General features: G+C 31.5%; 11 protein-coding genes across 19 annotated transcripts; 3 read left to right on the top strand and 8 right to left on the bottom strand.

The window, feature by feature from the left end:
* Positions 1-1481: 1481 nt before the first annotated feature.
* On the bottom strand, positions 1482-7136 carry LOC107404048 (AT-rich interactive domain-containing protein 1). Of its 4 annotated transcripts, none has more exons than XM_025068496.3 (3): positions 6877-7136; positions 5141-6334; positions 1482-2971 (listed from the first exon to the last, which is right to left on the bottom strand). In XM_025068496.3, exons 2-3 carry the CDS (start codon positions 6299-6301, stop codon positions 2126-2128), a joined length of 2007 nt encoding a protein of 668 aa, XP_024924264.3. In that variant the 5' UTR covers positions 6302-6334; positions 6877-7136; the 3' UTR covers positions 1482-2125. The 4 variants fall into 4 exon arrangements, with proteins under 4 accessions (XP_024924264.3, XP_015866475.3, XP_048321459.2 ...); XM_016010989.4 differs by having other exon boundaries at positions 5141-6294; positions 6877-7135; XM_048465502.2 differs by lacking the exon at positions 6877-7136 and adding an exon at positions 6422-6834 and having other exon boundaries at positions 5141-6294.
* A 6896-nt stretch (positions 7137-14032) lies between these two features.
* On the bottom strand, positions 14033-20742 carry LOC112488994 (uncharacterized). Its single transcript, XM_025066951.3, has 3 exons — positions 20501-20742; positions 14635-14990; positions 14033-14536 (listed from the first exon to the last, which is right to left on the bottom strand). Exons 2-3 carry the CDS (start codon positions 14986-14988, stop codon positions 14033-14035), a joined length of 858 nt encoding a protein of 285 aa, XP_024922719.3. The 5' UTR covers positions 14989-14990; positions 20501-20742.
* Positions 20743-38947: 18205 nt separating this feature from the next.
* LOC107404049 (2-oxoglutarate-Fe(II) type oxidoreductase hxnY) lies at positions 38948-52887 on the bottom strand. The gene is made up of 12 exons (XM_060812925.1): positions 52810-52887; positions 52474-52667; positions 52320-52366; positions 47793-47828; positions 46928-46979; positions 46685-46806; positions 46001-46101; positions 45834-45892; positions 45387-45443; positions 45228-45273; positions 44216-44295; positions 38948-39011 (listed from the first exon to the last, which is right to left on the bottom strand). The coding sequence occupies exons 1-12, from the start codon at positions 52885-52887 to the stop codon at positions 38948-38950; spliced, it is 936 nt and encodes a 311-aa protein (XP_060668908.1).
* A 5972-nt stretch (positions 52888-58859) lies between these two features.
* Positions 58860-59998, bottom strand: LOC132799976 (uncharacterized). The gene has a single exon (XM_060812778.1). It carries the CDS (start codon positions 59970-59972, stop codon positions 59043-59045), a length of 930 nt encoding a protein of 309 aa, XP_060668761.1. The 5' UTR covers positions 59973-59998; the 3' UTR covers positions 58860-59042.
* Positions 59999-62455: 2457 nt separating this feature from the next.
* Positions 62456-66548, bottom strand: LOC107432936 (protein DETOXIFICATION 34). Its single transcript, XM_048465825.2, has 7 exons — positions 65887-66548; positions 64035-64660; positions 63827-63883; positions 63497-63735; positions 63261-63379; positions 62950-63036; positions 62456-62650 (listed from the first exon to the last, which is right to left on the bottom strand). The coding sequence occupies exons 1-7, from the start codon at positions 66190-66192 to the stop codon at positions 62576-62578; spliced, it is 1509 nt and encodes a 502-aa protein (XP_048321782.1). The 5' UTR covers positions 66193-66548; the 3' UTR covers positions 62456-62575.
* A 1832-nt stretch (positions 66549-68380) lies between these two features.
* LOC107432966 (G-type lectin S-receptor-like serine/threonine-protein kinase SD2-2) lies at positions 68381-71622 on the bottom strand. Its single transcript, XM_016044199.4, has one exon. The coding sequence runs from the start codon at positions 71307-71309 to the stop codon at positions 68661-68663; it is 2649 nt and encodes an 882-aa protein (XP_015899685.3). The 5' UTR covers positions 71310-71622; the 3' UTR covers positions 68381-68660.
* A 4603-nt stretch (positions 71623-76225) lies between these two features.
* On the top strand, positions 76226-80003 carry LOC107432951 (pentatricopeptide repeat-containing protein At2g46050, mitochondrial). Its single transcript, XM_016044175.4, has 2 exons — positions 76226-78417; positions 79710-80003. The coding sequence occupies exon 1, from the start codon at positions 76332-76334 to the stop codon at positions 78366-78368; it is 2037 nt and encodes a 678-aa protein (XP_015899661.3). The 5' UTR covers positions 76226-76331; the 3' UTR covers positions 78369-78417; positions 79710-80003.
* A 2175-nt stretch (positions 80004-82178) lies between these two features.
* Positions 82179-85225, top strand: LOC107432963 (calmodulin-binding receptor-like cytoplasmic kinase 2). Its single transcript, XM_016044195.4, has 6 exons — positions 82179-82583; positions 83295-83536; positions 83641-83809; positions 83899-83988; positions 84099-84400; positions 84575-85225. The coding sequence occupies exons 1-6, from the start codon at positions 82277-82279 to the stop codon at positions 84836-84838; spliced, it is 1374 nt and encodes a 457-aa protein (XP_015899681.1). The 5' UTR covers positions 82179-82276; the 3' UTR covers positions 84839-85225.
* A 730-nt stretch (positions 85226-85955) lies between these two features.
* LOC107432962 (uncharacterized) lies at positions 85956-95957 on the bottom strand. Of its 4 annotated transcripts, none has more exons than XM_048466173.2 (14): positions 95557-95954; positions 94684-94742; positions 94126-94231; positions 93648-93757; positions 93033-93101; positions 91742-92365; positions 90183-90718; positions 89968-90032; positions 89089-89168; positions 88644-88748; positions 88113-88252; positions 87894-88022; positions 86656-86808; positions 85956-86555 (listed from the first exon to the last, which is right to left on the bottom strand). In XM_048466173.2, exons 1-14 carry the CDS (start codon positions 95738-95740, stop codon positions 86417-86419), a joined length of 2499 nt encoding a protein of 832 aa, XP_048322130.2. In that variant the 5' UTR covers positions 95741-95954; the 3' UTR covers positions 85956-86416. The 4 variants fall into 4 exon arrangements, with proteins under 4 accessions (XP_048322130.2, XP_015899679.3, XP_024935361.3 ...); XM_016044193.4 differs by having other exon boundaries at positions 91754-92365; positions 95557-95953; XM_048466174.2 differs by lacking the exon at positions 85956-86555 and adding an exon at positions 87193-87253 and having other exon boundaries at positions 86705-86808; positions 95557-95957.
* A 6538-nt stretch (positions 95958-102495) lies between these two features.
* Positions 102496-106193, top strand: LOC107432946 (syntaxin-71-like). Its single transcript, XM_016044167.4, has 9 exons — positions 102496-102843; positions 103377-103502; positions 103902-104064; positions 104161-104246; positions 104739-104807; positions 104912-104956; positions 105064-105126; positions 105215-105291; positions 105965-106193. Exons 1-9 carry the CDS (start codon positions 102589-102591, stop codon positions 105975-105977), a joined length of 897 nt encoding a protein of 298 aa, XP_015899653.3. The 5' UTR covers positions 102496-102588; the 3' UTR covers positions 105978-106193.
* Positions 106194-122165: 15972 nt separating this feature from the next.
* Positions 122166-124198, bottom strand: LOC107432955 (uncharacterized). Of its 3 annotated transcripts, none has more exons than XM_048464753.2 (3): positions 123790-124198; positions 123417-123481; positions 122166-123226 (listed from the first exon to the last, which is right to left on the bottom strand). In XM_048464753.2, exons 1-3 carry the CDS (start codon positions 123928-123930, stop codon positions 122338-122340), a joined length of 1095 nt encoding a protein of 364 aa, XP_048320710.2. In that variant the 5' UTR covers positions 123931-124198; the 3' UTR covers positions 122166-122337. The 3 variants fall into 3 exon arrangements, with proteins under 3 accessions (XP_048320710.2, XP_048320711.2, XP_060668498.1); XM_048464754.2 differs by having other exon boundaries at positions 122169-123223; XM_060812515.1 differs by having other exon boundaries at positions 122172-123481; positions 123790-123873.
* Between the last annotated feature and the right edge of the window lie 19981 nt (positions 124199-144179).

Genomic DNA, 144179 nt, shown 5'->3' with positions numbered 1-144179 from the left:
AATTAATCCATGTTTAAATAATAAACTACATAATTTTTAAAATTATGATATTTGCATGATTACAAAAATACTCTTTAATAAGTCTATTATGTTTTGTATATAAAAAATATATATATATATATATATATATGTATTATATTTTTTCTATTAACACCTATTAATTTATTGATTTTTATTGAATTTTATTGATATAGATTTGATACGATATTATAATTTAACTCTGTAAATTATCATTATCATGCAGGTTCATATTATTTAAAATTTTACCAAACTCATAATCATCCTTATTTATTAAAGTTAGAATATCCTTAACTAGAAAAATTATTATATATATAATTTTTTTTTCTCCTAGGCTCTAAAGCTTATGCTATAATGGGGTCGAGCAAAAAATCAAGTTGTTGGAATTTTTTTTTTCCACATTATTGTTCTTAAACTATGTTTATCTTATCATTATCACAATTTGATATAAATTTAAAAAAAAAAAAAAAAAAAACTTGTTGGAGCCTTATAATAGCATGGGCTCTCAAATATAAAAGAAAAAAAAAAATATATATATATATATATATATATATATTTACGCACATAGTCGTGATCTTTTAGGGGATGAAGCCCAGAATAACTTAAACTTATTGCAAGATCTTCAACAGCTCAAGGTATGAGAGAGATGCATCCTGCAACATGTTAGAAAACATTTAGACATCTAAGTTATCTTGCATTCCAGTCACCTAGGAAAAAATTCTCCTATATATACAAACATAGCAATATATGTAACCAAGTTGTCCAACTTTTTGGAATGCCCTAGCAGATGGTAAATTTCGCGATTTAAATCTTCAACTTTTAAAATTAATGGCTTAAATCCTTCATTTTATAATTTATTATTGATTGATCTAATCTTAAATTTTAACCAAATAAATTGATAACAGTAATGCTATTCTTTTATTAATTAACATTCTAATATCATTTCCTTCTACTGCTAATTTTTGAACAAAACCGCTACTTGTTTGATCAAAATTGAAAATTAGATCAATATACAATAAATTCAAAAATTAAAAGCCTCAATTGCATATATGAAAGTTGAGCATCTAAATAATAAAATCCTACAAATCAATATACCGAAATACAATTAACCCATTATTCTAGCACCTTCCCCATACAATGCCATAAATCTAATTATCACATGCAATACACCCATTCATCCAAAAAAAATAAAATCACATGCAATAAACAGCCAACAATCTATTCACACAATTAAAATTAAACATTTAAGCCCTACAAAAATATTTATCAAGTTGTTTTTTTTTTTTTTTTTTTAAAACCACATTACCTTTTCCATTTTTTTTTTTCACAAATAAAAAATGATTTAGTCAACAAACCCACTAGGAGTTTCCACTCGACCACGATCAACAGTGGTAGTTGCAATTTTATCTTCATTTGCACAAATAAGTAATTAGCAAATTGACAAAGTAGGTCAAGATGGAAAATGAAGCAAAACAATTCCTTTACCATATTTAAAAAATCATTCAAACTGCAAAGCACAATACCCTGATCAGAACTTGAAGATTGAATAAAACTTGAACTCAGGAGCCACTGTTTTCAAATTCATCTACCTCTAAACCAATTGGATTTTTTCCCTATATTTCTAAGGCTTCCTTTTCAAATCAGCCTTGCTCTCGGAAACCTAAAAGAAATAAAGAGTGAACAAAAACAAAAGTACCTGTAATTTGATATTGGTAACAACGAAGAATAAACACGAGGTATGTATCAAAAAATTGAATGCATCATACTTCAAGAGCATCAACACCGCTTCAAATCTCTAGAGTTGGCTGCTTCCGTACCACAGATGTGATCAATTTATCTTTTCTAAATCACTTTGGGCAAACACCCTAACTATGACCCAAATTTCATTTCCAAGTGTAGTGATGATTCTGCTTACTCACTTTGGGCAAACACCGTAACTATGACCCCAATTTCATTTTCAAGTATAGTGGTGATTCTGCTATGGAGCTAGGAACAAATGGTCATCCGTACCGGAAAAGTGCCAATAATTCAGACGACACAAAACTGCCAGAATTTACAGTATCAACTCTCGAAAAGAAAAAAGTCACTCTAAACACCATGAAAATTGCTATCTCTTACTTTCATGCTGTTTGTTCTCATGTAACAAGTTGTTATTTGCTGAGTCATGCGTTTCATGCCCAAATCCGTCGGCTACTAACATTGACTCGAATTCATCATTGTCACTGTCAATGTAAGTTGGAGTAAACCGGTTCTGGTATCCTCTACGACGCAAAACAAAGACATTGAAGTAGTAGCTCACCAAATCTTCTCTGCTCTTGGTAGGAAAACTCTTAAAAATCTTATTCCAAAAGCTAATCTCAATAGATGGAGGATTTGAGCTTACTATAGCCTTGAACTTCTTCTGGTCTTCTTTTGTCCAATAAAGAGCAACATCTTCACCCATTTTATCAAATCTCCATTGATAGAAAGCTGAACCCAATTCCATCTTTAATCTCAACCTTTTCTCAGCAACATGAAATCTAACACATTCAGTAGATCCAGGCATTTGGCAGCCACAGGAATCTTGTCTTCCTTTTCCGATAGGATCCCTTTCAATAAGAAATCTGTGCTCTGATTTTTCTAGTGGCCAAAGCCTCACACCCAACCACTTGGACTCACTTTCAGATGTCTCACCAGTCCATGCTGGTACTTCAACTTGAAAATTTGACCCCAGAGGAACAACCTTAAGTGGCATAGAGGACTCAGTAGCTCCCAACTGTTTATCAAAGTGATCTTCCAACCCTGCCGAGCCAGGACTTGGACTTCTGTCCAAGTCAGATGACTCTGCATTGGCCCCTCCATGAGATGCCATTTTCCCATAGAGAAGCTTCTTCCCACACCTTAGTCTCTCCCTAAGATTGTAACCTGAGCCAAGTTGATCATCATACATGCTTGGATGCATCCTCTGGATTTTCTACAAGGTGGGAACATGATTTAACATAAAAATGCAAATGTGTGGACATATATTTAAATTGATTATTGATTTGAACAATATGTTAATTAAATAACAGCAATTCAATCAAATAAAGAAAAATGACAGCATGTACATCCTGGGAGGAAAGTATAGAACTATGGTTGAGGTCATAAGATATTTGTTGTATAATTATTATAGACTTTTAATTTAGTTTAGTTTTGTCAATGGCAAATTCTATGGTTGAGTCGAGAGTAACTCTATTAAACTAGCTCATTTAATTAATGAATGGTGGGGTTTGCATAATTTTCAGCTCGATATGTGAGACAGTTTTCTACAAAAATACAGTGTTTAATATTGATGCAAAATATAATGAAAAAGAAAATTCTCACGCAGTCACCCTATACTTGGGTTGGTCAATTTGGTTCCTAAGTTATTTTTTTTGTTTAAGCAATGTCACCTTTAAAGTATGAGGTGCATTAAAATAAGGGATGCTATGTTGCTATTCATATCTAATGAAATTGACCATATGATCAAAATTAAGATTCCTTTGGATTAAAATTGGTAGGAGTAAAACAGAAAACATGCCCTTGTTTGGCCATGAACTAAACAAATCATTTTTCTGATTTTAAAAACAATAAAAAAAAATAAAGTTGTCTCTAATTCACAGCCAAACAAGCTACAGTACCTGTGTTATCTTACTTTTCTATATAGTTTTTTTCTTCAAAAACATTCTTAATACATATTTACATGTGAGTTATCCATTCTAATGTCAGTTCACTAATTTTGTCAAACTCCAAAAGAAAACGTAGCAAAGAAAAATCTACTTAAAAGCATGTCATAGCTCGAAAACATTACTTTTAGAAAAATACCTAGCACCAAATTAAAACACAGCCCAATGTAAATGGATGACTTTCATAATTAACCCAAAATAAACATTAGATGGCTGTTGCATCTTCTTCCTTGACCCTTGTATATGTTTTCAATTCAAGTTGATCTTCAATTTTATTCTCTTGTGTCGGGCATTATTTTTTTTTTTTTTTTCTTTTTGCTCTTAATTTTCTCTTATGTGAATTTTATTAAATAATGCGGTTATATTTAAGAGTTATCTGCATTTTTTATTGTTTCAACAATGGTTGTATGTCTTAATAGACTTACCTTCAAAGTATATTCACAACACTATTTCGCCAAAAGAGCTTAGTAGTATTATCATAAATCTTACAAACCACTTCCAAAATGCAACAGATAATGCAAGAGATGGAAAGTAAAAACAAAAATAGTTCATTAGTAGATTAAAAAAAGTCTCCCTATCAAATTCAGAAACTTATATGCACACCAACACTGCCACAACTACAACATTATTAACAGTTCAAAAACAAGCAGAAGAATGTATCAAACGTAATATATAAGTTCTTCATAAATGCCAAAAGTATATGTTTAGATACAGAAAGGAAAAAATAAAAAATAAAAAGACTGATGATCACGAGTGTTATATGCTACTAGGACACATCAGCTGATAGGCTGATACCAAAACCTGTCAAATCTGCTACCTGGTTAAATTTGAAGTTCACTTTTCAAGAAAAGAAAATAATTTCATTAATATTTTTCCTTTCACTATTGAAGAAGGCTTTAAAGTATAAGGACAAGAATTTTGCACATAAACTGACAAGACAGAAACATGAAGCACTGATACTTTTGGAAACTTTAAATTGCTTCATGAACGCATTTGGCATATCGCTATGCAAACAATCTAGCATATCAAAAATGCATTTGATGTTCTAAAAATGATGTTCTGATCACAAAGACATATTTCAAAACTACTAGAGAGGCATGTTCATCTGTTTTATGAACATTCAAGACAAAATGGTCTTAATAATCAACTTATGCGGTTGTTATTTAAGTTACATATATCGTCCAGGTGATTGGAGAAACAACTCACTCATACCAATTTGGATAAACGCTAGCAAGGAAGATAAGCCAAAAAACACACAAATATACATATATATATATATATATATATATAAAAGAACAAGGGACAAGAATGTCCATATGTGCAACCTCAAAGACACATTTATACAGCTTATACCATAAATGTGATCATTTAAATATGCAAAGCCAAAAAATTATCTACATTTTTTTACACTAATTGTAGCACACGAGTATCTCACATACCTGCAAATAAGACTGCTCACCACCCGAATCGATATTTCTTTTGGAAAAGATAGCCTCTCGAGCCATCAAAACCTGCTTCCATATCTCCGTATCCGAATAGGACTTCCACTTTGACTTATCTGGTAATAAACCGATGGCAGGGTCACAGGGATCTTTTGCAACCATTGTAACCCAATCCAGCATCCCCCACAGAGACTCCCGCTTCCTCTTGTTACCAAAATTCTCTTTGTCAATCGTCTCAGGATCCAAAATCATTAAATCTTCATCACCACCATCATCATCATCACAGCTCTTCCATCCATCCAAATCCACCACACTCTTTATATCATGAACACCGCGCAGCTTCTTAATATCCGAACAAGGAAACCCCTCATTACCATCCACACATTTCTTGCTCTTACCAGTCTCTCCCTCCAAGCATTTCACATCACCAACACATAATTTTCCGACATCCCCATTTTTCTTGCCAAAATCCGAATTCAAATTCTTCCCACCAACATCACAGTTTCGGCACCCATCGGAATCTACAACCACCGTCTTCAATTCATCAACATCCTGAAGATTCAAGTCACTAGGCAAATGTGGATACAACCCACCATCATTCGCCTTTCCATCGGCAATCTCCGACATAAACCTTTTAAACCCAGCCTGCAGCTCCATCAGATACTCATCCAAATCAGAGCCACTACTGCTCAAACTGCTTTTGGGATCCTTCAGAGCAACTCTACCTAGCCATCTCTCTAGTGTATCTAAATACTTAATGTAAACCAACTTCACAGCAGCAGTGAAACTCAAGCCCAATCCGGACTCTTCAGCCACCGAATCCCACAACTTTTTTTCTGATACGGCATTGCATCCACCTTTCTCTCTCACTACCGAAAAGAGCTTAAACAAATCCACACACTGCCCATCTCCAAGCATTGGAGGGAGAGGCCGAAAAGTGTCTTTTGCGCAGATCTCTTTCAAAAATACGCCAAGACATTGATCGAACCAGCATCGAAGCTTACCGATTAAGCCTTCGCTGGAGGGATTTGGGAGCTCATTGGGTTTGAATTCCAAAACAGATTGAAGATCGACCACTAACCCAGTTGACTCGAGCTTCTTTGGGGTTTTGGCGCAATCTAAAGTAGACCCACCAGCTATCATCGACCACCCTGCCATGGATTTCGAATTCAAAGCCTAAAACAAATGGGTCTGTTCGTAATCATCGATTTTTTTTTTTTTTTTTTTCCAAACATTCAAAAACACAAAATCAAAAACAAAAACCTAGCAAAGACATACCAGTCAAAATTAATAAAACATTAAAGACAGAAACGAAACAAAAGAGAAATGAAACGAAAACGATTCGGGTTTATATATTTTGAAAAACCAGTACCAATTCAACACCTGGGACACTCTTAGAACTGAGTTTTTTGGCGGGAAAAAATTTCGATCTAGGGCTCTAAGTTAATTTGGTTTTGGACCCCCAATGAAAAAATATAAAACTTTCTTTTTCAGTTTTTCATTTTCACTCCCGCTCTTTCTCTCTCTTCGTTGCAGATATTAATAGTGGAAGTTTATGAGAACTGTGCGTATATATTTTAGGGAGAGAGAAAGAGAGAGAAGGCAAAAACAAATATTTTCAAAGTTTTGGAACAGGAACTGTGCTTTTCCCCCTTTCTCTCTTCGTTAAAATTTTTTTTGTTAAAAATCTTAAAATTTTTCGTTTGGACTTAAAAGGAAAAAAGAAAACTTACCAGAAAATACGCATTTTTTTTTGGTTGGTGTGGTATGTTTTTTTGGTTTTTGATGACCCTCTTGAGGACCTCCTTATAAGACCTTTGGGCTTTGGCTTCCTCTTAATCTCTGTCTTTCTCACTCATCTCTCTCTTTCTTTTCCAAAATATTCTACTTCCCACTTTTCTTTTTCTTTTTCTTTTATTTTATTTTCAGACCCTCTTGAGAATTGGAGGCTTTGGAAATAAGAAATTGAAAAAAAATAAAATAAAATATAATAAAAGATTGTTAGGGTTTTGAAGAAGAGCTAAAAACACCTTTATTTATAGGAAGGATATCAACACCTAACCTTGGTTAATTATTAACTATGACCATGTGAGGTTGAGAGTTTGAGTAGAATTTTTATTGTGGGTGAGGGAAAAAGGGTATTTTGGGAAAATTTTAAACAATTATTTTGTCAAAATTTTTAGCATGTATGATTGCATTATAAACCTTTAATGGTCCCCACTTTTGATATTTTAAAATGAAAAATTAGACTTTGTGTTTGGTATATTATCAATTTACCTAAAAAAAAAAAAGAAAAAAGAAAAAAGTGCTACCAACCTTTTAAGATTATATTTGTCTTTTAAAAAAAAAAAATTCAACATTTGAGTTGGCATATTCTTTGTATCATATTATCTCTTGTGACTTATTTAATATCTTTTTTGAAATTAAAGTGAAAAATTATAATATATGTACAGCTCATATGATCTAATAATTTTAATATTAGATTTTTTTTATTAGTTTTAGAATCATAGTAAAAATTATAAATTAAAATTTAAAAATAATCAAATATATATTTAGTGGAATATTAAAATTTAATTTAAATAAAAATAAACTTATCGATATTTATTGACTAATAAATATAATTTTAAATCTCATATTTGATATGATTTAAAAGTTGAAAAAGAAGTTCTAACATCAAAGATCTGATTTGAACCTAATTTTCTATATATGTATATACATGGGTCTAAGACTTGGATTAATTGGGCTTAAGACTTATAAAATTGATCTAACAAACTAGATAAGTTTTTTGGTGAACAACAACCAAGATAAGTTTGTATGTGGTAAACCTCATGAAAATCATATTCTTCCAAAATCCTACCCACCTTAAGTTTAAGGAGCCTTTTTGGAGTTGTGAAATTACAAAAAGCTTATAAAGAGTGATATGGTGTGTAGAGGCCGGTATGGGAGCAATACAAGATTGAAAAGCTCACATTGGTCAAAGGATTATTTCAATTTTTTTATATTATTATTATTTTTTTTTCTGCTTCTGTTTTTGAGACGATATTTCTACTTGATAAACACTTTTGTATGAGGCTTGATGGACTTGTTTTTCCTTCTTTTTTGTTTTTGTTTTTTGGTTGGTAAGAAGGTTTGATGGATTGTTGTTTGCAATATTAGCCTTTTCTGTCACCTACAAAATAATTTTTAAATTAAAGAAAATAATAAAAATTATATTTAAATCTTACTAACAAAATGCTATGCTTAGATATGGAAAATTAAAAAAAAAAAAATGTGTTTTTCAGATGCCTGGGAAAATATTACTTTGTTAATAATGAAATTCAACTAACAATGAAATTGAAAATAACAAAAGACTAAAATATAAATCATAACAGACTAGAAACTAGAAAAGCTAAAAGAGAACTAAAAAAACAATTCTATAAGACTAAAGCATATTTAAAAGAAAGCAGTTGATTGGACTAGTGGTGGTCATCAAATAGTGCCTTCCTCCATTTTAGACCATTTAGAATTTTAGGATAATACTTAAAAAATTGAATTTTTTTAAAAAAATCTATCATAATTCTACTTTATCCTTGTCTTGATAAAGTATTATCTCTATCACATAAAATTTCTACTGCTACAGATAAAGTTTATCTTCATCCCATTATTAATTATAGAAAAATATTTTATTGGTTGGATAATTCATCAATGTTTTTAATGCTTAATTGTTAGCCTCTTAAATAATTGACTAGAGTAATTTAAAATAGAGTAAGAACTTGATTAAATTATAATCTATGTGATAAATTTGGTGCTTGTTTTCAATTGTGTGAGAACAAATTGAATTTACATGACATATCGAAACCTTAGTTTTATGCTCAATGATATTGTATGATCTCTAGATCTTAATTAGATTATTTAATGTCTGAGGAATCTTTTTGCCCCATGGAATAATTGTATTGGTTGTGTGAGAACAACTTTTGATCATCTTTGGATTAGATGTGATAAACTTATATTTTAAATCCCTTAGCAAAATTAATTACAAACCTAAGAAATTATTGGCAAAATCTAAACACTCTACCCATATTGTTGAATACAATCTCTTGTAATCTCTATCTACTTGTTATTTGCTTCCTATTTGTTACCTGCTTACTTTTCTTTCAATGTAATTACTTGTTTTTTAGTTACTTTATGACATTCTATATACTTTGTTCTCTAATTCATTTAATACAATTTTTAATACTCAATTTTGATAAAAGAATTCTGTTGACTCGTTTGGTCCAAATTCATGTTTGTACTCCAATAAATTATTTTTATATAAAATATGCAAAAAGTAGTTCCAAGCTACTTATTGGAACTTTAGTTGGGGAATGATTTGATTGACACAAACTCTGTAATATAGGTTTAATTAAACTTTTTTTTAATCAAACAGTGACCGACTTTGGGGTTTCTAAACTATAATGATAAAATTATTTAAATTAAGTTTCTAAGTTGTATTTTCTTATAGTATTAGTCAAGTCCATTCACTCTCATGCAAAGGGTTTAATCTATACACATTCATGCTCAAGTCTATTTAGTTGAACCAAGTCCATCTTCATGCAAACCCAAAAGCTTAAATTTGTTTAGGCTTAATTGGCCCAACCTTTAATCCATCACTTGAATAAATTTATTTGAATTTTAATCCATCACTTGAATAAATTTATTTGAATTTTATTAAAATAAATTGATTTGACTGATGGTTTAAAGGTTTGGGCCTAAAAATTGGGCCAGAATTTAAGCAATTGAGTTTGCATGAATTTATATATATATATATATATATAGAGAGAGAGAGAGAGAGAGAGAGATACATGTATATAGAAGAATTCTCTTATCCTGTTATTATGATAATTTTCGTATAAAAACTGCACTTCTTATCAGGGCGCCACTTCTCAGCTGTACAAGTAAATTAAATCACTTCTCTAGTTTCCTTATTTGATCATGTGATCTAGCCCATTATCATTGGAGGTTGGTGTGTTGGGCCATCCAAAACTTATGAATTAGAATCTAAATTTTATTTGGTTTGACTTGGATTAATTAGTTGGATTGTTAGTGAGCTCTAACTTTGATTTTTTATTGGTCAATAATTTGATATGACTTATACATCATAGCATAAAATTCATCAATATAAGTTTGCAAACTAGCGGCACATCTATTTATGAGTTATGGATCTAGAAAGTTTTCAATATCAGTACTTTATCTAGGTTTTTGTCTTTTACTGGTTTTAAGATCTAGATATATCTCGAGATTGTACCCCATTAAATAAATTGAAAAATACCTAAAAAATTTCAAAAACCCTCTCATACCCAATTGAAACCTTGACCTGATCACAACCCGTTTAACTCACGAACCGGGTCAACATCGTTTGGGCCTATTTTGGACGTCCACCAACAACATGTGCCAGCTAGGGGTGTTGCCCATCATTCGATGACCTTGGCCTCCAAATCTTTAATCAGATCACCATCGAACATGCCTAGATAGTGCTAGGAAAGCTAATGGCAGACTTCCAATAGGTTGCCAGAGATTTTGGCATTTTTCCAACCATTCTAGATCGACCATACTCTTTGTCCACCATCTTTTAACCTTCTTAACTTGAATTCAACCTCCATTTGTTGAAATTTCTTACCATTTGAGATATCTATAAACATTAAATTTGGCCTAATTTTTTAGCCGTCGGCAACTTTTTGGACCAAAGTAAGCTTAGATTCTTGTTATCCATTCCACAAGCTTTCTATTAATATAAAGCTTGTGAAAAAAATATGATTCATAGAGGAATTATTAAGAATACTAATAAAATTTTTCCAATCCAATATTATACTTTTATTATTATAGTCTCTAAACAGAAAAGTATTTTATTTTAAAAGGCAATCTTTTTTTTTTTTTTTTCTAAAATATAGCATTTTGGATGTATGTATGATAATTTTTTCCATTTTCAGATCAATTAGCTTAATACTGGATAAAATTAAACTATGTTTAGATATAATTGGTCAAACTATACGAAACTGAAGTTCGAATAGAGACATTACGTGTTAGTGGAACCCAATAGAATGTTTAATTTCAATAAATTAGAATTTGGGTGAAAAATTTCAATTTTGAATATCGGGTATTTAGGGTCAGAGTATAATTGGACTTTTCAATATCTAATTCTAGAAATGTTAGAGTTGTTGAAGTTATTATGGGACATTGGTATGCATCCAATGTCTTTGGTTTAATTTTTGAAGTTTAAGAAATATTTTATTATTATTTTAGACATCAAAACTGATAATGGAGGCAATTCGATGGAAGAACTAGTTTGAGCTGTGATCTATAAGTGAACTTTATATTCTATAATTGCTTTGGAAATTATGCATTTGATTATATGTAATATATAAATTACCAAATCATTATCGTATATAGAATTATTTTAAGTACATGCTTTCTCACATGCAATGACATAATTATTTAATTTATTATGTTATAGTATATAAAAAAGAATGGTTTAACATAAATAAATTCTATATTATGCAAATGTATATATATACATATATATATGTCACGTATATGTAGGAACATTTTAATATGATGATTATGGATATTATTTAAATAGTTATATAAATATACTAGGTTGTGGATTATTATGCATCATACTATAACATGGATATTGATTTATTGAACTATGGTTATGTATGCTTAGTTGATCATCCCTTGCTTGATCATGTGCTTCTTGAAGTTGGATAAAAGGTCTTAGTCTGCAACACCTTTGGGATGTGAAGGATCGCATTTAACAATTTCCCCCTCCCTTGCTCATCAATGACAAACTAAAATGCTACTGTGGTCGGGCGATAAATTATAATAACGGATATGGTACACAAATTTATTATTATTACACTATGTTACAGTATATGGTTCTTTATATTTTTTATTACTAATAGTTATAATTTATAACTCGTAAAAATATCATTTTATTATAAGGTGGAGGATTTTATCTCCTTTTTTAATTTTCTTATCCTACAATTTATGAAATTGTTAAAGTAGAGATAATTAAGGGTTTTATGAAAACTATTTATAAAAATAGGAGAACTATTAAAGAGTGAAAGTGAGGTCTTGAAAGAAATAATTTTTAAGAATAATATTTTTTTTCATAATATTTTAACTGTTCACTCACTGAGCTTGTTTTATAAATTTGTAATTTTTTTTAAAACTGTTTCCTCTAGGCCTTGGCTGACACTTATCGCATACTATTTTTGGGCATCATTCCATCATCATCACCTTCATATATTTTGTTGTTATAGTATCTTCACTTTCGACACTTTTTCACTACTAATATATTGTTTCTTTCCTGCTTTCTTATGATACTATTATATTTTGTTCTATTTATCTTTGGACTCATTTATTTTCTTTTAGTGTGCTCTAGAGGATTGACATAATATCTATATTTATTTCTATTTTTCTTTCTCTTAAATTGAAACTCTTGATCAATATAAATATAATTTTAGAATTCCTATTAAAAGTGATTATTTTTCTCTTTTATTCTATTGGGTTATATGCAATTTATGGAAAGTCCCTCTGTAACTCTTGGTACTAGTTAAGTGAGGTTTCCTAGATGGGACCATCTTGGATACCTCTAAAGAGCTGGGAGCAGTCCTCTTAGGGGGCGTTTGGTAAGCCGGATAGGTCCGGATCGGACAGGATCAGATAGGATTGGACAGGATAATTAGTGCAGTACTATGTTTGGTATAGTTCCGGACTGAATGATGAACTAATTGTACCATGTTTGGTGCCGAATCAGACTGGATAAGACTATTTTGTAATTATATTTTTAATTTAAAAAAATAAAAAAATAAAAAGTTAAATTTATATGAAAAAAAAATTATTACATCTAATTAAAGTTGTACATTTATATATTTATATATTTATATATACATGAAAAATATACAAAATTTGTTGTATACACCCACGAATAATATTAATATATAACTTTAGAAATAGCTTAAAATTAACTTAAAACATAGTATGCCATAAATAACAATTAATTAAAAATGAATATATTTTAATGGTATGCATAAGACAATTGAATATTTTTTCAACCCATAAATTACATAAATATATTGTTTCCAAAACCAATAAAAATAAAATTTTAGTATGGTAAATCATAAATAACAATTATTCACAAATAAATAAATAATTAACAGTATATGTAATTAAGAACTTGTTGATGATATAAGAATATCCATATCCAAATTATATGTATATGTATATAGATTTCACATGTAGCAATTCAAATAACAAGTACTACATAAATATAAATATATTGGATTTTACAAGGATAATTTACTTATAAAACAAATAAGTAAATACACTTGTTGCTAGCAATCCAAATAAAAAACCTACTATAAAACCATTACGCCATTCATTGTTCATTTGAGCATGTGTATGTGCGGTGGTATTTCGTATTAGATTTGCGTCATTACGATTCCGCATCCGTTGTTCTACATACTCAACATATGCAATTTCAGCTTCTCGGGTTGTATTATATGCTTGATATAAATTATCTCTAAATCCTTGCACTTGTTGATGACATTCAGGCCAAGAATTATATATCCCTGGTTCTCTACCTTTAAACACAACATAAACTCTTCTCTTTGCCATTTAATATTCCTGCATATAAGAATACATTATAATATAATATAGTAATACAATTAAAAAATCAATAAATCAACTCAATCACGCGCATATGAATATTCTAAAACATAACACATAATCATAAAATTATCCTTACATGCAAATTTAGAAACAAACATCCACCACCATACAACAAGTTCATAAGTTTCAAACCTAATTGTTCATAATTATCATCCTCCCATACATAAACAGAAATATGTAGTCCACTACTTAACTAAATTAGTTATCCAAAAAGTCACGAGCAAATGCAATCTTCCTCGCATCCGTTTTAATAACCTTAAAAACCTCTATATTCGATGGATCCGATCTCATTGCCTTAGAGATTCTGAGGTTATCACTGGCCTCAAATCCTAACCTGTCAAGCTCCATAACTAAATATTGTGGATAATAAGCCTCGGATTTTTCCAACTTTGCAGCCAATTTATCAAATAATTTCTTTGCTGCATTGCCTAACCCGGCTACAATGTCATCGTCCTTCGATCTAGATTTTCGTTTACCTCTTGCTTGGATTTGTGTAGATGGTTCACTACCTCCTCGATTCACAGACATTGGAGAATCGACATTATCAATTGGTTCATTTGCAGTGTCCAGATTTATTTCATTTATCATATCAATTGGAGTTTGTGCTCCACGTCCGGTTGCCCGATCTTTCCCAAAAATATTAGCAAGCTTCTCATAAATAGGAAAAGATTTTCCTCTCCAACCTTTTGCACTTGGGGCACTCTAAAATACAAAAAGCCAACGTTTAGCTAAGAAAAAATAAATGCTAGATAACAAACTAAAATTGAAATTAACATATATTTTCAAATAATATTCAAAACCTGCACATATGCTTGCCAAACTTCTTCACTGTCAACCTCCACACATTTAAGAGAGTCATTCCATCCAAATCCACTTTTGTTCAGCATGTCATATATTATACCATATTGCTTCTTCCACTTTCTCATCTTCGACTCAATATGTGGATTGGCTCGCAGTCTCGAATTAGGACACAGCTCAGATAGTCGCCTCTCAATCATAGTAAGTGTGCCAGGCTTAAATGACCCTGTATCACAACGTTGCCCACTAGCTACAGCTTCATCTAAGATAATCAGTAAAGCTTCTTCCTCTCGTTGAGTCCATGTACGCCTAGAGTCACCACCCCTATTATCGTTATCGCTACCTCCAGCTTCCATTGCTATTTATGTAAAAATTCCATGATTCCAAAAATACCATAAAAAATATGAATTTAATAACAAATAATAAAATTCTCATATGTTATATTTAATATAATTTAGTCTTCATACAAAAGATGTAACAAACACCATAAAATTAAACAGTTACAAAATTATATAAATCATAACAATCAACTATTAACCACGACGACTTCTCCACTCATCAAACATTTGCCTAGCTAACTCATTTCTCCAATTAGTCCATTGATCCGAAGAACCAATTGATCCTATAATATCTTCATCCCCACTTATGTTAGCATCGTTACTCATATCAAACTCAGCTTCTCCAGGATCAAGTGCCATTTCTCTCCTAATAAGATTATGTATCAAACAACATGCAGTAATTATCTTAATTTAGGTTGAAATTGGATAGAACGATGGACTCCTTAAAATTGCCCATCGCATTTTTAGAACCCCAAAACATCTTTCTATTATATTTCTAGCAGATGCATGCTTCATATTGAAATACTCTTCATGATTTGCAGGTGCACAACCATCTCTCCATTCGGAAAGGTGATATCTTGTTCCCCTATATGGTGCAAGAAATCCTTCACCATTAGTGTAACCAGCATCCACTAAATAATAATAACCTAACACAGAAAAATGGCTCCTATTAGATAACATAATGTTGGTCCACTACAATATGAACTTTAAGAATTGCTTTTACCGGTGGGTACTTTTAATCCATTTGGCCTACTTAATGCATCTCGAAGTACTCTTGAGTCTGAAGCGGAACCTTCCTAACCAGGTAATACAAATATAAATTCCATATTTGGGTTACATACACCTAAGACATTTGTGGCTATCTCACCCTTCCTGGTTCGATATCTCGGCTTATCGATTTCGGGTACATTAACCTTAATATAAGTTCCATCTAATGCTCCCAAACAATTCTAGGTCACAAACAAAATTAGTTACATAAGATATTGCCACATATATCTACGAATTAAATAAAGTAACCAAACTAATTGATTAACATACCTTAAATATTTTCCATCTATCATCCGAACAATTATCTTACACAGGTTCAGGATGCCTCAACAATGTCCCATGTAAACGTAACACTCCATTCAACACTGAATTGAAATATCTACTAACTGTTTCCCCCGATCTATTGAATCTAGTGATAATTGTACGGTTCTTTGTATGATGAGCAATTATATGCAAAAATATGCACACTTGCTCTTCCAATGTAACAGTACCATCTCTTTTAACATATCCATCATGGCGTAATAACTGACATAAAATACCAAATGTTCTCCTCTCCATCCTAAGTTGACTAATACAGTTAACATCATTGTCCAACAAACTAGTTACAAAAGATGAACGCAACTCTGCAGTCTTATTTATTCGATTCCTAACACCTCTATCATTTCTCAATTGCATTGCTACATACATGTACATAAACCCGACAACTATAAAGCATGTACAAAAATATTCTAATGCCTTATCATTTGGAAGCATCAATAATGCAGCTAATCTTCTTCGATCCATATTCACTACAAAAAAGAAAAAAAAAATAAAAACAAAACAAACATAACATTTTAATGTACAAAAAAATTATAATTTACAAAAATATATCTTGGATACAAGTATACTTGAAAAAAATTTTGAGAAAACAAATATTTCTGTCCACAAGCCCATCCACCAGTTGGATACAAGTATACTTGAAAAGATTACTAGAAACAAATAACTGGGCCATCGAATAATGATTTAGAATTTATAACTAATATTTTAAATATTATATTTAGATAATTAGTAATATTCTATAATCGTTGATAGGAGTTTTGGCATATGTACAGTGGTTTGGGACAAAAAGAATGTGGAAAATTTAAAGAAATATTTATAATTGAATAATATTTTATATATACTTTTTTAAAATTTACATAAGCCATTATTGTTCTCCATAAAGTAACTTGCTTTTTTATCAAGGGAAGGAATAATACTTTCTAACTCACCCTCTTTGAACCATAAAAGCCAAATTGTTGTTTTTATTGAAGGAAAGCTAGCAAAATATTTTGTAATTGACGATGGATAAAATTAGCTGGAGAGGAAATGATGATGGCATAGTTTGTTTGGACCCAAAAAGGGAAAGGAGAAAAAAAAATAAATAAAAGAAAAAGAAAAAAGAAAACCCAAATATAATAAATGGGCCTGAAGGTTGGTCCCTCCTATATTAAACTATGCGTGTGCCACCCAAATTGTGCACTTTGAAATATTTGCCAGAAAAGAGGAAAAAGAAAGTAGATAGTCGAAAATGGACCAAACACAAACACAACACCCATTAACCCACCTCTATCTCATTCCCATTCTCAGATATGAGAAATTGCTTTCAACTCAACTTTTAACTAAAAAATAAATAAAGTTTTTAAATTTTAGTCGAAAATGATTAAACATTGTTAATTGGTTGTGTTTAGCTAATTAATTAGAGCCAAATCAGATTATTGGAAAAAATTTTAAACAGCTAAGCACAAACGTTCACAAGCACAATAATTTCTGATATACATTCTTGGATTTATTTTTTATTAACTGTAGTTTTTAGAATAGATGATGATTTCTTTCTATTTAATTTCCAAAGACTTTTTCATGTCAATATTCAAAGTAAGCACTCACAAAGAAAAAAAAAACAGAACATGATGTGGCTACACTTATTTTTAGATTTCTAGATCTAATTTTATCTTTCTCTGTTTCTCTAGCATGATGTGGCTACACTTTTTTTTATTTTCCATATTAAATTTAAAAGCAATGCATTCAAAGGATAAATTGCAGTCAACTAATAACATAAAAAAAAAAACAGAATAGTCTAATCAATGAATGTTAAAAAGAGAAAGAAAAATATGTTAGAAATACATTGACAATCATATCTGTAGGTAGATAGCTGCATACCTCAACTTTAGATAACAGCCTTTGTTGGCTAATTGATTTCCAAGTTCACTCAACTCCGATACAGAATCAGCATTCACAGACTACGCATAGAAGGACAAGTCCAACATTAACAAATGTATAAACTTGACATGACTGTACACTAAGCATTGTACATATGGAAGAAGAAATAAAATTACAGAAAGAAAACAATGGCAGATGGAAGGAGAAGAAGAAAGACGAAGATGAAGAATGAAGGAGGAGAAATTTTTTCTACAAATATGTACTAGCAGATTGAAGAAGAAGAAGAAATAAAATGGAAAAAAAAAATGGAGGCCTTCTTCAACAAGTTAAGACATTTGATAAGACAAAATCCCTGTATAAACACTAGAATATTCATATGTATGGGTAATCTGCTCTTATACTTCAAGTAAAAGCAACCCCTTTCAAGAGTAGAGATTTTATTAGAAAGTGATTAACTGTATTACTTTTAATATTATTTATGTAAAAAAGTGATTAACTGTTAATTTAACTTACAAAACCCAAATTGAAACAAATTAAAAAAATTGGAAAAATAAGGTACAAGTTATTATGATATCTCTCAGAAACCAACTGGATTTTAAGGTACACCATGTGGAACTTTTGTGAAGGGTGATGACCTGTTTTTCGAGCACACCTTATCACTTACAGAGGCTCTCTGTGGCTTCCAATTTATACTGACACATTTAGATGGAAGGCAGCTCCTTATAAAATCCCAACCTGGAGAAGTGGTTAAGCCTGGTAAGTTACAGATTGCTGTACTAGTTTATGAACACCTATATTAGGACCATTTGCTTTTATAGCTGTTCCATTTGTTTTAGTTTGTGAACTCCGTAATTTAGAGAGAGAATGCTCTAGAGAATCAATAATTTAGGTTGATTGGTTGATTGGTTATTGAGGGTCAAAGGTAATATAGGTTGTATATGGTTTGCAAAGATCCTTAAGTACATATGTACTGCATGATGGCTTTTAGTGTCCATCGGTTGAATGCCATCTCATCTCAAATGTCTTTCAATATTGTGTATAATCTTGCTTTCTTACTGATTACATTGTGGAGACCACTTACCAACCATTGATGGTTTTCTATTCCAAATTCTGATTTTCCATGTCACTTTTAAATGTCTAGGCTTATTTTTCTACGTCTAGTCCCTTGTCATTCCTCAAGCTGGGAGTTGCTTCTCAAAAGCGTAGGGTGAAGTCTAGCTATTTGTTACAATTCATTTTCGTCTTTTTTTGTTGAGGTTGAAAATTTAAAGGTGTGTTTTGTTTTGTTTTGTTTTACGTGGTGGTCATATTTCAATTCTATCAGGTTGGCATATTATAATCAGTATTTTCACTCTCTGATCTACATCAGGGGTTAAGTATTTTCATTCTCGATTCTATTATGTTGGATGTCATAATCAGTATTTTCATTCTCTGATCTACATCAGAGGTTATGCATTTTCATTCTCAATTCTATTATGTTGGATATCATAATCAGTATTTTCATTCTGCGAACTACATCAAGGGTTATGCATATTCAATCTCAATGTGATATTGACCCAAAAAAAAAAAAAAATCTCTAACCTCCATACTTAAATTAACATAGTATAACTGCTAACTTTCATCCAACAAGATGAAACAAAGTTCCAAATTTCACACTAAAGTCTGATCCAATCTAGTCCCATGTGATTGGGTGATTAAAATAAGTTTCATGCACTTAATTCAGGTTTCAAGATTTATCAACCCTTTCTTACTGATGGCCATCAAAACTATGTTTCTCTGGTCAAAACTATGCTTCTCTGGTTGGCATTTCATTAAGACATATTGAAAGCTCAGAAACCACCAGATTAAATTTTCTAAAGATGTTATCAAGATGTTATCTAAATGTGGCACTAACACATAACCTTGGAAGCATGGACTGTACACTAGCCTAACGGCAGAATTTGTGCATCCACAAGTTCAATACAACATACAGAATATGTAGAGGATAGCAATTTGAAATTTTAGATAAATTAGATAAAATTTTAGTAATTACAGGATGGATAATATGTTATTTGGCATCACAATCTTGCAAAAGTAAAAAATTTCATACGTGGTTGATGAATAGATAAAGATTGAAAGATGGAGCACCCAGAATTAGAGAACGAAGAAGAAGAAGAAGAAGCATAAGAAATTTTTTCTACACATTTGTACTCCCAGGTTGAAGAAGAAGAAGAAAAAAAATGGCAAAAAAAAAAAAAAACAATGCCAGATCGAAGAGAAGAACGAAGAAGAAGACATTTTTTCCTCCAAATTTGTACACCAGATCGAAAATAAAATTGCAGAAAAAAACAAATTGCCAGATCGAAGAACAAGACAAACGAAGAAGAAAAATATGGCCCGAATGTGTGTTGATGAAAAACCAAGAAGAAGAAGAACAATGTAGATGAAGAAGAAGATGAACGAGAACAGAGAAGAAGAAAAAGAAAAAGTCTTTTCTGGCAGATCAAAAAAGAGGAATATGGGCAGATCTAATAAAAAAAAATAAACTGAAACATGAAGAAGAAGAAGCAGACAAACAATGAGAAGAGAAAGAAGAAGGCAAACTCACATATTCAGAGCTTGATCTGGGCAGAGGCACGCTTGATCTGGGCAGAGGCACTCGAGAGACACCAGCAACGCCTTCGATGAGCTCCGGACAGAAATTTGACCCAGGGGGAAGGACGGGTCAGCTTAATCCTCCTCTCGGGGGATTATTTTACTGTAGCAGCTAACTTATCCGCTTCTTCGTTTGTTCCTTTCAAACACCGGATTGGGACACAATCCTGTCCAATCCGGTGAAACAAACAGGCCCTTAGTCGGTTTCTTAGTCCCTCGAAGACACCTTATACCTAAGCTATAAATACATTATAATCACCTCTTCCAAGGTATGCAATAATAACCTTAATATTTTCTTGGAATCCAAATTCTCTCTTCTAACTTGAAAGTCAGAAGATTTTTTACCGATACCACATCGGGGCCCTCTAAGTTTTTCTAATAGCATCTTCTATTTTGTAGGTATTACAGGTTCATCAACGGATAAGAAAGTTGCACTAACTTGGATTGTTGATTTTTGCATCAACATCAACCCTTAAATTACTTTAAAGATTGATATGTAAAATTATTTTTGAGGTTTAAATAAGCCTAAATATAGTTTATGTTGCCGTCCTAGTATACATTTGATATACAAGACTGTATTGGATTAATTCTGGAGTATTGTATTGTATTGGATAGATTGTAATGTACTATACTGTATTAATATTGCACAACATTTGGTGCATGATTGTACTGTATTAAAACTTTTTTTTTTTATAAAAAAATTAATTTTTCTTATCAATTAATATAATTTTTTTGTAAATTATTTTATTATTCAATAAATAATTTAGATTATCTAAAGTTATATAATACTAAAATAATTTAAAAAAAATTCTAAAAAAAGAATTTAAAAAATAACATTAAAAATAAAAAAAAATTTATTTTGGTGAAGTTTTTTAAAAATAAATTTGTATAAAATAAATTTGTATACTTACAAGTCACAAGTCATTATGGCAATGGAAAAAAGAAGCTCAAATTAAACATCCGGTGACTTTTGGCCAATAACTCAATTTGGCAATCCCAAAGGAAAAAAAAAAAAAAAAGACAGAGATAAAAAACAATAACGATTTAGAAAAAAAAAGAAAAAAAGAAAAGAAAAAAAAATTGAATGAAATATGAAAGCAGATGTGCGGCCCAGACCCAGGGTGGGTAGCAGGTTAGATTGTACAGCGTAAAGCACACAATTGAAGGAGGTTGCATAATTTTAATACCTATTGGAAAGTGCAATTTTAAGACTTAACAAATCACTGTATTATTTAATATTGTGCGGAGGGCATTAAGCAGGGTACCAAATGTATTACTAGGTTTTAGTATATTATCCAATTTATTTAGACAACTAAGTTATTTGAATCAATTCAATGATTAATGATAAAGGTCTTAATGGGTTTTTTTATTGGGATATCTTAATGAAAGATCAACTGTATCTATATATATATATTAATTATTACATATTTTCCACTATAAAATATGCATTATATATATACACATATTTATAAAATTGCATGCGTATCTATGCATATGCGCATTTCCATATTGTATATACATATAAATATGTTTTATGGAGTTTTGATTTAGTGGACTAGTTTTTTTTTTTTTTTTTTGTTAGGTCCAACCTAACTCCTAAAGCCCAACATATTAAAGTTTTTATTTTTTTGGCTAAATTTACTTGGTGGCCAAGTTGTTTTATAAAATAAGGCAACTTTTTAAGTCTATAAATAGTGTTAGATTTTTCTATCTTATATCATAGACAACATAGAATTTTGTAATTTTGGAGAGGCTAGACACTTTGTAAAGAGATTTTTTAGAGAAGTTTATATATATATATATATATAAATATATTAATTTTCAGAGAGATAATAATACATTGTTTTTCTTCTTAGTGTATGATTTGCTGGTTTCTACGTTTGTTTTTCATTGTTTGAGAATCACAAAAAATGGTATCAAAGTGCTATGTTCAGCGATAGGGTTCCTCGAAAGCAAGCTCTAAATAGGGATTTGAGCATACATTATGATAGATCTCACTGAGACGAAAAGAATGAGACAAATTGGAGAGCCATACAAGAAGAAATTTTCTATAGGTTTCATGTGTTGTCATGCATCATCCATAAATCATCTACCAGATTCAAACTCCCTCCAGGTGTCGCATGCGCCAATCACATAAGCCAAGCAAAGCAACATAGAGAGGGTGCCACATTAGTCATGTCACATCACCAGACATGTCATTAGCCAAGTGGTGCCACATTACCTAAAACACTAGTAGATTTGCCTCATCATCCATCACATTAGCAACAACCCCATTTTTTTTTTCAGAAATTACAAATCGCTTATGTAATTTTTGGTATGTGCAGGTTTTCCCTAGAACTTTTGAAAATTATAATTTTACCTTAAATTTTTTGATATTTGGATTTTCCCTAGAAAAGTCATATCCAACAGTTTCAACCATTCCGGACGCATTGGTAAACTTTGTTTAAATTCAGCTTTGATTCTTTGATCAAGCCATTGTAGGGTAAGATTTCAATGAAAGAATTATTATTGGAAGCTATGAATAAACTTGCTGCCACCAACTACACATTTTGCAGACTTCAAATGGAAGATCTACTTAATTGCAAAGATTTATTTGATGGATGTCCATCATGTTCCAGGCTTTTGGCTAAATCTACTTTCAGGAATAGGTTTTGACAAGGATGGTTATGGCAATCACTTCAGCAACAACACATAGAAAATGGTAAAAGGTGTCATGGTTGTCACTCAAGGACATATTTATGGAAAGTTTTACAAGACTTATGTAAAGATATGTGCAGGCAAGGTGATGTGTGTCAAAATCTATGGTACCAAAGACTTGGTCACTTTATTGAAAAAAAAAATTGTCTACCTTGACAAAGAAGAAGTTTATCATTATTTCCAACAATGCTATGCTAGATCTTTGCAATCACTGTTTGCATGATAAGCAACATAGAGTTTTGTTCAAGTCCTCTTTGATGAGGAGGTCAAAGTTGCTTATTCTGATGTACTTTGATGTTTGTGGTCTCTTGGAGATAGAATCATTAAGTGGCAATAAATATTTCTTGAACTTTATTGATGATGTTTCTCAGAAAGTATGGATATATTTCTTGAAAATGAAGGATCACATATTAGATCACTTTAAATAGTTCCACACCATGGTAATCTATGAAACAAAAGAGAAGCCGAATTGCTTTTGCTTAGCTAACAGAGGCAAGCATGCTTTTAAAGCAATCGATGCCTAATGCAAAAGATATAACATTAGGCATAAGAAGACAATTTCTCACACTCCACAACATAATGGAGTAGCCGAGGGAATAAGTTGAACTATTATCATGGAAAATGTCAAAAGCATGATTAGTATGGCTAACCTGCCAAAGGCATTCTAAGATGAAATTGTTCATGTTACTGGCTAATCAATAGATTACCATCAATACCATTAAATTTTGAAATTCAGGAGAAATGTGATTTAGTAAGAATCCCTGCTGCTCTCCTTTTTGACTCTCACGTAAGAGTGTTTGGAGTCCACAATTAACCACCATTGTTTGACAAATTACTTAGAAGTTTTAATGAGTTTAAAAACTTAAATTCAAGACTTAACTTCAAGGAAATATATTCAAATCCAAAATAAAAACCAACAATAAATCTCAACCTCAACATTTTTACATTCAAAATTGATCATGAATTTCCACAAGATAAAATATAAATCCAATTCTTAACCTCAAAGCTTAGCAAATAAATTTCCAAAAGTCTTTTAAAGATTAAAACACAAATTTTAAGCTTAATCTTATAAATTAAATTAATTTCAATGAGCCAAAACCCAAAAGTCTTCCACCGGTTTAGAAAAATTGTTCTTAACCTCAAATTCATAAAAGAAAATTCAATTCCTTCCCAATTTAAGCAAATCAAAACCCAAATGAAATAACTTTCTTTCAATTTACTCAAAACCATTAGGCCAAGCTTTAACAAGGATCAAAACTCATTCCACAATTTTAAATCCATCATTTTTAACTTTACCTCAACATTAAGCATTCAACAATCAAAAATCCAAATACAAACTTAAATACAAAACCAGATCACCATAACAATTTCCCAACCTCAAACTCATACAAATCCATGTACGTTGAACCCATCATCAAAGCATGATTAACAAACTATATATATATATATATATATGTACACACTCGGCATGAAGCATCCGAATACTAAAATTATTCTTCAATAATTCGAAGTAATGCAACCATCATTATCTTTAAATCAATTTACAAAATTCCAATTTATTCAAGCATCAAGGCCACGGCTTCTATAAAGATTAACAATTACTTTCCTACATACTCAAATTATGCTTACAATCATAATACAAACCAAGCTGAAAACCAAGACACTGAGTTGCAAAAGAACTGTATAGCAGGTTATCATAGTCTGTGTTTCTTTATACATGTATGTACCTTTTGCTTTAAATGGAATCATTAATTTTTCAAATAGTTTCCAAAGTTAAGATTCCAACTGATTTAGAATTAAAATCTCATTGATGCAATAGCAAAACCTGATGATTGAAATTATAGCTTAATTACACAAGGAAAAGTATATATGCTATAAAGATATAAAACATTTTGTACTTTAGCTGGCAGATTGCAATATATTTATAATTTTATATTTTGATATTATTGACCTTTATGATTTAAATAGCATTTTAATCATACCACACTCACTGCATAAAATCTATGCGTATTACCACCATCCATATAAATGATTGCACTCAATTAAGCACAATTAGTTTTCCACAAAAAAGAAAAAAAAAGAAAAAAAGGAAGGAAAAAAAAAGACAGTTAAGATAATAATACTATAGTTTATTGAAAACATTTTTGGAGTTGATTTTTTAATTCTAATGATAACTTTATATCCGACTATAAAAGATTTCTAAACCAAATTATTTTTTTTAAACAAATCTTGGGTAATAAATAGGATTGTAGACTTTTATTTTATTGGCTGTCAAAAATAAATAAAATCTGCTAATGATCCGACCAAATAAGGGCAAATACAGTCGTGATACATCATTAATTCTCAAAATTTGTTTAAATAATCTTTTTACATATTATATTACTCTATAATAATATGGAGAATAGATGTACATATATGTAGTACATTTAAAAGTCATATATTATATTAACGATCATCAAAGTTAGTTAATTCGTTATGACTAAAAAAATTATATATAGTTCATTCTTCTCTTGTAAGAGGATTTTTTGACGGCACTGTTTTTTTAGAAATATATGTTTTAAATATAAAAGAAATAGTTACACTTTAATACTCTCTAAAACCACATTATTTCATTTAAGGAGCTATACAATTTTAATTTTTTTTCCCACCCTGAAGCCACACACTATAAAAGGGCATTGGTTATTACAAGAGTGTATATTTTACATTTGAACCATAATTATTCCACATTTAGGCAATGTCAGGACCCGTCCAAAATTTTTCACCGGAACCCTAGACAAGCCCTGATCCCAGAGAAACCCTACCGGACCCTCCAATGGAAAATCCGACAGAACCTCCCCTAAGGGTTGGACTTACCACAAATTTCCTGCACTGAAAACACACTTCTAGAAACATCCCCTTATTCCCCCCACATTACTACAATTTAATCCACAACTTTCAGCACTCCGATAAAATAAATAGGAAATGCATGCAATATTGATACAATAGGTCCAGTAAATATACAGAGTATCATAAGTTACAGATAAGTGTGAAAGTTATACAACATGAAATAGGAAACAATAATACAATAGAATACAAGGAAGCAGAACTCTTTGAAACTCAACAGCAACAAACGTCGAGCTTGATTCTGATGTCGTCTACCAGCCTGAATCTAAGGGAACGAAATTTAAAAACGTGAGATGTTAATCATCTCAGTGAGTGACTCTATCTACTGTACAATTATAATAGTAACGAAAATTATAATACATTTGAATAATTAACAATAAATGAGTAAATAAATAATAATTAATTGAAAATAATATTTCTTTCAAAACCCTCACGGTTCACTCGGTTGGAAAAGTTCCCCTTTTAAAACATTTCACAAAACCCAGCAATTATATTTCCCCAAAAATCAAGGTAGCCAATAAATAATTAATTAAATAATAAATAAATGGAATATCAACATTTAAAATACAAAATCATGCAAATAATAATATAGAGCCCCACAATTTATATGAAAATATTTAATCAATAATTACCAATAAAATGCAACAATTTTTGGAACCCAATGCACTCAGAAAAATAATCTGGAATAAAGTAAATTTTGAACAACAATTAATAAATCATATAGAAAAATACCACAAAATTATTTGTTTGAAATAAAGGGTAAAACTTAAATAAATTAACCATTTTATTTGAATAGTATTTCCAAATAATAAGCTTGAAAAATCAAATCGAAAAATAGCCTGACACACCACACTATATATCAGTGATGCCCTACTGTACTTAGCGTATCGAGCATCCTCAGGCGGGGGTTAAAGAGAGAACCGGCATACGGCGTCCCGACAGCACCGCTGCTAAAACATGTCATCCCGGCCTAGGAGGAGGGCGATTATGTGTACTATACTAAACCGGCCTACCCTCAGGTCCATAGGTAACTCGCGGGAGACTAAAACCTGTACGCTAATCACAATCTCATGTACAGTATAGAACACCGGTACTGCATAAGTGCATCCAAAATAATTAAAATAAAATAAATATCAATAGCCCATTTTTATTATTACCAAAAATTTTTGAAATTTACCGTGGGAGTTATAAAAATCTCAAATCCCCATATATCATCAATATAGAAAAGAAATATGGTTTACTCAAAACCATGAAATCAACCACCTCGCATTATAAATGCATAATTACCTTTTTAAAACATACAGTACCATCATACCAATATTTTTCTTCAAATCCTTTAAATCAATTTTTTCCTCCAAAATAATATATAAGGCTCACAAAAATATTTAAATATATTTTCTCTTCATAAGCCCTTGATTGTACATGAAAATCCTCGGTAAAAATAATAATAATAACAATCCAGAATTTAAATCATAAATTCTTTGAATTTCTCCAATATTCAATCATGGCATCAAAATATATATATATATATATATATGCATATAACCAAACATCCGAAATTTGACATTATAAAATAAATACCAAATTTTATAAAATTCCAACCACATACATATATTTTCCAAATATTCAAATATCACCAAATAAATATAAATCATCACCCGAAAATAGTTTTTAAGGTGGGTTACTCACCTGGAGCATGCAATTAACCTAAGATCCTCCATGGGATCAATTCCACGATGCACATGTGCTCTTAGAACAACAATTCACATACAGTCAAATAAAATAATATTTTATTCGTATAAATAATACCCGGTACCCGGGGGGTTAAACACAAACGTTAACCAAAATTGACGAGTAATATACCGAAATGAAGCTTATGGAACGAGGATCGCATTACCAACCTCCATTGACCCCAATTCCACCGGTGGTGGCCGGAATTTGCCCGGGAAGTACCGGCCGAATTTCATCTCCTTATAACTCTCGAAGCACTTCAAATTTAAACAATTGGAGGCCATATTTGAACTCAGAGGACCCAAAATAGGGGGAAAGGGGTGGAAGACCGGACTGGGTTGGCCGAAAACGGTGAGAATCGCCGGAAAAACTTAACCCGCCGCCGCCGACTTCACCGGCCCGGTCTGGGCGCGTCCGGCGGCGTCTAGCCGGGAAATTTGGAGGTTGGCGTCGCCGGCGAATGGGCTTCTTCCCTGGCCGGTGCGTGTGACCGTCCAGTGGCCGGAATTAAAAAAAAGGGCAAGAACCCGAGAGGGAGAAAGGAAGGGAAAGGAAGAAGAAGGAGGAAAAAGAAGAAGAAAGAAGAAGGGGCCTGTGGCCCTTTTTTTCCCACGTGGGGGAAAGGAGAAAAAAAGAAAAAAAGAAAAGAAAAAGAAAGAAAAAGAAAATAAAATAAAATAATTAAATAATATTAAAATAATATTATTATATAAAATAACAATAATAAAATAATATGGTATTAAACATGGTTGACATGTGGCATCTCACCATGGTAACACATGGTCACATTTATTAAGTCACACGTGACACATTGTTACACGTTTGAAAATAATATTAAAATAATACAGTATTTGAAAAACTCTACAGGTTCATAACTTTCAAACCACATGATCAAATCGGATGTGCCGCTAGTCTACGGACTCGTATCGATGAGTAATTCACAACCATGCATGAGTCAAAACTCAACTTTGCATGATTAAAAAGTCAACTCCGGCATCGCTTGGACAGTTTGGACCTCAACTTGTTTTGCTCATATCTTTCAAACCGTAGATCCGTTTTCAACGTGCTACTAGTCTACGAACTCGTGCCAATGTGTACTTCGTAACAGTACCTCAGTCAACCTAGAATTCCATCCGAGTCAAAAAGTCAATTTTGACCCATTCGGTCAACGATCAAAGTTGGAAAACTTCCGTTGTACTTTGGGACGGGGTGTTACAGGTAATGTAGGATTGCACACCAGATAGCCTTTACTAGTAAAGTAGCTTGCCAATGCCTAGACTCTCTCATACTTACCCTGACCGTATTGCATTGGTTCTCCCCTAGTCATTACAAGACACCACTTTGGGCTTCAACTTCCTCTATGAGACACTTTCAGCCAACTATTGACTTTTGAGACCCTTTTTAGACACCTAGATGGCTCCCTTCTCGGATAAACCCCAAAGAACCAGTACAAAAATTCAATAGGACCTTCTTGTAAATATAATATAACACAATAGTAAAATAAAAATAAATAAACACTTTTAATAGAATTTTTATAATTTATAGTCAACCCAATAAGGGTTCCAACTTAAGACCTAATAGAAAGAAAATATAGAAATAAAACATACATATTAGGTTAACTTACTAGCATACTAAAAGAAGAAAATGAGTCTAAAAATAAATAAAATAATATGATAATAGTCTCATAAGGTTGCATAAAAGATATAGTACATTAGAAGTGAGAATGTGTGCGAGAATAATGAAATATACGAACATAATGATAAATAGTGTTTTGATGTAGTATGCATCAACTATCAACTGAAGCTTAAGGAAATAATTTAAAAATATAAAGTTATGAAACAAGCTTAATGAGTGGAGTAAAGTAATAATATGAAAATAGTTATTTGATTTCAAAACCTTTCATTTAAGAACTCATCTTCACTTTTTTGAGAAGTTCTCATTTTTAAAACTATTTCGTAAAACCTAACTTATACCTTAAATTAATATCATAAAATGAACTTTACATGAATAAAGAATTTAAAATATTAATAACTAATTGAAACATAACTTTAATGCTGGATGATAAACAATATAATCATAACCATAGAAGTGATAATAAAAACGTAGTAAATCCATCAGTCTATGTATATCTGTTAAAAATCTATACAATATACCATACGATATATCTAGTATTGCTAATTGGTAAGGTGTCCTAAATCACCATTAGACTGTAAAAAGATACAAAAAAACCAACATTACAAGGGAGAGCCACACAGAGAATGGTACACAACTCAATTATCATTATCTCATATAATGAGAACCTGTTATCCTATAGTTACAAGGGAATGACACATAACTCATCATCACTCCAAGACAATGTCATACAACTCATCATCATTCTTTTATATTGTAACTATACGTAGAATGACTAAGTCTACAAGTAGCTATGAACATATAACAAAATCTCTGGTATTATTGGTACAACCTTTAAAGTGACAGTGCAATATTTATAACAACCCTTTCAAAATCGCACTTTTCATTTTTCCCAAACAACTACAATATCATAATCCAAATTATCATTTCATGCTAAAATTTAGATACTAACAGTGAAATATATATATATCACCATAAATCACTTTAAACACCATGAAATACAAAACACTTGTATATGCTTCAAAATATAAAATTTTCAATTTTCTTTCTTAAAACCAAATATTTTCCAAAAATATTAAAACATCATTTCAAATTTTATAATATTTAAATACCAAGATTTTCAAAATTCATCACGAACTCATTAAAATTTAAAATAATTTAAAATCTTACCAAAAGTCACATGAAATGATAACACATATATATAAATGCATATATTCATATATGTATACGAAATCAAACCATATATATATTGACTAATATGCTCAAAATCATTTAAAAACATAATCCTAATAAATACTACTAATGTCCACTAATACTCTTCCATAGAGTCACTTCTAGTCTTAATATGGGTGCCTATAATATAATAAAAATATTTCTTAGGCCTAAAAATCAAACCCAAGGTATTGATACATACGAATATCTTAAAATATTTTATACAACTCTCAGATTATATAAATTAGACACCAAAATGTTCAATAATACTATGACCCCTTTAAGACCCATTATTCAAAATTGGAGTTTTTCACTTGAAGACCAATTTAATGAAATTAAATCTTCTGTTGGGTCTTATTAACACTTAACTACATTAATTCAACTTCAATTTTGTTCAGTTTGTCCATTTGTATTTAAACGTAGTCCAATTTTATTCGGTATTAAACTAACTAACTTGAAAAATGAAACAATTATCAAATAACGTCTAAAACTCACAAACTTTATATCAACAAAAAGATTGTGGTATGATTAACAAGAATCTAAGCTTACCTTATTCCAAAAATATCGCTGGTGGTTGGAAAACACATTGGAAAATTGGCAAAATTTAATATTGATGGTTCTCTTAAACTGTGAAAAATTTTAACAAAAAAAGGCCGAATTTAAGCTTAAAGAGTCCAAATTAGGGGGGAAAGATGTGTAAATTGAGCAAGAATGACCAAAAAAAGGCCCAAGCCATTGGAAAATGATAATGACCATCATTGGCTTTAAATGGTCAATCTGATGCATCACTCGACAATTTACCTTGAAAAATTGGTAGCATGGTCGTTGAAAGATGTACCAGTGGTTAGGCACATGTTGATGATGGTGGTCGGAAAATAGATCAAAACCAACTTGACTCGGTTTAGTGTTTAAATGGGTCATAGTTCAAGTCAAATGAGTCCATGGGTTTGGAAGGTGTTTGGAATTTTTTAGGTATTTCTAGAATTTTTTAATGAAGGCATAATTCCCCATCTATATGTAGACCCTTAGATTACTAATAGATAAAATTTTAAGACTGATTTGAACACTTATATAATAATGATAATCAAAACTTCTTAGAATCATAACTTTTAACTGTAACTCAGAATTATATGTGCCATTACTTTTCGAACTCATATAAACAAGCTCAATGCCATGGTGTATTGGTCAAAACAAAATCCTTGACCATTTAGAAATCATACTTGGGATTTACTAACAATTTAGTTGGTCAAAATAGATCAAAATTTCAAAATTTCGAGCATTTATCTAGACAAGTTGTTATAGATACCCCTACAAATTGGTGTAAATTTATTAAAATTAATAGAAACTATCAAAAATTTACATTTTAGTAACTTAATTTTCTTATATGTATATTTATTTTTTTCCAATTTAATTTAGTAAAATAGATTAGACTAGAAAAACTTAAAACCAAAATAAAATCTAAAAACTCACGATTTAATCTAACCAAACAACATACATACATATATGTATACATATACGTGTGTGTGTGTGTGTGTGTGTGTGTGTGTGTGTGTATTTTATATATAAAATATGTTTTTTTTGGATAAAAATTTTACTTTTCTCAAAACTTATATTATATTGTTAAAATTACTTGATCACTTTTTTCTATAGGTGTTTATGTTTATTATATTTTATTTTGAATATTTATAATATGTACATATTACTTTCTTTCTTTTTTTGGGGAAAAATGTATTTGTATTTTTTAATACTTTACTAATTTATTAGAAGAATAATAGTTTGCTTTTAAATAAGTTTATAAATTTTAAGATTCTTTCCAACATTTTAGTATGAAAAAATGAAATAAACTTTGGAAATAAACTTAAAATTTTGTAAACTTTTTTTATGAGATAACTGTTGATGAATAAACTAGCCTAGGGATTTTGATGCAAATTATAGGAACTTCTTAAGAGATTGCTTGCAAAAAAACAAAACAAAGTGAAGAATCTTGAGGTACCGGTATGGTACCGGCAAAAGATACTTCAATGCTCAAATCAATTTATCGTTCAAAAAGCTTATATTCTCTTTAAGCTTAATATATGTGTACCTAGATCTAGTTGTGAGATGAGCTTTTATAGAGTGTCTTTGAACTAGATCTCCTAACTCTTATAGGCTAGACCATAGAGATACTCTTTCATTCAATTAAGAAGACTATCCTTAGTTCAATATCTTACTTTCATTCTTTACTATTCTTCCTTGATTTGCAAGATTCATCATTATTAGGAGAAAGGAACTTCCTTTAGTTCAATTACTTGATATCCAAGATTCATATCCTACCCCGAGATACTTAAGATATGGTAATGTTTCTTTATATCGATGACTTAGTGTACAAGGAAACAATCTATTTAGCCTTCTCTTATTAAGAATTAGATTGTTGCTGAATAGATCAATGAGGTTGTAATAGATGAATAGGTCTAAATAAGAATAGATAGGTTGAAATACTTTATTTAGTAAAGTTCATTCAGCATAAGACCATTCATCCCTCCATAAATTACTTTATACGATTAACATAATATTGGTTGGAATAGAGCATACGATAAAATAGGATGAATATTGAAATAGGATAAGGGTTATAATAGGATGAAGGTTGGAATCTGACAAACATTGGAATACGACGTGGGTTAGAATAGGCTAATCTTAGATCTATCCCTGGGATATCATCATCAAGGTCACTAGACATTTTTATCTAACCACAACACCTATCTTAGGGCCAAATCAACCCATTTAGCCGAATAGGAAAGGTAGTCCAAATAGGACTCCCTACCAAATGGTTCTTTCATTCATTCTTTCTTTAAGGTGTAAATTTTATCCCATATAGTTAACCTCCTCCCACTTTATCAATATGATTTGATTCATTTTATAGAGTAGATTCATTACTCGAACATGCGTCAATTAAGCATTTATGTTGATAAGCTGATTCAAGTCTTGACTACACATTCTCTTTTAGTTTTCACAGCTCCTGCTTGATGAATGAAACTTGAAATATGCCTTTTCATGAAATTTAAAATTTGGACTTGCCTTTATTTCAATTGCATTGATTCAATAGCATTTTCATTCAGTTGATCGAAGATAGTATTACTTTTTTTCATTTGATGGCTAAAAGCAAAATTTTTATGGCTCTTTTCTTCATTTGACAGCCTAAAGCAAACTTAGTTGATCTTTATTTATATACTTTCTTGATGGCTTGCTTTGCTTTAATGGTGCTCTCATTTTTTATAATTTTTTTGTTGCTTTCCTTTGTGTGTCAATCTTCTTTTTATCTTTTGTTGCTGATGATATCTATTTTAATGAATACTTTTTTGAGGAATTAAAACTTTTGCTTTGACCAAAAAAAAAAAAAAATTGTTGTCCTTTCTTTAAAGTTACTCTTTCATTTTGCTAAAACTAAAATCAGCATAGTTTTTTAGTTATATGCCTATTTTGCTCTATATGCTCTTAACTAGAATTTCCACAAATTGGCTGTAATGAAGCACATTCTTTATTTGTATTTTTCCATCTAACTTTCAGAAAAAACAAATGTCTTATGACTAATCCAAAAAGATAGACCATCCTTTAGTACTACCATTGTCACTATGGCTCGTAGCTTTCCCAATTGAAGATCCTAAATCAACTGGTTTGTAGTATTTTAGAATATTTATTCTACTTGTAGTCATCCTAACCTTAGGTTGGCTTATAGTTATTTTGGTCTGAGAACAAATAGTCATTATATCGAAATGCATCTGTTTTGAACATTTTTGTTTTGCAATCACAAATAACAAAAGTGTAATGCAATGTTAATGAATGAATGAACGAAAATGCTAAGGTAAGATAACAAGCAAGCAAGTAAGCATAGGAATATTTTTAAATTCCATTTGTGTGGGATCTTTTTCCTTTCTCTCTCTAGTCTTTGGACTAGTCTATCTCTTTCTTTCAATATTAATTTGCTGTATTTTTTTCATTCTATGCATATGGCCTTGTTTTAAGTATGCAAACTAGTGAAGTATCATGCTAGAATCTTTAAATTGATTTGAGTGTTTAGCATACATCTTCTCGGCTAGAACCAATATTGGCTGGCCAAATACGATGAAACACTCCAATTTATTTGCAATAACTTTTGATGAATCTTGTATGTTTTTTGTAATTGATCTGGCCAAGGCCTTCCCAATTACCACACTTGTTATACCATTAAATCCAATACGAGGTATATATCTAACTTCTCAATATTTTTTTCATCTCCACCCAATTGTTTCAAAGTTTGAAGGAGAATATATTAGCGTAGCTTCTATTGTTGATTAGTATTTTGCAATTTACAATTTACTATTATAATGTGGCATGTGAATCTTTTTGTTCATTTTCCTTGGTGAACATGATGTCAAGTGTTGGGTTCTATTCCTCAACATTCTTTTCTCTTGTGACTTTCATCGCATACCTCTTTTTTTACTGTCACTATATCTAGGCATTAGCAAAATTTCCATTAATTACGTGGATCACTTTTTGTTGTTAAGTTGCTTCTGTCATTTATATTTCAACTATTTCTTATTGTTTCTGTTCATCAATGTTTTCTTTGACTTTGTTATTTTTGTCTGGTAAAAATTCCTTGAGAGAACATCATTTGATCAGGTTGCGAATCTCCTACTTGAGTTACTTGTAGTCTTCGATTAGGAGACTCTCTTCATTATGGAACATGTATAGCTTAAGCATGTTTTCATCTCCCCGGTTCGAATAGATAATCTTCGACCATTTGATGAAATATTTGTCCTGCAGGTGCTTGATCATATTTTCAGGGGTAATTTTGAGCAAAAGTGTTTAAAAGGATCAAGATATGATCCTCTTTCTACGCCATTCATTTAAAGTCCATTCTTGGCTTTTGCTTCCTTGATTCTTCCTTCCCAAGTGTTTTTTCTTTCTTTCTTTATTTTTCCATGCTACACCTTTATTAAAGCAAGGATTTGGCCATTGTTCGGGCTAATTCTTTGCTAATGAATTATATAGATATTTGTCTCTTTAGATTCATTTCCTAAAAGCTATTACACAACAGACTCTTCATCATCCGTGATTTCTATTTTATTTTGGTTGAACCTTTGCACATAACTCTTCAAAGTTTCTCATTTCCTTTGAGTGATCTAGTGAAGGTCATTAGCCTCTTCCTTATTCGATTGCTAGATTCAAAATTCTGAGCAAACCAATCTATCAACTTTTCATAAGAATTGATGGACCTTGAAGCAGCTCATTTCAGACTAAACAGCAACAACTTACATATCATTACCTTTTTTTTGCTATTTGAAATTCCTTTTGGGTTTGTAGTGCTATTAAAGAAGTCAAATTTAGGTATCATGAATCATAGAGGGAGGTTTGTATCTTTTATCCATTTGGTGAAAGGATTTTGAGACAAACTACTAAGCTTCTCTCTATTGGATTGGTACTCTTTATCATTCATTTGTCTTTCAATCTCTTGAATTATCGTATGGCGTAAGTGTGGTTATATCCCAAGAGGTTCTGACGTGTCATCTTGATCTTTGATGCTATGCTTCCTTTTCATGGATTTGCTATGATCTTACTTCTTAGCTTTCTAACCTCAACCATATTAGTGCTTCTCTTCTCTTGGGATATTTTATCTCCTCTATTGTTTTTATTCTCTTTGTCCCAATTCTGATCATTCTTTAATTGATTTTGTTCGTTTCTATTATCTATATCAGTTGTGCCAACATTATTTATTTGACCATGATTTTAAGTGTTGAGGTTTCGTGTTTTATCCCCTACAATCTTTCATGTTGGAGGGTGCCAAACTACTTGATCAATCAAAAATTTATTGTCCTCATTTCTTCATTAGTTGCAATTGCTCCAACCAATTGTTTTTTGATTGTTGTCAATTCAGCCTTTGGAGAAGCCATCTTATCTATTTGATTTTCTTGGATGTGGGGCAAGTTGCCTTTATCAACATAATTATGATCATAAGATTCCTCCGCCATAGTTTCAGATTTGAACAACAATAATCAACAACCCAATAGTGATTTTAGGTTGCTTTAAGGTGCGATTAAAATTGCCACACCTTTACTTGGCATGCCAAACTGTTGATGCACACATTTGACTTAGGGATTTTGATGCAAATTAGAGGAACCTTTCGAAGAGATTGTTTTTAAAAGAATAGAAAATGTGAAGAATTTTGGAGTATTGGCCAAAGAAACTCGATGCTCAAGTTAGTATATTGTTTGCAAAATTGATGCTCTCTATAAATTCTTTCTTTAAGGTGCATACTTTATCCCATACAACTATTATTTTTTTTTTTTGGTCAAAAGAAATTTATTATTCTTTTAATAAAATAGTGAAGTATTAAAAATAAAAATATATTTTTCAAAAAATAAAAGTAATAACATATACATATTATAAAGAATAAAAAATAAAATAAAAATGACCTCTAGAAAAAAAGTGATCAAGTAATTTTTATAATATGATGTAATTTTTTTTTTGAAAAAGTAAAATTTTTATAAAAAAAATTACATATATGTTGTTTGGTTGGATTAAATGGTGAGTTTTTAGATTTAATTTTGGTTTTAAGTTTTTTAGTTTACTAATCTACTTTATTGAATTTAATTGGAAAAATAAAAAATAAAAATTCCAAGGCGATAAAGTGCAATTTTTGGATAGTTTCTATTAATTTTAACAAATTTGGATTCATTTATAATAATTTTTAAAATAGGAGTATCAAGGTGTAAAAAAAAATTGTACAACCCTCTAAACAAAATAATGTGATTTTAAAAGGTATTAAAGTGTAATTATCTCTATATAAAAATAAAGAGTGAAATTTATTAGACAGTTTCAATTGCCTCCTTTTAGTTTGTTTCATTTTCTATAAATTATTATGATCTTATTTTTAATTTTCTTTTATTTGTTTTATTGTTTTCTCTCTCATATTTAGTTTGTATCATTGTATTGGAAGTTTAATAATTCTTTTAAATGTTGCAATAAATATTTTGAGTTTGTTTATTAGAAGGTGCCTATTTCATTCCAAATAAATAAAAAAACAAAAAGAAGAGAGCTAAATCTAGAATGTAATATTTACATTGACTTTTTAATTTAAAGAACACATCAAGTGGCACATTTTGAGAGTTGACTCCTTAAAATAAGGGGGATAAGACTAAAAAAGACTTTTGAAGATGTTTTTCGAAAGTTAAATGAAGACCTCTTTGGCCATATATATGCTCATTTTTGTTTTGCGCTTTTTTTTCCCCTCTCTAAAGAAAGAAAACAAAAAATAAGTAGTTCTTTGTAAACAAGTTTGGGTTGTTTTATACCCAATTTAGTATTGCTATAACTTGTCAAAAAATTCTTCCTAGTTTGGCATAAAACAAAACAAAAACAAAATCAATCAATTTTTTTTTTTGGGTGACTAACAAAATCAGTTGTGTTAAGTAGTACTTAAAGTGTGTGGAACTGTATGATTGTAATAAACCGACGATCAGACAAGAGTCTATTAAAGGCAATGTAAGAGTTTTTGTAACTTATGGGGCAAAATTCAAGACTGATTATAGTTTGGAAATAAATGACATCATAAAATAGATTTATATTTATTACTATTATTTTCGTTAGTAAAACTTGATGTAGAACATCGATTAGTAAAGTTGAAAAGCAGCTAAATAGTGACTTGGGCCAGAAGAAAGAATTGTTTCATGGCTAACTTGTTCATTTGAAGTTGTATATAAATTATAATTATATATATGCGACTAAAAATTTAATTTAATTATATATATATATATATATATATTTTTTTTTTTTTCAATAATCAAACATTATTAAAGGAAAAATGATTGTTAGAAAACTAAATTTCAAAAATCAATTCGCCTCATAAATTTGATACTTCCTAAACTGGACTACAATAAGTCTCTATAAGCTATTTAAGTGGTGTCAAAAGTACTTTTACATTCATCAGATAAAAATAGTAAAAAAAAATGCCAAAAATGACATAAATAAGTAGTTTGCTAGTCAATGCAATGCAATCCACAAGATCACAACATATGCAATCCAAAGGATCACAACATAGCTTATTTATATATAACAAATAGTGTCATCTATAAGGCTATAGATTGAGTTCAAGATAAATTAGCATATTATTTTCATTGTCAATGGAAAATGAAGGAATTTTAGTTAATTTATGTGAAACTTAAAAATTCATGTACCATTAACATATAGTTTCTCTATATGCATTGCAAACTCCATGCCTTTAAATTTCACCCTAGGATCCAAATGTAAGCTTGAAGTGCTCTTTTAGGTAGTCGCCACTCCGAATTGGGGGAAATCTAGAAGCACATTACAATGTATACAATCTAAGTGAATCTTATACATAAATTTATCACTAGAAGAAATATGAAAGAAAATTTTTATACAAACTAAGTATGCAAGTGAAAACATAATACCGATTTCCCTAATTGGGCTATGCGTTTAAAATTCCTGATTGAGTGATGACTTTCATTTTAAATTTCAAAGATTTCCAACAGTTTTTGAGTCAAATATGCACCCATATATATATATATATATAAAGCAAAGGAAAAGGAAAAATTATGAATTTCAGGTTCCAACTTCCTTGATTTGTAATGGAAAAATGTTGATACAAAGATCAATAAACCTTACAAGCTGTTCGAGGATGTTGTTTTTGGTGACTTGATTACTTAATATTAAAAAATCTGTGACATATCTCATGATAAACATATTACAAATAGATTATAATTAAGTTTGAATTCTAGTTGCTATGTGATGCAAAATGCTAAGCAAACCTAAAACTATATGTGTAGAGAGCTAAAGCATTCTTTTTCTACTTCCAAAGTCAAAAGCTATAGTGAATAGATAATTTGTATATTTATCTGTTATTATTTCTAATTGCATATCTCATGTACTAGTAGGATAAGCATTAGTGTATATGTATGTATCTCATTGTTAGAATTATGTTGTATTTAAACTGTTTCTTCAATTAATTGAAAATAGCTTTTTTACACTCGCTTTTTCTTCATATAGTATCAGAGTGGATATAATCTAATGAGCATTTCCTTTTGCTACAACTTTTGCTCCTTCCTTTCTCAATATGACGATTACTCCTTCCTCAAAATCATTAGTCGTTGTTGACTTGCAAATATAACACTGGTTGTTATTAATGTTGCAGCTCAAGCCCCTTTAAAATTGATAGAGACAACCTATTTTCCTTAGTGAAAACAATTCGATGAAAACAATTTGATGCTCTCCTGATCGGCTACAATCTTTATGGCTCCATCGATGTCCCTATACTTCTCCAATGTTGCCAGAAAAATTGCCAATCCAGATTATCTTTTCAAGATCCATCAAGAATCACTATTGCTTGGCGCCCTAGTTGCATCTTTATTGCCTGATGTTCATTGTTTTATTTCTACTACAGACACATCAAAAGAGGCATGGGACAAATTTGTGCTTGCATTGACCAAGCCTTCACATCTGCGATTGATTCGTTTATATGAGAAACTCATTCAGTTTCAAGGTAATTGATCGATCTCAAACTATTTATATGATGTTAAGTCTACTTCTTATGAGCTCGCCTTAATTGATGTCCTTATGAGTGATGATGATCTGGCCACCTATATTATTAACGGATTGTCTTCTGAATTTGAAACTATAGTTACTGCCGTCCACTCACAAGATACACCCATCAGTTTTGAGGAGTTTTATGACAAACTAATTGAACATGCAAATTATGGAAAATGATTGAAAGCAAGAATTACTATTCATACTGCCAAAAGATCCTTTTCATCTTTATCAAAGCCAAACTCTACTCAGTCTCAATAATAAAAAACCAGTATAACTTCTTTTTGCTATAAGGGATGTAACCAACAATTTAGCACAACTGGATATAAAGGGCATTGTCAGCTTTGCTCTTAACTAATACACTCTGCTCAGTCTTGTCCTCTTTTTAAGTAGCAATGGACTTATACTCCCACAAAGCAGCAAAATAGCCTCCCACGAGATTTCTCTTCCTAAGCCTTTCCTATTGGCTCTATCCTTAGCCCACTACCATTGATTCTAATAACTTCCTCTCCATGGTCAATTGATTTAGGAGCCCTCTCATCGTGTTGCCAATGATCTTCACAGCCTTTCTTCCACTCTGCGTATGATGGCCCAGATGATATTACAGTTGGCAATGGTAATAAATTAAAAATAACACTCATTGGTTCTACTCAACTCCACTCTCCATCTAAATGTTCAAACTTATATAATGTTTTGTATGTTCCTAATATCACTAGAAATTTATTATATGTTTCTAAGTTCTACCAAATCAATAATGCTTTTATTGAATTCTTACCAACTTACTTTCTTGTGAAGGATCTTTAGACGGTTTCAATACTTTTTAAAGGACCACTTAATGGAGGGACATATAAATAGCCAACTATTATTGATCAATCTTCTCATCCTCATATTTTTGCTACTATTCGTACAAGTCAAGGAGATTGGCATCATAGACTTGGTCACCCATCTGAAAAAATTCTCCATCAAATAATATCTAGTTATTCACTTCCCGTGTCTTCCTTTGCTAAGTTCATTTGTAAATCATGTCAATGTAATCAATCCCATAGGCTTCGGGAAATCGTCCATGTCTAGTTCTAAGCCTTTGCAATTAGTTTATTCATATGTTTGGGGAGATGCTTATGCTACTTCTTTTGATGGATTTAACTTTTATGTTATTTTTGTAGACCATTATATTAAGTATATATGGTTATACTCTATTAGACATAAATATGATGTTCTCTCCATTTTTATTAAATTTATAACTCTTGTTGAAAAATTTTTCCAACTTCCATTAATTTTTTTCTACTCTGATAATCGAGAAGAATTTCAAAAATTGAAAACTTTCTTAAAACTAATGGAATCAATCATTTTCTACAACTCCACACACTCCAGCACAAAATGGATACGAGGAGCAGCATCACCATCGACATGTCCATGAGACCGGTCTTTCCCTTTTATCTCAAGAAAAGTTATCATAAAAATTTTGGTTATCTACTTTTACCACCGCTACTTATTTAATCAAAGAATGGTCACCCCCATTTTAAACAACATATCTCCCTTTCAAAAACCGTCTAACTATGAATCATTAAGAATTTTTGGTTGCCCATGCTATCTGTGGTTGAAACTATATACACATCACAAATTAGATTCCCACTCTATATCTTGTATCTGTTTAGGTCCACTACGTTTCCAAAGTGGTTCAAAGTGTTATGATCCTTAGTCAGATGAAAGATGAAGTCTATCTATCTACTTACATTGTTTTTGTGGAAACAATTTTACCTTTCCTTACTTTATCTCTTCAAAATCATCAATCTTCATCTCACTCAAATAAATATGTCTTCTCCCCTCATCTAATACTCTACATACACTCATTTCATTTTCAAACTCTACTCCCATGCCTTTGGCTTCCTCATATCCATCTCCTCTCTTACCTTTCTCTTGTTCGCGTCAACAAACTTATATCTCTTTCCACGCAACTTCATTGCCACCTCTTTCTCCTCTTGATCAATCTCATACTCATAGTTCTTTGCTACGTTCAAACCCACGAGAACATACTGAGCTTGCCTGTTACATCCCTCACCCCATTCCACCCCCTCTTACGTTGTCTCAACCAGTTTCTCCACCAGTTCACTCACATGCTATGCAAACAAGGGCTTTCAACCATATATTCAAACCTAAACTCCTTCCTAACTATTGCCTTGCCAGCAAGCTTCCTTCTATAGTAATTTTGGAACCAAGAATGCCATGCACGCTTTAAAATTTCCAGAATGGAAAGCTGCCATGCAATCTGAATATACCGCTCTTTAAGCCAATTGCACATGGGATCCTGTTCCATCATATTCTGTCCATAATATTATTGGTTGTTGTGGGGTTTTTCGAGTCAAATATAATCTAGATTGTACTGTTATAAGTATAAAGCTCATCTTGTTACAAAGGGGTTCAATCAATGCCTAGGACTTGATTACTTTGACACCTTTAGCCTCATCATCAAACCTACAAACATTCTAGTCATTCTATGCATTGTACGGCCTAATAATTTACCCATTCACCAATTAGATATAAACAATGCCTTGTTAAATGGAAATCTATAGGAAGAGGTTTACATGATGTAACCACATAATTTCATTGACTCATCCAAGTGCAATCATGTATGCTAGCTTCAGAAAGCTCCCTATGGACTAAAACAGGCTCCAAGAGTTTGGCACCATCCTTTGAAATAGTTTATGCTTTCCTATGGGTTCAAAAATGCTTACTCTTATACATCTCCCTTTATTTATATAACGAATGGACTTACTCTTATCTCTCTCTTTGTTTATATAAAGAATGGACTCACTTTTTATCTCCTTGTCCATGTGGATGACTTAATTCTTACAAGAAACTCTTATACTCTCATGGATCAATTTGTCAAATCTCTTTCAGATCGTTTCTCTTTAAAGGACCTTGGATCCTTAAACTAGTTTCTACGTGTTGAGGTCTTTCCTAGAGCAACTAAACTTCCTCTTTCATAGTAAAAGTACATCCTTGATATCTTGGAACGTGCATGGATGATGGAAGCCAAAGAGGTCTCTTAATGGCTTTTTGTTGGCCTCTCCAACTCAGTATCTTCAATACTTGACAATAACACTGCCTGACATTGCTTTAATTGTCAACCGGTTATTGTACTTCATGTATTAACCAACAAATTCTTATTGGATAGCAGTCAAGCATCTTCTTAGGTATCCTAAAAGGCACTCACTCCCTTAGTCTTTACTTGCGCACGATTCACCTCCTGCCCTAGATGCCTTTTCTAATGTTGATTGGGTGGGAATCACGATGATTGTACTTCCACAACAACATTATGTTATTTTCCTTGGTCATAATCCTACCTCTTGGATTTCGAGGAAGCAAAAGTTCATCTCCAGATTGTCTATTGAAGCCATGTACTAGTTTCTCTCTTGCAAGAATTGAATGTTAAGTCTACCATCACTCCTGCTATATAATGTGACAACTTAAGTACCACATATATCTCTGCAAATCCCAAATTGTATACATGTGCGAATAGACTTCCACTTCATTCGTGATCAGGTGGCTGACAGTTCACTTTTTGTTACACATGTTTCCAGTCAAGATCAATTAGCAGATGTCTTGACCAAGCCTTTGTCTTGGTAATGTTTTCAATTTCTTCATTCCAAGGTACATGATCTTCCTAGACCCACTCGCTTGAGGAGTGTATAATAGTGAATAGATAATTTATAAATTTATCTGTTATTATTTCTAGTTGTATATCTCATGCACCAGTAGGATAAGCGTCGGTGTATATGTATCCATCTAGTTGTTAGAATCATGTTGTATTTAAACTCTTTCTTCGATTAATTGAAAGTAGCTCTTTTACACTCACTCTTTCTTCATAAAAAGTCCTGGGAGGAGAGAACAAATTGAGGAATAAAATAGAACATAAAAAAGAGTGGTGCACATGCAGTTTTATCCATGTAAATACCTTGGGGGAGATGACTCGCTGCAACAACTCTCTATACATTGCACCACATAATCTTCGTTGGGATCTAAGAAGAAAGCCACCTGCATTGTTAAAATATTTCACATTTAAATATGGAGGAGGGTTGGACATGAAACCTAACAAAATTGCAGCCATATTGGGTCACTCCATTATCGTTGATCCATGGCATGGAAAAGCACTTGATTTTTCATCTTTCATATAATCTGAAGCAATTCAATATTTGCCGCATTTACCATATTTCAGTTTCTCATTTTTATTTGCAGTTCATATAAAATATGGGAGGAATGGAAATGTCAAAATATAAACCACAAACCTTTTCTTCATAAGATTGCTCCCTTTAAATTATATAATATCCAGTAATAACTAAGCAAATTTCCATGAAAAGACCGATAAATTTTTCGAAGGAAAAAATAAAAATAAAAAAGAAGAAAAAAAGAGAGAAAAAAAAAAAAAAAAAAAAAAGCAAGAAAGAAGGGCTTTGGTAGATAGAATATAAAGCACTCAGACATATCAAAATAGGGCTAGCTAACTTCACTATAAATGGTAACATAAAGATATTATCTGCACCTTTTTTTTTTTTTAAATTTTTTAATCCAATATTATCTACACCTTAATATTAACGGACGATCAACTAATAGAATCCAAATTCATATCCCAACACATTAACCAATTTATCGGTGTAACTTGTCAATATTGCTTGCAAGAGAAAAGTTCTCTTGACCTGAGGTTAACTAATTAGTCATGTTCACTATATTAATTTCTAGAATATTCAACTTCTACTTTCCAGAATATTAAGAATAGCCTATTTCTTTTTCAACATGAAGTAAATTCCTACAAATTAGATTTAGCTAGACAAGACAAGTATTAAAAAGTTTATCTATCTACATACTCGTGAGAACACACATCCCTTCAAAAAAAATATTCCCAGAGACAACTGAGAATATAATGGAAAATGACGGATAAAAAATAAATGCAAAAGAAGCTTAATGATCGCAGAGTAGCGTTCTTGTCCAGATAGCATCACTCTGTGCAGTGTAGACCTGCAAATAAGCAAAGAAGAGTTAGAAAATATTTCATGATATTAATTAAAATGATGAACAAGCTCTCCTAGAAGCAACATTTAATTGCTCATATAGTAAGATAATAAATTTACCGGAACAAACAGTTAGTCCACCTCTCCATCATGTCACCAATATTGACAATGAATGCCCTGCAGATTCAAATGGAAACCCCCTTAAGACAGAAATAATAAATAGTTCACTCTTTCATGGAAGCATTTGAATAAACCAGTAATATTTAAATAAAAAGTTTATGTTGTGGACTCACCCATTTATGTGAACAACATCTTCCCAGACCCGGGCCTCTTTGGATTTGTCTCTACAGACCTGTGTAACAAGAAATTAATCAGAGCCAATATCATATAGTCACAACTTTGAGAACATAAAGGGAATATGCAGCTGAGGTCAACAATTGATATGAATGCCCTGCAGATTCAAATGGAAACCCCCTTAAGACAGAAATAATAAATAGTTCACTCTTTCATGGAAGCATTTGAATAAACCAGTAATATTTAAATAAAAAGTTTATGTTGTGGACTCACCCATTTATGTGAACAACATCTTCCCAGACCCGGGCCTCTTTGGATTTGTCTCTACAGACCTGTGTAACAAGAAATTAATCAGAGCCAATATCATATAGTCACAACTTTGAGAACATAAAGGGAATATGCAGCTGAGGTCAACAATTGATATGAGAAGTATGCAATGCCTGAAGTCCTCGAACACCATTAGAAACAAGAAGAGTGATCATTCCATAATCTGAATGAGCAGAGGCACCATAAATTTCTTCACCAGAATCTCCAAAACGACCTGAAATTAAGTATCAGGAAACCAAAACATTGACAACCATAAAGACTAATCTATAATGTGACAGCATTTCAATGGAACATTAACTTCCTGAGGCAGTATGTGATTAAAAAAAAAAAAAAAAAATCTTAGAAATCTACTAATTGTTTAACCTTGTATTAATTTGACTGGACAATTAATGTTCATATGTCATGAAATTTTGTCATCTTCAAAATGAGCTAATTTAAGTGGGAAAAATAAATCAATATTGAAATTAGCAATATCATTCTATATTTCCTTCCAAATCCACTAAAGATATACTTGATGTCAAGAAGCAGCAGATGTTAAAGGTGAAACAAAAATTATTAAATATAATTTTTTTTCTTTCATATATTATTTATTTTTCATTTTTTATTTTTGCTAATGAACGTGTACTAAATATTTATTCCCTATCTATCTGAAGGTTAGTAACGTGAAAAGACAAAAGTGTGTTTGATTTACTGAATTTTTTTTTTTTTTCTAAAAAATAAATCAAACCTTGAAAAAAATCAGAACCTAATGTAAGCAAATTACATATAAAATGGAAGGCGAATTTTGCTAGTAAAACCTGGATAACGCAATAGGCGAAGGAACGCTGTTGGTCGATCCAACTTTCGGGCTTTTTCAAAATAGTCTTCATTCAGGTCCAAAGCCAGGGCAATCAGAGAGAGCAATCTTTTTCCAACAGAACTACACAAGGCATCCAATCATATGAAACAGTCATATATATACTCTCACATACCAAATATCCTGGACACTAATAAAAAAACTTAAATGTGTTCAAAAAAACAACAAATTGAAATTTACGTACAAAACTTTTTTATAAAAGGATTCCATTGTAGCTCTCCAGCTTGGTAGAATTTCTGTACTTTCCATACAAATAATGTTGAATAAGATTTACAAACAATGATACAAGCTCTCTGTCCATAATCACAAAAAAGACTAAAGCCTAACTGAACTCAATGCGCAAACAAAAAAACACTTGCTCTTTTTTCATTTTGCCAATCAATCTTCAAATTTCACAGTTTCCCATAATTTCATAAATATACACTACATTATTATAGATCCTCGGATCTCTCTTAAGTCATGTTTTAAAATATGTGTGAGTAGGTATTGCCAACATTGAGAAGCCTTTTTTTTTTTTTATTACAATAATTTCATCCCTCAATTATTGTCTCAAATCCACAACCTCTAAATTATAGATATGAGTGACTTGTCAAAGAATATTCCATCTCAACTGTTAAAATTTGTATTAATTTTAATTTAGTCTTTTAAATTTAAAAAATAATAATTGGCACTTTCACAGAGAGTATAGATATTGAGCAGATCCCACGATAGCACCAAGACGTTCATCTTTAACTAGAAAAGTAAATACTTGAGCTTGAGAAGCTTCTAGTCCAATAGACCCTTAAAACTCACTAGGATAAGCAGTATTATTGAACCAAATAAAGCAAGAAGTAATAAAACCTAAAAAAGATAAAACACCTAAATTGTAAGACAAGTAAGCCTCTCCCGATCATACAAGCGCATGGCAAGAGAAAATTATTATTATACAAAAATCAAGGCAAATTAATGATATTTTTAAAACCATATGTGTAAATTTGTATTTAAAGAAAATCTCAAATGAGGTAAATGAAATTAACCCATTGTTAAATTGGAACCAACCATGGTTTTACCTTGTGATGGCCATTTATGTTGTGGTTCTCTGACCACTTTAGAGAAGAAATATGAGAAGAAAATAAAAAGAATTCTATTAATCTCTTAGAAATAGAATACAAAAATAAAAACTTCTCTCATGGAGGATTCTCACGTGGAACCTCTCTCTACACTCTCAAATTCTCTCTGGAATTGCTCACTCTTCTCTCAAGCTCTCTCTGGAACTTAAACACTCTCTCTCTCGGAGTTTTCTCTCAATATTCCTCATTTGGGATAATATTGAGCTTGCTCTCTTGGCTTGCTTGTATGCAACGGGATGGAGCCTATTTATAGGCTTACAAAGTCGGTTGCATGGCCACAATCTTCAACAGCTTCTGACAGTAGCCCACAATTGTTGAGCAAGTTGGAATTCGGTGTTAAATGCAGCAAATGGCCATTGTCAAAAATGGTGGCTGTGCAGTCTTCACACTGTCGGTGCAGTGGTGGTGCGGCTGGACTTCAACAATTCTCCCCCTCCAGCCGCATTTAAACTGATGGTCATCTGCCATCCATTCCGGCTATGTCTCTGCATAGCTTCAGCTTCTCTTAAGCAACAACTTTTGTTAGCATATCTGCTGGATTCTCTTTTGTGTGGATCTTCATCAGTTTCAGCAACTGTTGATCTATTACTTGCTACTAAACCAAAAATGACTCGAATTGAAGTCATTTTTACCACTGGTGAAAAAATCTCATCAAAGTCAATTCCTTTCTTCTGAAGAAATCCTTTGACCACCAATCGGGCTTTGTGTTTCACCACCTTTCCGCTGCCATCTTTCTTGAGCTTAAACACCCATTTATTCTTTAGTGCCTTCTTTCCTGTTGGAAGCTCAACCAACTCATAAGTATGATTTTTCTGCAAGGATTCCATCTCATCTTGCATTGCTTGCAGCCACTTTTCCTTCTCTTGATGAGAAACAGCTTCCTGAAAACTCTCTGGCTCCCCCTCTTCAGTAAGCAGAATATACTCAGATTCTGGAAATCTCTTTGATGGAATTCGGCCTCGCTCAGATCTCCGAACTTGTAAACCAATGGTTTCAGGAGATGTACCATCATCTGACCGCTGTGATGGCCCTGCAGCTGCTTGAGAGGATTGAGTCTCCCCCTGCTCAATATCCCCTTCTTCCTCCTGGTCTGCTTCTGGTATATCTTCATGCACCTCATTATCCTCTGTGGCTATTTGTGCTGGTGCTGGATTAGGATAAAAATTCTCGGCACTAGAACTACAATTAGGAGACATTCTGGGCTTTTCAATGTCTTCCACTGTCTGGTTTTCATGGAATACTACATCCCTGCTTCTAATAACCTTCTTTGTTTTCGGGTCTCATAACCTGTATCCGAATTCTTCATCTCCATATCCTATAAAGATGCATGGAGTAGATCTTGCATCGAGCTTCTGTCTGAGCTCCTTGGATACATGTACATAAGCTAAACAACCAAACACTCTTAAATGAGAGTAGGAGGGAATCTTACCCGACCACACTTTCTCCGGAATTTCAAAATTCAACGGTACTGACGGTGATCTGTTGATTAAATAGCAGGCGGCACGAACAGCTTCTCCCCAGAATGGCTTTGGCAGCTTAGCCATACTGATCATACTTCTGACCTTTTCCATAATGGTTCGGTTCATTCTTTCGGCTATTCCATTATGTTGTGGGGTGCGAGGGACTGTCTTCTCATGTCGAATGCCATGTCTTCTGCAGTAGGCATCGAACTCCTTGGAAGTATACTCGCCTCCATTATCTGAGCGGAGACATTTCAGCTTCTTTCCTGTTTCACGCTCTACCATGGTATGAAACAGTTTGAAGTAATCCAATACCTGGTCCTTTGTCTTCAAGAAATATACCCACACCTTCCGAGAAGCATCATCAATGAAGGTCAGGAAATACTTGTTGCCTCCTAATGATTCTACCTCCATGGGACCACAAACATCAGAGTGCACCAGACTAAGCAACTCTGATCTTCTCAATGCAGAGGAACTAAAGGAGACTCTATGTTGCTTACCAAATAAGCAGTGACTACAAGGATCTAGTGCATCATCCTTGCAAACAGTGATAAGCTTCTTCCTTGCCAAAGTGGACAATCCTTTTTCACTCATGTGACCGAGTCTCTGGTGCCACAGATTTTGAGACGCCTCTCCTTCTGCAATATTGAGGCTATCTGCACATATCTTCACATGAGTCTTGTACAGCATTCCATAAATATGTCCTCGAGCGACAACTATGGCACCTTTCGTCATTTTCCATGTGCCTTTGCTGAAGTAGTTGTCATAGCCTTGCTTGTCTAAGGCTGCTCCCGAAAGTAGATTAAGCTGAAGGTCTGGAACATGACGGACATCCTTCAAAGTGATTGTACAACCAACATTCGTTTTTACCTGAATATCACCAGTTCCCATAATCTTTGCAAAACTGGAATTTCCCATCTTTACCGTACCAAAGTCTCCTGCTTTGTACGTTTTGAAGAAATCTCTGTGTGGAGTGACATGGTAGGATGCTGCAGTATCGACTACCCACTCAACATCTTGGGTTGATATATGAAGGCATGTCTCTACTTCGGTGGAGCAGAGCGCCACTTCGCCTGTAACAGTGACTAGTGTCTCTCCATCCTTCTTCGGCTGATTACCTTGGAGTCTCTGCTCTCTCAACAACTTTCTGCAGTTCTTCTTCATGTGACCCTCCAGGCCACAATGATAGCACTTATACGATGATTTTCTGCCGTCTGTAGATCTGCCTCTGCTCTTGCTCCTGCCTCTCCCCCTATCTCGACCACCTCTTTGCTGTCTTCCTCTTTCTGTGACGAGGGCATGTGACTGATCCATGCCAATGTCCTTTCTCCTGGCCTCTTCATTAAATAGGGCATCCTTAACCATAGACATAGTAAGTTTTCCATTCGGGGCCGAATTGCTGAGAGAGACTACCAATGTCTCCCAACTGTCTGGAAGAGAGCTTAAAAGTAGGAGGGCCTGATCCTCATCCCCTAGTTGATAATCCACAGCAGATAGTTGATTTACCAAGCTTTGGAACTCACTGGTATGCTCGGCTACAGAAGTTCCACTCTGTAATTTTAAATTTACCAATCGCTTAAGCAACAGGGCTTTGTTCCGAGCAGTCTTGGCCTGGTACATGTCCTCCAATTTTTTCCAGAGGGCATATGCATCCGTTTCCTTCGCTACATGATGGAAGACACTGTGGTCGATCCATTGCCTGATCTGACCGATCGTTTTCTTGTTTAATTTCTTCCATTCTGCTTCTTTGCTAGGATCGGGGTTTTCTCCTTTAGCTTCTATAGGATCAAACAGATCCTTACAATTGAGGAGATCTTCCATCCGAGGTCTCCAAAGTGTATAATTTATGGCAGTGAGCTTAACCATAGCTCCCGAAGATGATTCTTCCATTGACATTATGGCTTGACCAAAAATGGAGCTGAATTTGGCAAAACGGAGTTAACCGTTGCGTCCGGAACGGCCGAAAATGGTGGACTTGACTCTTCCGGGGTCAAATTATAATTACCAGAAATTTTGGGGCAAATATGTAATTTCACAAAACTTCTGGATCAACCTGTAAATACAGAAACTACAGGGGTCAATCTGTAATTTCAAACAATTCAGGGGCTGTTCCGTAATTTCAAAAACTTCTGATGACGTGGCAGGTTGTGCTGACGTGTCAACACGTGGCAGATGACGTGGCAGATGAGGTGGCTGACGACGTGTCGGATCGCGTGGCAGATGACGTGGCTGGGTGCGCTGACGTGTCTGCTGACGTGGTCGTCTTCAACCTCCAGACGGCGCGTGCGGCGCGTGAGGCGCATGAACTGTTGCAGAAAACTGCAGGCGGCGCGTGCGGGCGCGTGAGACGCTGCGTTTCTCTCCGGCGAACTTCGTTGTTCTCTTCTCGTCGGGTACTTTCACCTGGTATTGTCAAATTAATTATTTGAGCAACTTTTCGAAACACCAACCTGAAGAACAGTGGCTCTGTTTCTTCAAATTTTGAACCCAAGCTCTCGACCTGGAGCTCTGATACCACTTGTTGTGGTTCTCTGACCACTTTAGAAAAGAAATATGAGAAGAAAATAAAAAGAATTCTATTAATCTCTTAGAAATAGAATACAAAAATAAAAACTTCTCTTATGGAGGATTCTCACGTGGAACCTCTCTCTACACTCTCAAATTCTCTCTGGAATTGCTCACTCTTCTCTCAAGCTCTCTCTGGAACTTAAACACTCTCTCTCTCGGAGTTTTCTCTCAATATTCCTCACTTGGGATAATATTGAGCTTGCTCTCTTGGCTTGCTTGTATGCAACGGGATGGAGCCTATTTATAGGCTTACAAAGTCGGTTGCATGGCCACAATCTTCAACAGCTTCTGACAGTAGCCCACAATTGTTGAGCAAGTTGGAATTCGGTGTTAAATGCAGCAAATGGCCATTATCAAAAATGGTGGCTGTGCAGTCTTCACACTGTCGGTGCAGTGGTGGTGCGGCTGGACTTCAACAATTTATTCAATTTAACAGGACTTGAAATGTCTTCCAAAGGACCAACGTAAAAAATCTCTTTGGAGTCACTGGTAATTTAAACAAATGGGATATTTATAGAATTTATAAAAACAAAATTTAGTAAAGAAGGAAACTGAGAAAAGTACCCATATATTATATAATATGTATATACAACCTTTGGGAGCAGAGTAGGGATGGAGTATCTCGCCAAAAGAGGGGAGTATAGCCTCTATCCTCCTTGCGAAACAATTTCATCTTGTCCTCCAAAGGAAGTGAGAAAAACTTGTTGCTCTCCTCAAAAACTTTCCCAGTTAGCTCCTCTTCCACACCATGATTCACCACGTAGAAGAACCCATACTCTATGCATGCATAAAATTAATTTAATTGGTATACTTTTTACTTCACTTGTATGAAATCGTAGATTTAAAACATTAAAGATGAAATGAATTATTTTAAATGATAATAAAAAAAATAAATGATAGCGATATATGTATATATATTTTTGAAAAACCTGACGGAGGGAATTGGCGGTGGAGAGGAGGTCCGGTGAGGACAAGTCTATGATAGGCAGCTTGGGAACCTCCTTCATTTCCTTCCCTGTGTATTCCTACTGTTTGCTTCTTTGTGTTTTGTTTTCAGTGTTATTATTTATAGTCATACACTGGATTTGGATGATGTGTGGATCGTTGACCTCCGTCTAAGCGAGGAAAACGAGTTTGGTATATTATATCAAAATATTCAAATGTCACTGGACACAAACCCCAAAAAAACAAAAAAAAAAAAAAACGAAAAAACCAGAAAAAAGGGGACCATCTGTCTTAGTTGACCTCCTTCAACGAGGAAAAAGAGTATATGAATATTAGAAGGAGATTGATTAAAAATTAATGGTAAGCATATTCATTAAAAGTATTAATTACTTATTTAATTATAATAACAGCGGTACATACTTTAACCATGGTAAACACTTAAATTTTTACGGGATGATGTGGATCTCATTTGTATATATATATATATATATATATGATATAAATAATGAAATTTATTATACAATTTCTATATAGCTTCTGTTTTGTTCTTTAGTATGTGTCATCTTCTATAAATTATGATGGTCTAGCCGAATCTTTATTTATTTTTCTCCTTGAGAATTGAGAATTTACCAGACGACAAAATGGTGCAAAGCCAGGCTGATGATTCTGGGCTTGATTTAAAAATCTCAACTCCAAATTTGGCTATGTTAGACAATGGGATGTACTCATATGTGTGTGTGTATTATATATATACTATTTTTTCTCTCTCTAGTTTACCAGAATTTTTTTAGCTTGAAAGGTAGGTGAAATCATTAGTATCTTTTTTCTTTTCTTTTTTTCTTTTAAAAAAAAAAAACAAAATGCAGAAAAAAAATCCAAAGTCTCATATCTTTGTAGGTGTGTTTAGTGTTGTAGAAACAATCTTTTGTTTCTTTGATAAATTAAGGGTAAGTTATTTTTTTTGTTTTTGGTTTTGGTTCTCCTCTCTTGTTTGACTTTTATGTTCAAAGTGGAAGTTCTCAGCAAGGATAGAAATCTTATTTTGGTTGTTATTTATGAAAGAGTAAATCCAAGAAAATAATAGTAATATAAAAAGGACATCAAAGGTGGTCATTACTGGCTTCAACAATATATATTATTTTCCCCTGTAATTCTCCAATTATGCGGGGATGGTATAGTTTGATCAAAATCTTATAAAACTTATTCTGGCCAATATCTTTTCCACTATCCAGATTATCAAATAATCAACTCCAAAGTATAAAAAGAGATATCCATAAAATGTATTAACGGTGCTATTGAATTATTTTAAAGGATATATATTGCATCAGGTTGGACATTTGTATTCTTTTCAAAATGCAAATATAGTTTTAAACAGTAATTTTTGAAAAAGTTATTATAAATAACAGTATTTTAGAAGAAAGTTTTTGACATTCGCATTTTAAAAACACTGAAGACTTTCCACATATATATATATATATATATATTTACAATGGATGTGGTTTGGTCACATTAGCAAAAGTGGAGCTCGTTTAAATACCGTAATTCATGTATATAATGCTGGAAGGTAATATGAAAATATAGAATAAAGAAATAGAGATTGGTAAGTATTCTGGGTTCAAAGCTTGAGCAATATGACGATATCATTGAGACAATTTTATCACCCTTCCAGTGAATACAGATTAATAGGAATTTCTGATAAAATGCCGCCAGGATACAATAAACCCAAATATAGTGTTTATTATATGTAGGATTTGCACAACCGGTAAACAATCTCAACTTCAAATATTTGGAATATTTTTTTCAAAAAAATATATATATATATTTGGAATGTTAGAATGCCCACAAAATATAGAAAGAAGATATTGAGGAAGAAAATCTTAGAATACAGAATAATGATAATTGTTATTGTATTTGGATAAATCTTATTTATTGAGTTTCAGAAGACATCAAAGATACATTTCCATTTGAAATACACTTATAATATTCTTCCAAATGGATTCTCTGTAAAGTTATATCTCCTTAAGAATTATAACTCTTTGTATAGAGATAAATTCTATACAAATTCATTTCTTCTTAAAAAGTACCTTTATCAAAAATTAAATAAAAAAAAAACAATTAAAAACAGTTACAACCGTGTGTATATATATACATATATATATTTAAAAGTGACATACTATTATTATTATTTCTTTCATAATAGTTATATATATATATATATATTCAAAAGTAACAAATTATTACTATTTACTTTTAAAAATACCTAAAAATATTTTCCTATTTCAAAAATGAATAAACTCTCATTAAAAATGTAAGGCATTCAAGAAAATAGATATATGGTTGTAGGTGTCTTTTGGACTTGAAGTTCCCGTTGTACAAATATAATAAAACTTTGCCAAGTGCTGTGATAGTCGTAACTTTGAATCAAGATTATTATTATTAACTGGTTATACATATCTATTTTCAATAAATTTGAAGTTATAAAATATCGCACTTTTATGGCCCTGCGTGTATCTCATCAAGGCCTGCTTAAGGTTACGCAGCGCCTTAGGTAATAAAGGAAGATAATAAAATGAGGTCCAAAATATTTATATTACAAGCTATTTTCTTAATCACGCAATCAACTTGTTTTTCCCATTGAACTGCCTATATTTCAAACCTAGGTTGAGTTTCCATTGAAGGTGATTGATATTTTAAAGACCCAAACCTCATTCCCCTTGAAGGTGATTATTCCAGCTTGCATCACTAAATACTTCTAAAGATATAGATAACATTGATATTAGAAAAACAAGGGATATAGCATTCTAATATTCTTTTTAAGAATTACTTGTAAACCAGTTTAATATGCCAATAGCAAAGATAATGTCGGATCTTGTACAATGCATTAAATATATTAGACTTTCAATATTTTTTGTGTATTCTTATTGAGATATGCATCTACTATTATTTTTAACTAATGTCTTACTAGGATCAAATGGTGTTGAGACTAGTTTAGAATTAAAGTGATCAAATTTCTTTAGTAAATTTTCCATATAATATGATTGGGTTAAACCCAACACATTGTCGCCCTCAGTAATTGAGTATATGTTTTTCTTGGATATGAAGTAGCCGTACAAGAGAAAGAAAGATCCCATTAACTCTGAATTAACATATGCCCCCATATGATGAAGCTTTGCGCCCCGATCACTGAAACATGCTACAAATGGACATTGGACACCAAAACAACCCTCCAAACCACAATTAGAGAAAAGAGTAAATGAAACTGTCAATGACCTTCCTTAATCTTACCAGCCGGTAAACTGGGGTGGCGTAGAGAAAGCAAACCATCAAAAGAATGAGAAGAAACACTAGTCTGTTTGCTATAGCACAAGGGTGGAGCCAGGATTTATAGAAATTGGGGGCAAATGTAAGTAAAGATAAGATGAAAAAATAAATAAATAAACATTTTTTATAATTATTAAAAAGAATGCTATTGAATTTTTGAATATAAACAATACTTTTAGAAAAAATAAATAAATAAAGGGAAAGAAATAATAAGAAAAAAAAAGATGTGTAAGTATTTTTATTTAATATTACACATTTTTATTAATGTGTATTATATTAAATAATAATACTTCTCGAAAAAATAAAGGGAAAGAAATAATAAGAAGAAAAAAAAGACATGTAAGTCTTTTTATTTAATATTTATATTATTAATATCTAACATTTGATTTTCAAAATACACATATAATAATCAAGTTATAATAATAATAATTAAGTGTACAAGATTAAAAAAAAAAAAAGAAAAAAAAACTGTACAAATTAAAATTCTAAAGAAATATAATTAGTCCAAATAAATACAAATTATTGGAGAGTACCTTTTTTTTTTATAAAAACAAAAAAGATTTGTAGAAGAAAAACGTTGATAACATTTGAATGTCACGTATGGGATGATAAAAACTAGGTCTTTTGAAAAACAAATATATATATTAATGAGAAAGACTTTGACTCTGAGAGATAATTGCTTTATAAATATGATAATAGAGGATAATTGTTTAATATATAAATGCTTATATTTACTTTTCCCGAGATAATTGAGGGATGAAAAATTCAAGATATTTGATTAAATTACATTATTAACCTTTTTGCTGAGGCCATGTACATGATTAATTATGGGGGCAAAATGATAAAATTACATTTTTATTTTATTCAAAAATCTCTAAATCATTAAATACTATTGTAAATATAATGGAAACTAGCTCTGCCAGTGCTATAATATATATATAGGAGGAAACTCTATATGCTCCTCTTCCCGTTTCGCTCATCAGAAATCCTCTCTCTCGTAAGAAAATTGGTAGGCCTGATCTGTTGTGGAGGATAGCCAGAAAGTGAGGCTGAATGCAAAAAACCCGGTTTGGGTTTGAAAGGAAAAAAATTTTTCCTTTCACTTCTGACATAAAAAATATGGTCCCCAATAGAAAAATCCAGCTAACAGGGCTTGTATGACTCTTGTGGGAGAAAGTTGTTTGAGAAAGTTGTTTATTGGTTCTGAAAATGTTGCTGCAGTCCTAGGATTATAATCTCCTTGTCTAGTAAATTTGGGTAGGAGGGAAACTTTTAAGTTTTCTATTTTATTTATTTATTTTTTCTCTTTGCAGAAACTTCGATCATTTTTATTTTTTCCCCTGTTGATTCCCTTGAGGAAGAAATTGCTAGCAAAAGTTTCTGGATTCTGAAAAAATTAAGCAAGCTTTGAACCACATCAATGGAGAATTCAAGCACATTGACATGCTTAATTAGGAATATTGTAATGACCAGCAGGCTTGAGCCTCTCTTCAAGAACAGTACTCGATGACCCATTAATTGTGTGCTACATTTCCATTTGAAAGCAGAGTAATTCAATCAAACAGGTTGAGTATCTCCCATGGCTTTACCTCACAATTTACATCATTGAAAATGAATTTTTTCAGGTCTCTTTTGAGTCCATTCACAGCATACCCAGTTCATTAAATTAAACCGGGTACCTAGTTTATAGGACAGGTTTTTTGTTTGTATTCTATATGGGATTCTCTGGCCGCCTGAAATCGGCAGCTCCATTGGCAACTCCAATTGAGGGAAGAAAAGTAAAAATAAAAGAAAACAGATTCAAAGTGGAAGATAGATCATATTATGTTATGTGAGCTATGTGAAGAAAAGAGAGAAGATGAGCTAAGCAACAAACTTATGTATGTTACAATTACAGAGTCAAGCTAAAAGGAAAGGCAGCTTTGAATTTGGAACGCATGTGGGTTAGGCAGTCTGAGTAATTGGGGTTGACTTGGTTTTGGTTTTGGTTTCGGTTTTTGTTTCCATTTTCTTGCTAGAAAAAGTAATACTTCTGGATGGGGTTTGAGGAGTTAAAATATGGATTGAAGAAAACTAAAAAATAAAAATAAAAATAAAAATAAAATAAAGAAAGAAGAGTTTTCTTTTTAGGAAGTGTGTTTTAGAGGTGAGATGAATATTGACAGTTGAGGTTTTGTTTTTTTGCTTGAAACTGGGATTTATTGAAACAAAAAAAGCGAGACTATAACAAGAGCCTGGAAGCTTCTTTAGGTACACTCTCCTTAATCAAGCCAACAAAAAAAGAGGCTGGCAACCATTTCGGATCCACAGGCCCCAAAACTCACTGATCAGTCGTCCATTTACAGACAAGGTGGGCCAACACATTGGCTGATCTAGGGACCCACATAAACCTCACATAGCAAAAATTATGATACAAAAACACTGTCAAACAGAACATCAGAAGCCCAATGCAGATGGGGTTTTGTGAGGTTGGTTGCCTTATTATGTGCCTACTCTACCCTCACGCAACTCAGCTGTGTGGTAGGAAAAATGTTGGAAGTGTTACCTCTTCGTATAGTGCTTCTACATATGTTTTTTTTTTTTTTTTTGGGTTAATCTATGTATTCTCTTTAAATTACTTATGTATGTGATTGGTTGGATTAGGATTTAGGGGGTTATTGTACAAAGAACTATTATGTGTACAAAGAATCATTATGGGAAATATTGCTTATGGGTTTCCCTTCAAATTCAAAAATGAGTAATATTGAAAGACAAAAAGAAAAAAATAATAATAATAAAAAAATTAAAAATTAACAATGAGGGCTTTATTAAGAATTCAGATTATAAAACAAAAATTACTGATGATCAATCTACAAAAACAAAACTTTCTAAATTTATACATAATTAGGCCCCGCTCTCAGTTGAAAATAGGAAAGGCGGCGTTGTTTTCTTTGGAACCCCGATGGACCACTTGATCAGGAGGAGAAGCGTAAAAGCTGTAGTGATGATGTGGCAAAGCAAAAGCCGTAGGCGATGGTTCTTGATCAGCCACAACCACCGCATTCTCATAGTCATCAGGGGTGTGGTAAGGGTGGGTCCCATTAACGGCGGCGTTATCTTCAGCTTTACCGTCAAGAAGAAGGAGAAGAGTGTCAATGTCAAATAAGCAGTTGTCATCTTCTGCCATAGGTACTGATGGAGCGGTGGTGGAACCACCACCCTGAGGGATGAGTAGTAGTTCAGAAGGAGGAGCGTCAAAGCTGTGCCTGTGGTGATCATGTGGCAAATCCAAAGTCTCCGGCGGCCATGGTTCCTGATCCGCCACAACCACCAGATTTTCATCTTCTTGATTGGAACCCCCGATGAAGAGGGTTTCAGGAGTGGGGGTGGTGTGGGAGTTGGAGTGGGCTGATGATAATATTCCTTCATCATTGTTGTTGTTGTTGTTGTTGTTGTTGTGTTGCAATTGAAAGCGATGGAGAACAGAATCGAAAGAGGGAGCGCCATAGATGGAGGGTCGACCAGCCTCAGAGATGACAATGAGGGCGATGGAGGAGCCGGTGAGGGAGTGGAATTCTTCGGCTTTCTTGATCAAACCCTTACGCCTCTTTGAGAAAGTCACCATCCTATTCTCTTTCTTCCCTATCAATTCCATCGGAAGCTTTCGTTTCCCCTTCCCCATTCTCTTTCTCTGCTTTTCTTTCTTTCCTTTTTTCGCTGAGCTTTCTTGCTTTCCTTTTTTGCTTTTTGTTTGTTTGTTTGTTTGTTTGAGTGAATAGTATAGTCTGGGAATGCAGGGTCGGCGTATATTTATAAGGAAACGAGCGCGCGTTTGACCAACTCCCATGAGGAAGCCGAACAGTCCTTTCTTCCTTTACTGCCGCGCGTGAATACACTTTCCAACTTCTACAGATTATATTTTTCATTTTCTTTTTTTTTTTTTAAATAAACTATATTTTCTTTAAAAAAAAAAAATTACTATTGATGTTGAATACAATATCATTAAAAGCTTATTAGGTAAAATACAACTCCCATTAAATTTATTTACATAACATGAAAAATTAAATTTTATAATAAAAATTAAATATATGAAAATCATTGTCAAATAAGATTAATTTAGATATTATAAATCAATACATTAGAAACAACAATATAATAAAATAATATTCAACTTATTAACCTTTAATAATTATAAAATCACTATGAATATACTTAAGTTTATATATTTATTCATTTTCTTAATATTACCCAAAAAAAAAAAATTTATAGATTCTTTTTTCTTTTCTTTTTTTTTTTTTTGATGAATAGTGTGATCTGGTAATTAGAGGGTGTCATATATTTATAATAAAAGAAGTGCACGTTTCACCAATCGCTTTTCCACGGTTCAAACTGAAGAGTGCTTTCTCTCTTTGCCGCTCATCAAATACACCTTCCAACTTTTCAATTATATTTTTCTATTACCAATTATATTTTTTTTTCTTTTTCTTTTGTTTCTAAAACAAATTATTTTTTCTTAAAAAAAAAAATACCAATGATGTTGGATATTCATTAAAAGCTTGTACGAAAAAAATACAGTCCCATTACAATGATTACATCTAATGCTCATGCTAATTATCAAGTGAGCAAATTAATAAAAACAATCTTAAACATTCATGATAGATCTATCAAAACTAATGTCTGAACTTACCAGTGATGGAAATGCCTCCAGGCCCCCAAACTATTTTTTTTTCTTTTTCTTTTTTTAGATCTACTCAAATTAAAACTGCAATTTAAACGATATAATACACATTTTAATAGAAAATAATCATTGTTTTTAAAATTTTTAAATATTTGATAGAACAAATCCAATGGCAAAATGTTGACACGAAAAAGGGAAAAAAAAAATCAGATGCCAAAATCTACATAATTTATAATAAATTGAAAAAAAAAAAACAACGAGAAATGGTTGCGTTTATTAATTAATTTTGATTCATTGTAAAGTTAACATTTTGTTAGACAAAATAATCATATTTGGAAATAAGTGGAAAGCAAAAACAAAAATTAATTAATAAATATTTGAAAGCTTAGATGAAATTAGATTAGGAGAAAATTCATATCTCATTTATACATGTATGATAAAAGAAAACTGGCTTCTCTAATTAAGTTGAGCGACTATTTTTGGTAATCAAATATGTAATACTTTAGACTTAATTTATATATAGTTTTAAATGAGAATGAAATTTCCTATACGAGATCCTCTACAAAACAAATTTAATTGTGGAGGTGACCTGATCCTTTGGACAGTCCAATTTCAGTTTATCCCAGTCCAAACACAAAGAGGCCCATATTTTTAGCAACAACCATCAAAGCTTGTTCTTCTCTTGTAAGAGCATATTAAAGAGAACACTTTCTATAAAGCATATTTAATGAATTTTTAAAAATAGAAAATTTTTATATATATAATGAAATTTACTAGACAGTTTCAAAAACCTCTGTCTCGTTTTTTACTTTGTGTCATTTTCTATATATTATTATTATCTTATTGTTATATCATTTTTCTATATAAATTTTTCTCTTATTTGTATATAATAAGTTTAATCATTCTTTCGAAATTTCCAATAAATATTCCAAGTTTGTTCATCTTCATTGAGAAAGTTAAACCCACTTCATTCAAAATAAATACACAAAAAGAGAGCTAAATCCACAATTTAATATTCACTTTGACTTTTTAATTTAAAAAATATATCTTTTTTTAAGAGAATTAAAAAAAAAAATTCAAACTTGCAAGTTTTGATAGTTAACTCTTTAAAATAAGGAGGATAAGACTGAAAAAAAATCCTTTTGAAGATGTTTTAAGGGAAGTTAAATGAAGACCTATTTGGCCATATATATACGCTCTATTTTTTGTTTCGTGCTTCTTCTTTTTTTACATAATAATAATAATAATTGTTCTAAAGAAAAGAAAACAAAAAATAGTTCTCTGTAAGCAAGTTTGAGTTGTTTTAGGCCCATAACTTGTCAAAAAAATTCTTCTTAGTTCTGCGTAAAACAAAATAAAATCAGTTGTGTTAAATAGTGGTAAAAGTATTTGGTGTGGAAATAACATTAACCTAAAATACGCTTATAGTAGATATCATATTATTATTATTATTATTATTATTATTATTATTATTATTATTATTATTATTATTTTCGTTTGAAAATTTTGGTGTGGAAAATAGATTAGTAAAATGAAAAGCAGCCAAACAGTGACTTGGCCAGAAGAAAGAAATGGTTTCATGGCTAAATCGTTCATTTTGACGGTGTATATATAGATTATAATTATATATATGTAAGTAAAATTAGGCAATCTTGTTATTTTCTAAAAATCAATTGAAAGAATTATTAAAAAAATATACAGTGACAAGTTCAACTGCCTTATTCAAGAGTTCACGAAGTATATTGAAAGCATTTATATTACAAAACTTGATTTTACGTTCCCATCTTCTCAGACTCTTCCATATCTTGCCCTGTCCAAATCTTCATTCTTTCTGTTGCTTCTTCTACCTGTAAATTGGATCATAAATCAATGGTTTCTTAGTCCTTACAACTATGTTTATTAAACATTCCAAATTTATAGGCCCTTGCGAATCCCTATTGTATTTACCAAAGTATCATAAACTGTTCAATAATCAAGTTTCTATTAATCCATATTAAATAACTATCAACAATTATCAATCTATTATTGCATAAAAAGTTGAGGTAGAAAATTCAGATTGAGGAGGATCTTTTCAATCTTACCATTTGAAAAAGTGACCCCAAGAAAATTAAAGAAAAAAAAATGCAATATGCAACTCTATACTCACCTCCTTCGTCCAGTTGGTTTTATAGAGGATATACACCAATATAAGTGTCTGCAAAAATGTGCCAAATATCATTCCAATCCAAATTCCCTGCAATAAAAAGTACAAATGAACTTGTTAGCTGTTATATATATATATATATATAAACGTATACAATAATCATCAACTCCGCAACATCATGCATATTACTTGGTAATTAATATGAGATTATAAACATCAATACTGTTTCCTATAAACAACATAAACTTCATGGAATTTAACAATTGATGTTGAGTTTTGATGGTCAAAATGTTGAAAATGATGTATTCTTTTACCTCCACTCTTAGATAAGTTTTGTAACCAAGAAGAAAACCAAGAGGGAGTCCAATAATGTAATAGCAAAACAAGTTTATATAAGCCACCAGAGCTTGCCATCCTCCTCCAACAGCAACACCTGGAAAAAAAATATATATATATATATATATAGCAAAATGTCATCAAATGTTTTTTTTCCTTCTTCCACAAGAAAACCAGTACTTCGATGAATTAATTTGTAAAATGAAAAACTAACCTGATATGACTGGCTGAACGCTGTTAAGTATCATCGTAATACCAAGAAGGAACGCTAGCTTAGAAACCGCGGTCTGCATCTCCTTGCTGCTGGTAAAGATTACCGCAAAATGGTCTTTGGTTGCTATGATAAGGATAGCAAAGAAAATCCCAATGATAAGGGATTCAATGCAAGTGATGATCACAGAGTACTTTGTAGCTCTGGGATGTCCTGATCCAAGCTCGTTCGAAACTCGAACACTGATAAAAGGAAGTGAAAAGAAAGTAGTACTACTTTCGACATGCTGATCATGGACAGAAAACAAGGTTTAATGGTGAAAAATTTTCTTACCTTATGGCTGCATTGATCCCTATAAACAGCATGCTTTCCCAGCCATTTATGTTCATGCTAAAACACAAATTAAGAACCCAAAATCCTCTTTTTTAGTCTCAAATATCAACAAGTAAAAAAAAAAAAAAAAAATGATAAATAAATAAGGTGGTGAGACAGATAAAAAGACAGACGAAGAAAATATTGAATACATAATTATGATATTTACCAGATTGAAAGAGACCCAACTGCAATAACAGGGTTTTCAAGGTGTCCAGTGAGAACAATTATGGTCATAAAGTACCAAATCTCAAGACAAAGCATAACAGCAGAAGCAATAGAGAGTCTAACAAATGCCCATATATCCTTGAAAGCCAACCATGACAATCCTTTCCAACCATCCTTGCACCAACCAACAACATAAACACACTGAGCCAAAGAAATCCCCCAAGCCGAGATGTTATAGGCAGCTGCAGCCCCCGTGGTTCCCCAGCCAAACACTCTAATGAAGAGATAGAGGATACCAGTGTGAACGAAAAGAGCCGCAAAGCCAAGCCATGCCAGAATTGCAACATCACTCTGTGCCTGCAAGAACTTTTGGGTTGGGAAATTTACGGCCAAAGAAAACATTTGGGGTATGATTTGGATTGAGAATTTTCCAGCAAGCTCTGCTATTTCCTTTTCTTGACCAAGAAGTTTAAGGAGTGGCTCTGAGTAAATGTATAGTGGTAGAAGAAAAAAGCAGGTGGCTGCTAAGATTATCCATGAACGCTGCATATAAACTCCTAGCATTTCTATTTGCCCTGCTCCAAACGCTTGCCCACATAATGTCTCCAATGCACTTGCCATGCCAAACTGCATAAATAATGATATAAATTTTTGGCTCAGTTTTGGCCATTTTTGTATGATTAAAAGTATATAAAAGCCCACTTTCTATTATAAGCTTGAGGTTTTAAGAGAAGTAGTGTTTTAACATGGTATGAGCGCTGTATTATTTGACTATCAGATTCAAAGTTGAGTGATCCAAAAAAAGTGATAATGCCCCACACTTTCACATCTGGGATTCAAAAATGTGGAGGGTATTTATGTATATAAAAAGCCAACCTCATATAAGCTTTTCTTCCTATGATCATGACAAAGCAATAATTTGGAATTGAATAAAAAAGACCCAATAATATTTTTCTTTTTCTTTTTCTTTTGTCTTTTTAACAAACAAAATCAAGAAAAGAATTCTTCGATTTGATATTCAAGAATTCTTGTTACAAGTTGGAACTTATGATGATTCACTTATTGGAGAATCAATACTGCTGTTTGTGCAAAAGGAATCTTGGGCAAAAGTCAAGCTAGAAAATTATATCTGGTTTAGCTTTAGGCATTGAACTTTGAGATTATATATGCAAATGGATTGGTGAAAAGACCAACAAAACGAAGTGCCTTCCATCAAACCCAATTATGCTTTGTTTTAATTATGGTTTATGGATTTAGAATACATAAGGAAAAAAGGAGGGGAAACAAAAAAAGATACGAAGACTTTTTAGTTTCTTTTCACTGTTTGTTTAAAAGAAAAATATGAAAAAAATAAAAACGAAAGTATAATATAAAAATGAGAAAAAAAAATGTACACATTTTTTTTTTCAATGAAAATTGGTAGCATTCCATTTTCTTATTTCTTTCTACTTTTTTTAACATAGGTTTAGCCTCAGATTTCTTTTCATGAATTAAATTTAAAATAATAATTAATCATGCTAAATTGACTAGTTTGAGTCTGTTTGAACAAAAAGAAACTTGTCAAAATTTTAATGCTATTAGAAGATTCCTACAAAGGAAAGGAAAAAGGAAGATAACTTAGAAGGGACTCCACACTTCTGCTTTTCAAAAAACAACAAATAGATGTTGTTTTCAAAAAACAGAAAACAGTTTTTGAGTTAGATATCCAAACAAAGGCTAACCTGCTTTGTTTACTAGCAGCTAACTAAGAAAATATGAATTACAACCATGAGTATGATATAAATATGGAAGTAAAAATGCAACCAAAAAAAAAACAAAAAAAAATTGTAGAAATGAGGAAAGAACAAACTAACCAAGAAGCCAAAGGTGAAATTTGCAATGACGGAAAGAGAGATTGCAACAGCAGAGAGCTCCAGATCACCAATATGTCCCACAAAAATATTGGTGAAGGAATTAATACCATAATTGCAAAGTATATTAAATGCAATAGGCCCCGCGATTGTCCATAACTTGACACTTTCCATAACACATATATATTTGGCATCTTGAAAGTTATTTATGACAGGATAATCTGTTGATTCCGGTCCCTCTGTGGCCCCCACATATGTCGCCGGAGCAGGATGGAGCTCAGCCGTCTCCCTGCTGGAGACGCCATCCATCACGGGTATTCCTGCTGAAGATGATGAAGCGGTCGGGGATGAGCTACTGCTCTCCTCGGCCTTGTGAACCGGTTCTTTGTCCTCCTGCCCTATTTTTACAACTTTGTAATAGACTTGTTTTTAGCTTTGTTTAATTAGTTCTCAAGTATGAGCCCAAAAATAAAAAATAAAAAATAAAAAATTGAAGTCACTCTCTTTGTTTCTTTTTTGTGTTTGGTTCTTGAGAAAGTGTTTGTGTTTGATTTTGGTTATAGCAATGTTGGTTTTAGTTATTGAGCTATAAATTAGGCAGGCCATAGAAAGAAATAAGCCACTTAGTGGCAGAGAGAGGGAGAGGTGACCAAGTCTTTGTATTTGTAGTTGATAAAAGGAGTTAGTTTTCAGTTACTTGTTTGAAAATTCCATTTGGCTTCATTAGGCCTTACCAAATAAGGCTGTGGTTTGTTTTCTAACATGGATTTCAAGTTCACGTATACATTGACCCTCAAAGAACTTTGTTTTTCTTCTTTTTTCCATTTTCAATTAGACCAGTTTCTTGTTCCTTTGAGCTTGACCCATGGGACCCATTTACATGGACCTGACTCCTATTAGACCTAAAAGACAAACGAAATGTTAGAAATTATATTTCATTATAGTCCAATTTAATTGGATTAAATTTAAAATGGTCTTGTCATACATACTAAATAAAGAACAATGTTATATATACACTATAAGATTGTACTTGTTCTAATTTTTTTTTTTTTTTTATGGGTTGATGTCGTTTTGCCCTTTGAACTATGACATGTTTTTCATATTGCTTCTAAATTATAGTTTATGTTTCATTTTAGTCTAATTAAGTAAAAAAAAATTTAATGAATTTGGCCAAATTACTTGTAAAAACAAAATAAGACCTTGTTTATAGACAAAGTTGCGTAGATTGTGTACAGTTAATTTTATTAAATTCATCTATTGAAAATGTTTAGTTGGATTAAAATGGCACAAAACAATAATTGTGAAATAACCTATTATATTTTGAGGATTGCATTTCATTTGAGTATGAATTGGATTTGTATAAAAGGTAGGGACAACAGGTAATTGAAAAGAATCCCCACCATCCTTTACATCCTGGGCATCTTAAAAAGGTTATGAAAAGGCAAGATGATTTTATTATATGATTTATAAAGCAAAAGGCAAAAAGTTAGATGCCATTTGCATTTTTGGTTAGGGATAGGGACATTGGGCATATCCTTCTGAATTTGCCCATAGGCTATAGGAATTGTCAAGATTCTAAATGATCAAATTCTGACTACACAACCCCACGATTAAAAGAGGAAAAATAATACATTAAAAAACAAAATCAAATGGGAAAACTGAACAAGTGAGCCTTGAAAATTTGTGTGTCATAAACCAAAAAAAGTAGATACACATAAAAAGTCAAGTGGATCATGTACCCCCATGCTCAGGGTTTTGCTCCACAACAAGGCATTTTACCAATTGTTCCGATGGGGCTATATACAACAATTTCTTTAATTTTGCAACATGGGATCCATATGATCTTATTATGTGTATTAAATAAAAAGATTTTGTAAGATTCCTGATCCTCCTGTTTGTTTCTGAAAAAATCTAATAGAAGTAATATATTTTATGTTATTTTCTGTCACTATCAAGTATCAGCCCAGATATTTGAATTATTCAGAGATAAACGATTTATTGATATAAATTCATTCTCATCCAAATTAAATTAAATATATATATATATATATATATGTATATATATTTAACTAGAAAACCCTATGGTGATCAGAATCACAGACACGTCATTTGAAAACTTTTAATTATTGACATGCCTTTTATAAAACATAGGATCCCAAATGGTGCTTTCACCTAATGAACAAAATCATTGTTGTCTATGTTATAATTAAACAATAAGTTAACCTGAATTCTGACCCATTCAAAACCTCTGTTTTAAATAGTTAAATGATAAAAAAATAAAAAAAAATTAAAATATTGGACAAATTTGATCATCCTTTTTCACATATCTTTATGCTAATTTTCCATTGTAGTTGGTGAAGAAATTCTCATGAAATCACTAAGGGATGGCTAACCCAACACATCAAAACTTACCTAACTCGGATAAACATGAACATAAATTGGCCTCTATTCAATCTAATGATCCTGATACTCAATTAACCCAATTGTTTCAGCACCAGAAGAAAAGTATAGTAATCGGATTTAAAGAGGTCAAAAATCTATCTTTTTACAAAGACAAAAATTCCCACTTGGACGAACTCTTTGCATCTATAAAATATTCCAAGACCAAATCTCTTTACAATGTCCTTTTTACAACTTGCAACAAGAAGAAATCCTTTCAGAAGAGGATCACAAAAATACTGCTGGATTTCAAGGCAACTAGCCCTGTTTGTTCAGTAAAAGCTCACTCAATCTCCTTGGTAATCATTCCCATTCACTTGGTGAGAGTCATTACCAAGTCATGATTCTGAGTCTGAATTGCCACTAGATACTCGGGCATTATAACCGGAAAAGTGGCTAACAATACCAGAAGAAACCCCATTGCCGGAATCGGCCTTAACTCCATGAAATGACTCTCCAGAAACCAAAGCTTGCAACAGTTTTGGTGCTGGAGGAACAGCCACTTCCACCACTCCTTCCAACATCTTCACCACCATTCCCATTGTAGGCCTTGTTGCCTCATCATCCTGTATGCACCACACTGCTACAAGTGCAACCCGCCTTGCTTCTTCCACATCGTATGTGCTGCCAAGCCTATCATCGATTACTGCAGCCACATTGCCCTCGATTATCTGCTGCGCTGCCCATGGGGGAAAGAACCACTTCTCTGCTGCTTCACCTCCATCATCTCTGCCACCAGCAGATGGGGGTGCCTCCACATTTCTGCGGCCCCCGATTAGTTCTATCATCGTCATTCCATAGCTATAAACATCTGCTTTCGTGGTGATCTCAACACCGGATATCCACTCTGGTGCGACATAGCCCCATGTTCCTCTCATTGTGGCTAACACCCTACTATAATCCCTGCCAAGTAGCTTAGCCAACCCGAAGTCTGAGACCTTTGCCGTGTAATCACTGTCAAGCAAAATGTTTTCGGGTTTGATATCACAATGGATGATACAATCTCGACATTCCTCATGTAAATATGCAATGCCTCTTGCAGTACCAATAGCCACCCGGAATCTAATATCCCAGCTCAACCGTGGACCCTCTCGGCGTAAATAGACACTCAGAGGACCATTTGGCATATAATCATACACCAGAAGTCTATGAGTATTTTCCGAGCAGAACCCTCTAAGTCTCACAAGATTAACATGTTGAATGTTCCCAATCGTGCAAACCTCTGCTCGGAACTCTTTCTCTCCGCCGCCAGGCCTCTCCAGTCGTTTCACGGCGACAATAGTAGAATCAGATAACTCTCCTTGAAAGACGGTTCCAAAGCCACCATGTCCAAGTTTCTCCGAGAAACCCCTTGTCAAACCATGAAGCTCTTTGTAAGAAAACACCTTCAAATTCATAACGGAGAAAACACCTTCCTCTTCCACTCCCTTCTTCTGCCTCTTCCTCATCAAAAACAACCCTACCAACACCAAAAATCCCGTAGCCACAACCGACCCAAGAACCCAAGCAGTCAAGATCACAGGGTTCAAACGCTTCTTCAAACTCCCTCCTCTTTGTACCCTCATATACAACACGTTTGCACCTGTACTAGTATCAGAGCTCAGATTTCGCAAATTTAAGAGATACCCAGATATATGATTGCACAATTTAGTCTTGTCATCGTAAAACAGACCAATACAAGAGCAATTCTTCAAGCATGCCCTTTGACAACCATGCCAGTTTGAGGTAAAAGATTGAATCTCAGCCCCATCAAAGCCCACAAAACCAACCTGTTCGAACCCATCATCGCTCTCATTGCAAGAAACATCTTTGGAACGCTGACAGCCATCGGAGTAATCCCGTGACTCCCAATTGGACTCGTTGACAGGCCGAAAACCAGAGAGGCACTCACAGGGCTGGTCTGTTGTCCCACCGGTGCACAGCCCAAATCTCCCGCACAGTCCGAAAACCCGACAAGGATCATCGGGCTGCGACCAGAACTTGTCCCAGTGCTCCGACTGTTTCGACCACGTGTACTGCCGGAGGTACCCCGAATAGTCCAGCTGGAACCGGGTCAGCGGCGGATCCAACCCGCTCTCCAACGGTCTCTCAGTGAACCCAAACGACGCCGTTGGCTTGAACGGGTCGTTGAAATGGAACTTGTATATGTACGGAACCAACATCTCCGGGACATTCGCGAAAGCCTGGCCGGTCCAATTCCCGGTGGTCCAGTACGCCTTCGTGAGATTGAAGACGAGCACGAACCCACCGTAGTCCTGTGGTCTCAGCCGCAGGGAATAAAAACCCGGCGAAGGGTCCGAGAAGCTGCTCCAGGAGGTCAAGACTCGGTCGCTGGTGAGGTTCATCCCGGGAAGCCACGTGTCGGTCGGGTAGTCGAAGCTCTGCCACGTGACAGTGCCTTCGTGGGTGAGCAGAACCAGGTTCCCATTCTCCAAAAGCTTCATGTCCGACGAGATCTCAGTGTTCGTGCTCTGCCACAAGACCGAATCGCCGGAATCCTTGACCACCAATCGTCCGGCCGCCGTCATTTCCAAGGTCGAGGAAGTGAGATTTCTGATGGGTATCTCTCTGTTAGCGAACCAAACGTAGGTGGGGGTCGAAATCGAAGCGTAGCGAATTCCCAAATACCAACTGGATTCGCCACTAAGACTGAAAAATCCGAGCTCGAAGGTCTTATTCTCGCTCAGGATCGTCGAATTCCCTCTGAGTATAACCCTGCTCGAATCCAATTCCATGCTTGTTCTTCTTCCACTTGTTGAAATTGGCAGTGAATACTCAAAAGACCCATTTGTTGTGCAATGAAGGCTCGCATTGGGTCTTACAGATTCCAGAGTGAAATTTGAAGAAATAGGTAATATTCTGGAAGAGTTGGAAGTGTGAACTGTGTTCGAGAATTGGGTATTTTCATTTGCTTCGACTTTGCCAAGAAAATTGGCATTCGAGATCGACAGAAGAAGAGTAAGAAGAAGAAAACAAACGGTTGCCATTGATGAATGAGTGGGTGGAAGAAGAAGAAGAAGAAGTGGCGGTGATGAAATTTCTCATTCGGTTTGTTTCAGCACCGTTTGGCATCCGAGAGAGTGTTTTCCTGCCAAAGTTAACATGAAGAATAGGTTGTTCAACGCATCACCACCAAACTTCCAGAGTGAGAGAGGAGAGAGGATATTCATAGATATCTGCAAAAGCTGCCCTTTCACGGACACTAGGCTAAGTTAATTGGTTGAAATTTTGGAAAGTGCATCAGGATTACTTTTGAATTACACTTCTACCCTTACTTCTTTTTAGTATTTTCACAAATTGAAGGTTCTAAAAACATCAATTTGTTTCTTTTTATGGTCCACTAAATCAAATATATAAATTTAATTGCAATTCTTGCTAATTAATAGCAAACCAATGGGTTATTTGTTTCTAAATAACGTCAATTTTTGGTCAATGTTTTCTAACTAAACTCCTCTTTTACCTTAAAAAGAATAATAGTTTGTCTTTGCAATAACAGTCCAGTTTAATTTTTGATAATGATAATTAATTTGAATGCCCATATATTTAGTAAAAAAAATATTAAATTAAAAAAGTTAATTTATTTTAATTTGTTTACATTTTGAACTTTTTTATTTTATTTGAAGAATATGTCCTCCTATGCTTAAAAATTATTAGAAATTTAGTATACAAAAATTAGGAAAATAATTTATTAACTCACCCTAGTGTTATTTTTATATTTAATCATAAAAGTAACTCACTAATTAATTTTCTTTTCCTAATAAAAAAATAATTGTTTAACTATAATTTGGATTGTCATGATCATATCATTATTTGGTTGAAGAATTTGTTTTTCCTACTCTAGTAATTTCTTTTGACTAGCAAGGTGTGTATATTTCATTATTTCCTTTTGGAACATCGATCAAGATAAAAATAAAAAAAAATAAAAAAATAAAAAAATAAAAAAAATAAAAAAAAGGGCCATATTGGGTTGGTGAAAATAAAAATTTCAGCGAAGGGGCAGAGAATTGGGTTTTTCTTTTTCTTTTTTCTTTTCTGAAAAAAAAAAATCAAAGGGTAAAATAGTGGTTGAGAAGATACGATGGGGTTAGTTTGGTAAAAGAACAATGAGTTACAAAAAGTGATGCGGTGGCAGACAAAGGTCGTTCAGACTCTGAAGTCCCACTCACGAGCTCATCTTTTTTCAACGGACAAATTTTATAAAACAAATTGAAAAAAACAAAAACAAATAAACAAAATAATAAATAAATATTATACTTTTATTAACAAAATAATAAAAAAAACAATTTTTCTCGGAAAAAAACAGGGTTGGTTAACAAGCGTGCAACATGATTTTGAACTTTGTGAAGGTTGACCACAGGCTACGTGTTGATATATCAATACCCCAAATCCTTTAAAGTCAAAATACTCTTTTTCACTTCTATGTTGATGTTTTTGTTCTTTGAAAATTCAATATGATTTTTTCTTGAATTTAAAGTAGAAATTGCATGATGAATATTTTTTATTTTTTTTTAATTTAGAAAACATAAGAATATAATAACAAAAACACAGTATTTAATTACACAAAAAAAATTGCACACTATTTATACCATAAAAATAGATAAATATGATAGTTGGTACAAATATCATCCTCTAATGTTTTTTATGTTGGATTTGAACCTATAAGAATCAAAGGATGTCTGGGACAAATAAATAAATATATATTTTATATCATAAAAATGTTTTATAAAAAGCAGTTTAAGCATTGTGCTCGAATTTTGTTTTTTGTATTTAGTTAGCTTCATAAAATTGTTCAAGACTTTAATTAAACATAGATGATATTACCAAATGTGATATATTTTTAAGATTCGGAAGCATTTTTAATAGTTATCACTAAATTAAAAGAAAATGAATATATATATATACATATAGCAAGAACCAAGGTTAAAAAGTTGAATCAATCTATTCTTCTTTTGAAAAACAAATTTATTTTTCTAGGTGGAATAATACTAATTTCTGAAGATGATTCGAAAAAGCTTATATTATAAGTGGTATTGCATTGGAAATGCCAATTTATTTTAGACCTTTACTAGTTGATGTTATATGAAGATACTTGCATCAGTTTGATTATGTGGAATTTCCTTTTTTTCCTATGGAAAATGAGTAAGGCTATCTGCTAAAAATAAGACTTTGTTTTTAAAATGAGATATTAGTTTATTTTTTGATTTTTTTCATATTTTGACCAGTGATTCAAGCTAATATATTGTTTTCTTATCTATATATGAATACTCTTTTTCTTTTCTTTTTTTTCAATCAATCTTTATACAAATATTCTCATTTGTGAAGAAAAAGAAAAAAAATCAATTCTCCTTTTGAATGAACAATCCAAGGCTGAAATTTATCATACTTAGTGGCAGATAGATAATGACGTTCATTATCCATAAATTGGCTAACAAATAAAATAGTAGTGTGACAAAGTGGATAGCTCCAATGATTAAATATTTTTATATATACAATAAAAGCACGAATTCAAATTATAGCAATGGAATTTGAAATAACTTGTAATTTAAAAATAAAAAATAAAAATAAAAAAATAAAAAATAAAAAAAAACAAGGTGGTAGTGAAAGAAGCACTTACACATGTTTACATGCATGCTAAATTACAAATCACTTTCTACAAGATTAATGTTTTAAATAATTGGTGTTTCTTATACACGTTAACGACATAATTTCTTTCTTTTTTTTTTTTTATCAAGAAAAAAAAATTAATGTTATATATTACTAAAAATTACAATATACTTGTAACGTGACAGCTTATATAATGGTAAACTACATATAAGCAATCAAAAAAAAAAAAAATTTTAAATGAAAACCATTTATAACTACACATAAACTATCTTATTATTAATGATTATCATTTGAAATAACCAATAACCATACTCAAAGCATCTATCTAATGCTTCAACCATGTAGACATGAAATGTTAAATACCAAATATAGTTGCATCCATTGAAAGCCACATGTCTATAAGATTCACAAACATGTGTACGTGGTTGAAATTCACATGTACAAAGCCAACACTCACATCCCACCAACCCTAATTTTTTATTTCCATATACAACTCCAAATAATCACCATCAAATGTATTTGGATTTTGTCAAAAATGGGAAGCTCTAGAATATATCAAAATTCAAGCATTTGGGTTTAATTTATCACTGTCAAAGAACAATTTTCTCATTTTAACCTTGATTTTTTGTCATCACAAAGCAGCCTCCAATTAATCATATATTGACATACACGCGGGAAGCTCTAGAATATATCAAAATTCAAGCACTTGGGTTTAATTTATCACTGTCAAAGAACAATTTTCTCACTTTAACCTTGATTTTTTGTTATCACAAAGCAGCCTCCAATTAATATTATATTGAAATACGCATCCAAGCTTTTCGTAGATGTTAAGTTTTGTCCTATATTTCTCACAAAATTTAAAAAGAAATAAGGGAAATTGAGATGGCGTTAATCATTACAACTTTGGAAGTTTTGCATATAAATCATTGGGGTTCTGATTTATATTGCTCTAAAAATCAAATGCGACTATGAAAAGAGGAACAAATATGGACTTTCCACCATCTAGCGGGTCCTGCTTATGGGGAAAAATTTATAAAAAGAAAAAAAATTACATCTCCCATGGAGAAAAAAATTACGGACAATTGAATATGAGTTGGAATCCCAATGACAAAAAAATAAAAATAAAATAAGAAGAATATGCTTTTGAATATTATGTGTTAAAATGAGGAAATAGGGTATTTATTCATTAATATTAAAAAAAAAATAATTGGAGGAAATAGGGTTATCTTTTTGTCAATTTCAATGTTATGGAATTGCCTTTTGCCTAATTGCCTATATAGAAAGCACTATTTTCTGCTAAAGTTGCAAACCAACTTTGACATTTAACCTCCTTGTTTTTTAAAGTCTTTGTCCAATCCACCTGCAAGGTAAAAATGGTACATACAGGGGAATTTTTGGTTGAAAAATATCAGATTGTATTAAACCTAAAAAGACTGATAGTAACAGTTACAAAAAGCAACATGACCTGATTAAAGACCATAGAAGGAGTCATGGAATGCACATGAACAAAAATCAGGGGATTTTCAAAGCACCCTTAAGCGTTACGAAAGGAATATGAGCAGGCTTCTGCTAATATCTCTAGGGGTCCAAACTTTAGCACTGAGGGGAAAGACTTGGAAAACTCCTAGGGAGAGAAAATTATTGTTTTATGTTTTGCATTTTGATTCATAAATACAAGTAATTTACTGATTTACATGTGTTTTGTGGTTTGATTCAGGGCTGTTCTCATAAAACACCAGAAAACATTTTTTTTTCTTTTTTTTTTCTTTTTTTATAATTATCTATTTGTCTATACATTTTGCGTATCAGTTCAATAGTAAAAGCCTTCTTTTTTTTTTTTTTTAAAGAAATAATTTGAGTTTGAATTTTCACTTTTAATATGGAAAAAGAAAAAATCTATACCTATTCTTGTAAAACAATTTTCAATCCACTTAAAATATTTTTTCAAAAACAAATTTTACCTTTTAAATATAATAATAATAATATATAAACACTTCTTAAAGGCCATGGCCAAGCAGGCATTAAGAATTATTGCTGAAAATCACATTTGATTGCATTTGCAGCTCCACGAAGAAATAAATTTCCAGCGTCAATTTGATATGGAAATGAATGTAACAGAAAAATATGAAAAATACAACTTTTTTTTTTTTTTTCCCCCAGTGAAAATGATTATTGCTAAAATTACTACGTTGGACTACCTTAATAATTGATACATTAAAATTGCTTCTAAATACACAGATAATAACACCCAATATAAAATACCGAATCAATTATCATATAATTTAATAAATTTATTTGATAAACCAATATTTAGCTAAACAATATTGTTTTTTTTAAATAATATAAGAAACTGAACCAATTTCCCCTGTTTCCGTTCTGGTTGGCAGTTGTTCCTGGACAATTCTATGCTCTCTAGCTGCCGCTCATCCTCAATCCCCACCGTCCATTTCAAACGACAGTTAACTTTCCCCCCAAACCCTCGTTCATTTTTTAATCGGGCCAACGTAAATGCCACAGAACAAGTCGACCCTCATCAACCTCCAACATGTCTCCCTCTGAACCCACTCAGAGCCTTAATGCCAGCTTATGAGTCTTCCTACTTCCATGACCCTCATTGGGTTCATTCTCTTTGTTCAAACGCGCTCAAAATCTCGGCGAAAATGGGTTTTCTTTGTGAAGGAAAACAACTGCATGGGCATTTGGTGAAGTTGGGATTGTGTACTCTGTCTTTGCAGCATCGGATACTGTGTTTATATGTTAGATGCAAGGAGTTTGGTGATGCACATAGATTGCTTGGTGAAATGACTGTTAGAAATGTGGTAGCGTGGAACACGGTGATATGTGGGGTTGTTGATGATAGAAGTCATTGCAAGTCGAATTCGTACATGGGTTTTTATTTTTTTAGGAGAATGTTATTGGAAACTGTGCATCCGGACAATATAACATTCAATGGTTTGATACGTACATGCATCGAGTTGAATGATATTGAGATTGGTAGGCAATTGCACTGTTTTATTGTAAAGTTAGGATTTGATTCTAATTGTTTTGTTGTTACTGCTCTAGTCGATTTGTATGCAAAATCTGGTTTAGTTGAATATGCGAGGCTTGCTTTTGAGTATGTTTTGTATAAAGATTTGGTTTTGTGGAATGTGATGGTGCATTGCTATGCTTCGAATCATTTGGCCAAAGAGACTTTTGGAATTTTTAAATCTATGCAGTTGGAAGGTGTAAAGGTTGATGAATTTACGTTTTGTAGCTTGCTCAACTTGTGTGGTAATCTGGGATCTTGTGATTTGGGAAAGCAGATTCATGGTGTTGTTGTTAGACAATCTTTTGACTTAGATGTTGTGGTGGCCAGCACAATTGTAGACATGTATGCAAAGAATGAAGACATAGGGGATGCTCGAAGGGCTTTTGATATGATTTCCATTAGGAAAGTTGTGTCTTGGAACACCATGATCGTGGCATATGGACAACATGGAGAAGGGAAGGAGGCTATAAGGCTTTTCCAGAAAATGCTTCACGAAGATTTTTACCCAGATGAACTAACTCTGGCTAGTATTGTGAGTTCATGTGGTGATTTGTCTGTCATTAGTGAACTTACACAAGTTCATGCATACATAATTAAATCTGGATTTCAGTCCTTTCCATCAAATGCTAATGCTTTGATAGATGCCTACTCCAAGTGTGGCTGCATTGTTAATGCATCTCAATGTTTCAGCTCAATTTTAGACCCTGATCTGTTTACATGGACTTCACTCATTTGTGCCTACGCATTTCATGGTCTTGCCAAAGAAGCTACCGAGTGTTTCGAGAAAATGTTAATTTATGGCATAAGACCAGATGGAATCACCTTTCTTGGGGTTCTTTCTGCCTGTATCCATGGAGGGCTAATACATAAAGGCCTTCATTACTTCAAGACAATGATCGATGAATATTGTATACCACCAGATTCAGAACATTATACCTGTCTCATTGACCTTATCGGACGATCCGGTCTTCTAGACGAGGCTTTCAATGTCTTGACCTTGATGCCAACTGAAGCTGGTCCAGACACGTTGGGAGCGTTCCTTGGGGCATGTAAAGTCCATGGAAATGTAGGATTAGCAAAATGGGCTGCAGAAAAGCTTTTTGCATTGGAGCCAAATAAACCTACAAATTACATTCTCATGTCTAACACCTATTCTTCTGAAGGTCATTGGACTGATGTGGCAAGAATTCGTAAAACAATGAGAAATAGTTGTGATCATAAAGCTCCTGGTTGTAGCTGGGTAGAGATTACTGGTGACGTTCATACATTTGTTTCACGTGATAAATCTCACCCACAAGCATCAGAGGTGTATGCCATGTTATGGTTGTTGCTTAGGTCAATGAAGGAAGAAAAGTGTTTTGCCAATGCATTCACTGATTTTGAAATTATTCTGGATGAATGTGCCCTTTAACTTCCATAATTTACTAGTGCTCTGCTTTGGAGTCGTTCACTCTGACGAGGTATGGATAACTAGCCTTCTATAAGTATATCATGAGTCTATATGGCCACATACAACTCATTTTGTTAGCATATTTATTTTCTTATGGTCAGTGTATCATGGTTGAAATCAGAACAAAAAATCTATTATTTTTCAATAAGGTAGATGAGATCTTTGCTATTAGCGGTATTCATATACCAGGAGGTAGGAACCAGAAATTTTTATTTTTATTTATTTTTGGTTGGGATTTGAACTCCTGATTATTGTTTAACAAAGGTATAGTTTCACTGCTGGACCATCTCGAGGGGACACGAATCAGGAATCGGATGCATATTTTAAGGAATTTCAGCCCATTGAAATCTGGCCTAGTTTGCATCCCCCAAGTCTTTGAATGGTCTAAAACTCTTTTTCCACAGAAAGAATGTAAAATTCTTAGTGTACAATTATATTCTCAACATTTGACATATAACCAATAAATCAAACAAAGATTGATGACTTTACCAGTGGAAGTCCATACAATCGACTGTTCTACAGAAGTGAAAGCAGATTTAGGACTTTTTCCTAACTAGTTGGTTCTCTCAATCTTACTCTTGGATTCAAAATACCGATGTTTCAATATATGAGTGAGATTGTGATTGCCTAGTTGGGGTGAATGGGCCAGGAGGAAACTTTTTAGGCCTTAAGTGTTAAATTTGACCCAATCTCTATCTAAATTGATGGGCCAATCCTTTTTGCTAACTCATTGAAGTAGTGAATCCACTTAGATCCCTTAAACTAAGCTCCCACATGTCTTTTTTCATTTTGGTAGATAGCTCCCATGTCTTTTCCTTTTTTTGTACTTGACTCTTGATATTTGGTAGACAATGGAAAGACAATGGAAACTCTTCAGGAATATTTTCAGAAATGGTTATTTATTTTTAGAAATTACAGAAACAATCCTCACATATCATCTTTGTTGCAATGTCACCTCTTTTGTGCACATTTTTTGAATTTTTTCACTTGTAAATTCTCATATTTTCATGGTACAATCAATCACACTGTAATTGATATTTGCAAATTTACGTGTACTTAATTTACACATGAAATTGAAAAAAGTTTATGTATAAGAAGGTGTCATATTGAAACAAAAACGAAACAGAGTGGGTTGTTTTTTTTTTTTTTTTGGGTAATTTTCTGAAAACATAGAAGTATTTCTGCAAAACCAGCAAAACACAAGGGATCCTAGTGTAAATTTCTTTCTTAAATTTTGCAATCATGTGGTTAATGAGCATGTACTAATTGTATTATCCATTTCCTGAATTTCTTGTAAAACAGATTTTGATGTTGACTGGAAAGATTTCCTTAAAACAAAGGCAATATTGCAACCAACTGATCTGATCTAGCCCTCTTATGAATCTGCACCCACCTAAAGTACTCATTAGTCACTGATATGATTTTGGGAAGGCTGACAGTCTCCTCCCTAACAGCAGGATATAGATTATAAGTTTGATTAACTTTTAATAAAAGGGTAAGTGACTTGCTCTTAATTTCTCTATCACCAAAATCATATATGGAGTAAGTTTCTGGCTACTCATATATGAGCAGCTTACTGGTAATCTGTCTATTCAATTTCCAATTCTAAATACTGTGTTGTTGGATGTGACTTATCTACAGCAAAACGAATATTCATAAAAAGCTTGACAGTATACTTAATCACCTTTCCAAAAAAAATGAAAAGAAAATAAAAATGGGTTTTTTCTTAATTGACACCAACTTAGAGAAATAATTTTCTCAAAAAAGAAAAAATAAAGAAAGAAATAATATTTCGTTTAGGAAAGTGTTTTTCCTCCTTTTTAAAAGTGTTATGCAAAGCTGATTGAAAATTGATTTTGAAATGACTAAAAGTGTTTTTGTTAAGATAAAAGCGCTTCTTATTATATTTTTGTTAAAAATATGTAAACACTTTTTAGTGATTCTGTTATTAGAAAATTACCTAAATTACCTATTAGTTATGATTCTTAATTTTTGAAAACAAAAATTATTCCTACAAAATCATTTCCAATCCTTAATTATTTTCAATGACCTATTAAATTTTAATAAACATATTTTAGATAAATTTTACTATTTACCACTATTTATAATACTAATAGTATACATATAGAAATGATAAATTTTAATTGAGTGTGTTTAATTTGTATTGATTTTTTATATCAAAAGTTTAATATAAAAAATAAATTATATTAAAATAATTAATTAAATTGTCATATAATATATATTTCATTGATGCTTTATAATACAAATAGTATTTTTTTTTTAAATATATAGTATTTATAAAACGAGAAAAAATAATTTGCTGAATTATTAAATAATAATTAATATTTACTAATTAAATTTGGTGTTATTGTTTTGGTTTAATTACAGAATTGAAAGAAAGTATATTTGGACGTGGGGCCCCCTATTGGTCTGTGTACGTGTCCGCTGGAGTCAACAGCCGTATTCCTACGGAATATATATTTTTTTTTTTCCCAACTGAATCACATCGAAACTACTGTAATTCTCATAGACCACCTAACTATTCTACACGTGTTCCTAACACATATTAAAATTCACTAAGTATTATTTAATTTGTTTATTAAATAATTAATATCCAATAAATTAATGCATTCTTTTTTTTTTAAAAAAAAAAAATTACTATATTTTATTTTTTGCGCATATACAATGACTTCGCTGTATTATGGAGGTAACTTCCACAATAAAAAAGAAAAAATAAAAAATAAAAGAGGTAGAGAGATTCTAACTCAAATTGTTAATTGAAGAAATAATAACCTTTGCTGTTAAGTTGCCGCCACAAGAACATTTTGATGTTAAGCTGGAAATGAAAATCAAAATCAATTTGTTTTTATCACAATCACAATTACGTTGGCAATTTTTTATTTATAAGTGACATTTTTTGTAAATTAAAATATAAATATTGTTCAAATGAAATATATTTAAATCTAACGGTAAGCTTTTGACATTTACATCATAAAGTTACTTCTTTCTTTTTAGAATAGAAATTAACCCAATAATAATAATAAATAATAAAAGAATATTGAAAGAAAAATGCTTTCGGAGCTCAATTCATTCATTTCTCATATTTGTAATTCTCTTTCTATCTCATTTTTGTACTTTTTTTTGAAAATGAGAAAATTTGATTTCTTGGTCATTCTTAGAAGAAAAAGTGGTTTCTGTTGGTTTTAACTTTTTTTGTAATTTTGTGGTTTTACTCCTTCCGACAATATCACTAAAGCTAAGAGAATCCATATCATAATAATAATTAATAATAATTAATAATAATAATAATAATTCTCTTAAAAGTAATAAGATGAAAATTAGGGAGAGAACTTTTAATTCAACTACGGCTTTTAAATGCAATCTAATATTTATACATATATATATATATATATATATTACAAATTTAAACTGCTATAAAAGGAAATTAATTTTACCCCTAAAAAGTTACCAAATAAAAACAATTATGAGTACTAGGACTCAAAACGAAAGTTAATATATTTGAAATTTTTTGAAAATATATGTAGTTTTCAACCAATAAATATATTTTAATTTAAATAAAAATTTTATTTTATTTTATTTTTTCAAAGAAACATCCACAATTTTTGCTTAAAACAAAAAATCCACCGAATTATCTAAAACGCTTGACTTGGACGAGGCGCACGTTAGACTGGTGAGCGTCCTTTCCTTGTTATAAACACGCTTCAACGGTGCAAGGTAGCGTCTCCAACTTTTTGAAGAAGACAATTCAAAGTCCTCACTCTCAAGGCTTATTAAGAGAAGTCGTAACTCCATAACTACCCGCCATCTCTCTCTCTCTCTCTCTCTCTCTCTCTCTCTCTCCCCACACAATGAACACGTCTCACGGACGCCGGAGATCCAATTCCGACTACAGGAGCACGCCCGACCGTATGGAACCCCACACAATGAACACGTCTCACGGACGCCGGGGATCCAGTTCCGACTACAGGAGCACGCCGGACCGATTTCCATACTCTCCGAGCTCCACATACTCCGCTGCCTCCACCGTAAAGAACCGCAATCCGGTCGCCGTCGCCGCCCGGTCTGTCGCCGGAGTCTTCGTAGCATGCTTCACTCCTCCGGAGACGGCGACTTCCAAGAGCATCGCTGATTCCGAAGATTACAAATCTCCTTCTGGTACCTTTCTGTTTCAAACGTATAGCTTGATGGAGGTGGTAATTCAGAATTTCTTTGGTCTTGAGTCTTGAGAGTTGCTTCTGAAGTTCGGATATTGTAAATCTGGTGTATATATATATATATATATATATGGTTAAAACTTTAAAAAGTCCACACTTCCATTTTTCTTTGTTGGTCCGCAGATTTTTTTCAACAACCAAACAGTGATCACAAGAAAAGAAAAAAGGAAATTCCACATATATATATATATTTCCCCCCCCTTCAAATTGAGCAAATATAGGATATAGTTTAATGAATGCTTTTTTTTTTTTTTTTTTTTTTTTTTTTTTTTTGGTTCCTTGGAAAATTAATGACAAGACTATTTATAAATCAAGGCCAAGCGAAGAATTTCTGGAGTATTTTTCTGGAAAATTGATGATAATATATTGCTTGTAAAACTGACTGGTTTTGTTTGTTGTAGAGCTCATATAATTGGGGGACGAATCTACCATTAAACAGAGTCCCCAACTTCGTTTATAGCCTCGTTTATTTTTTTCATGGTTTAAATTTGGCTTTCAAGATTTGTGACATATATAAAAAGGAAACTACCACATTGCCTATGCTTGAATGTATGAAAATGCTTTTGCAGTAGGTTTGAAGCATATTTTAAGTGTTTTTCTCTGAATGATTTTAATCAGGAATAACAAAGAAATTTGTTTTGTCATTTCTTAGTTAAATCGGATGTTTCCGGAGCTGGTTTTGATAGAAGACGTGCGTCCAACCGGGGTGTCTATCTCATTTCAAATAACTCGACAAATGGAGAACCTGGGAATCTAAGATTCACGATTGAAGATATCTATAAGGCCACAAAAAACTTCTCCCCCAACTTTAAGATAGGGCAAGGAGGGTTTGGGACCGTGTACAAGGGAAGACTGGCAGATGGTACCTTTGTTGCTATTAAGCGTGCTAAAAAAGTAGGATTCAAGGCTTTTTATTCATTTATTTATTTATTTATTTATTGGGTTCTATGTTCAGAGGCAGAGTTGAGTGTGAATGGTAACGGTTACCTTGTTTGCAGAGTCTATATGATAAGCATTTGGGTACGGAATTTCAAAGCGAGATCCGGACACTGGCACAGGTTGAACATCTGAATTTGGTCAAATTCTACGGGTATCTGGAGCAAAAAGATGAAAGAATTGTTGTGGTGGAGTATGTTCCCAATGGAACCCTCAGAGAACATTTGGATTGTGAGTACTCTATCTGTGTGGTTTCCCTTTTTGTATCTGACTTTGTTTGTGTATATGCAATGCAATAATCACAATGATAACTATTTCAGGTTTGCGTGGAAACATTCTTGATCTTGCCACACGGCTTGATATTGCAATTGATGTTGCTCATGCTGTCACATATCTCCATATGTACACAGGTTTGTGCTTGGTAGCAGCACCGCTTTACATTTGAATCTGTTAAAACTAGACCTCTTTGTTTAGGTCTGAAATCTGAAGAGAGATCTAACCAGGTAAAGTTCGTTTGCAGATCATCCAATTATTCATAGAGATATAAAATCTTCCAACATTCTCATTACGGAAAACTTTCGGGCCAAGGTAGCAGACTTTGGTTTTGCTAGACTAGCAGCTGACAGTGATTCAGGTGCCACACATGTATCTACGCAAGTTAAAGGAACTGCAGGTTACTTGGACCCAGAATACCTAAGGACATATCAGCTTACAGAGAAGAGTGATGTCTACTCATTCGGCGTGCTATTGGTTGAGCTTGTCACCAGCAGGCGTCCTATTGAACCAAAACGAGAACTCAAAGAGCGGATAACTGCGAGATGGGTGTGCACCTCTTTTCTCCTTCGCTGATTAATTTTCAAAAATATTCAATTTTACAAACTTGTTCATTGTCAATCATATTGGATAATTTAAGAAATCTACATCAAATCTACCTCCTACTTAAAGAGTCGAAATAACACTCATTCAACTCTTAAATCCCTTGCTTTGGTTTGATAGGCCATGAAGATGTTTAGTGATGGAGATGCTACTTCAACCATTGATCCAAAGCTGGAAAAGACTGAAGTGAATTACCTAACTATCGAAAAGCTTTTCGAACTAGCCTTGCAATGTTTGGCTCCACGCAGGCAGAACCGCCCTAGCATGAGAAAATGTGCAGAGATCCTTTGGAGCATCCGCAGAGATTACAGGGAGACAGCGGTTTCAGATTTCCGTTCGTATTCCACCCGTTCACTAAGGAGTGCCTCAACAAAAGAAGAGTGAGAGCACAGTGAGACAGCTCTCAGGTGAGATTGCTAAAACATCAGAGAACGTAGTTCCACATAAGACATGGAGATGTAGAATTATGTAGTGAGGCACAAAGCAAGTTGGGTTGTTGAACAAAAAAAAAACAAAAAAAACAAAAAAAAAACAAATGTCTGTTACGGGTTCACGGTAGATGAAGAAAACTTCCCAAGATATGGATCTGAAAGCTTTGCTTAAAATATAAGCAAATGTGTTATTGAGGATTGATCTGTGCATAGGAAATTTAGTGAATATGTTTTTTTATCCCTATTTTTTTTTTATTTTGTATCTTATTTTCCTAAGTTGTGATTGCTACTGTTTCTTCTGGGAGGAATTAATGTATTAAACTGTTGGATTTTATTGTAACTTTTTGTTGATAGAGGAGTTACATTTTGAGAGAGAAACAACCAGGACCAACTGAATCAGAATCAAATAAAAAAAACCAAGAATTGATAAACGAATGATCCTCCTTTGTAGTGGCAAACAAAAAAGTGAAAGATTCAGATGAAAGGTATTTTTTTTCCCCCAAGTCCGTGTTGCATGGGCTAGGCATTTTCAATATTCCGAGAAGATTCAGAGGAAAGGTATTTTTCTTGTCAGTCCTTCTTGAGTGGGCAAAGGCATTTTCACCATTCCGAGTGAAGTTACTGTCGTTCAAGAATGACTTGAGCCGAAGACCATCTAGAAATAATATCAAATATCTCAAAGTCTTCAAAAGTTGAGTCCTCCACTGGAAAGTATGTTCCTCACAAACTAAAAGCCCCATTTGGAATTGATTAATGATTCCCCCCAAAAAGTGATTTTTTATGATTTTTTTTTTTTTTTAGATAATTACGTATTTGATGATTCTGAAAAAAAGAAAAAAAAAAACACCAATGAAATGATCTCTCACAAATCACTTTATCACTTCCTAAAAAGAGTGATTCCTTAGAAATCTCCAAATATAGAATTTCCTATAAACAACGATCACAAAACCATTTTCATATTTTTGGCCACACATTATAGAAAGCACATTTATCGTCTCAAAAGTGATTCCGTTTCAAAACCACTCTCAAACAAGCAGTAATAGCATAACCACTTACTGGAAAACCACATATAAATGACAAAAACTACTAAGTACTCCCAATTATTAACTTAATAAATAAATTATACAAACAAGAAAACTTAGCAAAATCCACTTGCACTATTTTTTTCCAATCAAAAAGCCATTCATCAAATGACATCTGCGCTCTGCCCCCAATTCCTTATCCTGCCTATTTACAAAAAGTCCCTCACATAAAATAATAATCGTCTCCCAAAACATTTACAAAATTTGTGGGCCAGGGAAAATCTAACTTATGAGGTGTGAATATACAAAGTAAAAATATTATCCATTTTGACACAATTAGGAGACCTATGTATACAAGAAAACTGCATGGTAATGCAACCAAAATAAGTTATTCTATTGGAACCAAATTTTCCCTTCTTGAATCGACAAAATTTCAATTCAATATACATTTTTTTTTTTTTTTTTTGTTTCTTAATTCTATGGAATTCTCTTATTCTTTTTTCTCTTCCCTATTCACCTCTTGGGATTGAATCTTGCCGAGTTAACTCATAACTTCCATCTGGGGATCTTTCATTCTCATTATTTACAGTATTTGCTTTTGAACAGAGGAAGAAGAAGGAAGATGTATATATTGTCACATGCCAAATGCTGCAAATCACCAATGCACAAATTGAGAATGAAACTCTTAGAGAGAGAGAGAGAGAGAGAGAGCGCGAGAGAGAGGGAGAGACTTTCAGGGATCATATACCTATGCCAAATCCAGTAACTTTCACTAGTCTCCAGTTTCCAGCTTACAGCTGCCATTGCTAATGCTGCCGAACCTGCAAGTATAAAGCCCCAGTGAAACCGTCTTATGATTTTCTTGACAAGGTTATTGAGCCCCTCTCTAATAGCTTGCCACCTGCGTTAAACAATCATCTCTCATAACCTTATAGAAAGCGAAAATTGAATTGATGAACTATTCTGTTATTAGACAGAAAATGACTTCCACAGACTCCAGCTAAGATTTAAATATGACTGGGCAAACACCTACCCAAGTTATCCAATAGGCTCAGTTGATCTAATGAATTCCAGCTAGTTCTAGATTCCTGGTCAGCCATGCTAGTTTAGGAAACATTGACACAAGATTGAATTTTTATAATGTTCGTATTACATTATAAGTGGTAGCAGTAGACAGTCTTTTGGTGTTCATGTATGTAAACTACAAGTGACAAATTTACAACATGGTTTGCATTGAACACTTTTGAGAATTTAGCAGGGACACCAAATATAAAGATAATTATACCTCTAAAGAAGCTGCTTTCAATAGATACTTGTTTGGAAGAACCAGAGATTGATAGACATAACTTCATTTGCCATTATCAAACAGGCAGACATGCCATTTAGTTAGTAACATTGTTTGATCAATATGTGATATCAAAAATCACAGAATTATGTTAGATGAGAGAGAGAGAGAGAGAGAGAGAGAGAGAGAGAGAGAATGCTGTATCAGAAAGATGGCCTTCCCCTACTCTTTTGAGTTTCAAAATCAAGATATAGTTAACAACTAGGCTATATTCATATAACAAAACAAACAGCATAGTATAGAACTTAAACTCCAATTGAGATTGGGTTCCTCAATCTTCTGTTTGACAATTTGAATATTAGAACTACCAATTCACCCAACCCTTACAAGTTGGGACAAAACCTAGAATCCGTTATGTCAATTATTTGAAAACAGCTGCAAGCTAACCAGCCCAGCCAGTACATTTGTCAAAATAATAATACTACAGGTAGCATATAACATCTAGAAAAGAGATTCCTTATATCACCAAGATTCCTAACAAAGCAATGCTGAAAATACAAGTAGTAAAAGAAAATTTCAACAATTAGAATAATAAATATCATAGGACATTTCAAGATTAGTAGTTTTATGTTTTGGCTGCATATTGAGAATGAATACATCTTTTAAGAGAACTTGAAGACCAATATGACTAAGGAACCCACCTGTCAAGATAATTTAAGCAGAACCCAAGCGAAAAGGAATTTGACCTATGCTTAGTAGAGTACTCTATCACCCATCCAATAAGAAGACCCAAAGTGCCAATTGCTATCACGAGAATAACATTAGCAGACCTGCAAAATTTAACTTGATTGGATGGTTGACAGTAACTAATATTGAATCGATATATCAAATGCACTAGAACATCTATCAGTTTAAGGTACCTGGTTGCCTTAGTAATTGCCATGAGGGCAGTAAGGATAGCTACAGCTGTGTGTATTGCCCTCTTATGTACTTCGCTAATAGTAGATAAGTACACGAAAGTGCTCACAACAGCCATGAAAGAGAGCCAAAAGTCCAGGAACTGAAACATTTTTCAACAATTAATAGCTTTTGTTAACAAGAATCTTATGACAAAGGTAAAGGAAGGTAGAGAGAGAGAGAGAGAGAGAGAGAGAGAGAGAGAGAGAGAGAGAAAGAGAGAGAGATAGAGGTTTTAAACATAAGGCATAAAGTGCATTTTAGACACAATGTATCTCATAAAGTGTCTATTTTTTTTTGTGTTAAAGCTTCATCTTACAAGAAATTAATTTATAGCAATAATTTATAAAGAAATCATCTTCCTGGATAAAGCATTTAAAACCATGGTTTTGGCTCAAAACAACAGCACACCACCAAAAAATAAAAAAAAAAATAAAAAAAAAATAAAAACCAAGAAAAGAAAAGAAAAGAAAAAGAAAGAGTAACAATTGCACCTGCAAAACATTAAAGGATAGTGCACACCATGTTCCAACGTCACAAGCATGGTATAATCCACTTGAAATTCCGCTAGATGTATATACAACCCACTCTGCTAATGCCTGCAATATCAACTCGGTGTCTTAGTTAAGAAGACTGTTATATTTCTACTAAAAAATAAAAAATAAACAAAAAGATGCTGTTATACGGGGTAGTTCATGCACAGTACTGAAAATTTTTTCCCAACTTAACATAGCTGTTATACGGGTTAGTTCATGCTCAATACTGAAATTTTCTTTCCAACTTAACATAGCTTTTGTTGCATATGGTAGTACAAAAGATAGATACTGTTAGAAGAGCAGGCGAAGTGTCTTACAGCCAAAGGAATACACAATATTTACACTTTGTTGCCAGAAACTTTCAGCTATGTCAATTCAATAAAAAAGTATGTATGAGTGTTACCTTCTGCCTTAGGGCCCAAAAGGCAGGAAGTACAGCTGCAGCATTTGATCCGATAAGAGAAATTGATTGCCAAATGTGCCCTATGCCAAATACAATGCCAAAGGAATAGTTAAAGAAAACCACTATAGAGCCTTATACCAGGTCCTGCATGAATTAGAATGTGAATTAACAACTGAAAAGGTGATAGAACAAGTTAGAATTACATGCTTTCTCTAAGCCTCATGTCATGGACTTACAAGGCAAAACTATACGACTCTTCTATTGTTTGATTCAATTTTCCAGACAACATCAATTAGCTAGTAACTTTCAACTGGTCAATACAACTTAAGAACTTTCTGTTCATTCAGATGTGACATCTTTGCATCGAGAAACAATAATTAAGAAAATATAGTGATGGGTCACACCTCAACTTCAATATAACACATTTGATGTTTCTTGGATTGATGTAGTAACCACCACTATCTTCCATTATGAATGTTTAATCTACACAAACATGAGATGCCATTGAAGAAGCTAACTCAAATTTGTAATCTATGTCACTCAGACTCTTCACTCTATCACACCATACCCGTGTCAGATACTTGGACATTGACAAGGGTATGGCTATTGGATACTCCAATTACGTGGAAAAATTTTAAAAAATAGACAGATCCGACACTTGGGCATGTACCACACCTGACACTGACACCCCAATCCAGGAACTTAATTTGTAATTTGCTAAACAATACTTTCTCGAAATAATTAATTACTTCATATAAGCTCAATTTACTGGTTGTAAGACAAAAGGATTAGAATTGGAGAGAACACATCACAATACCAAATTTGGAACTACTAAGAACAAAAATTTAATGAAGAATAATCTCCAGAAAAAACAAATACCTTTATGGGATACAATTTCAATACTACAATCAAAGCCTCCATGGTTTCGATCACAAGAGCAGTAGCTGAGAGATAAAATAACCAAATCATATCAATATAGTGCGATAATCTAAGCAAAGTAATAAAGAAATCATGTTTCTTACAATTATTAGTAGACTGACAAATAAATGTTAAATAGAGAAGAAAAAATAGTAGGGTAGGGCTAAATATAAAACCTGTATGAGGTTAATCCACTTGTATCTAAGGCAAGTTTGCATTCCCCATGAAAGGAGCATCTTTTTGGGCATCTTTCCAGGGAAACAGACATGGTCGTCTGATCTCTGGGAGCAATACCGGTGGCATTCAGATACCTTAGGGCAAAAGTCCATGTTCCTTCTTTAATATATAAAATGTAAAAGTCAATCTTTTCTTCACTTGAATTATATAACTTGAAAAACATGGAGCCTTCACTATTTCTTGTCTTGTTTGCATAATAATAATCCCAGCTATCAAGAGATGGCCATCCGCCAAATCTAGCATATATTTCATATCTAACCTTTACATCCGCTGTCAGGCGAATGTGGAGATTTCCTCCAGCTGCACCTCGAGGAATGTCCAAAATAAAATAAATCCAAGGACCATCTTGTCCTCCACCATATGAAGAATTGGTTAGAAGGAGTTCAAGAGGAAAATTCGCTGAATCTGAAGATCCATTTCCACTGACTGGCAAATAATATGATTCGAAGGGGGCAGAACCTTTCCTCAGAACTGTCTGCAGACAACCATTATCAGCTTGTCAATAAATTATGCCTGAGAATACATTTCTTCAGGCATCAACATAAAGATAACAACTGCAGAAAAGAAGCCGTCTGTAGTGTTGGTTTTAACTAAGAAACTATCTAACCAACATAACAAGTAGAGTCTACAATCTGCATCTTCTTCGGATATTGAAACAAATAGGATGACTCTCCCAAAAGGGCCAAAAAAAATCTTTATGCCTAAAATTTGATCTGTTGAGGTTTAAAATGTATTGTAGAATATGTTTGCACTCTCATCTCCAACTTAAGCCCTTTGAAGATTTATTCTTTGACAACAAACTTCTTCTCATCATAGCAACCCACAATATCTAGCAAACTTCTCTGTCCTTTACATTCCTATTAGCACTTTGAACATACCATCAAAGCCAAAAATTAAGCTGATAAGAAGTAGACCTGTATATATATACACACTAAAACAAGCACGTAATCACTCCCCTCAAATATAAACCCTGCCAATAACCAAAACTTATTTTTGGGCCTTTGACATAAAGAAACAAGAAATTACCAGACAAGAAATTACCAGAAATCAGGTTACCAAGATTCAAAAAGAAGATCAAACAGACAACTTGAGCTTCGATACCATGTCAAATTATCATCAACCTCCAAAAGATTAAGCTGCTCAAAGTGAGCATAACTATTTACAAACTAATACAAATACACAAAAGAAGACGCAACTTATTTTGTACATGATACAGATATCTTGTTCCTAACAACTAGCATCTCTACCACACCATCACTAAACATGAAAGGAACAATTATCTTCCCATTCCAACCTTTCTATCCATTCTACACAAGTATAAACAAGAGGTACCAATAACTATGCCTTCATTGAAGGTGTCACCATAAATGTGCACAGGTACAGGCTATTCAACCTAAAGTGGACAACATATGGTAACAGGCCATAAAGTCAACACTCTTAGGAACAACTTAACAGTAATCATAATAAAAAATTTCATAGGGACAGAAAACACATTTACCAGCAATCCCACCTGAAGTATGTATTTTTCCCCTGTACAATTTAATCCAGCCTTTCCCAAAGGACATTCAACCACTTTTGATTCCATAGAATAGCAAACACTCATGTTAGCATCCTGAACCCCACCAAGATCTTTTGAGGGGTTGACAGGTATAAGAGTAATATACCATCGACCAACCTTTGGTGAACGTATAACCAATGGGGCTTTACTTATGTTAATGGAATAATCATGCAGAGTTGCTGAAGGAATAGCACCATGCCGAGCAAAGCACAATAAATCAATACCACTGCTATTGCTAGTGGTATTTGAAGGTGTTCCATTTAATCTGACATCCATTGCTGCAATGTTTAACTCTTCTGCCACTCCCATTATGTCCAAAGTGTAAACTTTTGGTTCACCATCTCCATGACAAGAAGTTTCTAAACTATTTTGGCAGTATACATTATTTACCAATCGGGACAACTTAGCTTTTGAAACATCTTCTTGTGCAAAATTGTAGCCACTGGATGGGGTGCAGAAAAGCGGGTTGATTGTCTGGTTACAGTACTGGCCCCACATGCTAGATGTACTACAACCTTCCACACTGATATTAGCACTGAAGTAATACGCTGGGCCACGATTAATCTGCAATGCCAGGGTAGTAGCTGTAGTTTATCATCAATTTCTTAATTCTCTTTTTTGAAAAAATATGATAACTGAAATATTTATAGGAAATACACTATTACATTTTCCACAAGACACAAGGTTGACAAAAATTTAGTAACAAAGGTTATTGTTTGAACCATCAGATTCAGCTTTTTCCTGATTTCAACTTTATGCAGAAGTTTCAAAGAGCTTTCTTGATTTCGCTGATAGATTAAACACAAGAATCAGAGAAGATTTTTTGGCATAAAAGGTGAAAGAAGATTGCTGACACCAATTCAACTATCTTTTTTTTTTTTTAACATAGGACCAAAAAGCAGCTTTTATCTCATTTAAATTTCAGAAACCAAAAATAGGCTTCCAAATTCAGTTGAAAAAAATTGCTTCAGATTTAAGAAAATTTCTCTATCAAGAATGTTGCTGTCTTAGAATTGCCCAGTACAAACGAATAGAGAATAACATACAAAAATACTGCTATTTCAATGACGCAGCTGCTTCTACATCTTACTTCAACTCAAACCAAAAGACTCAATCGTAAAGAATAAATTTAAAGAAGGCAGCCTCTTCCAAAGCTGCATTTAGATAAGACTGCGAAAAAAGAGAAGCAAGGCTTGATGAAGATATAAAAATTGATCCAGATAAACTATACCATCTTTGATTGTGTCCTTGTAGATCCAATCCCATTGAAAAGACCAAGGTACAAAACTCCAGGAGATATCTGAACAAGAAGTTCATAAGTCACTGCTCTCATGATCCAGAAAATAAACAAAACAGAAAACCAATGAAATAAATTGTAAAAACATTTCAACTACATGGGGGCCATAGTGTTCCAACCACCTCCCAAAAAAAGGAAAAGGAAAAGAATGAAAGAAAGATACAAATAAACAGCAAGCTCTGACATCAAAGTTATATAAGGCCAAGTGCAAAAAGAATAACTTTGATGATTTATATAGTATTGGGAAACAGGCTTGGAATTTGAAAATGGTTTTTAAACTTTAAAAATTATAACCAAAACTTTGTATTATATATTTAAGGATAGTAAAGAAAGAGAAAAAAGTTGAAAGATAGTTAGTCCAACTGTTTTCTTTTAGCTCTGGAAAACCGGTTTGAAATAAAAAAATGTTATTTGGTTCACTTGTTTCTAAAACAAGAAAGCAAAAAAGGTTTTAAACTCAAACCAAGTTACAAAACGTTGCCTTAAAGATACTGTATTTAAAAGAACATGAAGAACAAATTTGTCAAAAGCAATGATCTAAGATAGAACCTGTTCATTTGTCAAGTTTACAGTGAAATTTTTCTTCATAGGATAGCACTGCTCTCCATTTTCAAGAGCTTGTATTCCTTCAAGTGAACTATCTGAGAAAGCAACTAAAACTGCCACAGAAAAATATAATCAATGCTCCTAAGAATAGTTTAATTAGATTATGAAAATTTATCTTCAAGAATGGCTGAAGCAAGACGCAGAGATATCTAGGGATACAAAAACCAAATTATTTAATTATAGAACCCACTCTGAAAGTTAGAAATGGTTGAGATACAACATTCTAAATAGAGAACACACGGGAAACTTTGTAGAGCCATTTTGGTTCATGGGTGTCTAACAGGATTAGGTTGAGTTCTGATGGATACTTTTACATGGAATAGTATAGTATATTCTAGAAAGCTCAAAATGGCAAAATAAGATTCATGTGGATGAAGTTATATGTTTAGTTTAACTATCTCTAAAGCTAGTTCAAATTTACCTGAATCACTTATGGAAGTATTGACATCAGGCAGTGGGGGACTGCCATCTCTAAAACAAATTATGGGCAGTCTGCTCTTAGGAATCTTTCCTATGCTTTCATTTCCCTGCATTCAATACAAAGCATAAGTAAAGTGAGATGTCAGCAACCAGAATGAATATGATAGAGAGTATATTGGCAAAGACTTCTTGCTTCAAAGCTCCTTTCAAGTTGAAGATGGTAATGAGTGAACGAGTCAAAATAGGTTTCAGAATATATGCACTTTTACACTCCAGAATATAATTTGATTTAGGAATCGGCCCACAGAAAATTACATCATAGAGCTTCTACCTTCTATCAATAAGAGAATCAAATACCGAAGGATTTTTAAAATATTTGGAAAACCATGAAAGCAAGTAATTGAGAAAACCAGCTCAACGAAACAAGTTGCATCCAAATATACCAATAACATTTATGTGGGGGGAACAGTTAACAAATCCTATAATATACTTACAAGGTCAACATCCAATATCATCGCTATTGACATTGAAGAGAAAACAAATCCTATATTATACTTACAAGGTCAACATCCGATATCATCGCTATGGACATTGAAGAGAACCATGGTGGCAATTCAACTGAAACAACCCAAAGCACCAACTCAATTAAGATATTGCATAACTGACTATGAGACTCTAATTATACATTTGTAATTTTTTTTTTTATTTTAGGGAAAAAAAATACATATATTTTACAAAGTATTTGAGATTTAACAGTGAATATCTCTTCTGCATCCTTTCTAACAGATAATTGACTTGATAAATAAAAAGAAAAGAAAAAAGAAGAAGTTGAACTGTCTAGCGAAAAATGCATTACTATTCCACACAAAAGAAGACAATCACTCGGTTAATTCAGAGTAAAGCTATCCACGACACAAACATCTGTAATGCTTTGAATCATAAAGAAGTTAATTTACACGATCTGCAATCAGTACATCTCAATTTATTAGGATAAAACATCCCACAAAATTGTCAGAGAATACCATACTACTAGACTTTTTTTTTTCCACCAAAAAATTAAATAAGAAAATTGACGTACAAAATGAAAATGGTAACAACAGAAGTGAAATCTATAGTAACTACCTTACTATTCAATTCTTAAATTTCATCACTTTGACGAGGACCCATTAAACACTACAACCCCATTATTAAAGTTTTTATTTTTTATCAAACCCAAATAAAAAATATATATATAATTTTGATAGATACGGACTACAAGTAAACAACAATCCGTTCATTTCAACAAATTTATTTTGAAAAAAAAAAAAAAGTTAGCAATTTGTCCACTACCCACTAACCATTTTACCCTTTAATCCTCGACGAAGCAAAGAGAAACTGAATCAATCAACAAGAATTCCATAAAGGGTCACAGAGAAAAAAATGACATACAAACCTCTGATATAACGCAATTCAAAGGGCTTAAGAGTGGTTGGAGGATAGCTAAAGCTGGAAACAGTGAAAGTATTGAACCGACCCAATTCGCCGAGTGAATAACAGTGACCGAACAAACAGAGAAAGAGCACGAAAAGACCCAGAATCAGATAGGAAGACGAACCCAGAATCGAATTGGAAGCCATTTTTTCTGATTCTACGAAAGCATACAGAGAAAAAATTTTAAAAAAATGGATTCTTTTGTTTGTTTATTAAATATCTAAATAGTCTCCGTCCTCTGCGTACTTTGGGAAATGAAAGAATTCTTTTTTATTTTTTAGTATTTTGTTTTTTTTTTTTTCGTTTTTGGATGATGAAAAATGTGAGCTTTGCGAAGCTGCGTTTTGGACTTGTGCTCTCGTCAAGCTCGGACCCTGGTATGACATAAGCGGCGGCGTGAGAGTGCAAATTCCACGCGCTAAAAAAAATAAAAAATAAAAAGCTAAATTGGGGCTTAGAGATGTTTAATTTATAGAAATTAGTCAAATTATATTCATGGATTACCTAAACATCTTTTTGGTCTAAATTTTTTTTTATTTTTGACAATTAGCAAATGAAAATATTAAAAAAATTCAAATTTTAGAAAATTTGATTAGCAAAATAAATTAAAAAAAAGCTTTTATTATTGTTTTGGCATGAATAACTTTTAAAAAAAAAAAAAAAAAGGGGGGCAAAGAAGTCATTTTGTTTATGCGTTCATGAATCCTAAGCACTTGTGCGTAAGCAACCTATTCATGAACAACAAATTCTATCTCTTTAGCCTTTATTTGGTAGGAATAAAAAATATATATATATATATATTAGGGAACATTTTGTTTGTAGACAAATTGAAAGGTAAAAAAAGAGAGAAAGAAATAGGGAAAAAACATAAGGTATAGGAATAGAAAAATGAAATGATGAAAAATATTTATTAATCCCTCCTTTTATTCGATAATGGATAGTAAAGTGAAAAATTCACCCCAAAAAAAATTAGAAAGTGAAAAAGAATAAAAACAAAATTACAATTAACCATGGTTACAAATAAAACACATTTAAAAATTTTTAGTAATGGTAGTTATATATAATTTGTTAACCAACAATAATTACACACTTCTACCAAAAAAAAAAAAAAAACAAAAATTTACAGCCCCAATCTCTTCAACCATGGAGGGATTTTTTTGATGATTTACCATCATCTTGTTTTTTCCTATCCCTCCATTCCATTCTTCCCTTTTCTTTTTTTTTCTTTTATTTATTTATTTACTTTCACTCTTTCCATCCAACCAAACATGGTATTAGAAACCAACTACCATCTATAACCTTAGTGTTTAACTTAACTTCATCCTGAAAAGGACAGTTTGGTAGTGGTGATTGCCTTTTCTATGGTCGAAGGGCTTGGAGTCGACACAGCCCAATAAAGAAAACAAAAACTAAATAAAATAAAAACTTCACATTGATTTGATTGTTCTATGTCTAAAAAAAGAAACATAAATTCATGATTAAATGAAAAAAAAAATTTAAATATTGCTGATGCAAAGACAAATATTGAAGATATGAGAGAGAAATTGACAAAATTGATAAGGAGAAATTAATCAATTCGATGATTTGGATCATTGTTTTGACAATATTAATCGGGACTTTTTATTGATTGGGACTTTTATCGATTGAGATTTTGTTTGATTGAAATTTGTTTCAATTATGAAACTTTTTATTACCTGAATTTTTTTTTAAATTTCCTGATAATAATTAATTGGGATTTTATTGGTCGTAATTGAGACTTTCTTTAGGTAAGAATGAGAGTTTTTTTTTTTTCCTTATTGATTTATGTTTTTTTCTCTCTCTATTAAATTTAGTTCTAGTTTAATTAACAATGAGAATTTAAAAAAAAAATTAGAGAAATGGAAGCAAGAATAATAGTTAAGTTCTCAAATAATTAGATTTTTTTTGTTTAAGAAACAACTAACTAGAATATAAATAACATAGTTGACCAAAAAAACTTAGTTAAGGAAATTTTGAACGTGTTTTTTGTGCTTTGGAAATTCCAATAAATGCTCTTTTTTAAAAAAAATATAAAAAAAAAAGCATCCGTGATCATGTTTAGTAAAAAATTTTTTAAAACAATTATCAAAAAAAATAATAAAAAATAATTAAAAAAACACTTCTCTAAATAAATGCTTTAGGATGGAAAAAAATAACATTTACACTTAGAGATTATTTCGTGTGCAGATTGGATATAAGAATAGAATAACTATTTTAGAATATTAACTTTTCTTATGTTTGATATATTTTCAAGTAAAAAAATAGTTATTTAAAGGGAATATATAGTTTTTTATTTAAAAAAATAGTTATTCTTTTTAAAAGTTCAGATTTATTATTCTCATATTATTATCTAGATAAATTTTAAATATATTTTTACCATGTTTGTTATATATTTAAATTTATGTGGTTTATTACATTTTAAAAATACATAAATAAATATAAAAGTTGATTTTTTATTGATGTTATCCAAATTTGATATTTTTAAAATCTAAACTTTGAATCTAAGAAAGTGTATTTAATTTAAATTGATGGGTTTAAAATGAGTTATAGACTTTAAAGGATTTGATAGATTGTTATGAAATTTCATAGACTCTATAAAGAATTTATAAGAATCCAATGAAATGTTTAAGATAAATATTGGATTTTATATTGATAATTTTCTTCATAATTTTATTTTTAAAATTCTTTCAAATCCATTAAAATCCATCATTTTTTAAAATCAATAACTTTTTAAATACCTATAGATTTTAAAAGAATTCTATAAAAATTTTATTGAATACATCTAAATTTTAATGTACTTTTATAAAATCTATTAAAATCTGAATTTAATATCATTAGACTTATATAAATTCTTTTAAAACCTCAATCAAATACCTCTAAACTTCTAAAAAATTTTAAAATCCTTCAAATTTTAAATTGAATACTTATCATATATATAAATAGAAATTATTATTCTTTTTTTTTTTCAATTCCCTATTCCCATTAAAATGGAATATATAAAAATAGAATCTTATTTTATAAAACACTTATTAATAAAAAGTGTTATGAAAAATAAATATTTATTAAAAGAAAACACTTTCAAATAAATATTTATTAAAAGAAAGCACTTTCAAATACACCAAATTATTGCTTTTGTGTGGATACATATTGTAGTGATAATGGTTTTTACCCTTTCATTATAGAAATTTTTATTAATATGCTTAAGCATGTTGAAGTTTCTACAATTGCTTTTGCTTTAAGTGTACAATTTGATTTCAACAACTCTTCTTTTTACGTTTTTAGATTACTTATTCTAGCAACTTTAAATTTTGCAAATGTGAACATAATTCAACGATATATGTAATTTTTTTGGATTTAATTTTCAGAAAATATTTAATAAAGAATAATAACTTGCATTCATTATGATTTTCTTTTTAAAATTTTACATTTTTTTAATATGAGAGACCAAGTTTTAGCACAACATGATTAATTGTTATTTTGTAGTTTTTTTTTTTTTTTTTTTTTTTTATAATTGTTTTTATCATTGTTTTGTTACATATGTTGAACAATCATAAGGGCAAATTTGTTGACAAAAAGATAGATGAAGATAAAATTGTCCTTCCAATTATCACTGGGGATCAGAAAAAGGAAAAAGGAAAAGCTGTATTACTCTCCAATCCTACAATTTTAGGGCCCCAGTGTAACATCAAATTTTCGAACTAGCCCAATTCATGCACAAATAAATTATATTATCAAAAATGTTTATACCAGATTATTAAATCTTAATTTTTTAATACATATTTTCTACCTTTAAGACACTTTCGAGGCTACATAACAATTCTATCAAAAAATAAAAAAAAAATAAAAAGAAAATGAAAAAAAAAAATTACAATTTTTAAAAAAACTTGATATCTCATTTTTTATACACTATAACTTTGAAATATAAAAATACTTTGGTACACCATTTTTAATATTCAAAATATTCACAATTTATATGCCATTCCAAAGCAAAACCAAAATTATGTCTTTTTTCATAAATTAAACACTATAACCAAAGACAATAACTAAACGGATTGGAAGCTAAACCGCAACTCACTCCATCAAGCCGAAACCTTCACTCCAACATCCACTTTGGCAACTTTTTCATACCATTTCTTGATTTTTTTTGTTTTCTAATAATATATATATATATATTCATATACTTTCAAACATTTTTTGTTTTCTAAGAATATATTTTTTGGAATGTTTATTTAGCTGTAACCTTTTAAACATATTTGAATATATTTAGTTGTGCACTTTTGAATAAATTCAATTTTTTTTTTCAATTCTATACTTCCAAACCTTTTTTAATGTATTTTTAAAATTTTTCAATTACATATTTTTGGACATTTTTAAAAATATTTAGTCGTGTATTTTTTAAATTCTTCAAAATAATTTGAACCTTATTAATTGAACTGTAGTGCGAGATTCAATGAAATAGTAAATGATAACAAAATTAAAAAATAAAAATTATAAAAATAACAAAACTTACAATTACAAAATGCAAAAGAAAAGCTAAATACAATTTACTACTTCTTATTTTGATTTTCCATGATTTGTAAAACTAAAACAGTTCGCAATCCTAGTTTATGGTTGAGTTTGAGTTAAACAAAAAAGTTATTTAAAATAAATTTAATTATTAAATATTTTTAATAATAAATTTAAATTTAAATAAAAATATAAATTTATATTGTAAGTGTATAGAGTTTGATTGGTAATGAAACTAAAATTTCTCAAATAAAAAAGATAAATAATATTGGTGTAAGTCTATGGTGCATCTTAATGACTTCTTTCAATTTTTAATTTAAATTTTACTATATGAATATATGAGTTTATGGAACCCCATTTGATACAATTCAAATTAGATTGGTAGTGAAACTAAAATTTCTCAAATAAAAAAGATAAATGATATTGGTGTAATTCTATGGTGCATCTTAATAACTTCTTTCAGTTTTTAATTTAAATTTTGTTTTATAAATATATGATTTTGTGGAACCCCATTTGATACAATTCAAATTAGATTGGTAGTGAAATTAAAATTTCTCAAATAAAAAAGATAATGATATCGTTGTAATTCCATGGTGCATCTTAACACTTCTTTCAATTTTTAATTTAAAATTTATTATATAAATATATGATTTTATGGAACCCATTTGATACAATTCAAATTATTTGTTACATGAACAAGTAACATCGCTTGCTCTCTAATACATAAAAAATATTAAATAGAAGGACTTGCTAATTACCATATACTAATTCTTCTAACCTTCCAATTTCAACTTTGGAAATTTTGTCCTAATACTAGACCCATATGCCAAACTTTTCAAAGGAACGTTTAGCAATATTATTGCAATAATAACTCAAAAAAAAAAAAAATCTTGCAAAATCATCTCATTAAAAGTCTTTCTGGACAATTAAGTATGAATTTTTCATTCTTAAAAAAAAAATTTCTAATATCCCCAAAGCTACATACTTCTAAGACACATGCCCCACATGTGGGTCCTACATATACATGTGTCCAGGGAGCACGGGAAGATTTCCTCTCTCATTTCAATGTTCAAAAAAAAAAAAAAAAAAAAAAAAAAAAAAGGGGAAAAACTCATGTCATCATAAAGTAGTAATGCATTATTGACAATTAAAGTTCACACTAATTCTCTTCTTTATTTCTGTAGACGAAGTTGCCATTGGCTAAGATGAATAAGGAGATAAATGAGATCATGTCATTTAACTACAAAAACTTAAAATTTGAATATTTGATATTGGTTTTTTTTTTTTTTTTAAACACTAAATTATTAATAATTTTTATTTATTTCTATTAATTTTTATAAAACTGTATAAAAATATTATTCATGCATTATAAATATTTGATACTATTAAATTAATAATATAATTTTTATATAAATATGTATCGAATAATAAATTTAAATTACATATAATCTATTTATAAACATTATTTATTGTTTAAAATTACATTGGGAACTTCATTTATAGTTGAAATTGAGTTAGTTTAATAACAAATCAAGTTTGAATAAACTAAAACTAAGCCAATTTTAAATTAATCACAAACCACTCGAACCTAGTTGGGTTTTTAAAAATGGAATCAAATATCCATTAGTAATAAATACTAAAGCATAACTTCTTTTTATTTTTTTAAATAAAATTTTGATGCAGTACATCATTGTTGTGAGAATAGGGTCACAAAACACTGAGATAAAATGTTCTAAAGTTTTCTTCTACTTTTCCTTTTTCCTTTTTTCTTTCTTAAAATAAGCAAATCCTATGTCCTAAAGTTTTGGGAAACTGTAAACACCACTATAGAAATATTATGACATTTTTCAAGACAGTTTTGGAACTTAAAAAAAGAAAAATGATAGGAAAAAGAAATTAGAAGAAAATTTAATACTGCAAAAGAATTATGTTTTCCATTCCAGGATCAATATTCAGTAAGGATATAAGCCATCCAAATATACAAAATTTTCAATTTTTAATTTTTAATTTTACTTTTTTTTTATTCCAAACTCCAAATAGAGTTGACCTCTGAAATTCCACCAAAGTCAACGTTTGAAATTTAAAATTAAATACAAAACGAAGAAATTCCTAATATGAATATATATATATATATATATTTTATTTTGGGTTGACGAAAATTCCCTCAAACATATTACGTGTCAAGTTATAATAAGCAGTTAAAAGAAGCGTGTATAGACACTCTAGCGTGTGCATGGCCAAAAAAATTCAACCTAAATAAATAAATAAATAAATAAAAAAGCTTAAAAATCTTCGCCGTTGGATAAATTCCATGGCTTCTTTTTTAATCAATTTCAACATATTCAACTGATCAAACGGTCACTTATGCACCTTCACACAACAACAGCAGAACCGTTCGACATTTGTCTCTGTGAGAGTGTGTCTGTCTGTTCGTCTTCGTCTTCTTCTTCCTCTTTGCTTTTGCCGTCTTATGTGTCTATGTGTCTGTGTGTCTGATACTCACAAACCCACCAAAAAAAAAAAAAAAAGAAAAAAGAAAAATATACAGAGAGAGAGAGAGAGAGAGATGAGTGTGATCGATTTGATAACGAGGGTCGATACGATATGCAAGAAATACGACAAGTACGATGTTGAGAAGCACAAGGAATCCGACAACGTCTCTGGTGACGATGCCTTTGCTCGTCTCTATGGCGCCTTTCAGTCCAACCTCGAGGCTGCCCTTCAGGTTTTTCTCCACTCTTTCCCGCTTTTTTCATGGCTTTTGAGTTGATGGGTCTCTGGCTGTTTCGTTATTTTCTTATGATTTTCTACGCCTAAGACCCTGTTTGATTGACGAGAAAATGAAAGAAAACTAGTAGAAAATAAGAGAAACATGTTTCGGATCATTTTTTTTTTCTTTTAATACTTTTACGTTACTGGTTAATTAAGCGCGCCAGATGGTTTTCTCTTTTATGTTTGAATTTATATTTTTCCTGTTATTTCTTTAGTTCAATTACTAGTCACTTTTATCTGTTTGGTTGCTGAGAAAATTGAAACTAGAAAGTTTGAATATTTCTCCGGTTTTACTCTTTTTAGTAGTTCCATAGCCAAGAAGGTAATGAAATTGGGCAACAAGGTTTTGGCTTTCGTGATCACGAACAGGGAAATTCAAAATTTTTAAAGTTATGATTTTTTTTTTCCAAGTTCTTACAAATTATTGATAAACAGAGTAATTTGTTGTAAATTTTATGAATTGTACTTTCTACTTTCAATTTGAAGAAATCGGAGGCTGTGGCGACTGAGAAGAACAGGGCTACTGCTGTTGCTATGAACGCAGAGATTCGACGAACCAAGGCTCGTTTGCTAGAGGAGATCCCCAAATTGCAAAGACTTGCTTTTAAAAAGGTTTTAATTATTTGACATTCATTTATTAATTAATCTCGTCCCAGATAAGTATCTGCGTATTTGTGTATTTGCTTGAACGCTCATACACTTACTATTTTCTTTATGTTGCTTGGTTCCCGAGATAATATATATATGTATAGATATTTTGTTGGAATTGGGTATCTTTTACTTTGTTTGGTGCCATGCCCAACAAATTATTTAATTCCATTCATACACCTTTTTTCTGTTTCATTTATTTTACAATTCTAAGACTGATTAACTTTTTGTTTTCAAAATTCAAGAAAAATATGCATGAGCGAATTATATGCATTTCACCTTGTGCCTATAATAGGATGATTTTTGCTTTTGTAATCTACTGTAGTTCGAGTGATTGGTATATGAAATTATTGATGTATACAGGTTAAAGGGCTTTCAAAAGAGGAGCTGGAGGCTCGAAATGATTTAGTATCCGCTATGAGAGAGAGGATTGAAGCAATTCCAGATGGTTCTACAACTGCTGTTAAAACTGGTGGTGCGATAGCATCGGCCTCATATACAGGAATCAAGTTTGATTCAACTTTCGGTAACCATTTTGGGCAGCTTATTCACCAAGTTTTATACATTTAAGGGACCTGTAAATTTTTCCTAATTTCTCCAAGTTGTACATTGATCATGTTAGATGGGAGATTTGATGATGAGTACTTTCAGAAAACGGAGGAATCAGATAGGTTTAGGCAGGAGTATGAAATGCGGAGAATAAACCAGGCAAGTGTTTCACATAACAGTTTCCAAGTTTGTTTTTTCTGAAGGCTTGGCTACATCCTGCTTGCGCACTACCTCTCCTACTTTACTAGATATTGCTTGTCGACTGTTCGAATTACAGATCGACTTTAGCACCCTTCTTGCTGGAAGGAATTACCTTGGGTTTCTCTGTTAGCATCTTGTACATTTTCTTTTGTGCTTAAGTTGATTATATTTTTTAGTTTATTGCGAGTTTTCTTCCTGCTTGCCCCTTTGGAGAAAGAAAATTTTGATTTGGATTCAGAAAACATGTTTAATTTGGTGGCTGAAAGTTCACATGCTATGGTTGTAAGATATTCATACTTCATTTGGTTGGAATAGTAGTTGCTTTTGGCAGTTTACGGGTATAGGATTGGTTAGGGGAACATCTTTCCCAGAATGAATAGTTTAGAATTATTGATTATTTAACCATATATGCACTGTCTTAACTTGTGAGGTAAATTTTACTTTGTGCAGGATCAAGGATTGGATGTTATAGCAGAAGGATTGGGCACATTGAAAGACATGGCCCACGACATGAATGAGGTTTCTTTTATACTATTTCTCAATCATTTGTAATGTAAATTTACTGGAACAGAATTTTACCCTTCACTATTAAATGTAATTATAAGAACTTTATTTTGTTTTAGGAATTGGATAGGCAAGAACCCTTGATGGACGAAATAGATGACAAGGTAATCCTGTGTCTTTCATTCGGTATTTTTCTTTAATTTGGTCATTTCTTTTCATTTTTGTTTATGATTTCTCTTGTAGTAATTAATATTTACTGGTGCTATTTCAGGTTGACAGGGCAAATGCCGACCTTAAAAATACTAACGTAAGACTCAAAGAGACTGTGATCCAGGTATGTCATGCATAATTGGGGTTTAGCAACTCATTTCAGCTTTTTCTTTTGTCCTTGCCTCTCATCCTCAAATGTGATTTTGTTTCAGCTGAGGTCTAGCCGCAATTTTTGCATTGACATCATCCTCTTGATTATTATTTTGGGAATTGCGGCATATTTGTACAAGTAAGTTCTGAATCTTCTCCATTAACCATGCATATGGACAGCATTTGAAAAACAAGACCCCAAAAAAAAAAAAAAAAAATGTCTGTACCTGAAAGGACCTAGAGATTTAACTCATTTCATTTGTAAAGGAATTCATCTAATCCAAATAATAAATGTGGTTGCCATGGTAAAGTAGGCAGAGGAAATTTGGGATAAACTTTGACTTTCATTCCTTTAATGCTTTTATGCTTTTTTTATTGGTTTAGATTGATTAACAACACTATCTTAAGATTAGTTACCGTTGAAGTGAATATTACAAAAGACCTTTCTCTGTGGGTTTATCTGGGAAATGGAGCAGAACTGGTCAGGGTAGGTTGTTCATGTAAAAGACCTTTCTCTGTGGACTACCATTTAAACTAACTCGTTGGTCTGTGTGCCATGTCGATTTTAGTACCAGTGGTATACAATAGCTAAGCTATATAGTTTAGATTCTACAAGTGCGTCTCCTTTTACTGTTTATACCTTGGGTTTTACATGCATTGGATGCTTAAGCCCAAATCCTGAAATCCTGATGGTGGCAGTCCTGTTTTGTTGGATATGCTGAGTGTTTGTTGTGTGTGGCTAAGTATTGCTGAATCACGAATCATACACGGGAGTATTGCATATTCTCAATTGGTGTGCTTCTTTGTTGCAGTGTGTTGAAGTGAAACCGGTCTTCATGGTCATATGTCAACTGCTTCCCTTTTGGTGCCTCGCTTCAATAATATATACGTGCCTATACACGGATTCTTCTTCTGTATGTGCTGTGCTTATATTTTGGTAAAGATTACAGGACTTTTCTATCTTCCCCGTCATTGTATGGACAGAGATTTGCATGTTGTATGATTCATGTTGTGCAATTACTGCATTTCATGTTGTGTTAATAGAGCTTTTTTTTTTTTTTTTTTTTTTTTTTTGTTGGGTGCAAGAACAAATCCCATCCCTGTCCGTGTAATTTGAAGGTCAAAATTCTAAACAGCTTATGAGTACATCTTTTTAATAGTTTTGTTGAGCTCTAAAATGTAGAGATACGAGGGCTGTAAAAATTACGTTGAAATCCAACATTTTTGCAAATATTTCATGGAGTTTTTGATAGTTTATAAAAGTGCGTTTTCTGAAAGATGTTCTATGTTTGGAGTTCAGAAAAAATGTGGGGGAAAAAAAATGGAAAAAGGATATGAAAGACTTTAGTTTTCACTGTCTGTTTAAGAAAACTATGTTAATAAAAAAATAAAAAAATAAAAAAAAAACCCTGAAAATCAATTGTGGAAATTATAAAGAAAACAAGAACGGCACTCAGAAATTAAAAGATATTCTACATTCCTTTGTATTTTTTGGGGAAATGTTTCATTTGAATAATGTAATAGGTATCCATTTTATTACCAATTCACGTGTCAATATATTTAAAGGTTGAAAAATTGATATAAATTAAATATTTATAAGTAAATTTTAGAGAGTAATGCAAGATGGATTAACTTTTTTGTTTTATTTATTTATTTATTTTTTACTATTTAGTTTACTAAGATATCAGCTAAGATAATTTCGTACTAAGATATCTGAAAAGATAGTATGGCACCATGATATGTTTTTATTTTATTAATAGAAATATAATATATCTTATGGGTAAGCAATTTTAAAAAAAAAATACGTACAATTAAATATAAATCAATAATTAACATATAAGACTTGATGAATGTTTTGGTAAATTAGCTGTACACTAACATTATTCAATTTTAAAATGGACAAATGAAATTTAAAAGTATTTTAAAAGCTAGCAAACAAGCTGGCATGCCAATAGCCGAATAGTGGAGTGAAATGTATCTCTTTCTTCTTCTTCTTCTTTTTTTTTTTTTTTTTTTCTTTTATATTTTTTCGTTACTAATAATCGAAGTTAATGGATTAATTTACTTAGTTTTTTAAAAATTAATCATTAAAAATCGAGAAACATCGCTTAACTCAAACCTAGCACGTGGTCGACCAAACCAAAATATTAAAAAAAAAAAAAAAAAAAACCAAGCATGTGGTTTCTTCCCCTTAAAATCTATCATTATTTAAAGTACAGTACGTTTGGTAATTAGAAAGAAAGTGCAATATTGAAATTACAAAGCAATTTGCCATTTTTTTCTTAATACTCATATTTTCATTGTTAAAAGTACAATTTAAAATAGACTACAACCCTATTTTTGCGTTTTCTTAGAGCCAGATATGCAGCTAAGAAGGAGTATTATCTTAGCTTCTTCTATTTGGCCTGCTTTGCATTATTTACGAAGTTCTATTTTCATCTACTTGTCATTGGTTGATTGAGAAGCACTCTAAAGTAAATTTTTGTCGGATAAATGGCTAGGTCAGCCTTTGACAAAGATATTGAATTTGTGAAATAGGATTTGAAATCCTACGATTCTGGGGAGTGGTGTTACCTGATTTTTTCAGGATTTCCTTCCTATTATTGTCAGATTGCATTGAGCTAACTCCAATTGATTAATCCTTTACTAATCGTTTGGTTTGGCCATTTTCACTTTCTAGCGAGGTTTCTCCTCGAGATATGTATTTGCATTTGTTAGATCATGAGTTCCCTTTAGAGGAATGGCATGAATATGAATATGTTTGGGTCAAATACATTCCACCTGCAAGCTCTTTCTTCTGCTGGCGTTTATTTAGGCATTGTTTACCTATTGATGAGATGTTTCGAGCTCGAGGGGTTGGTTTGGCTTCCCAATCCCAAATTTGTAAGACTCATGGGGAACTTTTCTTCTCTTATGTTTACTTGTCCTTAAGCTGCGGCAATTTGGGAATTCATTGGACATAATTTGGTTTGGGGCTGGACATTTCTCTGACTCATTTAAATCTGTTTTTCATAGCTTTGAGGATGCATTTGAATTCTCAAGTTCATTGTCTCTTACATGCATCTTTGGTTGCTGGGTTTTTCTCACATTTGGTATGTGCATAATCAATGTTTGCACGAGAACATCTTAGTACCCATTTCTCAATCCTTTTCTTTTTGTGAGTTGAGCCATTAGGGAAGCTAATATGCTATAAAATGCTGTTGTATAGAATTCTGTGGCGGACTTGATGGTTCTTAAGCGTTTCGGTGTTTCATCTACACCTTGGAGTGCCTTGCGTATAATTGTAGTCATATGGAAGTTTCCGTTACCAGGTTGGATTAAGGTGAATACAGATTATGCTGCTTTAGGTGCTCTAGGCATTTGGGGTTTGAGGCCGAGCTACTAGCGACCACGCATGCGTTGAATATTGTTAGACGGTGTAATTGGGATCACATTTGGTTGGAATGTGATTTTTTACTTATTTATTTATGTTGTTAGTCTTTTCCAGAGTTCTTTTCCTCAGCTTCCTTGGTGGTTGAGGGCTACGTGGGTTGTTTGCATTTCTTTTTATTTCTACCATTCAGTTCCATTTTTCTCATATATATTGAAAGGGCTAGCTGAAATGTTGTCAAAGTTGGTAGTCTCTTCTCAAGTGGATTTTTCACATTTTGATATCCCTTCTAATTGTATTTCTGCTTATTATGAGGATTTGATGCGAGTCTTTTCCTATAGATTTTGTAACTAGTTTAGTTTGTTTTCTTTATTTTATCTCCTTTTTAGATTATTTGTATTCATTTAATATATTTTTGTGATTTTAGTTGTGATAAGGTGTCAATTTAGTAGAGATTCTATTTTTCTATTTTCACAATCTATTTTGATCAGATAGAGTACAATCTTATTTGACATGACTTTTAAGAAGCCAAAAGTAGTTTTTGAAAAACCAAAAGTAGCTTTCCTTTTAGGTTCAAAATATATTTGCTTTTAGCTTTTAGAAATATTTTTAATCAAAGTTAATAAATAGTATCTTCCTTAATAAACACTTTTGGATTAGATAGAGTACAACCTTATTTGACATGACTTTTAAAAAATCAAAAGTAGTTTTTGAAAGCCAAAAGTAGCTTTTGAGGTTCAAAATCTATTTGCTTTTAGCTTTTAGAAGCATTTTTAATCAAAGTTAATAAATAGTGTCTTCCTTAATAAGCACTTTTAGAGAAGCAGAACCTGTATGAAACAGTGTAAAAATTTAATATGTTTTGTATGAATACTATCTCCCCTGTTAATGTCAAGTTTCAGTGTTGGTATTTGACATCCTAATTTCAATAATATGTTAGAAAATAGCCCTTAAGTTTTAGTGTATATGGATTGAAGGAAGGAAAGGAAAAGAGAGGATAAGTTAATGATAAAAGAAAGGAGAGGAAAGTAAAAGAAAAAAAAAATATTTATTAATAATAGTTGTTTAGAAAATTAGTAAATTATAAAGAAAGGAAATGAAAAATAATGTATTTATAATAATTGTCATTTAATGAAAATGAAAGGAAAAGGAGAAAAAAAATTAATGCAATTTATGTTTTTTACAAAAATATCCTACATTCAAAATATTTCGGTCAATTAGCTTTTAATTAATAAGGATAATTTTGAAATATTCAAAAGTTTCATTAAACTCTTTGTTTTTTTTTTTTTCCCCTTTCATTTTTCATTAAGTTTGAATGGAAAGTTAGACTCATTAAAATAGACATAATGTAATCCTCTTATTTCTTTCCTTTTCATTCCTTATGCTTTCATTTTAACAATCTAAACAAAGGAATTGAATCGTTTCCTTTCTTTTCATTCATATTCCATTAATTTGAACATAGTTTTAGGTCAAGAAAAGTTGATTCAGTTGGTAATTTACTCAGGTTTACAACTGAGAGCATCGAAGTGGAGGAAGAAGTTATTGTATATGAAAAAAATAAAAAATAAAAACAGTGTTAGGCTTCAAAAGTTTTTTCAAAATAATATATATATATATATATATATATTAAAGAAAAGGATGTGGGGATATGAATTCATATATTGTCTAACTGTACAAATCAATAATAGATCAATGATATCAATATTAAAATATTATTGGTTAATATATTTATATAATTTAAATGTGTATAAATGACCGCTTAAATAGATTAGTGAATCAAAAAAATAAATCAATTAAATATTATTACATTATCTACAAAGTAATTGATAAATAAATTTTAGTGAATATTTGAGTAAATCTAACATTATTATAATATACTGTCTGCCACCTTAATATATGATTAAAATCTAAAACTTTAATTAGTATAATAACAATTCTTGGTGTTATATCATTTGGAAAAAAATTGGAATCTCAAACATTTTCCTATGTCTTTTGTTTTTTTTTTTTTATGGGAACAAATTTTTTTTTTTAATTTTGTTATTTGTCATTATAGGTGATAATTATCAGCTTATATGATAAATTTTAATTGAAACATTTAATTCTATAAATTTTTTATGTTAAAACTTTAAAAATGAGTCACTTAATAGTAACTATTTAAATTATCATCTGTAGATCCTATTGATCATCATTCATCAATGGTGATAAAAAGTATTTTCTTTTTTTATGTCGTATGTTTTTGGCAAATTTTTATGTCATATTATAGTAATGTTACATTTATTTACTAAATTTTTGGTGGCTTTACATTCAATCTATAAGCTCTCTATTTTTTATTTTCAACATTATTGATTTAGGTTTTACAATAGATTTATATTTTTTATTATTTCAAATTGAAACTCTCAAATTTAATTTTGGTTTCAATATGGACAAAGAATATGTTTCGGTTATGGAAATAGGTGATGGAATAGAATAAAAATTCCTAAAATTTTAATATTTTTTATTTGGTTGGATTTTTGAAATTTTCCTTATCTATTCTTATAAAATCCTAATTCCTTAAAATAAGAAAATATTGTTTCTTTTAAAAAGCTCAGAAGCTGTAAACACGTTATTTTACGGTTTTTTTTTTTAATGCTTTGATATATATATTTTTTTCGCTTTGTATTATTTTTTTTGCCTTTTTTTTTTTGCACCATATTTTTTTCTTTTCACTCCAAAATTTCATTCCTATAATACTATATCTAAAACACAATTTGTTCGAAAACTATCACCTTCATATTCCTTTCTCAAAGGTGAAGAAGTTCTTCTTAGCAAATCTTCAAAGTTAATATTTTCTTCTAATCTCATTTTTTTTTTCCTTCTTCTATTTTTTCTTTTCTTTTCTTTTCTCTTTTTTTTTTTTTTTTTTTTTTTTTGCGAGATGCTAATAATATGTGAATACTTGTGACCTGCATAATTTAGGTTATAAAATGTTTGCTTTTATTATAAGTTGTCAATCTTTTTCCCTATACCATCCCTTCAAAGCCTCTTTGTTATCAATGACTTAAAAATTAAGGTATTTAATATATAGAAAAATTGAGAAAAGAAAAAGAAGAAGAAGAAGTTGAGAAGATCAATTATCTACTAATAAGAAACTTTTAGCAATATGACATGTTCTAGTGGGTTTTCAGTCTTACCACCATTATATAAATCTTATATATCCTGATGCATGTATATTTGGTTCTTTGATTTGGAATTGCATAGTTTCATTTATGAAATTTTCTTATGCTTATATTGACTATTTAGTAAAGATTCCTTTTTTTATTTTTTTATTTTTTTTATTTTAAAGGAGTGAGGAAGAGATATGTTAGGTATCCAGGATATTGAAAGTTGCTTAATTGTAGCCATGAAATTTAATTTTATATTTAATATTCTTGCAGCTAATTAAATGGCCCGATTGAGTTTGACTGAGAGGAAATTGATGAGAAAAAAAAAAGTTAGTTTCAGTATTGATGGTGTGGTTGGAAATGTTACTCACTGATCTCCATTTTTTTTTTTTTTTTTATCAATTGTTATGTTTTATTGTTAAACATTATATTGAAAAAAAAAATCTTTGAGAATAACATACGTTAATGATTTTTTATTCAAGAAAAAGAGAAATTAATAAATAAATATATGATAGTAATATAACTTGCACTAATCAACTTAGGATGAATAGACGTGCATTTATAAATTTATGTGGTATGCTTCAAACAATAGGAGGCTAAAAGGAACAAAACACATGTTAGTAGATGAACAAGTTGCAATGTTTTTTTTACATATTTTATCACATCATGTAAAAAATTGTGTTATAAAACACCAATTTAGATATTAGGGAGAAACAATTAGTAGACATTTCAACATTGTTTTGAATGCTGTGATATGATTACAAGCAAAGTTACTTAAGAAATCAGAGCCGGTTTTTGAAAATTCAGTAGATGAAATGTGGAAATTGTTTAAGGTAACTTTCCATATTTTATAACATATAATATATATAGGATGTTATAACTAAAGAAACTATTTATTAATTTTATTTTATTCAATTTTAGAATAGCTTAGGGATATTAAATGGAACTTATATTCGATTAAGGGTGCCTTTAGAAGATCAATCGATCTACCATAATAGAAAAGGAGAGATAGCTACAAATATGTTAGGAGTTTGCTTATAGGACATGCAATTCATATATGTATTGCCTAGTTGGGAAGACTCTGCAATAGATGATAGAGTTCTTCGAGATGCAATAGGTAGAAGAAATGGATTAAAAGTTCCACATGATAAGGAAAATAAATTTTTAATTTACTACTTTAAAATATTGGATATTCACTTTTAATAAAAATTAATGTAAAATATAGGTTACCAATATCTTGTGGATGTTGGCTATACCAACTGTGATGGATTTGTAATACCCCGTCCCAAAGTACAACGGAAAATTTTCAACTTTGACCGTTGACTTTGATTTTAACCGTTGACTGAAGGGGTCAAAAGTTGACTTTTTGACTTGGATGGAATTCTTGGTTGACTGAGGTACCGTTACGAAGTACACGTTGGCACGAGTTCGTAGACTAGTAGCACGTTGAAAACGGAACTACGGTTTGAAAGTTATGAGCTAAACAAATTGAGGTCCAAACTGTCCAGGGATGCCCGAGTTGACTTTTTATTCATGCAAAGTTGAGCTTTGACTCATGCATGGTTGTGAAGTACTCGTCGATATGAGTCTATAGACTAGCGGCATGTCCGATTTGGACATATGTTTTGAAAGTTATGGACCTGTAGAGTTTTTCAAATGCTGTATTATTTTAATATTATTTTTAAACGTGTAACGATGTGCCACGTGTGACTTGATAAATGTGATCATGTGTCACCATGTTGAGATGCCACATGTCAACCGTGTTTAATATCATATTATTTTATTGTTATTTTATATAATAATATTATTTTTAATATTATTTAATTATTTTATTTTATTTTATTTTATTTTCCTTTTTCTTTTTTCTTTTTCTTTTTCTTTTCTTCTCCCCACGTGGGGAAAAAAAGGGGGGGGGGGGGGGGAGACACGGGGGAAATTTCTTTCTTCTTCTTCTTCTTCTTTTCTCCCCCGACGGGTCCACTTTCCTCCTCCCTCATCTCCGACCGATTGACCATCGTGCGGACGGCAGCAGGCCACACGCGTTGGATAGATCGGCGACACACGACGGCACGACCTCGGTCACTCAATCTCCAGCCGGTAGGGTGGCTAACGCGCTGGGATCGGCCTCCAAAGCCGGCGGCCGGTGTGTCGCTGGTTTGCCGGTTTTCTGGCAGCCACCGGTCGTGCAACCAGTCCTTTCCTACTAATTTGGACCCTCTGATTCTGATTCTGAGCTCCAATTAACTCAATTCCCGTCGATTTGCAAGATACGAAGAGATCAAGACCGACCAAAGCTTTCCGGCCAAATTCCGGCCACTGCCGGTCGAATTGAGCTCAATGGAGGTCGGTAATGTGATCATCATCTCACAAGCTTTCCATAGACATTTAATTTGTCAATTTTGGTTAACGTTTGTGTTAGACCCCCCGGGTACCAGGTATTATTTACCCGAATAAAATATTAATTTATTTGACTGTGTGTGAATCGTTGTTCTAGGAGCACATGTGCATTGTGGAATCGATCCTATGGTGGATTGTGGTTTAATTGCATGCTCGAGATGAGTGATCCACCTCCAAATTAATTTCGGGAATTAAATTTGTGAATATTTTGTGTGAATTGAATATTTAAAATTTATATTTTATGTGTCAAATATTTAATTGATTTATTGTGGAAATTATTGGTGGATTTATTTTGATTAAAGAAAATGTGCATTATATAAATTTATGCCATGTGAAAATTATTTTATGGTATTGAGGATTGTGGAATTCAATTATATATGAAATTCTTGTGGTTTTAACATTATTTTGGGCATGATTTGACTTTCAAATATTTCAAGGAAAATATTTGTTTATGTTGGTGACTTCAATTTTTATAAGTATGCCCATGGAATATTATGTGATTTAATTTATTATATTTCAAAAATATTTATACCATTGGAAAATTTTGAATATTTAAATTGGTGGATTTGGGAGTTGGTAGATTTGGAAATCATGGAATTTATGGCGACGATTATAAAGAAATTGTGGAAATTTTACGAGTTTAATTGGATGGAATAAACCCGGTATGTTTATAAAAAAATTTGAGATTTTGAGATGTATTGATTTATGATTTTTAGATGCACCATACAAGTACCGGTGTTCTGTTTATATGTGATATGGTTAGTGTGCACACGGATGTGATTAACGCGCGGGTGGGTGTGAGTAGCATGCAGGTGATTTTATGGGGTTGTCCTGTGTTTGCCATTGGATGAGGGTAGGCCGCCCCTCCATGGCCGGGACACCTGTTTGCCGGTTTCTTTCTATAACCTCCTGTCTGGCGGTACCCTGGGACGCTGGGTACTGTTGGCGCCACTGGTAGATAGTGGGTGCATCGAGTGATTTTCGGAACGGGGATTTTAAATAAATATTTTGAAATTGTATTGGAATTAAGAATATAATTAATACTGTTTTTATTATTTATTTGAATGGAAATTTTAAATTGATTTAATTTTCCCTTTACTTAATTATTCAATAAATTAATTTCTTTTAATTATAAATTTTGGATGCTTGACTTATTATATTTTATTTGATATTTAGTTGAATAAATTGATGTCTTGGTTTTTGGGGAATACGAGTAAAGGGTTTTGTGAAAATATTTTAAAAGGGGAACTTTTCCAACCGAGAGAATTGTAAGGGTTTTGAGAGAAAATATTATTTCTAATTAATTATTATTTATCTACTTAATTATCGTGGTATTATAATTGTATAGTAGATAGAGTCACTCACTGAGATGATTAGCATCTCATATTTTTTTAAATTCCGTTCCCCTAGGTCCAGGTTGGGTGACGTCAATCATCCGGGGCGAGCCCGACGTCTCATTCATTGCCGAAAGTCCAAGGAGCATCCCCTTTCCTTTTTCCTCTCCATCCTGTATTACATCCTTGTCGGTCATTGTATTAATTTCATATTTATTTGTATAATGCTCTGTATACTGTATTGGACATTTATGTATTAATTATGCACTGAATTACTGTTATTAATTTGAAGTGTTGCAAATTTGTGGAATTATACTGTAGTAATGTGGGAGGAATAAGGGGATGAATATAGAAGTGTGTTTTCTGTGCAGGAAATTTGTGGTAAGTCTATCCCTTAGGGGAGGCTCTGTCGGATTTTCCATTAGAGGGTCTGGTAGGGTTTCCCTGGGATCAGGGCTTGTCTAGGATTCCGATGAAGAATTTTGGACAGGTCCTGACAGATTTCTTGCCTCTACAGAGGTCAATGATATCACTTAAACGATTGGAAGGATAGATGCCAACGAACCACCCCAGAAGAGTATTTTAACATGAAATATTCATCTGCTAAGAATATTATAGAAAAATGTTTTGGGTTATTTAAAATAAAATGGACAATTCTTAAGAGCCCTTCATTCGATCTGGTTAAAAAACAAATCCAAATTATTATGGCTTGCTGTCTTGTGCACAATTTTATTAGAAGAGAAAGGCCTATAGATCCATTGGAGGAAGAATTTGATCGACAAGAAAACACATCGATTGAAATCCATGGTGAACCGATAACACAAACTGAAACTTCAGATGCTTGAAGTGCATGCAAAACAAACTTGCTGTTGAAATGTTTAGTTCGTGGAGGAGAAATAGGAGGGATAATTAATTTTTTTATTTAATGTCTAATTATTTAGTGATTTAATTTTGTTGAAATATTTCCTTATGTTTTTCAATGAATGTAATGGTTGGATTGGTGTGTGATTTTTCTTTTGTTTAATTTGACATTGTATAATTTATTTTCATATTGATATCTTGTTTTTTTATTAGTTAAATTTAATGCATATTACATTAATTGTTATACTTTTTGTATTATATTTCTAATTTTTAGGCAACATGAAAATCACAATTGTTCAAGATTCTTCCAAAAGAAAGTGGACACATGCTGAAGATGTCAAACTTGTTGAAGCATTAGTTGAATTGCATAATGAATCAAAAGACTTACATTTAGACATGGATATGTGAAAGTGTTAGAGGGAAAACTTTCAGCTAAATTACCAAATTCTAGATTAAAAGCCAAACCACATATTGAATCAAGATTAAAAACATTAAAAAATGATTTTCAAACTATTCATGAGATATTGACTAATCCTAACACAAGTAGATTTGCATGGGATGATGTGAGGAAGTATGTCACTGCAGAAGATGCATCCTGGGATGCATATATACAGATAAATATTTATATTAAACAAGACATACAAAATGAGTATTAGTAATTTTGTATTTGTTTTTGTTTTCATAGAGTCGTAGCAAGGGAGTTCCATTTAGAAACAAATCTTTTCCACTTTATGAGGATCTAAGTACTATGTATGCAAAAGACTATGCCAATGGAAAAGATATAGAATTGCCAATTGATGTTGCTAGAAATTTAGATATGGAAGGAAAAGAAAGCGATGATCTAAAGAAAAACGTAAAAGATGGATATACTAATTTTGAAGAAAACTTGCAAACACTCTAAACTGGCAAAGGTGAGGGAATTTCAACTAGGAAAAGGAAGAAAAGAGATAAAGACGAAGAAAATGTGATGGAAGCAATGAAAGAAGATGCGTGCATGTTTGGCTCTCAACATAAGGATGCATCCGATAGACTTAGCAAAGCAGTTATAGGAACAATAGCATCTAAACATCGATTAAAAATTAATGAGGAGTTGCTAAAGTTACTAGGTCTTAACATGAAAGATCATCACAAAGCAACAAAATTGATCACTTGTCAAGATGAGCTAGTTGATGTTTTGTTTAGCATTGCTGATGATGAAAAAGAAGAATGGGTTAAAACATTTATTAATGGTGAACTTAAATTAAGCAACAAAATCGAAGGATATTTTAGTTTAAACTATAACCTCCCACATCGGTTGGAGAGGGGCATACCTCTCCCTTCAAGACGCGTTTTGACAAAACCTTGAGGCCAGGGGGGAGAAAGGGAGTGAAGCTTGGGCCAAAGAGGACAATATCTTGATGCGGGTGGTACTGGGTTGTTACAGTGGTATCAGAGCCGGACCCGGATCGGTGTGCCAGCGAGGACGCTGGGCCCCAGAGGGGGGGGATTATAACATCCCACATCGGTTGGAGAGGGGCATACCTGTCCCTTCAAGACTCGTTTTGACAAAACATTGAGGCCAGGGGGGAGAGAGGGAGTGAACCTTGGACCAAAGAGGACAATATCTTGATGTGGGTGGTACTGGGCTGTTACATAAACTCTCTCAATCCTCTTTCATTTGAATTGGTATTTATTTGAAATTTAGTTAAGATACTTGTGGAATTATATATCAGGTTATTTTGATTTTCCCTTTTTATGTTGTTTAGGTTCACGAAAAAAACTATTAAGTTGATTAACAATAATAAGAATTTTCTAATTAAGTATTTATTTTATATTTTTATTTTTATGTTGTTAAACTGTTCCTTTTTCTTTTTTTTTTTTTTTGAGGGGGGGTATTTGAACATATATAAATTCTTAAATAAATATTATGTAAAAATATTTATTATTCAATTTTGTACCTATGAGAATGTTTACTGTTCCATTATTTATCATGTGGAATCAAACAATGGAATTCCTATTCAACGTTATAATCCATTATTTCTACCATACTTAAGAGCATAAATAATAGTATATTCCATCTTTTTTCTTCCTAGGAATTACTAATTTTTAATTTTTAAAAATAGTTTTTTTTTTTTTTTACCAAATGTAACCTAAATGATAACCAAAATTATACTTTAAATTATGAAACTTAAAAGTTTAAAAGTAAAGAGAGAGTAACAAAAGAATATATTATAATTAATTTTAAAAGCTAAAAAAAAAGTTTTTATTTTTAATAAATTAAGGAAAAAGATTTCATCACCGTATCTTAAATCAAAATTTGGATGTTATCTCTAGTACTGATTGCTAACTGGGTTGTTTAGGAAAAAATACTTTAAAAAAAAGATAAAAATGTGACAAAGTTTAATATAAGAGAAAACTATGTAGATTCCACGTTGAAACTGAAATTAAAGAATACAAGACTCACATGGAAACCAAACCTAAAATTAAAAGCAAAATTGAATTTAAAACGAATAGCAAAATAAAAACATCAAAAACATAAATTACCTCAAATATAATATTAAAGAGGACATTCTTATTATATTTTTAGATAATGATTTTAAATTTAAATTTCTATATTTTTTTCTATTTAAAAAAAAAAAAAAAAACAAAGTGACATCACAGATTCTTTAGCATTGTCAATTTAATATTTTCTATTGAAATGTTGTGCCAAAATCATTGCAACATTTGCATTAAGAATTCTAGGTCAAGATTAAAATATAAATTTACCATTTTAACATTTTTATATTGGATATCCTCGTAAAGGAGTACTCTTTAAGTTGCACAATGTTGGCTGGCAGTCATACGACTCAAAATTCTTATTTTCCTTTTTTAATAAATAAACAAATAAATCCTGAAAACTCTATGCCCAAAGCAAACAAGAATCCTTTGACCATCAAAAAACCAAAGCATCCTTGTTGGGGGCTCCACGCGCGTTGATAGAGCGTGCTTTATAAATTTCTGTAAAGTTTTTTGTTTCTGTTTTTTTTTTTTTTGGTCGGAATATTTAATTCCCAAAGCTTCAATTTTTATTTTATTTTCGTTTTTCCAAATTTGGGTTCTGAGCATCCCAAAAATAACTTTCCACTTCTTTTATTTCTTTATGAATTTATTTATATTTTAATAATTAATTTATTTGATTTTAATTATTAATTTATTTTTAAAACTACATTCCGCCGCAAATGTAAACGGGGCTGTTGGAATTTTGTTACTGCGACATATTCAGTAAGTTTTCGTTCCTCACGTGCATTTTTTTTTTTTTTTTGCTTTTATTTTCTATTATATTTATATATATTTATTGTTTTCGATTATTTTTCCACCAAAATAAGAAAAAAAATATTTATGTTATTTATAGTAAAACAGCCGTTTTAGATTCAGCATGTGAAAAAAACAAGCCATTTTAATAATTGTTTTTACTTTTATCCTTTCCTTATTTGGTAGGTTATGAAAATATTTTTAAAAGACAAGGGTAAGACAGACAATTCATTGTGCTACTAAGGAAAATATTGGTTTTGACGTCCATACCCATTCCCATACCGTGACCCAGTTGTAAATAGTTTGAACTCTGGTTACGTGTCAAACTTTCAGTTGTTTAAATTTCATTTCCAAATTTGCCACTATGAATTTGCATAATTTTCTGTCGAAGTTCAATTTCAAAACAAAGACCAATTGAAATTTGCGCATACAAATCAAAGTGACTGGTGGCTTGAAAATAAAAAAAATAAAAAAAAAAAGAAAAAAGAAAAAGAAAAAGAAAAAAAAAGTGGCTGATGGCTTGGCATACTTTGTGCAACTATTTACTTTGTTTTGTTTTATAATATAATACTAATGTGTTAATATTACATTAAAAATATATCAGATTAACCTTTTAATTTTATTGTAAAAATAAATGAAACTCAATTTAATAAATTTAAATAATAATAATATTAAATTTATTAATTGAATAATATAATAAATAATATGATAATATTTAATTAATTTTTTTAAAATTTATTTATCTATTTTTATATTATATGAATATTTCAATTAATAATATTTTAATATGTATTATTTGATAAATATTTTCAGTATTACTGATTTTAAAAATTTAAGATATAATACAAGAAAATTAAGTATCATATAATATTATGCTTATTAACACAGGTAGTCTTTTTTTTTTTTTTTTTTTTTTGAAATAGATGCTGAGACCTTAGTGTGTGTGTATATATATATTATTTAATTATAAAACATTTGTTTTGCTTCAAATAATAAAACAACTGTGAGAACATTCCAAATATGTGCTTTTATCTTATAATAATTCTCAAATAACTTTCGTAAATATAGGTTGGTTTTATAATTTTCCCACCTTTTTTGCATGACAATTAAAGCACCCAATACGGCAATTTCCTTTTATTTAATTAAATAGATAACAAAAAATTTAATGTGTTTCCTAATCATCTATACAGTCTCTTGTTCAAATATTTATGGGAAAAGAAGGGAAAAAAAAAAAAAAAACTAAGGGGCATTTTATTTTTTTCTTCTAGAGAATGTTTATTAGTCTTAATAAGAATACAACATAATTGGGCAAATGGGATATGAAAATCACCTAGTAATAAATGTGGAAAAAAAAATTATAAATGTTTAGAGTCACATAATTAATAAATCATCCAACTAAATGGTTTTCATTCGGATTTAATATATAAAAGGATTAATTGCATATTAATATGTTCTAGTATGAAAATTTTGCACTTTAAAGTTCCCAAATATAAAATGTTGATTTCCGAATCTTTGATCTTAAAATTTATTGCAATGTCACTCGATTGGATGGAATAAATTTTGTCTCACACTATTCAGATGTGACGTGATTGATATTAGAATACACTTATCAAATTAAATAGTTTAAGCTATTAAATATGAATTCCATAATATATAAATTTATATATTACTATTTCTTTTTAATTCTCTCATTTTAAATGAGATATAAAAATCACACTCTTTTCTCTACCTATTTCTTAATAAACTTGCTCAATTTCCAACTACAAAGCTGCCATTTCACAAATACAGATTCAAAGACTATGTGGTCCTTTCAGATGTTTACAAACACAAACACATATAAAAAAAAGCGTTTATTTTGTCATATTGCATTCAATATCTCCAACCAAAAGTGTTTCTCATTATTACTTTGTTTTTTAGCCACTTCTAAAGAAATAAAAAAAAAACTTCAATTCACTTTAGTGTTTCTCTATCTTTCTATTTTGTTTTTCAAAAAATAAAAATAAAAATTGAAGCTTTACTAAATCTTAACCAAAATTGGAAATAAAAAAAATTGTATTAATAATAAGCCAGACAAAATATAATAAAAGTTAACAAAAATATACTTTACTATAAAAAAACCATCAATTATTATTCATTTGTACATGGAGTACGAACATAAAGTACCTAAAAAATAAAAAAGAGCTCAAGCCGTAGATGAAAGAATGGCAACATACAAATAGGTGGGCCCAAATCCTTTTTTTCTTAAATTTTTGCAGGGAAGATAATTATTATGAACACCAAAAAAATAAAAAATAAAAAATAAAAACTTAAAAACAATTTATAAAGTATAATATCCCGCCACATCAACGAACCTAAAAAGTTTTAATTTAAAAAATACGCCAATTTCATTGATTAAAATTCACGAAATTACGATATTACCCTTGGATTTCAAAAGCCCCTTTTTTTTAACTTATAAAAATTTCCCTTTTCGGTCCACTGTATTCACACTCTAAACTTTCTCTTCCAACTGTGTCATGTTTCCTGAGAGAGCGTTTAATCTCACCCACGACAAAACCCGCAAAACACCAAAAATTATTATTTTTTTTTAAAATTATCTTAAAAATACCTTTAACCCTAAATCTTCCACTTTAGGAAAAAAAAAAAAAAAAAAAAAAAAACACGATAATTTCAATACAATTTTAAAACAACATCGAAACCCAACCAACCAACCAAACCTCCATATATATATATTTGTTGCCAAAAACCCAAAATCCAAAATATCCAAAAAAGAAAAAGAAAAAAAAAAGAGAGAAAAAAAAAAAATATTTACCCCATTACATTAAAGACTTAAGCGATCGAGCTTTCACAGGCTTTCGCATCCTCTTCTTCCCACTATCTCCACCACTTCCATCATCGTCGTCTTCATCATCATCACCATCATCATCATCATCATCATCCTCATCTACATAATCAAATCCCTCATTATCCATTCGCGACGACGATGAACGAGTTGTCGTTTGAGCATTCTTACCATCATTATCATTATCAACATCATCATCATCATCATCATCATCATCATCATCAACGACAACGTTATTTTCCACATTTTCATTCTTATTATGATCTACTGCTCCTCCTCCTCTATCTCCTCTTTTCCTACCCCATAAGGGACCAAACCCAGAATAATAATAAAATTCATAAGGATTATTATTCGAAATCGAACCGCTTTTCTTCGCCGATCGAGTTCCGGAAGAACCGCGAGTACGCCGAGAGAGACTGGTTTGAGCTTTCTTGGATGAGATGGAGTGCGAAGGGAGGTTTATAGCGGAAGCGCCGGCAGCATTGTTGTTGTTGTTGCTGCTGCTATAAGACCTAAGAAGGCTCAAATGGTGTTCGCAGAAATTGTGACCTTCTTTAGCTTCTTTCTTGCATTGCCATCCTTTGCCGTCGTTTTTCTGACAGTGTATGATAATCTTCGACATCGCCGCTGCTCCTCCTCCTGATGATGATGATCGTTTACTATTACTATTGTTGTTATTATTCTCCGATGACTCAATTCGGCGCTGTCTGTATTTGCTGTCGTCGGAACCCTTGATTATCTCATCTTCTTCGTCGTCGTCGCCACCACAACCGCCATTATCGTCGATAATTGCCATGTTCTCGGCTTTTACAGTTAATACCGAAGCTTTCTCATTGCTAATGTCCATCATCGAAGCGACGCTGCTAATATTATTTGAAATCACAGACCCAGAACTTACAATCGACGACAACAATTTTTTTTGGTGAAATTTTTTTTTTTGGCAACGAAGCAAGAACAAAAACCCTAACTGCTTTTTGAAGTATCGTAAAAATTGGGAAATAATTAAGTATTCGAATCGAGAAAAATACTGAAATAGACAAAAGTTGGGGTTACCTTTCAACAGCTCCAATGGAATCGCCCAGACTTCCATTTCCAGTGAAACTATCTTCACCTTCGGTCTGCAGGAAAAGAGAACGACAAATAAAAAAAAGGAAAGAAAAAGGAAACCCAGGTGATAAAACGGAATAATGAGGAAAACCCATTAACCTAATCGAGCATTTTGGAAGCTGAAGGGAGAAAAAAAAATTTAGGGTTTTTGGAAAAAAAGAACCCTAATGTGGGAGGAAGGGGACGAGAGAAACGAAATGAACCCTAAAATGCAGGTTGAGGAAGAGAAATGGAGAGAGAAGTGAAGAGGGTTTTGACAGATCTGCGGAAGAAAATTAGAAATGGGAAAATAAGAATTTGTGAAGCCAATACTACTAACCTGGTTCGAGTCCTGAGAGAAAGGAATCACATCCCATGGAGACTGGTTCAGCTGGCACACGTGTGTCTGCAAAACCTCAGGAGCTGAAGCGTGCGAAGAGAATAGCAGAGGAGAGAGCTTAGCGTTCTTGCGGATCCTCATCTCTCTCTTTTATTTTATTTTATTTTTTTCTTCAACGCGGAGGCAAAAATAATCACACCCAAAAATAAAAACACAGACGAGGAGAGAAAGAGAATACCCACAAAAGGGTTTTTCTGTTTGGGGGAAAGGAATTGTTTTTTTGCTGAGGTATTTTCTCTCAGTTTCTCGCACTTTCTTTTCTGGGTTTTGGGTTATGAAGAGAAGAGAGAATAGGGGGGGAGAGGGAAGGGGGGGTTTGCAGATCTCACACAACTCGATAATCAGGGTTTTCTTAACTTTCTGTTGCTCTCTCGGCCCTTCATATATTTTCGTTTCGTTAAAAAAAAATCAGTTGGACGGTTTTACCCTTAGGTTTTACGCTTATTTACATTTGGATGCGTTTTTGAGAGTAAAAGAGAAAAGCCTGCCGCTATTACACGTCATGATAGTTGTCCAAAGCCTTATTGTGTTTTTTTTTATTTAAAGATATAGAAGGAGAGACAATGATCCGGTGGTGGAAAACACTGTAGGAACTTACTGTGGACACGCTTTTGATCTCACTAACCACAACTCTGAGGGTGTACGATGGGCCTATAAAACATCTGATGATTGCTCCCATCTTACTCAGTTTGAGGGTATAATGGTCAATTCGATTGATATATATATTTTTATCTTAAAAAAAAAATTAAAAAAAGGCTTTTGGGAAGTTAAACACCTAACGTCTTTTCTCCTTGCTAAAACAGAAGCTTTGGCTTTGTTGGGGGAGCGCAGTAAGGGTAGGAGGCGCGTGGAGAACACGAGCTGAAATCCACACAGTGTTTATGGGAAGTGGCGAACACGTATGGCCCACTTGGGAAGAGTTTTTGATGAGTGTGTTGGTACAGGATAAAGGAAGTTGGGGGTCTTGTTGGAGTCAATGAAATGGACGGCTCTGATGGGTCCGGGGATGAGATTGATGATGATCGCAGTGGGAGTCCATTTGCATGAAAAACTGCAGAATCTGATACCAAAAGATTAGGTATTTTTTGTAGGCTTGGAAGGAGCCTGATTGGTTACGTGTCGATTTGTGGTTGATTTTTTTTTTTTTTTTTAAAGAAATCACATAATCTTTTTCTATATTTTATATTTGATTTTAAGGATGATGAAAACAAAAAAATTGATTTTAGAAAAAATTTCATTTGAACCTTCTTACAAATTATACTTCAAACGATAATTATTTTTAAATGGAATTTACCTTTTAATTATATATATATGTATTAGAGAAATTAATTAGAATTTTGCTATTTATCATACAATTATCAGTGTGTGTGAATTTTAATTTGAATATTTAATTTTATTATTTTTGTATTAAAATTATAAAAATAAATATTTTAATAATAAATCTTTAAATTACTCCTTGATATATAGATTTTATTTATACCCATTCGATAAATAGCATTTTTAAATTAATTAAGATGGTTAAAAAATAATATGGAAAAAATTTAACAAAGTACAGAAGTACACGATTTTGAAGCGAGGACCTACTAATGCTACTATTGGCATATTAGATAGGGGCATCAGCGTCCCAAATAGTCAAACACATCATCAAATATAAGATTCCAGCTTAGACTATAAATGATTATAAAAAAACCTACTAAAAGTATACCTTTTATCAAATCCTTAGCAGTTGGTATTTTTATATTTACATACACATAATATCTTAATTGCTCAATCCAAATATTAATTTAATATAAATAATTTCTGATCCATTTGGGAATAGGATATCAGATATTTTAGAACGAAGAAAATATCCTTTTCTGTAGCTTCAGATTCTATAAACTAATATTGCTTTGCCATTGTAGTTAAAGGTAGAGTAGAGACGCTACAATACATATATATATATATATATATAATTCTGCTGGACAACGACAAATTTGACAAACATGGTGAAGATAAGGGTGTTTTTGTCATTAAAGATAGTTTATACTTTCATTTGGTGGAATTGTACTTTGTGCAGCAAATACAATTATAAAAATAGTCTAATAGATTTAAATGTGAAAATATTTTAAATTAGAAAAAGTTTTGTATCCTTCAGAAACTTACCTTAGTATTAAATAAACTCTGATATATAATATCTATATGATACTATCATTCATGTCAGTTGCCATTAACGACAAGTAAAAATGAACTGAAAACTCTACCTTAGTATTAAATAAACTGTGATATATAATATCTATATGATACTATCATTCATGTCAGTTGCCATTAACGACAAGTAAAAATGAACTGAAAACTCTTTAGCTAACCGTCTAATTGATTAATTACTGATAGTAGGAGCTGGTTTATTATACAGAGGTCATAAGAAAATTAAGTGTACTAAATTAAGCTTGCTTTGCCTTTAAAATATGAATTAGATGAAGGCAATTTAATTAGTATATATTATTGATTATATATATAGCTGATTCCTTTGTATATTATATAATACAAATGGTGTATTATGTGGCAAACTTTGAATAGACTTGCAGCGTATTTTGTATCAAATGCTGGAAGCAAAAACAACAGTAAAGAGTTATTGAAAGTGAACTTTTCAATTTTCCATCTTTTAAATATTCTTTTGCGCTTTTCTTTTTCTTGTTGTTATTATTATTTTTCTCATTAAGCTCTTCGATTGGTTTAAATTCATATAATACAAGTAGGCAGAATCAACTTGGCAGCTTAAATATGAAAACAGAAAAAAGAACAAAGAAGATTAAAGATTAATATATATATATATATATATATACATATAAAAGTATAACAGGCTTATGGCTTTGTTTTAGTTACCAGTCAAAAACCATTAATATTTTAAGGCAACGCAAGTTGCAAAAACGCAAGAGAATAATGAATGATGACAACTAGCATTTTATAAAAATTGTTAAACAAAATGGCATTTCACAAAGTATTCGTTTAGAAAATTACAGGTATAAGAGCATCGAAGAACAACCCTGCCACTAAACTAAATTATATCTTCTTTTTCTCGTTCAGTTTTATTAGTTTTATATATCCATATATATATATATATATACAAATTTATATGTATGTTTTGCTTTACAACTAGCATATATATATATATATAAGTATTTATTTGATGTTGACCTTGAAAAGAAGAACACCGTTTCTTCAACAAAAAGGGAATAATTATATAAAATAAAATAAAAATGAGGAAAAATGATGTCTTCGGAAAATGACCGAAGAAAAGAATACAGACTCATATAAATGCATATGTGCTTGTATATACTTGTATATATGTGTGGGGAAAAAGAGCTACATATATATATATATATATATACACACACTCTATAATATACTCTGACTGAATTCCGTACTGGTTGTGAATTATGATCGATCTGCCTAATTCAGACATATAAGTATTTCTTCTTGGTAGCCAGCTAGCTCTTCTGGGATCAATATTAACATGCAGCTACCCTACCATATCCATGCAACTGGTGAATTTTTTTTTTTTAAAGAGCTTAATTATATACAGATTTTGACCCTCCTACTGCAATTTATGCAGGACAAAAAAAAAAAAATTAGTTTCTGTTCCTCGTAAGAATTGTAAATACTGATATAGATTTTGTATAATATATAAAACCTATGCATATAGAGCTCAAAAGTCAGCCTCTGCTTTTCATCTTTTACCTAATTTGATCTATATATATATATATATGTGTGTGTGTATATTACACACACACACATACATTTCTTTCTGTGTAGCTCAGAGCAAATTAACCAGAAATTATACATATCTGGTTCTATATCCTAATTTTCCCAACCCAAAAACGACAACATTTTTTGTTTATAATTATGCACTATCCACTAAAGTTAACTTGAAAGCAAATCCTAAAGAATATTGCAGTAATTTGCAGAGACAGGTAAATAAACATATATATATATATATATATGGAAGCATTGAAATATCATTAATTACTAATTGATAAATGCTGTTTCCTAATTAAGGGTTTATGAACAGCTAAATAATTAAATTGCAATTGAGTGTGGAAGTGTTTTTTGTTTTTTGTTTGTTTTGCCAAATTCCATAATGAAAATAATGTTCTTCGGCATTCCAAGATTTTTTATTTTCCTTCTCTCATAAAACTATACGAAGCCATAACCACATTAGTTCGGCAGCAGAGGAGAGAGTTTCCTTCATGGTTTTTAGAAAATTAAAATTGATCATATTGTTGAAAGGTTACCTTAAAATTTAATTTTATGAAACCAAGTAATAATGCTTCAATTATTTGATTTATTTATTTATTTATTAGTTATATCCATGTATGACATATAAAGTTGTCTTGTTGACTTTAAAGTCAGAATCAATAAACAGTAAGGTTGAAATGGAGTTATATGACAAGAGAAAGTATGATTTTTTTTTTTTTTTTCCTGGTGAAAACAGAGAAAGTATGGTTTAGTTAATAAAGTTTCTTAAGAAAATGAAATAAGTAAACAAATAGACCTATGTAAGTAACTCTAGACTTGAAAGGCTCAAATGGGTAGGAAATAACAGTAACAAATTTATATTAGTACTAACAATAACCAAAAAAAAAATTAAAAAAAATGGAATTAATATCTCTGCAACTGCGTTAACAATAATTATAGATATCTATAAATTAATCAGATAAACAAAAAAACCGTACCTTCAAAATCATGGAAAGTTGTAATGGACGAAATAGAAAATTAAACAGAGATATTTAGATGTGTTTGGGAGGAGAGAAAGTGAAATGAGAACATATATGTTTATAACTTCGTTTTAGGGCACCGTCTACATACACTAGAACTTTGTTTTGGAAAATTGAGATTATAATGAAAGATATAATAACGTGATAAAAGTTTAGAGTTGCTACATTTCCATTTAGATTTTTAGTTTCAAACTAGCTAAGGGTGTGTTTCTTTTTTCAGTCTTTAAGTCTTATTAGACATAAATATGTCTTATGTCTAAATAGAATTTATTTGACAAGTATTAAAGGCTTTTAGACATATTGTTTGTTTTTTATCTACCTATATATACAAGGAAAATTTTGAAAATATATGTAGAAGTCCCAAATATAAGATATGCATGGAAAATTTTAAGAATATATGCAAAAGCCCCATATATCGGATATACAAGAATTTTCTAACTTGCCAAATATAACATATTTTTATTTTAATTAATTTTATTTATTTTTTTTTATAATAACATTTTTTGAAAACAGATAAAATTACATCAAATTTATCCTAAATAAATAAAAACATTAAAGATTTATCCAAAATAAATAAATAAATAAAAATATTTAAAATTTATCTTAAATCGTATTAATTACATCCCAAAGCCTTTACCATAAGAATGACTAATAGCCAAACTCTTCGGTGAGTAAGCAAAAGGAATAATCTTTTTAAAAAATATCCTTGCAGAAAAAAAAATAAAATAAAATAATGAAAGAAAATTTCAATGAAAGAACAAATTAAAATTTGAAGAAAATCTTCAAAATCCCAATCACAAGAATTTTCAAAATTGTCTGTAACCCAAAACAATCTACCTTCCATTCCTTCCTCCCCTGTTTTCACCATTAATGGCACTTGCAGCCAACGATGAAAGTCCCTTTAGTTCTTCGTAAAGCTCTTGCTCACCATTAATCCTCCACCTTATTCCCTCCTAAATTCAAAACAATCCTATTAGCTTTCAATTGGCTCTCATATATTTCTTGTTAAATGACTTTTGTACCTCAAATGGGTAAAGCTTAAAGAGAGTAAGAGAGAGACAGGGAGGGAGAGAGAGAGAGAATCAATGTGCATTTTAGAAATCTTTCTCATGGAGATTTTGTACTTTCATTTCATTTTGTGGCTTTTTGGTGCTGAGTATGAGCTTAGAGATCAACCATGGAGGCTAAGCGAGCAAACAAGCGAGAGGCTTTTGGAATTTACAATTTTGGCAAGGGCAATTTTGAGTTAAAAAAAAAAAAAAAAAAAAAAAAAAAAAAAAAAAAAAAACAGAACAAATCCTGCTAAGATATAAGTGAAAAGTGAAATATTTAAGCTTTTTCATTTAAGATAAAAATGTATTAAGTGATATGTTGAAAAAGATAACAAATATAAAAGATCTTATGACTTAAAAAAAAAAGTCCTATTAAGATGTAAGTGGAATAAAAACCAGCCCTTAAGATGTCATTCATACAACTTTGTCATATCATTATAAGCAATAAACTGAAAGATAATTATTTACATAAATTTTTTTTTTTTTAAGAGCAACACACATAGACACACACATCTATATACTAGTGTTTGCTATAACAAATTTATAATTAGGTTGAATTAATAATAGTATATTAAAATTTTTAAATGTAATTGTTGGACTGGATCTATCTTTTAAGGTTAAATCTAAATGGCTGATTTGATAAAATTTTAATATAATACTTGATGCGAGATTTATTGATATTTGATATATGGCAAAAGTGTTAACAGGTATAGGACAAATCTATACAAATCCAACCTAATTAGAAGCTACAAAAAGAAAAAATAATAATAATAATACATATATCATATATATATACAAAAATGATATAATAAGAGATTTACGAAGAGTAATTGTAAGGGACAACATTCGCAGTCATTAGATATGCATTATTTGGATAAACACAAGGTGTTAAGAGGTATAGGACAAATCTATACAAATCCAACCTAATTAGATGCTACCAAAAAAAAAAAAACAATAATAATAATACATATATCATATATCATATATATACAAAAATGATATAATAAGAGATTTATGAAGAGTAATTTAAAGGAAAACATTAATTCCTTACTACAATTGAAAAAACAGAAAAAGGCAAAGCAGCTAACATAGCTTTCCTAGAAAGAAGATCAGCTAATTTGTTTGAAGAATGCTAGTTCCACTAAAAACACCAGTTAAACTTCCCATTCCTAGTTATGATGTTTTGGACATCTAAGCTAGTTCCCCAATCCAAAGGGACTTCAAGAGAGTTAATCTCTTTCACCATTGTCGTTGCATTATAGGACCACCCCCATATCATTCCAACACCTATCAACCACCACTTTAGAGGCCCATCTAAGGTTTTAACTTCCGCAATGTGAGAGACCTACAATGAATAAGCTTTGATTCTAGATGGATGAGGTCCCAATAATTATCTCGAACCACAAAAGTAAGGGTTGCATGTCCATCTGTAAAAACCATATCCATGTTGATTTTCCACCATCCTTGAGGACTACTCCACAATTAAATCTTGCTAGACATTTCCTAGGCTAGATTAACGAACTCCTCAATCGAGCTCTCAAATGTCTTGATAATTTCCACTTCCAAGAGCCTTCCATTGAACAATTTGTCGTTCCGATACTATCTTGCATGATATATAAGAGTAGCCTAGAAAATAGTTAAAAAAATCCTTTTCCATTTTCAAGAAACAAGGATTAGTCTGGGATTAACATAAAACTTAATCAATTCTATAATATTGGCCATATTCCAAGTATCCAATATGCATCCCCATTTTTCGCCAAAAGCTAAGCTCCTAATGTCATTACATAGTTAAAGGTATGGTAGCTCATTTCTGCCTCATAACCATAAACTAGGCAATCTTTGTCTCCCACTCTTAGTTTCTAAAATAGAGCCTCCTTTGTCGGAATGGAATTCGACAGCGTCCTCCAAAGGAAAGTTTCAAGTCTCTCATGGATCTTAAGCTTCCACAGCTTTTTCCAAATTACAGCATCATCCTGCTTATATTTCCCTTCGAATTTTAACTCATAGAAGTTGTTAATTGAAAATACACTTGACTCGTTACCAATCCATACAAGCTAGTCCTATTGATCCAACTTAGGCCCATTTATGCTCAGAATGACATTTGCAGAGTTCTCATGAAAAATCTCATTCACCTACTTCACATTCTAGTTATCACAATTAGTTTCCTTCAATTCCGCGTTTCCCCTCCATGTCATAATATCTTCTTCATTCTTACCCAAAGGAATGCTATCTAGAAGGCCAGACACCTATGGATCCTTCCAAATATTAATATCAAAGTCATTACCCAATTTATATCTAACTCTCTTTAAAATTCACTTCTTCATGGTCATCATACCTTGCCATACAGGTAATGTGCCTTTTTTTAGCCTCAGTGAAAGGAAAAAAAACTTTCCCTTCAAATATTTAACTCAAAGAGTATTAGACAAAATGTTGCCTTGATTGCTTGCAACCCTCCAAGCCAGTCTTAACATTAATGTAGTACTGATATCTTTGAATGGACTAATTCCAAGGCCCCATAGCTCCTTTAATTGCAAATCTCAGTCCACACTTTTAAGATTTGGGTTTCTTTGAATTAACTTCCCATCAAAATCTTCTAAGCATGTGATCCATATCTTTACACACTTCCTCAAGAACTCTGAATGTAACCATGGAATATGTAAGTACTGCATGTGCCACACTAGTTTTATTAACTTTTTTTGCTTTGGACAATATGATAGAACCTATCTAAGAACTTGGCTAGGATCTTTGGATAACCTTATCTAAGGAAGTCCCATCGAGCAGTCTTTATGGAACACTTAATGGAACCTCATCTAAACTATGAACAACTTAAACATAAGTAAATAATACAATATGCCAAATATATTTTTACATCATCAATACAACCTCTGAACTACAATTCTACAGTCAACACCCACCACCTTTGTAACACTCCCTTTCATTGGTGTATCTATCACACTCTACTAATATTGTCCTCAATTTAGCTTTCGCACTTGGTATGAGGTTTTTTGTTAAGAATTTTCCAATCTTTGAACTACTCTTGCCTGAGCATGGTTAACTTTGAAATTCTTTTAAACCTTGAAGCTAGCAGTTGTTAAAAGGCTTCAACGTTATAGGATATTAAAAGACTTCGACGTTATAGGATATTATCATTACATTTGAATCATTTCTTATTTCATACTTGGTGATGTGGGATTAGACACTAAGTAGTTTGTTAGTGCCTCTTACACCTGCCCATATTGGTTGTCACAATCCACCCTCTTGGAGTCCAGCATCCTTTCTAGTACACTTTTGGCTTGGTACATATTCTGATACTATTTGTAACATCCCGGCTCCACTTGCTGATCTATTATTCTCTGCTGATATTGTCTTCAATTCAGCTATCACTCATGATACGAAATTTTTTGTTTAGAGCTTCTACGAGGTCACCCATCTTTATATTATTTTCGCCTGAGCATATTTAAGTTTGGAGTTCTTTCCAACTATGAAGCTAGTTGCTCTGAAAAGATCTTGGTGTTATTAGAATCATTATCATTATATTTGAATCATCTTTCATTCCACACCTGGACAATGTGGGATTTGATACCAGGTAACTTGCCAGTGTCTTTTGGACCCATCCACACCGATCATCATAGTCCACTATTTTGGGCACAACGTCCTTGATCGTACGCTTCTAATTTGGTACAAGCTTTGATACCATTTATAACACCCATTTTCCATTGGCAAACCTATCATTCTATGCTAATATTATCCTTAATTTAGCCACCGTATTTGGTATGAGATTTTTTATTTAGAGCTTTTAGGAGGTCAACTATCCTTAGACTACTTTCGCCTGAGGATGCCCAACTTCGAAGTTCTTTTGAACCCTAAAGCCCACCACTCTAAAAAAGCTATGGTGTTATGAGAATGATTATTATTACATTTAAATTATCACCCATTTCATATCTGGATGATATGGAATTGGACACCAGGTAGTTTGCTAGTGCCTCTTGCAACCGCCCATATTAATTGTCACAACCATAACCACAACTACAATATAAGCCAGTTCTACAAGTATCAATTACAAATACAGCCATGTTCATTATATTCAAAGCATACTAAAAGGACCTTAAAGTGTCAAATAATAATGAGGAACTTAAGATCTAAAAGATAAAAGAAAGACAAGGGTTATGAGGTTTACTAATGAGGAATGCAACTTATAACATGATGCACTAGAAGAGCTGCAAATTAATTGCACAAACTTAGAGGAACAAATTAAAAGAAATAAAATGTGAAAGAAAAATATTTCAATGAGTGGTTTAATGCAATAAAAAATAATAATTTATTATTGAAAAAACATTCTTAAAAGACGTCACATTACCATACTTTTGAAAAGTTTCCCTTTAAAACCATTTTAGAAAACTTAATCTGTATCATCGAAAATTTATTATAAAATGAGAATTTAATAATGAACAATTAAAACTTTATAATTATAAATTAACTGTAAAACTGATAATAGGTATAAACAAAATATATACATGTCCATATAATAATATGAAACCATAGAAAACCACTTATAATTCTGAATACATTCCAATATACATGTCCATATAACATTATGAAACCATAAAAAATCATGCATAATTTTGAAAACATACAATATACCATATACCTAGTGTTGCCGGGTAGTGTATGATGTTTTGGATTATCATAGAACAATAAGGAGGAAGAAGAAGAAACCATGGCAAGAAGCTAACTCACAACTTTTAGTGTCTTAAAAGCATCGTGGCAAATTTTTCATCCTATGGTCACGAGGGATTAGTACATAACCCAATCATTAATTCGAGAAAATGACACAAATCATCAATCTCATGTACTATGACTATTCATAAGATGACTAAAACTTGTGTGTTATTAACAATATGGTACCATATAGTAGATTTTATCAAAATCCAATAGTACAACATTAATAACTAATAATTCCATAACCATAATCTTCCATTTTCAAAACAAATATTTTATCATAAACCAAAATTTAATATCAAGAAAATAAACCACGTATTTAAATGTGTCACCATGCGAATTTACCAGCCATAGATCTTATATAAGCATTTCAAAAGTTCCAAATCATCATTTCAGGTTAAACCATATATATGTTTACATCGCATGAATACAGACCAGTGAAATACATAATTTTAAATCATTTTAAGCATTTTAAAACTTATAACTTTAAAAATGCTTAAAAGTACATTTTTCAAATTTACTTTTTCCAAATTAATGACTTCCATTTCATAAAATCAAGTTAATAACCGTTGGATCAAAACATCAAGTCAAATGTCCAAATATTTAAATACCAAGGTTCTCAAGCTCACCATAAAGATTAATGACTAGAAACTTTTAAAATTGTACCAACAATCATATGAAATGTAACATTTATATATATGTATATCATACTCATATATATATATATATATAATCATAATACTTTAAATTTCCATAAAAATTCAAATTCTAGACCATCAATTTAAACATGCCCTAAAATGTATATGAAAATAATTTTCACTCACATACACTGTCGATGATCACTCTTATTTTATTGTAAGGTCTTCTGTAGACTTAGTATAGGTGTCTAAAATACAACTAATTTTCTTTTTTTAAGCTTTCAAAAATTTAATCCAATGATATTTATGAATACCAAATGTCCTAAAATAAATTCTAAAACTTCAGAATTTCAAAAATTGGACAATAAAGGATTCAAGTATAGGTTAACTCTTGGATTTGGTACCTTGAAATTAGAATTTTTCATCCTAAGGCTAGTTTTATAAAATTGAATATTCTAATAGGTTTTTTAACCTCTAAGAACAAATTGAAAACTAAAATTTAGTTATAAATTCAAATTTCAATCTAGTTTTACCAGATATTTACAAAATTGGTCAATTTTTGGTATTTACTTAAAAATCAATTATGCTGGACAATCTATATGTCAATGGAAATTCCATGGAATTGGTAACATAATGATGAACTCACATCTATCACTTATCTCTCGTGGTGATTGAAAAATGGATCCAAAGTTTTGATCGAATTTCAAATCATCATATTACACAAACAACTTGGAATTAAGCAAAAAAAAAAAGCCATATTGGACTGAAGAGGTCTAAATTTAGTAGACTAGGGTGGCCCCATATCTTTATAGTTGCTAGAATCTGATGATTAGAACAACATAGTCCATAGACCTTTTGGGCTTAATATTGGCATGTGGGGTGATTTTCCAATAAGTTTTAGTGGATGTGCCAATTAGGTGATGGGTAAACTTCCTATGGGGACAAGGAGAGTCCATTTAGTCATATTCGGCATGGGGAGGGGAGGGATTTGAGTTGAAACTTCAGCTTCACATTGAATGTGTACAGTTCGATTTGCTCATCGGTACGGGAGGGGGTGGCTTTGGTCTTGGGATCTTGGAAGAATTTTTCAAATTGTTGCTCCTCATACAGGGCATATCCCAATAGCATACTTAGGTCTTTGCAAACAATACATGTATTGATTTTTACACTAGTATAGTTTTTAAGCATAAGCTTCACAGATTCAAAATTTTGAATTTGTAATTCAAAATTAAGTATGCCATCAGTCTGTAAACTTATATTAACAAGCTCTATGCAATGTTATGGTGGTTAAAACCAAAACTTAACTATACAAAAAGTTAACTCTAGGACCCACGTGCAATCATGTTAATAAAATCTAACCAAATGCATGTAATTGAGTAATATTTGGGGTAGGCTGTTACATAATAGATTACTTCTCCACCCTTCAAGTTTATTCTAAATAAGGTCCTTTAATTTGGAGAATTCTCTAGATTTGTTAACAAGAGTGTTCTCCAAGTAAATAGATTTTTTTTCTGCAGCTTATTAATCTCAACGACTCATTTCATTTCTCTTTTGCAGCTTTGGTTGGTGTTTTTTGATAACAAAATAAAGTATTTTTAAAAGTTCACCAACTAACTTGTCTAGTTACAATGATTAGAAAAATACCGATTCACCACAATAGCTTCCACCTTATTTGTTGGCTAGTAATGGTAATAGGGCAAGGGGCAAGACCATTTTTCCTATTACCATCCCCATTCCTATGAAGTATGAGATATCTCATCCCTGGTAAATCCCCACCTATAAAGGAAGTAAGATAAGGATGGGGATTCCCAATTCAAGGTCAGGGATATCATGTTCCTCACTAGTGTCCATAACTGTCCTTTTTTAATAATTTTTTTTTTTTGGCATATATGCTTGTATACTTCTTCTTACAAATAAACACGTCATATTAAAAATAATCTAGCAAATTTCCAAAAACCACAAAAAAATAAAAAAATAAAAAATTCTAGAAACATACTATGATAATTCACTAAAATTAATATCTACATTCCATAAGTTTAACAAAAATCAAGAGGATAATACCAACTCAATTGAACTTATGAATCAAACATAAATAACATGTATTGCAAAAAGTAATTAAAGATCTAGATCTCATCTCAAGGCTAAGAAAGTTAGCGATTGAAATTGAATAATTTTATGTGAAGCTTTCTTTGGCTATGTGAAGATGGCTAGATTAAAGATCTGAAGTCCTGTGACAATGAAAACAAAACAAAAACTGAAGATGGTTTCATGAAGAAATCCATGGTTAGGAGTCAATATTCGGCGATCAGCAATCGATAGTTAGAAGTCATTGAGGTAAAAAGATGTGAGATCGATTGGTTAAGGTATGACATGGAAGAGGAAATGTGGTAATTATTATTATTATTATTTTTTTATGTTGTGGGGAGAGGCGGATGAAAAAGGATTAATGGAAAAGTCAACAGCTAGATTCCTGTAGTTGTAGATAAAATTCCACTTTTCACATTTTAGGATAAGTTTAATCAAAATATTAAAAATATATAATATTATATTTGTCAGGACGGTTATAGGGTGGGGACCTTGTTTCCTGGACCATGGCCCGGCCTTGATCTAAGGTAGGCATTTTTTTACCTAGTCCCAGCTAATACCCTATTTTAATAGGGATACATCGCCCCGTTAAGGGTGGGTCACCATGATAATTGGGTCCAATAGGCCAAATTACCATGCCGATGCTCGGCACATGATTAGTAAATCATCTTCATACATAAAGTAGGATACATAGAGTGAATTTTTATCCAATCTAACACCATGTATTTTACCTATCTCTTCCTCTTTAATGAAAGCCTTAGAAAGAAACTTAAAACTCAAAATAATTAGCGGTGAGGATAGGTGCAGCCATGCCTTATATTTCTTTTAGTGCTAAAAGATTTGTAGATATTACCATTAAGTAGAAAAAAAAGTGATGAAAAAAGATTACACGAATCATAATAAGCCTTCAAAAATCCAAATTGCATATCTAAGCATTAAGAGCTTTGTTTAAGAAAGCACATTCTAGCCTGTCATAGGGTTTATTGAGATCAATTTTCAGCATCATCAAATTGTTTTTATCTTTATGCTTTTTACTCTTGTGTACTACTTCTTAGGCCACAACCATATTTTGCACAATCTACCTCCCCTTAATGAACACCCTTTGATTTAGAGAAATAATCTTTCAAGAGCTTTACTCAATCTCCCAGTTAAGATTTTTACAACAATCTTGTAAGTAAAATTACAAAATTTATAGAGTAGTAATGGTTGAAATTAAGAGGCTAGTTATATTTAGGTATTAGTATAATAAAAGGTTTTGTTTACATTTTATGGGATGACCCTAGTTTGAAAATAATCCTAAGTTAAGTTCACAAGCCTTTTCTACCATATAGGCACAACTTGTATTTAATGTCCATGCTTTAAAATTAGCTAGTTTTATCCATTCTTTGGTTCCTCCATTTTGATGAAAATGGGGATAATGATCAGATTTTTTCATATTCAAGTGATTTACCATTGCTAAAAGTTTGACTTAATCAATGGTTAGATATATTGTTTATTATTTCTTGTGAAACCTCCATTGCACTCTAGATTTACACTACACATACTCTGCATGAATTGTTTCAAAAATAAATTTTGCCTCTTGATATTACGACCTCCTTGTTTCTCATTTTCTAAGATCTCCTTATTTAGATCAATGAAGAATAACCATGGATGTTGCTAGGTAACAATAATATGTTCTAGACTAGTCTAAAAATCCTTTTTTCTTCCCTAAATAATGGGGTCCCATCACAGGTACAAAAACTCAAAGGATAGAACCCTCCATGTCAATGACATTATGGCAAATGACCCTTCTAGAAGTCCATTGACAATCTATCATAATATTATCAGTCTACATCAGACAAATCCCTCCTACTTTTCAACAGATCTCAACGATGACTAAATTCAGATAACTTAACTTTTTACAAACGTTTTCCATTCTTTTCAAGCAATTTAGGTCTTCTGGATCTTCTAAACTTTTGCAATTTCATGAGATGACTTTCATAGATGCGAGAGACATAAATAGATCTACCACCTTGTTCTATTGAAAATCCAAATGCCCTCTTAAAAATTGCACTCATTTTGGCTCCCTCTTTTCTAGACTATCATGTGACCTTTCTTTTGAAAACTCTACCTAGCCTCCTTTTTCCACGACCAGTAGTGTCCATGGTTACTTCCACCGCTTCAATCTCCATTACTAGTTTGAGATAGATTTACGGTTATAACCTCAAAAGTGTTCCACTAAAGTATTCAAATATTCTTGCAGAAAACATATTAAATTTTGGAATTTTATAAATATATTTTTCTTTTATTTTTAACCCTTTTTTTTTTCTCTCTAAACAGTTAATTTCTTCTTTTATTAATAGAAAGAGTTTTTCCTACAACGTCTTTTAAAATCATTATTTTGTTTTCTTAATCATCTATTTCTTCTAGTTGAAGCATAAAAATTAATTTTTCATTAGAATTAGAAGTATCTTCTTTGGATTTCATTTTATAAAGTATTTTATCCTCATCCAAAATTTTTTGTCCAAATAATACTTCAAGATCTTCTAATTCTAATTTTTTTAATTATTTTTTGGTACTTTTTCCCCCTTTTTTTAGGACATTCTGGCGCGTAATGACCTTCTTCATTACAAGTAAAACATTTACATTTCTTATTTGGCTATGAAGATTTTTTTTTCTTATATATTTTTCATTTTTAGAAAAAAGTTTTCTTTCCTTTTTTCTTAAAAGGTTTCCATCTATATTTTCTAGATTTTATTTTTGTTGTTTGTGGTTTTATACATCCTATCTTCCAATTTTCTTGAAGAATTTTATCACAACATTTTTTATTTATAGGATTGTTTTACTTGTTTTTTAGCTTTTAATTCTAAACATATTTTTTAATTAGTTTTAGAACAAAATTTATTCTTAGTCCTAACTGGTCTAATTTTGCTATTTTCTTTAACTAGTCATCATAATTTTTGATGGCTAGTTAGGTTTGGTAATTTATGAAAAAATTGTTGTAGCCAATAATTAGTTTGATCATAAGGTAAATTATAAAAAGCGTTTCTGTATAATTTATAAAAATCTTCAAAATCGCATATACTACATAATTCCAACTTGGTATAAAAATCTTCAAAATAGCATATACCATATAATTCCAACTTGGGTAACATATAGGTAGCGTCTGTTACTATTATTCTATCTACCACACCACAAAATTATTCTTTTACTAATTTACTTAAGGCTTCTAATAGTTCAGTTCATGTTTTGTTTTTTTGCAACATATTTTCTTTTTTCGCTTTTCCTAAAGCTGTGGATTCCTATTGTTTTAACCAATGGAGAACTTCTCCTTAATGTTTCAACTAAATAATCTAAAAATCTTTCTTTTGCTACTTGTTTAAAATGAATATTATCTAAATTTAAATAAATTCCTCCTTGAGATATAAGTTGTCTATTTAAATCGTCTCTTTTAGTAGGTGCAGATTTACCTTCTAACTTTACTCCTGATATTTCTCCTGTTTTAATATACAATTCTTTCTCTTTTTTTTTTTCATATCCGAATTCATATTTAAATTCTTCAAGTGGTTCTTCAGCTTTTCTTTTTTTAGGATTTTTTTCTATCATCTATTGATTCAGATGAAGTTTCACTTTTAGATCCTGAATTTTCTTGTAATGAATTAATTTCTTCAGAAGTTTGTTCTTCTTTAGATCCTTCTTCTAAATTTAAAACATACTTAGAGTGTTCTAAAAGTTCTTCATATTCTGGACAAACTTGTTTTATTTGTTCTAGAATTTTGTTTATTTTTTCAATGTATAATTCTGGATCTTATAAAGCTCTCACCAATAGTTTAGTATTTATTTTATATTTCAAAATTTATCTTAATGAAATTTTTTTAGGAAGTAGTTTCTCCACTTAAAATAGCTAATTTAAGATTTGGTTTATTAATTAGTTGGTTCTAATATTTTAAGATCAATTTTAAAATTGAGCATTCATATTTTTTTATGGTATAACAAACAAGATCAGCAATATTATTTAAGCTGCTACAAATATTTTTAAGATTTTCATTTTTTTCTTCAATATGCATAATATGAGAACAGTTTGTATTTCCTTGATATTCTAGTTTTTTACCTTTATCCTTTTCTATAAATTACAATATCTAAAACCTCTTAGTTTTTTAAAGGTGCTTAAAACCAATTTTTCAGGGTCTTCTGAGTTCAACAAAATAGAAGACCAGATATGGAAATATGAGCTTTATAAGAAATTAAGTATATGAGTTTTTTAAATTTATAACAGAAGATAAAGTTACACAAGAACATAAAAAACATAAATTTATATATATTAAAAATACTTAGAGAATTGAAACATACCTCTGTAAGATAAATGCTTTCTTATATTTATAATATAATAAGATTGCACTCACAATAATATGAGAAATTTTAACACATGAGATAACTTATAAAGCACAAATATTTTATAGGCTCTTATACCAATTAAAAAAGAGAGATATTATAAGGATGGAAAGGGATATTACAAGGGAAATTTAAGGCAACAGGAGAGTATTTTACAAAAGATGATCCTTCCTTCTACCAAGATAGAATATTTATAGCCATAAAACTAAACAACATAAAAATTTTATTATGAATAGCATTTTTTACTATTCATAAACAGTTTCTTAATAAATAAAATCATTACAAGATGAATAGAATATATAGATACACAATTGTTCTAAGAAATGAACTAATTAAATGTTCCTATATTATAGAAAATTCAAATAAATTCAAATAAAGGTCAAATAATATCTTTAACAAAATTCTTTATTAGTGAGATTCTTGCCGTATAAAAGTTTCCTAGAGGGTCTAATTCTTCATTGCTTGTTCTTTCCTTGTTTGATGATTGAGTAATCTCTTATTCAATTCTTTCCTTATTTGATGCCAATTCAATTTTTTTCTCATTTGATGATTGAGTAATCTCTGATTCAATCTTAACAGTGGATGATGTGTTTAAATTTGACTTCCTTTCTCCTTCATCACCTTAAATATAATGTACCATATACTTTTTGCAATATATAAATAATTATTATTATATGAAGACAAAAATCCATAATATTGTATCTCAAAAAATCATAACTTATTATAATGTAGAGTTTATTTTTATTTATAACTAATCCATGTTGGGACCAAAATCTTTTATGATTAGATGAAGGTTATTACAATATAAAATATTATTATAAAGAGATTTTACTATACCAATACGAACAAAAGAAAAAATTTACCCAAAAAAAAAAAATACAAACAAAAGAAAAAACTGGAGTGCATATCTCTGCAACTTCATCAAGAATAATAATGGATATCTGTTAATTAATTAGAAAAACAAAACATGGTAACTTTAAAATTAAACAAAGACTTTGGGTGTGTTTGGTAGGCGAGAAAGTGAAATGTGAACATATGTGCGCAACTCCATTTCAAGGCACCATCTTAGTCATATACAAGAGGTCCTATAATACACAATAAATCTTTCTTTTGAGATTTGAATCTATGATTAGATAGATATAATTTACTTAGAATTATTTTTTAATTTAAAATGAAAAATATAATATTATGACAAATGTTTAGGACTGTTATAAATTCTATTCGATTTGCACTTTCAAATTAATGGAGTCGTCATTTTGTGAAACATTTGTCACATCATTATAAGCATTAAAGTGGAAGATAATTATTTATAGAAGAACCAATTTTTTTTTTTTTTTTTTTTTGGTATGTGTAAAATAGAAGCACAATTATATTTACATACAGTAATCTTTGATGTAACAGGTTTCAAATCATGTCCATGTGTTGATGATATATTAAAATTTTTAATCATAAACGTTGAATTTGTATAGATTTGTTAGACTATGCTGGATTTATTTTTATTATTAAATTTAAAAAGCTGATTTGATAAAGTTTTGATATAATTATCATGTGGATTTGATAAGAAATCCACTATGTATGCTACACCGCAAGAGTTAAGGGGTAAAAGACAGTTTTCATTAGGACTTAGGTGACTGCTGAAGTACAATGTCCGAGATAGAGATGGTTTTTAATTACTAAATCGAGTGGAAAAAAAAAGGCCATGACAGTGATTTCAGTTGCTTACTGTCCTCTGTGTTGGCCCCTCACATGGCCTACCAGCCGCTTGGCTTTGCCTTTTTCCTTGCTAATCAACTTGTCTCTTTGTGTCTCTTTGTGTTTCTCTCCAAAGACAATACATTATAGTTGTTAAATAATTGAGAAATTACGTAAGTACCCTTGTTGACCTGTTAGTACCACCAAACTTCAAATTTAGTTGACCTAGATTGGCAACTTAAAATAATGAAGGTTTTTTTTTTTTTTTTTTTTTTTTTTTTTTTAAATCTCGGGTGGTGGATTCTGGCATTTCCATTCTATTATGTGTTTTATAATTAATAAGCCTTTTATGCAGTCAGTTAGTGTATATTATCTATAGACCCTTATTGAAAATTTGAAACAAAAATTGAAATCAAGAGCCTCAGTCAAAATACTTGAAAATGAAAAGCCTAAAATTAAGACGACTTAAAAGTAAAGTAGTTCACCGAACTCTTTTATCTTAGGGGAAAATCTAGTTAGTAAAAGACTTGGCACATATAGTTTTCCTTTTGTGAATATATAATTTTATATAGGTTACAGTATCATAGTAGATGGTCATAATTTAGGGGTCTTAAATTTTTGGGCTTTTAGTGAAATACTTTTACTGGTGTGACTACTATATGATAAGGAGGGTTTTTTGAAAGTGATTTTAAAAATAACTTTTGAGATAAAAACGCTTTATGTTTGATAATAAAATATAAAATTATTTTTTAGTGATTCAATTATTAAAAAATAATATTTACTTGGTGATTTTAGAATAAATACTAATTAGATAATTTTTGAAAAATCAATTGAAGTAAATTTTCACATTGGAACAATGTGATGATTTAATATTATATTTTTTTTATTAATTCTTGGATAGATTAAGGACTAGAACTTAAAATTCAAAAAGTGGCTAAGAAACATTTTGATATTACAACACGATAAATTTCAATTAAAACCCCTCAATTTTGATATAATTATTGATTACACTAAGATTG

This window comes from Ziziphus jujuba, chromosome 11 (assembly GCF_031755915.1).
Source record: "Ziziphus jujuba cultivar Dongzao chromosome 11, ASM3175591v1".
In the NCBI taxonomy this organism is placed as follows: Eukaryota; Viridiplantae; Streptophyta; class Magnoliopsida; order Rosales; family Rhamnaceae; genus Ziziphus; species Ziziphus jujuba.
The sequence above is the reverse complement of the archived record's forward strand: the minus strand, read 5'-3'. Positions and strand labels throughout refer to the sequence as shown.

Bases quoted from the DNA above. Each gene is read 5' to 3' on its own strand.
- LOC107404048 (XM_025068496.3), bottom strand. From the start codon at position 6,301: ATGGCAGGGTGGTCGATGATAGCTGGTGGGTCTACTTTAGATTGCGCC. The intron at 2,972-5,140 runs GTATGTGAGATA...CCCACCTTGTAG, and splicing joins GTGAGCAGTCTTATTTGCAG to AAAATCCAGAGGATGCATCC.
- LOC112488994 (XM_025066951.3), bottom strand. From the start codon at position 14,988: ATGGAAGCTGGAGGTAGCGATAACGATAATAGGGGTGGTGACTCTAGG. The intron at 14,537-14,634 runs GTTTTGAATATT...TTTGTATTTTAG, and splicing joins TTTGGCAAGCATATGTGCAG to AGTGCCCCAAGTGCAAAAGG.
- LOC107404049 (XM_060812925.1), bottom strand. From the start codon at position 52,887: ATGAAGGAGGTTCCCAAGCTGCCTATCATAGACTTGTCCTCACCGGAC. The intron at 46,980-47,792 runs GTAAAACCATGG...TGGAAAGTACAG, and splicing joins ACATAAATGGCCATCACAAG to AAATTCTACCAAGCTGGAGA. The intron at 46,807-46,927 runs GTACGTAAATTT...TGCCTTGTGTAG, and splicing joins TCCTTTTATAAAAAAGTTTT to TTCTGTTGGAAAAAGATTGC.
- LOC132799976 (XM_060812778.1), bottom strand. From the start codon at position 59,972: ATGGGAGTTGGTCAAACGCGCGCTCGTTTCCTTATAAATATACGCCGA.
- LOC107432936 (XM_048465825.2), bottom strand. From the start codon at position 66,192: ATGGATGGCGTCTCCAGCAGGGAGACGGCTGAGCTCCATCCTGCTCCG. The intron at 63,380-63,496 runs GTTAGTTTTTCA...TTTTTTTTCCAG, and splicing joins CGTTCAGCCAGTCATATCAG to GTGTTGCTGTTGGAGGAGGA. The intron at 63,037-63,260 runs GTAAAAGAATAC...TTTTTATTGCAG, and splicing joins AAACTTATCTAAGAGTGGAG to GGAATTTGGATTGGAATGAT.
- LOC107432966 (XM_016044199.4), bottom strand. From the start codon at position 71,309: ATGGCAACCGTTTGTTTTCTTCTTCTTACTCTTCTTCTGTCGATCTCG.
- LOC107432951 (XM_016044175.4), top strand. From the start codon at position 76,332: ATGCTCTCTAGCTGCCGCTCATCCTCAATCCCCACCGTCCATTTCAAA.
- LOC107432963 (XM_016044195.4), top strand. From the start codon at position 82,277: ATGAACACGTCTCACGGACGCCGGAGATCCAATTCCGACTACAGGAGC. The intron at 82,584-83,294 runs GTACCTTTCTGT...GTCATTTCTTAG, and splicing joins AGATTACAAATCTCCTTCTG to TTAAATCGGATGTTTCCGGA. The intron at 84,401-84,574 runs GTGTGCACCTCT...TTGGTTTGATAG, and splicing joins AGCGGATAACTGCGAGATGG to GCCATGAAGATGTTTAGTGA.
- LOC107432962 (XM_025079593.3), bottom strand. From the start codon at position 95,740: ATGGCTTCCAATTCGATTCTGGGTTCGTCTTCCTATCTGATTCTGGGT. The intron at 93,758-94,125 runs GTAAATTTGAAC...TTTCTGTGGCAG, and splicing joins TACTTCCATAAGTGATTCAG to TTTTAGTTGCTTTCTCAGAT. The intron at 90,719-91,753 runs GTGGGATTGCTG...GGTTGTCTGCAG, and splicing joins GGGAAAAATACATACTTCAG to ACAGTTCTGAGGAAAGGTTC.
- LOC107432946 (XM_016044167.4), top strand. From the start codon at position 102,589: ATGTGTCTATGTGTCTGTGTGTCTGATACTCACAAACCCACCAAAAAA. The intron at 104,957-105,063 runs GTAATCCTGTGT...GTGCTATTTCAG, and splicing joins TGGACGAAATAGATGACAAG to GTTGACAGGGCAAATGCCGA. The intron at 105,127-105,214 runs GTATGTCATGCA...ATTTTGTTTCAG, and splicing joins TCAAAGAGACTGTGATCCAG to CTGAGGTCTAGCCGCAATTT.
- LOC107432955 (XM_060812515.1), bottom strand. From the start codon at position 123,453: ATGGAAGTCTGGGCGATTCCATTGGAGCTGTTGAAAGGTAACCCCAAC.